Source organism: Bubalus kerabau, chromosome 13 (assembly GCF_029407905.1).
Source record: "Bubalus kerabau isolate K-KA32 ecotype Philippines breed swamp buffalo chromosome 13, PCC_UOA_SB_1v2, whole genome shotgun sequence".
In the NCBI taxonomy this organism is placed as follows: Eukaryota; Metazoa; Chordata; class Mammalia; order Artiodactyla; family Bovidae; genus Bubalus; species Bubalus kerabau.
Window position 1 is genome coordinate 60,778,206 of NC_073636.1, and position 142,621 is coordinate 60,920,826.

The 142,621-nt window shown below is 49.3% G+C and overlaps 3 protein-coding genes and 1 long non-coding RNA gene across 6 annotated transcripts; 2 read left to right on the forward strand and 2 right to left on the reverse strand.

The window, feature by feature from the left end:
* The first annotated feature begins 22,332 nt into the window (after positions 1–22,332).
* ANGPT4 (angiopoietin 4) lies at positions 22,333–72,584 on the forward strand. Of its 2 annotated transcripts, XM_055544668.1 has the most exons (9): positions 22,334–23,099; positions 45,815–45,970; positions 47,496–47,617; positions 50,352–50,584; positions 54,602–54,717; positions 56,753–56,854; positions 58,322–58,488; positions 65,092–65,222; positions 66,168–72,254. In XM_055544668.1, exons 1-9 carry the CDS (start codon positions 22,791–22,793, stop codon positions 66,326–66,328), a joined length of 1,497 nt encoding a protein of 498 aa, XP_055400643.1. In that variant the 5' UTR covers positions 22,334–22,790; the 3' UTR covers positions 66,329–72,254. The 2 variants fall into 2 exon arrangements, with proteins under 2 accessions (XP_055400644.1, XP_055400643.1); XM_055544669.1 differs by lacking the exons at positions 65,092–65,222; positions 66,168–72,254 and adding an exon at positions 72,278–72,584 and having other exon boundaries at positions 22,333–23,099.
* A 19,267-nt stretch (positions 72,585–91,851) lies between these two features.
* Positions 91,852–105,868, reverse strand: FAM110A (family with sequence similarity 110 member A). 2 transcript variants are annotated; one of them, XM_055543202.1, is made up of 2 exons: positions 105,682–105,868; positions 91,852–93,370 (listed from the first exon to the last, which is right to left on the reverse strand). In XM_055543202.1, exon 2 carries the CDS (start codon positions 93,272–93,274, stop codon positions 92,387–92,389), a length of 888 nt encoding a protein of 295 aa, XP_055399177.1. In that variant the 5' UTR covers positions 93,275–93,370; positions 105,682–105,868; the 3' UTR covers positions 91,852–92,386. The 2 variants fall into 2 exon arrangements, with proteins under 2 accessions (XP_055399177.1, XP_055399176.1); XM_055543201.1 differs by lacking the exon at positions 105,682–105,868 and adding an exon at positions 96,647–96,935.
* Positions 105,869–133,436: 27,568 nt separating this feature from the next.
* Positions 133,437–139,004, forward strand: SLC52A3 (solute carrier family 52 member 3). Its single transcript, XM_055543285.1, has 4 exons — positions 133,437–134,003; positions 135,634–136,133; positions 137,847–137,970; positions 138,792–139,004. Exons 1-4 carry the CDS (start codon positions 133,437–133,439, stop codon positions 139,002–139,004), a joined length of 1,404 nt encoding a protein of 467 aa, XP_055399260.1.
* A 1,737-nt stretch (positions 139,005–140,741) lies between these two features.
* Positions 140,742–142,140, reverse strand: LOC129625041 (uncharacterized). The gene is made up of 3 exons (XR_008701232.1): positions 141,922–142,140; positions 141,296–141,452; positions 140,742–140,937 (listed from the first exon to the last, which is right to left on the reverse strand). It is a non-coding gene; the product is annotated as an uncharacterized LOC129625041 (long non-coding RNA).
* Between the last annotated feature and the right edge of the window lie 481 nt (positions 142,141–142,621).

Genomic DNA, 142,621 nt, shown 5'->3' on the forward strand with positions numbered 1-142,621 from the left:
CGGCACCAGCCACCAGCGCTGTACAGTTGTAGGGGTTGTGCACTGTTGGGATCCTTTCTACTTCGTCAATGTCTGTACCGAATGTATTTTGACTGTCACCTTGGTGAGGCATCAAAAGGAAGGACATACTCTTCGTGGAACATATAGAAAGACGTGTAAAGGGAGTTTTAGACAACAAAAGGATGGTGCAGAATAGTGTGTGGAGTCTGCCATCACTGGGTAAAAAATTTCCTGTGTATTTCCTTACAAGTGCATAAACATCTCTGGGCAGATTCACAAGAAATTGGTGACAGGGTTGCCTCAGGAAGGAGGGTCTGGGTGTTTGGAGGACGGGGTGGGAAAGAAATTCACTTTTCACTATGTCCCTTTCTTTTTGTACCTTCAAGATCTTGTACTATGGATATGAATTATACATTCAGAAAATGAAAGCCAAACACAAAGTCCCTACTTTTCCAGCAGCGCGTGGCCTGGAAGATTCTGCCCCTGGCGCACAGGCCCCCACGCTTGGGAAACACTCTCATGCTACTCCCCAAGCTTCTGGGCGCACGACGGCCCTGCCAGGCCAGAGCGAAGGAGAATGCTCATTGCGGGACAATGTCTGCTTCTCAGAGGGGGAAACTAGGCTCCAGGCAGGACCAATATTCCTGAGGCCACGTTGCCCAAACCAAGGTACGCTCTTGGGTATCTACCAGGACCAGCGGGGCTGAGAGCCAGGGAGGAGGTCTGCAGTCTGGCCCCGCAGGGATCCAGACCAAGTCATGTAAGGTACCGCTCAGAGCTGAGCCCATCTGGAAGCCATCGCCACCCCCATCCTGGGCTGCAGAGGAGGGTGGGCAGGGCCCGGACTCTGTGCATCTGTTCCTCATCAAGGCTTGTGCTCTGAACTGGGCTCCAGCCCTAGAAATCCCATTTCCCAGCCGGGCCAGGCCACCCTCACACCAGCCACCCTCCTCCCTAGGACCTGCACAAAGGGAACAGCAGGAGGTGGCTTTCCAGTTCCAGACTGCACATCCCTTTACTTCTCAGAGCTTTGGGTTCCTGTCGTTGTAAGGATTAAACAAACCAGTTCATACACAGAACCCAGCACACCAGCATTCAACACACGACTGTTGTTCAGTCGCTCAGTGGTGTCCGACTCTTTGCCACCCCATGGACTGCAGCACACCATGCTTCCCTGTCCTTCACCATCTCCCAGAGTTTGCTCAAGCTCATGTCTATTGAGTCAGGGATGCCATCCAGCCATCTCATCCCCTGTCACCCCCTTCTCCTCCTGCCCTCAATCTTCCCCAGCATCAGGGTCTTTTCCAGTGAGTCGGTTCTTTTTATCAAGTGGCCAAAGTATTGGAGCTTCAGCTTCAGCATCAGACCTCCCAGTGAATATTCAGTGTTGATTTCCTTTAGGGTTGACTGGTTGGATCTCCTTGCAGTCCAGGGGACTCTCAAGCTCTACACACTGTTCCTGTCTCGAATACCCCTCCACATTTCATTCCTCAAAGAGCAACAGCTAACGTGCCCAGCATTGTTGTAAGCACCGAGTATGTACTAACTCCTCACAACAACCATCAGAGCTGGATGCTCCTACTAACTTGGCTTTTCTGATGACCCAGCTGAAACTCAGAGATGTTGAATAATTTTTCCAAAGGCACTCAGCCAGCAAGGGTCATAGCCAGGATTCGAACCCCAGGCCTCTGGGCTCCAGAACCTCTACTCCAAAGTGCTCCCCACACCACTTCTGCGGACCCAAACCTCTTCCCCACTGACCTCTGATTCCTGTGGGTGCCTGTGACAGCGTCCCCTGAGATGGTGATGAACACTGGTCTCAAGCTGTGATGGCTGACTGAGAGACGAGCATCAACACACAGCAGGGAGAGGATGCTGGAACTCCAGTCATCTTAAAGCCAGCAAGCAAACCAGAGAGGCAGGGAAGCTGGGGCCTGCCAGGGTGGAGGGGTGGGAGCCACAGGCACCCACTGGGGGAGGGAATGTGCTAGTCCAGAGCAGCCTGCTGGGGAGCCGGACCTTGATGGTACCCCGGCACCTAAGGAGCATGTCAGCCTCGGGTCCAGGGATCTGCCTTCGAGAAACTGGTGCCCATGTGGATGAAGAAGCACAAATGTGGGCTGACCCTACACCCTGTCACAAATGGAAGGTGCTGGACTGCAGCTCAGGGGTCCACCTGGGACACTGGACCCACTGACCGAGGCCCAGCCAGACTGTGGCGAACTATGTGAGGATGGAAAAGCCTGACTCAGGGGCCCTGCACTGCCAGGACACCATGCCCACCCCTATGTGTGGAGGTCAAAGGGGCTGCGGGGCCGTGGGTGGGCGGAGGGGGCTGGTCTGTGTGCACAGAGGGGATGGTGAGGGGGGCGGAAGGGTGTGCAAGTGGACAGAGGGACGTGGTTTTAACTCTTACACCCTTCTAGAATGTCTTTCACTGAATCATCATCTCTCAGAAAGAGAGAGAGCAGCGGGTTGCACTGACCCTAACACATATGGAGCTCAGTTGAAATGGGCGGAGGTGTTCTGAGCCCCTGGTGGCTGCAGGGCTGAGAAAGGGGTGAAGAGGGCTGGCCCTTGGCAGCCCCTTCCTGCACGGTGGCTCCAAGTACTTGACTGAGAACTGGGTGGATGGAGGTGATGAGACGGTCAAGAGGAGGGGACAGTGGGAGTCTGAGGGTTGAAGTCTTAGGGAAGATTTATCGTTGCTTGCAAGGGCTAGGCAAGGTTCTAAGCAAGAAATCTTACATTATCATCCCCATTCTGCAGATGGAGAAACTGAGGCTGGGGGGGTGACCCATGGGCTGCCCATCTCACCTTCCACTCAGGACTCCTCAGCTCACAGCCCTCTACTCAGAACTCTGCTCACAGCCCTCCTGCCCAGCCTGAGCACTGGGCCAGGAGTCCGAAGCCCAGCTCATGACCCACTCTGGCCTCTGCTCCCTCATCTATCAGCGCCTTCCAGTGCTGGGTGAGGGCAGCCAGAAGCCAGTGGCTGCTTAGCCAAGAAGGCTGGGAGCCATTAGACCCTAGCCTTATTTTTTGGACAGAAGTGCCTTCTGCATTTTAATCAAGCAGGGCATCAAGAGACCAGCCCAAGTTTCTGCTCTCCAGTGGGACTGAGGCAGGACTTAGGGGAGAGAAGGAACATCCCCTCAGGAAAGGGGAGGGAAGGGTGGGCAGAGAAGCCCAAAGAATGTGGGGCACCTGGTCCACTGGTCCCCTGGGCTGAGGCCAGTCCTCCTGGAGGCAGAACTGGGCTTCGCTTCCTCCCTACTCATCCTTGCTCCCTCCAGGCTCTCAAAAAATTTAGGCCTCAGGGCTGATTTGAGTTCCTGACTGCTCCTCAAGGTGGAAGCAATGTTGGGTCCCAGCAGAAGGGAGCTGGGCAAGGCTGGAGCAGGAAGAAAGGGGCTGGGTCCATTTTATGAGAGGGGGTAAAGCCCCTTTCCCCACCCCAACTCCATGCAGGGCATCCGTGAGGTAGGTGAGCGCTGTTCCTTGACACTGGCTGAGAGGAGGAGGCACAGGCAACAGCTGGGTCAGTCTGAAAGCTGGAAGGGGCCTCAGAAAGAGCCCACATTAATGGTTACAGCAACGATAACAATAGCAATAGAATGGTCAAATGACACTAATTCCTAGCAGTTACTGAGTGCCAGTCACTGTACATTTAATCCTCACCATAACCCCAGGGACTTGGCCATCCCTAGCGCACAGATGAGGAGACTGAGGCACCGGGGGTTAAATAACTCACCCAAGGACAGACAGCCAGGAAAGAGTAGAGCCAGACCAGCCCCCTCTTCAAACAGAAGAGAGAAGGGAGGCCCAGAGACAGGCAGAGACCAGCCCAGGTCACACAGTTAGAGGCTGAGCAGGGGCTATGAGAGCCGGACTTTCAGGGCTGTCTGAAAGTCAGACAATATAATAGGATGGGTTCAGGATGGTCACAGCCTGGTCCTGAGACACTGTGAACATGATGTTTGATGCAGTCCTTAAGGCTTGTGCTTTAAAGGAGACCCCCTATCTGGACAGTTCCCCTGAATTATCCTCTCTCCACTCCCCAATGAAATGTCTGGAAGATAAATGAGCCGATATCTCCCTCCATGTTCCAGGAAATGATGGAGGGAAACTCGGGCCATTAGCAGGTGTCTATCGTCTCCAAGGATCTTGGGGTGTAGGGGGGGCAGCCACCATCTCCCTCCTCTGCTGACAGCCCTCCGCTTGCCCTTGGAGGAACCATTCCTGCCCACTATCAGCCTGTGTGGTGAAGGCAGCCGCCAGGGCAGTCATATTCCTTCCCTATGGGCCTCCGCGGTCAGTCCAGCAGTGGGACCGCAGTGGGACAGGACCCCGTCGGAGCCAGTGTGATGCCTTCCCAAAGATCTCACAAGGATTGGACAGAGAGGTACAACAGTCAAGAATGCTTTCCGCTCTAAGTAACTGGGAATAATACAGTGGCTTAAACAGCAGAGGCTTATTTTTCTCTCTTAGGAAGAAGTCTGAAGGTAAGAATTCAGCAGATTAGTAATGTCAGGGCTAATACCATGATGATTTTTTTGGTGTTTCCCTCAAGGTTGCAAGATGGTCCATGGTCCAAGCATCATGCTTGTGCTTGTTGATCTGAAGTAAATAGACAGCCAGATATTTCTCCTGCAAGATGGGTTTATTCAGGATCCACAGAGGATTGTGATTTGGGTTTGGTAACCATGGTTGAGCCATGTGCAAGACCCTGCTTGGTAAGGAAAGGGGAATGCTTTCAGAGAGAAGAAATGAAAGTTGGAAGTTAGAGGGCTATAGTAAACAATGAGCCAATGGCTTTTCATTGGGTGGGTCCTCGCCAGGAGGGAAGCCTTTCTTCTTCCTGTTGCTCGGCTGTCATCGCAGACCGGGAGGCCTCCCTGTTCTGGTTTCTTGCCTCTTATTTAATTGAGGCTTCTGTTTATTAATTTTTTATATATTCAACGCAAGACAGAGTGAAGAAAGGCGGCTCCAGCCACTGCTGCCCTTGTTATCAAAGTAGCAAAAACTCTCTTCCTGCCAGCTGGCTTTGACTTATGTCTCACTGACCAGCACTATGCCGTGTGCCCCCACAGCTGTAGAAGGGGCTGAATCGGTGTATATTTGGCTACACAGCTACTATGGTGGAAGGAAACCGATGGGAATGGGCACTTGATTAGCCAAGTCCAAGGACTGTGTTTAGATATTCTTTCCCTCAAAGCTTGGTTCTTCGGGGACGTGAGGAAGGAATGGGAGGGCTGGCATTGCAGACAGCCTGCCTTCTTGCTATTATGATGTGAGAGGTCATCTGAGAATGGATGAGTCAATTTTGGTAATGCTGTTCAAGATTCTAGATCCAACCATGCCTGAAGACTGCCCCTTGTGGATATACTCATTACATAAGCAAAAATTAATAACAATGACATATTATTATATTTCATTTAATTTTTAAATTTTATTAAAATTTTAAAAATAAAAATATATAATCAAATAGTCTTTATTTTCTATATAATTGTTTTTATATAAAACAGTATGTGTGTGCATGCTCCATCGCTTCAGTCATATACGACTCTTTGCCACCCTAAGGGCTGTAGCCCGCCAAGCTCCTCTGTTCACGGGATTCTCCAGGCAAGAATACCGGAGTGGGTTACCATGCCCTTCCCCAGGGGATCTTCCCAACCCAGGGACCGAACTGGAGTCTTTTAAGTCATTGGCCGGCGGGTTCTTTACTGCTAGCGCCACCTAGTGAGTGAAGTATCTCAGTCATGTCTTACTCTGTCACCCCAGGGACTGTAGCCTACCAGGCTCCTCCGTCCATGGAATTTTCCAGGCAAGAGTATTGGACTGGGTTGCCATTTCCTTCTCCAGAGGATCTTCCCAATCCTTTGCCTGCCTTTTTCAGTTCAGTTCAGTTCAGTTGCTCAGTCATGTCCAACTCTTTGCGACTCCATGGACTGTAGCACTCCAGGCTTCCCTGTCCATCACCAACTCCCAGAGCTTACTCAAACTCATGGCCATAGAGTCGGTGATGCCATCCAACCATCTCATCCTCTGTTGTCCCCTTCACTCCCACCTTCAATCTTTTGAGTCAGTTCTTTGCATCAGGTGGCCAAAGTACTGGAGTTTCAGCTTCAACATCAGTCCTTCCAATGAATATTCAGGACTGATTTCCTTTAGGATGGACTGGTTGGATTTCCTTGCAATCCAAGGGACTTGCAAGAGTCTTCTCCAACACCACAGTTCAAAAGCATCAATTCTTTGGCACTCAGCTTTGTTTATAGTCCAACTCTCACATCCATACATGACTACTGAAAAAACCATAGCTTTGAGTAGACGGACCTTTGTTGGCAAAGTAATGTCTCTGCTTTTTAATATGCTGTCTAGGTTGGTCATAACTTTTCTTCCAAAGGAGCAAGTGACTTTTAATTTCATGGCTGCAGTCACCATCTGTAGTGATTTTGGAGCCCCCCAAAAATAAAGTCTCTCACTGTTTCCATGGTTTCCCCATCTATTCGCCATGAAGTGATGGGACCAGATGCCATGATCTTAGCTTTCTGAATGTTGAGTTTTAAGCCAACTTTTTCACTCTCCTCTTTCACTTTCATCAAGAGGCTCTTTAGTTCTTCTTCACTTTCTGCCATAAGGGTGGAGGCATCTGCATATCTGAGGTTATCGATATTTCTCCTGGAAATCTTGATTCCAGCTTGTGCTTTATCCAGCCCAGCATTTCTCATGATGTACTCTGCATATAAGTTAAATAAGCAGGGTGACAATATACAGCTTTGACACACTCCTTTCCCGATTTGGAACCAGTCTTTTGTTCCACGTCCAGTTCTAGCTGTTGCTTCTTGACCTGGATACAGATCTTTTTTTCTGTTCTGCAAGAAAGGCCTCATTGGTAGATGAAATAGTATTCAGAGTTTATAGTCAGGCTACCCAGTTTCCAATGCTGGCTCTGCCTTGAGTTTGATTTTGGCCAAATCATTTCACTGGTATGGATTCCCAGTGCTTACACTGTGAAACAGGCTACTGTGTGAACTAAGCCAAATATGGTACGCGAGAGGTTCTGTCACAGGTGGGCCTCAGCCCATAGTAACTGCCTTCCTCCCTTCTTTCATTCCATTTGCAGAAACTGAAGATGGATTTTCTAGCTGTGTTTTGCAGTGGCATTTGTCCAACTTTTTCCTTTTCCTCCAAGTGCCCCTTGAGGCCAAGGACTGTGTCTAATTTATTTTCATATCCATAGCCCAGAGGCTATAGATGATACTCAGGAAATGCCTGGAGACTGCAATATTTCACTTATCCACTCAACGAATGTTTACTGAGCTCCTACTGTGTGCCAGGTGTACGGTGGGGAGACAGAGGTGAATGCCTTAGACACAGTCCATGCTATTGGGAGCCCACATTATAATGGAGGAGACAGACAACAGACAAATAAACTTAAAACATGATGTCAGATGGTTCAAGTACCATGAAGAAACTCCAGTGGGGAAAGGGATAAAGAGTTTGTTTGATAGGGTGCCCAAGGAAGGCCTGTCTATAAAGCTGCACTCAAAACCATGGCTTCGTGCCACATTGTCTTCTCTCTGGCAGATGCATTTCTTCCCTACCTGAAGCATCCCAGGGGAGGTCATGCCACCAGCTCTCACACTCCCACACCAGTCTATGTTCCTGGTCCAGATCTGAACCCATCCCATACCCTGTCAGGCCTCCCTGAGGTCCCCAGCACCCCGAATACCTTCCTGAATCTGATTCCCCCTGCTCTTGCAGTAGGTGGGGATGGATGGGGAAGTTATTGGACAGAAAACTGGAGGCAGCCTCCCTGCCTGTCCAGATCCCAGCCCTGTGGGAAAATGAAGTGACAGAGGGACCATTCCACTCCCATTTGAAGCCCAGGTCTTCCTGATACACATACGAAGCAGGCCTTCCTTCTTCACACTTTCTTTCTTGTGTTGGGCCTTAGCCCCTACTCTGCCTTCTGCTGGAAGGTGCCCAACCACCCCTGACCACCCCTCCAACCCAGCTCAAATGCTTCTTTACCAAAGCAGCATTTGCTAACCCTGACTAGGTTGAGACCCTATTACACTGATTCAGGCTTCCCTGGAGCTGCCTCCTTTCCAGCATTTGTCACAAATGGATTAATTTTCTATTTTTTGCTTGACATCACTTTCTTGCACTAAAATATGAACCAACAAGGATCACATTTCTTCTCATTTGTTCTTGAATCCACAGGGCCAAGCACAGTTCTGCACGTGTAGCAATTGCTCAATAGATATGTATCAGATGGATGTGTAAATGAATGGAGGCATGGATGGATGAATTCTTAGTAGATGCGGAGAGTACCTTCACTCATCCTTATGTTGAAAATAAAGTGAAAGTGTTAGTCGCTCAGTCATGTCTGACTCTTTGTGACCCCAGAGACTGTAACCCACCAGGCTCCACTTCCATGGAATTCTCCAGGCAAGGATTCTGGAGTGGGTAGCCATTTACTTCTCCTGGGGATCTTCCCGACCCAGGGATCAAACCGGGGTCTCTTGCACTGCAGGCAGATTCTTTACCATCTGATCCACCATCACTTACTATGATCTTTCAGTATTGTTTTCTGCCTCATTTCCTGTCCTCACAAGCAACCGCACAATGAGGTGGGTGGTGATTCTCATTTGCTGATGAGGTACAGTGCCTTCTCCTTGGTGGTCCAACACCTTAATGATCACCAAGAGTCATGCTTCTTCTTCTTCCTGACACTACCTGTTACTGTTTTAATCAGCTTCATTAAGGTATAATTTACATACCATAAAAGTCACGCATTTATGTTTATAGTTCATTATATTTTAAAAATTTGTACATCTGTGTGCCTACCACTCTGATCCAGAACAGAGCACCCCCATAACCCTCAAATGTTCCTTTGTTATGTTCTTTTCCAGTCAATCTCTACCTTTCAGTCCCCAGCCCAGGCACCCACTGACCTGCTTCCTGTCACTATAGATGAGCTCTGTCTTTGTTAGGGTTCTGTATGAATAGAATCACTCAGTATGAATTCTTTTGTGGTTTTGGCTTCTTTTACTTAGGATAATGCTTTTGAGATTCATCTTTGTTGTTCTACATGGTTCATTCCTTTTCATGGCTAAGTAGTACTCCATGGTGTGCACGTACCACAATCTGTTTATCCAGTCACAAAATGGGACATTTGGTTGTTTTCATTTGGGGGTAATTTTCACTTGAGGGCAATTTTTAATTATGGATAATGCTATCTATAGGAACATATGTATACATATTTGTGGGCATATGTTTTAATTTCCTTTGGATAAATACCTAATAGGAGAATTGCTGCATTTTATGGTAAGTATATGTTTAACTTAAAAAAAAAAAACAAACTGCCAAATTGTTTTCCAAAGTGGCCGTGCCATTTTGTCTTCCCACCAGAAATGAACGGGAGCACCATTTGCTCCACGTGTTCAGTCTCTTTGACTGGAGTCATTAGGTGAAACGTGTGGTACCCTCTCACTGTGGCTTTAATTTGCATTACCTTAAGGACTAATGGGGTTCCTCCCTGTGGCTCAGACGGTAAAGAATCTGCCTGCAATGCAGGAGACTCGGATTCGATCCCTGGGTGGGGAAGATCCCCTGGAGAAGGAAATGGCAACCCGCTCCAGGATTCTTGCCTGGAGAATCCAATGGACAGAGGAGCCAGGCAGATTCTTTACCATTGGGGGTTGGGGGGGCGTGGCTAGAATCCATGGGATCACAGAGAGTTGGACATGACTGAGTGACTAACACTTAGTGACTAATGCTTCTGAAGACCTTTTCATGTGAGTATTTACCATTTGTATCTTTTCTTTCATTTAGAGTTTGTTTAAAACTTTGGCCATGTTTGTGAGGGGTTGTTTGTTTTCTTGTTCTTAAATTTTGAGACTTTTTTCTATACTCAGATATTTCTCAGATATATATTTTGCACATATTTTCTCCTAGTCTGTGACTTGATTTCTCATTATTTTCATTGTGTCTTAGAAGCATAAAAACAATTAACTTTGATGACTTTCAGTTTATCAGTCTTTGAGGTATACCTCTGTTTTTTGTGCCAATACCACAGTTTAATCAATTTATCAAACTTTTCTCTTATGAGTCATGCTTTTAGCATCCTTAGAAATCTTGGCTTAGGTTGCTTTTGTAATTTAATATATCATGGATCTTTCCAGCAACCTCACTTTTAATAGCACCTTGGTTTTCAGCCCATGAACTTGCTAAGGCTTCCTATTCCCCTTGTGGAAGAGGAGTACAGGCAGGGGCCCACTAAATCCCAAAAGCTGGACCAGTGGGGCCTCCTTCCCATCTCTACAAATGCCACTTCCTCAGAAAATCCACACACACATCCACTTAGTTACCCTACTCAGCATCGACCCGTCTAGTCAGCCAGCTCTTGAGGAGGGGCCATTTTGTTCTCAGTGCTTCCCCACTGCCTAGAGAGAAGTGCTGGGCACAGTAGGCATGCAGTAAGTAAATAAAAATATAAATAATACATAAGTGAATGAGTGAATACTGTATGTGGAGCATTGAGCCCTGTGCCTGGTACACAGAAAATCTCACTGAACAGACACTGTGATGACTACCAGAGGGAACCTTCATTGGCTGTTACGTTAGCCGGGGTATGTTGGTGGATTCATTTCCAGGGGCTGCCGTAACAAAGTACAGCAAACCACGAGGTTTTAAACACAGAAATGCATTCTCTCACAGCTCTGGAAGCTAGAAATCAAGGTGTCAGCAGGGCCATGTTTCCTCAGAGAAATGTGTGGGTCCTTCCCAGCCTCTGGCTTCCAATGATGGCCACCAATCCTTGGAGTTCCTTGGCTTGCAGCTGCCTTACTCCACAAGTATCCTGCCCTGGTAGTGGAACTGAGTAGGACCCTGTGGGGCCTTCCCAGGTACAAAAGCCCCTCAGTGTTCCCCGTTTCTTACTTGTAGAGAAAAAGTTTTAGTCTCCTAGGCCTTCCCTGAGTTCCAAAGAGCAGACTCATACAGTTACTAATTAGGAAAGTGAGGGAACATAGAAACAACGGAAAAGTAGGCAAGCAAGAAAACTGATCATAATGTGAACAATGGTGCAATGATAAAACAAGGTCCTAGTTCCTCCCCAAGGGATATACATAACAATTACATATTCCCCAAGGGATATATAATAACAAGTGGAAGATGGTGACTATACGCTGACCACAAGCAGGGGACCCCAGACTGGATGGAACCAGAAGATTGATGGTTAAGATTCCTGAAACATGACCCTGTTACTTCACCACCAACCAATCAGAAGAAAATACATGAGCTGCAGCCCTCACCCCAAATGCTGCCTTTAAAAACCTTCCCTGAGAGCCAGTAGGGATTTCGGATCTTTCGAGCATGCACTGCCCAGTCTCCTTGCTTTGTGCCCTGCAATAAACAGCATACTTTCCTAGTAGAACCCAGTGTCAGTAGACTGACTTTGCTGCCTGGGGAGTGAGCGGACCTGAATTCCATTTGGTAACAGTATCTTCACATCATCTTCTTAAGAGGACACCAGGCATATTGGATTAAGGACCCGTTCTACTCCACTATGATCTTATCATAACTAATTACATCCGCAATGATCCCTTTTTCCAAATAAGTTCACATTTTGGGGGGTTAAGACTTCAACATATATTTTGAGGGACTCAGGTTAGACCAAAATAGCATTTGTTATGCTGACCTAACAAACAGCACAATACAACAATGGTTTCTTTCATCTTTCTCATCCTTCTTGTCCCCAGTGGGAATCATCAGGTGAGTTGATGGGAACCTCACTGGAACCAAAAATTTTGACCATTCGATGCTACTGCTGTCTCAACACAGGGTTTCAGGTTCTCTGCAGTAAGGAAAGGAAGCAGAGAATCACATGAAGATTCTTTAAAGTGTCCAGTGCTCAAAGCAAGTCACATAGCCATGCCTAACTTCAAGAGGAGTGTCTTGAGGGGAGGAGAGACCTGGAGATGTAGTGGTAGGGATGGGATGTTAACTTAAGCGAACATTAAATACTTAAATTCTCATGTTTGCTTTTACATTTAAATGGTGATATCCTCCAGAAAACCTGGAAGAATGCAGAAGCTTTGGATAAAGAGGGGAAGCAGGGAGAACCAAGGGGACATGAGAAAATATGCAAGTCAAAGGCTACCGGAACCTGAAAGAGGACCTGCCGGGTACCAATGCCTCGCTGGGTGACACATGTGCCATCTTATTTATCCTCATAGTGACTTGGGGGATAGGTATTATTCCCCATTCTACTGAGGAGGTACTGAGACTCAGCAACTTGCCTATGATACACAGCCTCAATGAGCTGAACAAAAGGAAGAGCTGACTGGAGCCACATCAGCTCTTGTGCTAATGTGTGCTAAATTGCTTCAGTCGTGTCTGACTCTCCCAAATTTGGTGGCTTAACAAAACAAATATCTACTATCATCATCGTTCTGTGAGTCACCTGGACAATTTTTCTGGTCTGGACTGTGTGGTCTAGAATGTCTTTAGCTAGGTCTGGGTGGTCAGGAATGTCCTCAGTCATCTGGAGTTCAGTTTAATGTCAGCTGGGGTGATAGGATGGCCTGACCACATGTCTCTCATCATCCAGTAGGCTAGCTGGGGCTTGCTCACACCACGGTTCCAGGGTTCCAGGTGAGCAAGAGAGACAGCCCCAGGGCACAACCTCTTTCAAGCCTCACATTTGAAAGTGTTGCTCTGGCCAAAGCAAGTCACATGGCCAAGGCCAGCTTCAAGGGGTGGAGACATAGGCTCCATCTCTTAAAGGGAGGAGCTGGAAAGACACATTGCAAAGAAACATGCTTACAGGGGTGGAGATCTGTGGTCAGTATTGCAGTCTGCCCCAAAACAAAACCCAGTATCCAACAATAGGGAATGAATTAAGAAAACCTTGGCTGTACAAGCGGAGGCTCATGCCACCATTAAACGTGTGCGTTGAGAAGTATCTTCTGCTGTAGAAAGTACTTCATAATACATCAGTTCAGTTCAGTCACTCAGTCGTCTCTGACTCTCTGCGACCCCGTGGACTGCAACACGCCTAGAGCATTAAATACATAGGAAGTGCGGGCTATGAAATTACATATACCATTTCATAGCCATCAGATTGCTACAGAAGTAAAGTGTGACAGTACCAAGGGATGGCAGGAGTGTAGAGAATGTAAACTTGAGCAGCCACTCCACTTGGAAGCACAGACTGGAAATCTACCCAGACTGGCCACACATGTCCCCCATGTCCCAGAAGGAGCACCCCTCCATTAATACCCTACATAAGCACTTGCTCATGGCACAAGGGCTAGTGTGTAAGAGCCACAGAAGCCTGGTTAGGAACTACTGAAGAATTGCATTCACCCCATGTCCATCCACGGAGGCTGAATAAATGGAAAGTAGTGTGATTACATGCTGCACAGCTGCACAGCCATGGAAAGACGAGGACTCCAGTCACAGGATCTATATGTGATATTTGTGTAGATCTGGAAAACACAGTGTGTGCGCAGGACATTGCTTACAGTTTAATAGCATACATTTGAGTTTTGAAAACACAAAAATAGTATCACTATTTACGGATAAGTGCATATGGACCTGTGGGCCTGGAGGAGAGAAAACAAGACTGGAGGAGGATGTCAGGGAGGCCGACTTAACCTATAATAGTATTTCATGTCTTTAAAAAATCTGGGAAAACTTGCAAAATGTTGACAGATGCCCATTTGGAGTGATGGGTATGGGGGTGGTATTATATTACCTTGTGCATTTTTTTAAGTTCCTGTGTCAAAAAAAAATAAATCCAGTGTAAGTAAAATGAAATTAAAAATGACTTAGAAAATGTTGCTTTGAGGTTTGGGGGAGGTTTGTTTAGGGTTTTGGGGTTTTTTTTCCTACAAAACCACCCCAAAATATATGCATCTATTTGTAGAATGGTTGGGGGAAAGATACTCCAAAATGTTCGCTATGGTTTTTGCCCCTGGCTTGGGAGAGCTCAGGCACCATGTATTTTTTTCCCTTCTGGCTAGTATGTATCTTCTGATTCTTCTGCGAGGGACATGCTGTGCTTGTTTAATAAAAACAAATAAAATACAGAGGGGCCTGTTGGTTCTCTGGGTCACAGGCTCCCCTGGGCCTCCCGGGGATGCCAGGTTCCAAAATAGATCTGCCCTCCGACCTGGCAGCCTCACTCTTCAAGTACTGCAGTGAGTGCCAGGCATGGGCTCAGAGGCAGTGGGGCTCCCCAGGCCTGAGAAAGGACGGATATGGATGGTGGCCCAGCCTGAGCGGCACAGCCACGTGGTGCATGTACTCCATCCTGGTCCCCCCTGGGGTGGCAGAGCCCACACACTGCCATTGTTCAGAGGGGAAACCAAGGCCCAGATGGAGACTCTGGGGAGAGGCAATTGTTGCTAACAGCAGAGGCAGCCATCTGAAGCTTGTCTGGTGGGCACTGGACTGGGTGCTGATATGGTGGGTGACTTTGGACAAATCCCAGAGTATTTCTGGGCCAATTTCTCTGGCACTCCCAATGGAAATAATCTCACTTCCTCCTATACCTTTAGCCATCAGAAGGTCTGGAGGACACTTTGGTGCAAAGAGATGCTGGATCTTTCCCATAATAGCAGGGGTAGTAATAACAGCTACCAACGATTAAGCGCTTCTGCACTAAACACTTAAATGGCATTTTCTCATCCTGCCCTTCTGTGGCAGATTATATTTTTCCAAAAAAGGCCACATCTCCCATCCCACATGCTCTTCCAAAACCTGGCCACTCTCCATTAAGAGGTAGTCTGTTGCCCTGCTCCTTGAACTCGGATGGGACTTTGTGACTGCCTCTATGAATAGAGTGGAGAAGAGCTGGCCTTGCATGATTCATGAGGCTAGGTGGCAAAGGTCATGTGCCTTCTGCCTGATTCTCTTGAAATGATCCCCCCGATACCCAGGCCAGTCGTGAACCACCCTCACCCCTCTAACATAAGAAGGCCATATATAGCCATTAGTGCCGACAGCCCCAGTTGAGGTCTCAGTTATATCAACGGATGAGCTTTCAGATGACTCCAGGCTCTAGCCTTCAGCTGCCCTAGCTGATGTCGAATGGAGTCACATCAAGCCATCCCCACTAAATCTGGCTTAAATTGCATGTTTATGAGTAAAATAGGTGTTACTGTTGCTTTAAATCACCAAGCATTGGGTACTTTATTACATAGCCCTGGTAACCAGAAGCACCACTGCAACACCTTGTTAATGAGGGACTGTTCTCCCATTATACAGATGAAGAAACCAAGTCTCACCTCCTAAAGCAGAATCAAGATTCAGTGTCATGAGTGGAGAGCTCTTAATCAATAGGTGTGGGTCACAGGAGTGACCTCAATATCCAACCTGGGTCCCTTCTGATCCATTGATTGTATTGTGGCTCTAGGTTTGGGTGGCAGAAAGGAGGGGCAGGAAATAGTTGACAGACTGCTGTCTTGAGGGGAAAGTATCATGGGGACACCATGACTTCTGATCCACAAGATCCCTCTTGGCCTCCTGAGGACACTGACTGACCATCTCCAGGGTGGTCAGCAGCTCTGAGCTTCCTGCCAGAACTTACCCCATTGCCACCAGAGACCCTAGGAGATCCCAGGTCAAGTTCTCAGGGAAGTGAAGAGTAGAGAACAAGAGGCTTGGGAAGCTGCAAGTTGCCCACTTGCAACCCTCAATTATCACCCTGGGTGTTGAAATGTAGGGAGCTTGAAAGGGAATGGGGGGGAAGTGCTGGATTGCAGAGATGAGGCCAGGAGTGGGAGACTCAGACCTGTGACTTAATCCTCTTCTTTGGATCCAAAATCAGCAAGTGACTCTCCAAGAATGATCCCGTTTTCTCTGCCTTTGTTCCCAGGAGCAGGAAGGGCCATGCTTCTAAAAAAATCAGTTCCAGTGTGTGTCTTGGGGCAAGTTGCCTCATGAGATAAATGTGAGGTAGGCACTCACAGAGTCCCCAGTTATGCTAAGGCTCCACTGGCTTGGTGGCAGGGGGACCAAGAAACCAGCTGATGAATGACTAGGATGGGGAGGCAGTGGGCAGGTGGTCTGCACCCATCAGTATGCATCTCCCTCCTGGTCTCTCTTTCCCAGGTCTCCTTGAGAACCACCATACCTTTCTATCCCTTTGGGTACTATGAGGTTGACCCATGAGAGGCACATAGCCCAGCCTGACCAACCAGAGTATTTCGTCCCTCTGGCTACAATAATTGATTCAGGAATGGCCATGTGACAAGCCAGAACTTTCCCAAGAGCAATCAGGAAAGAGGGACTCCATTTTTGGGGGGTTGGGGGGTGTTGCTAAGTTGATAGACTGGAGCTGCTGTCCTCAACTGTGGAGGTAATGGTGGTGGGAACTGTCAGAGGATAAGCTAACAGAGAAAAACAAGAGCCTAGAGTTGGAGGAAAAGGGGGAGGGGGGAAGAATTCCTAATATCATTTGAGTACCTGGATCCAGCTATGCCTGAAGCTAAATAAATACACTTTTCAGTTTCATCAGCCAGTAAGTTCTCTTTTGCTCCAAGACATTTGAACAAAAGCCAAATTCTCCAGATGGATATGAGTATTTTCTCCAAACTCTAGCTCCATGGCAACTACAGGCCAGCAAAGGGAAAATCAAGTAGGGGTAGAGGGGTTGTTTTAAGTGTTTGGAGGCAAGATACTTGAAATATCCCAAACAAAGTTCCTGCAGCCCTTGCTCTGGAAAGGGTGATTTCCTGAGCCTCCACCTGGGGACTGCGGCTCTAACTGGCATCCCAAAGTGGAGACTGTAGGGCACAGGAGACCGCTCAACAAGCACTCTTGAGAACGTACTGTGAAGCTGACCTTTGAATAGGCAACACAGAAATCGAAAATGTGGTTGATATTCTGCAAAGGTTTTCAAACTAGAGGGGGATAAAAGCCTGCAAACAAGGGAGAAAGCTGTGAGAAGCACAGGCAGGGGGCCTCAGGTTCCTAGAGAAAGAGGACCTGTGTGCACCGAAGGAGGGAGGTTGATGGAGAAGGCTTCCCAGAGACGGTGATACCAGAGGTTAAGACCCAGAAGACAGGTAGAAGGGACTCAGTGAATAAAGGTGAAGAGGATTATCCAAGCAGAGGTTACTACAAACAAAGGTACTGAGCCAGAGAGAGCAGAGAGAGTGTTGGAAAGTAAAAGCAATACCTCATTATAAAGTACCAAGTCCTAGGATAAGAGCAATGAGGCTGAAGGCCAGATCCTGTGGGGATTTATAAATCATATAAATAATCTGGAGTTTCAAACTGAAGGGTTTTAAGCAAAGCAGTTGGGAGCTGCATTTGTGTCTTAGAAAAATCACTGACTGCAGAATCAAAGATGGATTAAAAAGAAGAGTTCAGTTCCGAGGCTGTTATTCTCCCCCTGGCAAGGGATGAAGATGCTGGGCTAAAAGAGTGACGGTGGGGGAATGATGACAACGTTGGCTGCCATTGATCGAGCACTTAGTATGTGCCAGGCATCAGTTTTTTAATCCTTTTAACAACCCTACCGGGTAATGGCTAAATCAACCCCATTTGACAGAAGAGAAAACTGAGGTACAAACAGATGAAGCACATTGGCCTAGACCATACATTTGGGAGAAGGGAAAGTCAGAATTCCAACTCAGACAGGCTGGCTCCGGTATGCCCAGAAGAGTGAAGAGGGGCACAGAGCGGAGAACTATTTAAAGGGTCATGTTGGCAGAACAAGTCTGATTGGATGACAGGTGGGATGAAGTGGATGGTGGGGCCTCAAGTTTCCCTGGCAAGACTGGCTACGTAATTTGAGAGGTCCAGTGCAGAACGAAAAGGGCCAGACCCTGTGTTCAAAACTTACTAAGAATCTTGAGATGGTAACAGCAGAGCATTAAACCAAGTCGTGGGAGCCTTCCTAAGAGTGGAGCCCTGTGTGACTACAGAGGTCACACACCCATGAAGCCGAGCCTGCTTCCAGGTTTCTGGCCCAGGTGCCTGGTGAGGTTGGGCAATTCCCAGAGATGGAAGAATCCAGAAGAAACTCATTTAGGGTAGAGTCAGAGGAGAAGAAAATGAGGAGTTCTGTTTGAGACCTAAGGGGTTTACCTCCAGAAGGCAAATGGCTCTGGGTCTGGTGCTCGTAAGGAAATTCAGGACTGGGAGTCCACAGCACACAGCACGCAGGTCACCAAAGCCCATTCCAGGTCCAAAGGTCACTGCTGAGCTTGCTAACCGACCCCAGGTGGCTTCTTTCCAGTTTCCTCTCCGGGTTCAGCCACTAGCTCCTCCTGCCTGCTGTCACCTAGATACCTGCTGCTTCTCGTGGGAATGGATGGCTCCCATTTCCCTGAAGTTCAAGAGGTCACTGTGTAAACCCTCCACCTCCCAGCCAGACCTATGCCCAAACCATCTCCAACACTGGCCCCGAGGCCCTGCGTTCAAAGATCCTGTGGCCTGACAGTGTGCAGAGTTCCCCCCAGAGCTCTCCTCTACAAGATCTCAGAAGATGTGGTCAAGCCTGTTTATGTCGTCCAGCCAAGGAAGAGGAAGCTTCAGCCACAAATGCTGATCTGCCCGAGGCTTCCCAGTATCGTGCCAGCTGGGACTTGCCCTGGTGCCACAGCCCCAATGGGAGCCCCACAGACTCCTGCCCCTCGTCAGTCCGACACAAAGCGCCCGGTTCAAACATTCATTCATTCATTCGACAGATATTTATTTACTGAGAACATACTGTATATCAAATGCTGGGAACAGAGGGAGATGAGTAATTACACAAGTAATTAACCTCTGAGCACCTTGAGAAGGCTAAAGATAAAGGGGTGGGGCTCCAAGAGGAGCGATTCTGGTTTGGACAGGGATGAGCTGCCTAAGTGTCAGTTCTCTGACCTGTAGCTTTTCCCAGAGGCGGCTACTTCAATGCACTTTCCTGTCCTGTAAGCTCATTCTATGACAGTGAAACTCTTCCATTGAGGGATGAGGTCCTGCCCTGAACCTGGGCACACCCTGATCATATGGTAGAGCTTCCATTGAATGACTTCCCAGGCTAGGTCATAAAAGGTGATGTAGGGACTTCCCTGGTGGTTCAGTGGTTAAAACTCTGGGCTCCCAATGCAGGCGGCACAGGTTCAATCTCTGGTCAGTGAACTAGATTCCACATGCTGTGTTGTGGCCAAAAAAAAAAGTGATGTATCTTCCACCTGGCTCTCTGGGGACACATGCCTTTGTAGCCTTGAGGGACTAGGAAGGAAGGCCAGCTGCCCAAAGTCACCATGCTGGAGACATCATTGCAGGGAGTGAGGGGGGTGCTCACTCAGGTGCTGACAAGTGAGAGAAGCCTTCAAGATGACCCTGATTCAGCTACCAGTGAAGAACTGACTCATTGGGAAAGACCCTGATGACAGGAAAGATAGAAGGCAAGAGGAGAAGGGGGCGACAGAGGATGAGATGGTTGGATGGCATCATCGACTCAATGGACATGAGCTTGAGCAAGCTCCAGGAGATAGTGAAGGACAGGGAAGCCTGGTGTGCTCATTTCATGGGATTGCAAAGAGCTGGACACGACTGAGCAACAACAGTAGCCACCATCTGACTTCAACCTCATCAGAGACTGGAGCAGACTGCCCAGCTGAGCTGCTCCTGAATTCCTGACACACAGAAACCCCAAGATAATACATGGTTATTTTTTATTTGAACCACTAAGTGTTGAGGTCCTTTTCTGGCAGCCACAGTAACTGGAATGCTGATGAAAGGTGGAGGAGGTGAGGACATGTGGACAGTAGTTTCTGGACAGAGAAAGCAGCATATGCAAAGGTCCTGATGTGAGAAGGAGGTGCTGAAATGAAGGTGAGAAGGCTGGCAAGCTTTCCAAAACTCTTCTTTTGATTCTACCTGCATTTCTCCTGTGAGTAGGTAATCCTATTTCCTCTCTGTGCAGAGCGCCATTCTGTGTTCGTGCAATTATGGGGCCCATGTCTACTTAATTAAGTGGGGGGAGGGGGTAGTTAACATTCATTCATTCTTTTAACCAATAAGATTAAATGCATTACCTGTGCCAGGAGCTTCCCTTGTCATGTCGATGCATGTGTGCTAAGTCATTTCAGTCGTGTCCAGCTCTTTGCAACCCTATGGACTATAGCCCGCCAGGCCCCTCTGTCCATGTGATTCTCCAGGTGAGAATACTGGAGTGAGTTGCCATGCCCTCTTCCAGGGAATCTTCACGACCAGGGATCAAACCCACATCTCTTAGGTCTCCTGCAACGGCAGGTGGGTTCTTTACCACTAGCGCCTCATGTGAAGCCCATCTTCCAGTGTTAACGCTCCCTCCAGGTTTCAGATGAGGAGGCCAAGGCTGAGAGGCGGTGTCCTCACACACTGCCTTGACAGGTAAGTGGAGGGAAGTGGAATGGGTCCTGGGGCCAGCGTGGCTGGCCACTTCCTAGTTCCCAGTCAAGTCCCTCCAGAGTTTTTTCGTTTGTTTTAGGGTTTTGTTGTTTTGTTTTTTGAATTGGGGTATATTTGCTTTACAATATTATGTTAGTTTCTTCTGTCCAATGAAGTGAATCAGCTATATGTATACATATATTCCCTCCCTCTTGAATCTCCCCTCATCCCACTCCTCTAGGTCAACACAGCACTGAGCTGGCTCCCTGTGCTGTACCACAGCTTCCCACTAGCTATCTGTTTTACACATGGTAGTGAGTGTATGTCAGTCCTACTCTCTCAATTGCTACTACCCTCTCCTTCTGCTGTTGTGTCTATAAGTAAGTCTACCCTCTACATCTGTGTCTTTATTCCTGCCCTAAAAATAGGTTCATCTGTACCATTTTTTTAGATTCCATGTCTTGTGTGACTTTGGGCAAATCATTTTCTTCTCTGGGTTTCCGTTTTCTCCTCTGAAAAATGGGGAGGATAATACTGTTGGCCTCGCTGAGATTATCTCAAGTCTCAGCCGGCACAATCCTAATAGCAGTTGTCTTTACTCTGGGCTCATCTGTACAGGGCCCTGTGATAAACTCATGAGACTTGAATTAACACACTTCTTCCTTGCAAGGTCGGAGGTGGTGTGGGCCCATTTACAGTGGAGACAGAGGAGGAAGTGGAGGCAGAGGTGGGCGAGCAGGGCCCCGTGAATGCTGGTGGCTGAGGACCAGCTGCCTTGCCTTTTCCTGCCAAAGGAAATCACACACCTGGTTTCATGTTCTTAGTCCCGGATGAGCCCCTAGTTTGCTGCCGTCCCAAGCTAGTCCAGTTCAAAATTTCGTCAGGATTTGAGAAAACAAAGGGGAAAAAAAAAAACAATACCAAACCGCCGGATAGGCCCCCACTCTGGGAAAACAGCAAAGAAAGGCAGCCCACAGAGAGGGGCCCAACCAACTCCTGGGCATCTTCTGCGCAGTGACCAGGTCTCCCAAGGACAAATCTTTGCCCTCTTGGGGTTTATATTCCAGTAGGTTGGAGAAGGGGAGATACTAGTAACTATGACAACAACCAAAACCTCTGTTCTTGTGCCAGCACTGCTCTGACTCATACTTTTCACACCCTGTGAAGTGGGTGGTTTTAATGTTATTTCTCAGTTCACCAAGAAGAAACAGAGGCACAGAGAGGTTAAGTGACTTGCCCAAACTCACACAGCTGATGAGTGGTGGAGCCCGGATTTGAATCAGTAAACAGGTAAACAAGTAAATCAAAAATTCCTCTGTCCCCATGCTGAGAACTCATATACATTCCTCATGCACGAGATGAGGTTTCCACCTCAGGGTATGGAGGTTGAGAGAGGTGAAGCTGCCCACACAAGGTCTCAGGGTCAGTGGTTGGGGAGTAGGATTTAGTGCCCACTGCCTCTAACTCGGGGGTTGGTCAAGACACTGCTGTACCTCAGGCTCTTCTCCCCAAAATCTACTTGCCTGTTCCAGCCAAAGGCAACCGCAGCACTATCTGCCTCAAGACAAGAACATGCTCTCATTACTATCACACCACCGGAGCCCATCCAGGCCCCAAGAGAGAAGGGAGGATGGGAGCCTGGCTGGGGCGCCCATTTCCCTGGCCTTGCAAGGATTTTCTCTGTCTCTAGAAACAGATCGAACTGGCTGCCTCCTCCCCAGCCTCAGCCCTCTGCCCCCCTCCCCGTTGCTCTCTCTAAGGTCACTCCGCTGTGTTCCAAGGCTAACACGAAATCAGAAGGGGTAGGTGGAGGGGGGAGAAGGAGAAGGCGCTGGGGGCTGAAATTTGAGATCTCAGCCTTGCGAGGAGAGGTTGGAGAGAGAGAGACACAGAAAGACAGAGACAGAAAGAGAGAATTCAGTTGCCTTTGGTTTTCCGAAGCAGGCAGCTTGCGGGTTTGGGGGGTGTGTGTGTGTGTGTGTGCGTGTGTGTGTCTTGTTTTCTTTCCTCCCCTCTGGCAGGGAGGCCAGGCCTCCACTGGATCATAAAAGGACTCGGAGGCGAGGCAGGCAGAGCAAGCCAGTGCAGGGACATAGCAGCAGCGTGCGGACACGCGCGAGGAGGCAGGAAAGGAAAGAGGGAAGAGTAGAGGTGAGGGGGTGTCTGGGGGCGGGAGCGTGAGGCGGTGGGAGGAAGCGGAGCAGCTGTGGTATTTGGAGCAATTATAAATAGCTGCCTGGACAGAGCTTGGCCAAACAGGGCTTTGCAGCTGCGGCGGCTGTGCAGGCAAGCCTGGCCACTGTTGGCCAGCGGTGGGTGCAAACAGGGCACAGAGATAGGTGGTGGACAGGCCCAGCCCCAGGGCTCTGACTCAACACCCCTCGCCATCGCCACATCTCTGGATGCCCTCCCCACCAGCCATGCTGCTGGGTGGCCTCCTTCTCATTGTGGCCTCTACAACTGTGGCCCAGCGGAGGGGGCAGGAGGCCGCTGGGCGCCGCCGGGCCCACCGAGTCCAGCACGGCCAATGCAGCTACACCTTCGTGCTGCCAGAGCCTGAGCCCTGCCCACCCGAGCCCGAGGCCTTTGGGGGCTCTAACAGTCTCCAGAGGGACTCCCCGGCGGCCACACTGAACCTAGGAGACTGGCCAAGCCAGCGGATGCGACAGCTGGAAAAAATGCTGGAGAACAACACGCAGTGGCTGCAGAAGGTAAGGGCTGGGTCTGCAGGGGGGTGAGGGCAGCGAACAGCAGGTGGAGCATCTACCCCAGAGCCCTGCCCTGGACACAGATGGCCAGGCTAATAGGGCCCTTGTCTCTGAATTGTACATATTGGAATGATGAGGCCCAGAGAGGGGCAGAGATGAGCCTGAAGCCACACGACAAACTGGGAGAAGACAGAACTGGAAACCTAACTCCCCAACTGCCATTCATTCATCCAGTGTGGACCAGTCCCGTCCTAGGAGCAGCAAATACAACAGTAAGCAGAAGAGTACATTCTCTTCTGGACCAGTATAGGAAAGAGACAATAAAGGGATGAACAATATGTACTCTGTCGGAGGTAAAGCAAAGTGAGAAAGAAAAAGGCAAGGAGTGACCAGAGGTGGCTATTTGAAGTCAGATAATCAGAGGGGATTTCTCAGAGGAGGTGACATTTGAGACCAGAGAACAAGCGAAGTGATGAAGCAACCTGGGAAGGTTTCTAGGGGGAGGCTATTTCCAGGGGGACCAGCAAGTGCAAAGGCTATGTGGTGGGAATGTAGTTGGGGTACCTGGGGAACAGCAGCATGGCTGGAGCAGAGAAGGAGGGCAATAGAGGGTTGAGGGACAAAATCCAAGAGGTGAGGGGAGGGCAGACCATGTCGGGCCTTGAGGGCCACCGGAAGAACTTTGGCTCTTCCTCTGAGCTTCATAGGAGCCATTGCAGGGTTTTGAGCAGGTGAGACACACCTGAGTTAGTTTTAAAGAATAGACTATAAGGGACAGATTTGATGCTGGGAGCCCAAGGAAGAGACCAGGCAACAAGTGATGGAGGCGTGACGTGAGACAGGACAGCAGGAGGGGGTGTGGCCAGTCAGATACTAGTATATTCTGAAGGGGAAGTTAATGGGCTCTGCTGATGAACTGGATATGGGGTGGCAGAGATGAGGGGGCTGAGGAACCCCATTGCCATTTTGGCCCAATGCCAGGGCCACTCTAGGACCCCCTGTCCTCATTCTTTCAGCAGATATTCTGAGCATCTACTGTGTGCCAGGCTCTAGGCAAGAAACCGAGGTGAACAAAGCAGGTTCAGCCCTGGGTGGGGTGAGGAAGGCATCCTATGATGTCCAAGATGGGGAGCAGTCCCTCTTTATCCCATGGTTCAAATTGTTCAGATTGTTTGCCTGGTCAGCAGACAATGTTTCGCTCCCCCGGTACATGCATATTTATTTAGTATTTGTGCACCTTATTAATATAATATGTACAAGGTATGACACAAATGAAAACTTTAAGAAGATAACATGAAATCACATAAATTAGAGTTCCAGTGGCTTCCTCCTGTTTTCTAAAGGATGATCTTCTGCATACCCTGGGTTGACCATCTCCCAAGTGGAGAGTTACACTTATCTAACCAAGCTGATTTGTGCACATACTCAAATACACACTTAAACTCCTGTTTCATTCCTTCCCTGACCATCTATCTCCTGAGCCTCCTATTCACCATCTTCTCATAGTCACTGTCTACTTGCCCCTCCTACCTTGTAACACTTACAGCCGCCACCATCCCATGCTTAGGTCCCCCCTCAAGGGAGCTCTTGGCCTCATACACTGGATCCCAGAGGGCTCCACGCTGCCTTGAAATCTGTGTGTCTTCAGGCAGCTGTTTCCAGTCCTGTAAGGGTCATGCCAAGCCTCGTCTCCTCCTCAGCCTCCATTTTCACTTTGTGCCCATCCTCTCACCAGACCATGGATCTCCTACTTCAAAGAGACATGGGGCCTACCCCACACTTGCAGATTCACCTATGCACCCACCAGTCCCCAGAGCCTTTCTCTGACTCAGAGGAAGGGTTCCTCCGTGGACCAAAGTCACTCTTTCACACCTGTGGGTTGCATCCCCTGCAACCCCTGAACCTCCTCAAACCAACCATTCCTCCAGTGTCTCTAACAACTCCTCCCTTTATGCTGTTCCTTCCTCTCAGTCTTTAATTGCATTTCCCATGTTAAATAAAGAAAGAAAGAGGAAGGGGAGAAGGAGGAGGAGACAGAACAAGACCCTTCTCCAGCCTATACCTTCTGACTTCTGGCCTGGCTCTCAGAAGTCTACAAGCTCTGCCTCTGCTTCCTCCTTCATTCCATCCTTTTCCTAAGTAGCCTCCCACTTCCCATTTCCTACATCCAATGGCCACGGTTCAGTCTTCATCTTACTTGACCTCTTGGCAAATTTAGTATCGCTAACCAATATCATCCTTCCAGAAACTGTCTCCATCAACCAGTCCTCATCTACCACTCTGACTGCTTTCCCTACCTCCATCCTGGACCAGCCACCTCCATCTCCTACTTGGATGGTCATCACAACTGCTGTCTTAAGTTCCTTTTCCACCCAGACCCCATAGTCCATTCTGTATTCAGCAGACAGAGGGATCCTGTTAAAACCTAAGCTAGGTTAGTTTCTCCTCAAAACCCTCCTGGGGCTCCCATTCTCTTTAGTTATTCTCTTATTGAGCGAAAATCCTTGCTAGCTGCAACACCCCTCACCCAGACATGTATGCGGCTCACTCCTGACGCACCTCAGGTCTGCTACTTAAACGTCACCTCCTCAGAAAGGCCCTTCCTGTCCACCACATTTAAAATAGCCACCCTCCTTATGGTCCATTTACCCAGCTTTGGTTTCCTCCCTTAGCACCTACTACCACCTGTTCTTAAAAACATTTCTTTCGGTCTGTGAGCTCCAAGAAGACAGGGGCCAAGTCTGTTTTGTTTGCTACTGGGTTCTCAGGGCCTAGAATAGTGCCTGGCACATAGTAGGCATGCAGTGCATGTCTGTTGAATGGATGGATGCACAGTGATCCTCCCATCTCTCAGGCCAATACTGCTCCTCCCCTCCTCCTGAAATGTTGCTGTTTCCCAGGGCAGAGTCTCTGTTTGTTGTTTCCTCTCATACTTTGTGGCACAACCCCCAGGGCTGCCCTCCCAGCACTCCTGCAGCACCATCTCCCCCCACCCCCATGATGATACCCAACCAACGTCTGAGGGGCTCCTGACCTCCCCTCTGAGGGCTCACAGTTTCTCAACTCCAAAGCTGCCTGAAATTGAGATCTTCCCTCCCCACCCCCCACCTATTCTGCTGAAGGTAGTACCACCCAACCAGCAGGTGATCTGTGGCCCTGGGGTGTCCTTAACCCCACCCCACTCCCAGGCAGCAGGTCCTATCCATCCTATCCCCTCAGCTTCTCAGCTCATCCTCCTGTCTTCCCCACTGCCCTGGCTCTTGTCACCTCTCTCCTGGACACTGCTCTCACCTTGCACCTGTTTTCTCTACCCCAAGCCTCACCCTCTCATCCATTTCAACTCCCCTGGGTGCCTGGTGCTTGGATAACATTGGTTGAGCCAGATGATGGATTTAAACCAGTGGGTTTCAGGTTAGGAGGTCACCCAGCTCGCCTCTTCATCTGGCAGTGGAGTGTCCTCCCCAGATATCTGTCCACATAGCCTGATAATCCCGGGCAGGGCTCACCATGGAGCACTGTGGGGCTAAAGAGTTCCCATGTGGGAATCAGGTGGACCTGAGTTTACGTCCCAGCCCCAGAACTTACTTGCCACGTGGTCGTGGATGAGCAAGGCTCAGTTTTCCCTTCCTCAAAGTGGATACAACAACAGTATGGTAGAGGGTTGGCTGCGAGGATCAGGGAGACCGCTAACTCACCCCTTTCGGCTGCATGGGTAACTCACCTGGGCAAGGGTACAGTAGCTCCTCAACTGGCTATTACTTAATTCAGCATCATCTCTATCGGAGCCCTGCACCGCTAGTCCTGGTCAAGTCAATCCAAGGGTGGCAGGTAGCTTAGGGCAGGGAGTGTAACTTGTCCATGCTGGTGTTCTCTGCAGTTCCCAGTCTTACCCAATCTCTATTGGGGTCCAAGCAGAGGTTTGTCTTGCCATCTCCTGAGTATGCTTGGGTTGAGTGTTCCCTTCAGGCCCTTTGGTCTTTGGGTTACTTCCAGGTCACCCTGTGCCAGCGGAGCCTGCCCCAAGGTCAGACCCCATCAGCAGTCACTTTTCTCTGGGTCCCGTCACCTCTTTAGGCTGCAGCACAGCCTGGAAGGTGAGAGCCCCAACTCTGGAGCCCAACTTTTTGAATTCGAGACTCATTCTGCCCTTTTCTGACTGTGTAACCTATGGCAAGTTGCTTCACCTCTCTGAATCTCCGTTTCCTCTCCGATAAAATACAGTGACAACATTACCTACCTCTAAGAAGGTTTAATGAGATAACGCATATGAAGTCCTTGGCCCAACACCTGTCATACAGTAAATTCTCAATCAATGTTGGCTGTTTCCATGAGGAACTCTCCCCGGAAAGAAACACAAATCCTGAGATTCTTGAGTCCTTCCTTCTGAAATAAGACACAGGGCCCCTGGCTCAGGGGTCTGAGGCACCTGGACAGTCATCTCTCTCATTCCAGTCAAGAATACTTGCTACCTTCTGTGACCGTGACCTTCTTCTGGCTCTTCTCTCATGCATTCTCTTGGTCTGGGCTTATCTCAGGGTCTTTGAAACTTGAGGGCCTCTTTTTGGCTTCTGCTACAATCTCTTAGAAGAGAAAAAAAAAAATGAGTTTTAAAATAGTCTCATCACCATTGCCATCGGGGATGACTGGGGAAGACTGGCCTTCCAGACCGAACTCTCAGCAAGTTTCATTCATCTGGGAAGCTGCAAAGAAGAGTCTCCCTCCCTCGTGGTCCCAACCCCTCTCCCTCTTCCCAGTCCAGTGTACAGATGAGCAAACTGAGAGGCCAGAGAGGGGAAGGAACTTGCCAGAATGGCACAGCAGGGAGACCCAAAGTCCACTTCTCCAAAGTCTATGTTCCTCCTACAACTCTGGAGGGTGTGAAGGAGGTGGGGGAGGCCAGATCTGAGACAATGGGGTGCTCCCTTCCAGAATCCCAAATTCCCTAATACCCACTCTCTTCTTCCAGCTATTCCACCTGTGCTCAGGGTGCATGGGGATGCCCCATCCCCACTCTCTTTCCCCCTTCCTCACTTTCCTCCACACACTGCTCCCCTTCCCTTCCTCCCACTGGTCTCCTTTTCCTCCCCCTCCCCCTCCTCCTGGAAGCCTCTGCCCCAGTGACTCATGTCTGGAGCCATCAGCTCGGTGGGCTGCACATCAGCTCTTGGCTCTGCTCCACTCCTTCATCTGGGTGAAGAGCTGCAGCAGGAATGTTGAGGGGAATGGGGGGTGGGAGGGCAGAGCCAGCTGGAGACCAGGCATCCCTTGCTGGGCTGTGCATTCCAGTGGTTAGTGCCCGGCGCCTGAGTCCACCGCAGACTCAGGAATACTTTCTGTGTGTGTGAGACAAGAGAGGGAAAGCACCTACTGATATTTGATGTGGGGTTAAGAGAGGCAGAGCCCGGAAAGCATCCGCCCAGAGCAGGTGCTTAATAAAGACCCACTCTTGTCCTGTCATCCCCCAGCGGCCAGGGGCCTCTCAACCAGGAAGTGCCACACTTAGCCCTCGTTGCATGAGCAGCATGAGGAAACACAAGTCCCCAGGCTCCTGTCCCACCTTCAGCACCTGAGGGCAGCAGAGCTTCTGCTGGGTCTCCAGGGTCCCAGGAGTGGGGCAGACCCTGAACCCCCAAACCTGGGAGCCCTCTACTTTCTTGTCTGTACCAAGAACAGCTAGCCCTCTCTGCTTGTCTTCCTGTGCATCTCCGCCTCTCTCTCTCTCTATCTCTGTGTCTCTCTGTCTCTTGTCCTGTGGCTCTCACGGTGGCTTGACTCACCTTCTCTAAGTCTGCGGGTGTCTGTCACTCTCATTCTCTCTCCTGTCTGGCTGGCATCTCCTCAGCTTTCTCCCTGTCTCGCACTCAGGCTCACCCTGGTCCGCCCACTCCTATGCCATCCATCTCTCCTGCCTTTACCTTCCAGGGTGTCTGCATGCTCCATCCACACTGGAGGACATCCGGCACTATGGCCAGCACCCCACTCCCAGCTAGGCTCAGCTGGGGCCTCCTTCTCTTCCCCTTCTGTGCCCAAAGCCAAGCAGGGAAGGGTCAAGGGCTGGACAGGAGCCCCCCAGTCTCTGCTGTTCTCTCCAGGACCCTGACGTCAAACCTCAGAATAACTCAGCCCCTCGGCCCAGTGGTCGTAAGGCCTTGCCTGGCTGGATGTGGGTCAGAAGCGCGTCCAGCGGGAGCACAGCGTGGGGTCCTGGCCCAGCCCAAGATCCTCCCAAACTGGCCAGGACTCCCAACTGCCCTGGCCTCCCCAGGCTGCCCGTAAATTCTTGGCATTTTCGGCCTTTGGTTATCCAAACAAGAAATGGATCTTGGTTGCCGAACAAAATGTCTTGGGGTTTGATTTCCTAACCTCACTGCTGGCTCCTCTAGACAGTTCGGGCCTGGGGAAGGGGGTGGGGAGAACAGCATCTGCTTCTTGGAAGAATGCTTCTCCCTTTTCCAAGAACGGAGCCTAGAAACAGCTGGCACAAATGCCCTGGGCCTAGGGATGATCAGGGAGCAGTGGCAGCACGGCACCTCACGTGGGATTCCCCAGAGGAACCGGCCGGCCCTATACTTCTGACTCTCTCCTCCCAGTCTCCAGAGCTCAGTCTGGGCTGGAAGATACACAGATCCTCTCTCCCCTTTGCTCCTTGAGCGGGAAATGTGAGAAAACAGGCCCCAGGTCTGCCCTTAAGCCTGCACCTCTGCTTAGACTCTGGCCTCTGAGTGTTTGCTTAGCCCTGGAGTTGGCTCTGAAATGCCTGGAATGGAGCCTGAATCAGGGGACATGTCCCAGGGGGCTTGCCAACCAGCTGTGAGCCTGGGGAAGCCACCTGCTTTAAGTAGTGCCTCTGCAAAGTGGAATTTAAAATGCTGCCTCCCAGCGAGAGGGTAGGATAAAGAAACAGACCAGGAGCTATGGCTGGCATTTATGAAGCCCTTCCTGTGTGCCAGACACTGTCCTTCGTGCCTTGTGAGAATGATTGCACTGAGTTCTCACAATGAGTCTATAAAGGAAGATTGCTTGCCCATTCGCAGATGAAAAAACTGAGGCACCAAGAGGTGAGGTGACTTGCCCAAGGTCCCACGACCAGGAAAAGTGGGTCACATTCACACTTAGACTGTCTAATGCCAGAAACCACACTTTCAGCACTTGGACCAGTTTCTGGCTAATTGACGAGACCCATCCATTGTGTCCTGGGTCCCTAGGTACCCAGCTAGGGCCTGGGGAACAGATCCCTGGCCACCAGAGGGGAAACTTACAGGGGCTAGATTTTCCCCTTCACCCAGGAGGCCCTCAGCCAAGGAGAACTTCTGCCAGAGAAGATTCCCATAGCACCTCAGTCTTCAAGGACAGCCCTTGAGAAATGAGCGGACTGCAAACCTCCATCTAGGCATCCTCACTGTTACAACCTCCCTCCTTGTACCAGGGTAAATCCATCAGAAACCGAGCATGAGCTTTGGGGTCCCACTGACTCAATCTGAATCCCATCTCCGCTGCCTGCTGGATGTGTGTTCTCCCTTTGCCAGTTTGTGCCTCAATTTTCTTGTCTGTGAAACAGGGACAATAGTAGAAGCCACTTTGCAGGTTGTCATGGAGATTAAATGAATTAATATACAGGCGGGGCTGGATACAGTGTCTGACAGAGCCCAGGAAAGCCAGCTGTTGTAAACACATTGGGGGAACTTTACCAGCAGTCCAGGGGTTAAGACTTCGCCTTTCAGCTAAGATCCCACATGCCTTGCTGCCAAAACACCACAACATAAAACAGAAACTATATTGCAACAAGTTCAATAAAGACTTTAAAAATGGTCCACACTTTTCTTTAATCTTTAAAAAAAAAAAAAAGGAAGGAAGAAAGAAAGGAAAACTTACGGAGGATGCTCGGCCCAGGAAAGGAATCCATCTCGGAATCAGCACAGGAATGCCAACTTTTCTGCATCCTGCCTGTGTGATCTTGGGAAAGTCCCTTTTTCTTTTCCCTGGGCCTCGGTTTCCTCTTCTTCAAAGTGGTGGGGCGTGGAACCAAGCACCTCAAGTGAGGACAAAATGAAGTAAAGCATGTAGAGACCTGGTGGGGTAGGCAGGCAGGTGAGGAGAAGCCTGGGGCTTGAGGCTGAAAGTGAAACTACGTCCCTTAGACAGAGAAACAGAGCCTCAGAAGCTTAGGATGGCGGAGACTTGTGGCTTTTCGCTCCTGACTCCAGTCTAGCACTTGTTGGTCTGCTAAATGAGGCTGAAGGAAGGAAGGTGATTCCCAGGCAGCTGAGGGGAACCCCCACAGGAAATCTCTGCAAAAGCTGTAAGTGGGCCCCCCAGGCTAAGAGATGAGCTGGAGAGAGGCTGCAGATGAGGGGCTGGGGCCTTTTCCTCCAGAGTCACGCTGACCTGGGGTCCAATCCCAGCTCTACCTCTTGCCAACAGCCCTAGTTGTTTTCCTCAGGTTTTGACTAATTTTCAGAGTGTAAAAATTCAGAAATATGGAATTGTGTGAAGACGCAGAGGGAAAAAAAATCATTGTTGTCACTATCCCCTGGTTATTTCCTTGCTGCTCATTCTGTGCATTCTAAATGGTTACTGAAATGTTTCAGATGGATGAAAAGGTAGAGAGAAAGATCAGATGAAATTTCTTGTCCCTAAAACCCAGCTTAAGCAACAAAACTTTACCAATCCCTTTAAGCCCCTGCCCCACTCCTACCTCCCTCCCCGACCAGAGATAGCTACTGTGAATTCTGTGTTGCTGACCCCTTACTCCAGGTCCCTCCCACATTCTGTATAAGAGGTCACACGGTCCATCTCTTTCTACAATTTGCTTTTGTTCGCCCAACCTTGTGTCTGTGAGATTTATAGCTCTGCAAATATGGGAAAAGCCTGAGTCTCAGTTTTTCCATCCGTGAACTGGGGATGTGGTAAGCACGTGCCTGAGTTTGCTGTGAGGCCCAAATAACCAGTGCCTGCTGAGGTCTGGGAGTGTGTCTGGCACCACATCTGCTTGTAGGGAAATCAGAAATTCTGCTGTCGCTTCTTCTGTCTTCTGTCTTCTGGAGCCACTGCGTTGTTGTAGCGACTCCACACACTGTACTGTCTCTGAGCCAGGCACTAGTACACGTGTTTTACAAACATGACTCATTAAACCTCACGACATCCTGAAAGGTGAGGATTGTGATGATCTCCATTTATTGCGGGGAAACTGAGGCCCAAAGAGTTTATACATCTGGGAGGTGAGGGAGGTGGGCTTGAACCCAGGCAAGCTGGTTCCAGACCTCACACTCTTAATCACTACACAGACTGCCTCTCCCTGCTACCCATTTTACAGATGGGTACACTCCCCTGGGTGGGGGGAGTGACTTGACTACATTCACCCTGGGGTCATTGTCAGGGACAACTTTACTTCTCCTCCCTAGTGGTTAGAGGACACACAGTCAGGTAACTCATGAAAAAGCCATGTGTCCTTACAGTTAGGACACTCTGGGATTGTGTGCACACATGTGTGCACAGTTCTGAACTTAATTTGCCAGGTGGAGTGTTCATTTCTCCACGTGCTTAATCACCCGTTCCACTGATGGTAGGGCTTCCCTGGTAGCTCAGACAGTAAAGAATCTGCCTGCAGTGCCGGAGACCTAGGTTCTCTAACCCTGGGTTGGGAAGATCCCCTGGAGGAGGGCATGGCAACCTACTCTAGTATTCTTGCCCGGAGCATCCCATGGACAGAGGAGCCTGACAGGCTACAGTCCATGGGGTCACAAAGAGCCGGACACGACTGAGCGACTAAGCATAAGCAGTAGCCATTGATGTTTACCGTGAGCTTACATGCTAGTCACTTACATGCAGATGATGAAAATTCAACAGTAAGCAAGGAAGACTTGGTCTTTCGCCTCCAGAAGCAGTGGCAAAGACACTAACCTGGTAATTTCTCATGTATACTGATCAATCATGATATTAATACATGCTGTGAAGAAGGGGCTCACCTGTTCAAGGAGTAAATAATAAGGGGCCCAACCTTGATGGAGGAATGGCTCCAGGAAGAAGAACAGAGTGAGATCTGAAGAGTAGATTAGGAGTTCTTAGGCAAGGAAAAGAAAGGGAAAACATTTCAAGCACAGGGACCAGCAAGTGCAAAGGCCCTGAGGTAGAACAGAACAAAGGGATTTCGAGGAAGTGAAAAATGTTCACAGTGGCTGGAATGCAGAGAGTTAGGAGAATGTGGCCCAGATAAGACCAACCTCCCCAGATCTTACCCTGCTCTTGAGGCTCTGGGGTGCTGGAAACTGACATGGCCACTTTTCTGTCCCACCCCCAGTGATGGGCAGTGGCTATGAACATCTGGACCTGCTCCTCTCCTCCTTGCCCAACCTTGGTCCTTTCCCTGTCGCCCTGTCTTCAGGGTCAGCCTCACCCACCAGTGACAGGTGAGCAGAAAGAGCTTAGCCATTGGATTCAGTTCCTTACTTACCAGCTGTGGGTAACGCTTGGCCTCTCTGGGTCTCAGTTTAAACTCATTTGTCAAGTGGAAAGCAATCACTCTTTTCCTCCAGGCTGCAGAGGAAGATCAGATGAGGGCAGAGTTACCCACCAGAGTTCCTCAGACAGGGAAGTCTGGTGCTACCTGGCGGAGATACTCCAGTAAGGCTTCCCTCCATCTGAGCGCACTTGACTCCCTTCCCCCAGGGGGAGCTGGGGGGGTGGAGGGGAAGTGCTGTCACGTGTCACTTCAGTCATGCCAGCTTTGAAGTGTAGCCTAAGAGAATCATTCCCAGAGAGCCTGGACTTGCCCCTGGTGAGCTGTTTGTCTTTGGACAAGTTGCTTAACCTCTCTGTGCCTCATCTGTAAAATAGGTTGATAGTATCTCCTATCACAGAGGGTGGCAACAGGGATTTAACACACATAGTGACTAGAACAGTGACCAGCACATAATAAGCACTAATTAGACATTTGCCAAGCAAAATGGACACACAATCCCACTCCAGGTAAGGGCTGATGCCCAAGTGGCGGGGAGGTAAGCAACTGCAAGAAACGTCACCCTGTTGTTTAAACTCCCGGCTCCTACACTTGGGAGAGTAAGAAGGACTCATGTGCTGGGCCTCACTGTTGACAGTCCTCCCAAGATCAAAGTTTGGACACAGACAACCATAAAGGGACAGCTGAGGCCAAGGCCCTGGCTGCCCTGCCCCAGCTGACGAGAAGCACCCTCATCCAGGTGGCAGAGGAGCCCATGCCAGCTTCTCTGCAAGGAGGAATCAGTCAGCCCCATTTTCTGATGAGGCCACTGAGGCTCAGAGAAGCTCTGTCACTGGTCCAGAAAGGACACAGCAACGCAGTGATGGAAGCAGCGCCTGACAGTGCCGTGCGCCGGGCCAGCGCTAGACTCAACGCTGCAGCTGGAAGCTTGGCGGAGCCAGGCCTGTGCCGGGAATCCGGGAATTGCAACTTAAGCTAAGAGCTGAAAAGCGCATCCCTCCTCTACAGGCTGTTGGTGCAAGACATTCTCCAGCCCTGGCTCCCTGCCCACTCGCTCCACTGAGCCCTGACCTAGAAGGAAAGCAACAGAATCTTTTGCAGGGAGGAAAACAGCCGAGGAAGGCTGGGCCTGGCTTCTTGAAAAACACAAGACAAATCCCCTCTGCCTTGATCCCAGGGGTCAGGGCCTGTGTGGGCCCAAGGGGATGGGAGGGGCTGGAGATGGGCAGAGGAGGGGCCAACCTTGGCCATCAAGTCCACAGATACAACGTTAGTTCCATTGGGAAAATGAAACTAGTTAGTTCCATTGGGAAACTGTAGCCCGGAGGTGACGGTGGGATGCGATGTGCCCGGCAAGAGGGGTGGGCCGCCTGTGAGCAAGAGTGTCTGACCTCTGTGACCTCTGCAAAAGCAGGACAGTACTCATCTAGAACAAGTCACCTTAAGGCATTCAGCAAGCTGGGCTTCTCTGGTTGCTCGGTAAAAAATCTGCCTGCAATGCAGGAGATCCAGGTTCGATCCCTGCGTTGGGAAGATCCCCTGGAGAAGGAAATGGCAACCCACTCCAGTATTCTTGCCTGGAGAATCCCATGGACAGAGGAGTCTGGTGGGCTACAGTCCATGGGGTCGCAAAGATTCGGACACAAACCAAACAACGAACACTTTCATACTTTCATTCAGCAAGTTAATTGAACCCACAAACATTTATTCTCTCTCACAGTTTCTGGGAGTCAGGAATCGGGAGAAGCTTAATAAGGTAGTTCTGACTTGGGTCTTTTTTCTATGCAGTTATACTCGACTGTCAGCTGGGGCTTTGGTCCCCTGAAGGCTCGACTGGGACTGAAGGATCAGCCTCTAAGGTGGCCCCAGCATAGGGCTGGGAGGGCAGTACTGGCCCTTGGTGGGAGGCCTCTGTTCCTCTCCAGATGGTTCTCAGGGCTGCTTGAGGGTCTTCAGGACATGGTGGTCAACTTCCTCCAGAGCAAGAGATTCAGGAGGGAGAAAGTGGAAGCCACGAAGTGATGTTGCCACAGTGTGATGATGTCAGCCCGGCTCACCACCACCATGTCTACAGTATCCTGTTGTTCACACTGGCCAGTCTGATGACACGGGGGCATGAGAACTGGGAGGGGAGGAGATCACTGGGGCTGCCTTGGAGTCTGGAGGCCACAAGCAGCCCATTGAAGTGGTGACAGCCATGAGGGCCTGGTCCCGAGCCGGCCTCTGCCACTCACAAGCTGTGAGACTTGGGCAACGGCTCGTCTTCTCTGTGCTCCTTTTCCTTGGCCGTGAAATGGGGGCAATGAGACCATCAAAATCTAAACAGACCAAATAAGGCCCTTGGGGCAATGCCTGACACCACCTCTGGAGCAGGAACGAGCCTCCTCTAGTCACTGCTCTCCCCCCAGTGCCCTGCATCGGTCCCAGTGCTTCTGAATGAGTTTGCTTAACAGACAAATGAGCCCCAAGACTGTGTCAGGTTTCTGGAACTTTCTCCTTCAGATACCCCAACCTGGCTCTCTCCCTTCCTGTGAGCCTCCCTCTGCTCTTCTCCCCTCCCTCCAGCTTCCCCTTTTCTTCCTGCCCTTGAACTAGTGGTCTCTCCAAACTCTCTGACCCCTCTGGCCATGCCTCTCACAGGGATCCAGGGGGCAGCTGGGGCTGAGTCAGAGTCTCCAAACTTATTTCTAGCACCCAAACGAATATTCCAAGGAAATCTGGTGCCCTTTACATAGAATGGACCTATTTGTGTTTTTTTTTAACAAATAGTTACTGAGCCCCTCTTATTTGTTACTGAGTTGGTATAGCTACTGGCACTGCTTGAGGCACAGAGGGTATAGCCATGAACAGGACACCCCTGTGCTCCTGCAGCTGACATTCCCATGGGGGGAGAGAGGCGAATAGGAAACAACTGCAGTGATTTCAAACACGTGACATGCTATGACAAAACCACAGTCATGGCAGGTGTCGTAGGGCTGGGGGTGCACTTACCTTTGATGGGGTGGCCATCAGAGGAGGTGACACTTGTGGGCAGACCTGAAAGCCAGAAGAGAGCTGACAGGAGAAGCTCTGGAAGCTGCTGAGATTGGGGCGTGTGGATGTGTGTTGGAGGATTTGAGTAGGTAACACCCTGGCTCCATGGTCAGACCCCGGCATCCCTCTTCCAAACACAGTGTGTGAACCACAGACACAACCCTCTGCCCAGAGCAGTTCGTCCAAATCTCAAGTGTCCTTATCCTTTAAAGCAGCTGCTATGGTTTGAGGGATTTATCCCCAAGCAGCCTTGCAGAGGGATTTAGTAACAAGTGGGCAGGATGTTCCCAGCAGCCCTGATGTGATGGCAAAAGCCTGGAAATGAACCTGCAGACCCAGCGATAGGGGACCAGAGGAGCAAACAGTGGGGCACTTCAAACAACAAGGCAAGTTCATCTGGATGAACATAGAGCAATCTCCAAATTACATTAAGAAAAAAGATGCAGGGTATGGAATGGTGAGCTGGTATTGGTATAGACTAGAAGCAGGGGAATAGGAGCCTATTCATTGCTGGTATATGCTTAGAGTTTCTTTCTTGCTCACCGGACCTGACCTCCCGGCCTCTCAAATCAGCAGACCTGGATATGAATCCAGCAACTGCCAACTTGTTGGGTGACCTCAGGGAAGTGACTCTGCGTGTCTGAGCCTCCATTTGCTCGGGCCCTTTTCTACGAGGTCCACATCTTCCCTCTTCACTCCAAGCCCACATAGTGGTACTGTTACCACCCCATCTATTGATGGCGAAATGGAGGCACAAAGGTGAAAAGTGGCAAGCCATGAAGCAGCTCAGGCTGGGGTTCCATGGTTTTATAAAAGCACTTCTCTCCTTTCCTGTTGTTCTGTTTGCCAGTGGCTATACCACAGATCTACATGGGGTAGTTTATTTCAGAGCTAACTCTTCCAGGAGGGGAGATGTCCAATCCATCCATTCATTCAGCTTAACAAATATTCATGGAACACCTAGAAATTGCCAGACATCCTTCCAAGCACCAGAAGAATTGCTAGCAAAGTCCCTGCACCCATGTTAGTGGCCCACTGAGTGTCCACTCGTGCAGCGATGTGTGTGGGAGGGGTTTTCAGAATCTCAGCTTTTCCTGTGCCTTGGGTCCCTCTGGCATCTGATAAAGATCTACAGCCTCTCTCAGAAGAATGTCTTTAAACATATATAATTACATGCTTCAGGATTTCCCTGGTTGCCAGGTATTAAGAATCCACCTGCCAATGCCGGGGACTTGGGTTTGAGCTCTGGTTCAGGAAGATTCCACATGCCTTGGAGCAGCTAAGCCCTGTGCCATAACTACTGAAGCCTGTGGGCCTGGAACCTGTGATGCACAAGAGAAGCCACTGCAATGAGAAGCTCACACACCACAACTTGAGAGCAGCTCCTACTCACCGCAACTAGAAAAGCCCGCAAGCAGTAATGAAGATAGCGCAGCCAAAAAAAAAAAAAAATTGTGTATGCGTAGATTTACAAAGGAAACAAATTACCTTGAGATACAGATATCAAATATTTTTCAGAACAGATGTGTGATGAGAGAGTAGCACACACTACCATGTGTAAAATAGATAGCTAGTGAGAAGCTGCTATATAGCGCAGGGAGCTCTGCTTGGTGCTCTGTGACGACCTAAAGGGGTGGAATGCAGGGGCGGGAGGAAGAGTAAGGACGGAAGGGATATATACAGAGAGCTGATCTACATTGTTGTGCAGCAGAAATTAACACAACGTTCTAAAGCAATTATACTCCAATTAACAACTAAATTAAAAGAAAAAAGAGCAGATGTGTGATACAGTCATATAGTACTTCTGTATTAGTCTATTAAATAACAAGACCTCTGGTGGATCTAGTACTTGCTGTCATTTTTTTTTTCTTTTTTTTGGCTGTGCTGGGTCTTGCGGCATGCAGGATCTTCATTGCAGCATTTGGGCTTCTCTAGCTGTGGTTCCAGAGCATGTGAGCTCAGAGGTTACACTGTGCGGGCTTCGTTGTCCCATGACATGTGGGATCTTAATTCCCTAACCAGGGATCGAATCCACAACCACTGTCTTAGAAGATGGATTCTTAACCACTGGACTGCCAGGAAGTCCCCCTTCCATCATTGTGAAGTTGTAGTAAGTATAAACAGTATGTCATGAATGTCCACAACCACTGGAGTGAGACAAGGGCTTATCCGTGACGTCTGCCGGTGGCAGTCACGCACACCACCGCCGCTGCAGCAATGTGTGGTCCACATCCATCACTGCAGGAAAAGCGCCTTTCAGTTAGAGATGAGCAAAATAAAAAAACAAACTGAACAAAACTATTTCCCATCCAAGTCCACAGATTCCTCAGGGATCCAGGAATAGCTGTTAAGAATGCCTGGCTGACATACTGGCTTTTCAATATTATAGTAATTATATCTGTACAGGCAGGCCTTGAAAATATTGAGAGTTTGGTTCCAAACTGCTGAAAATAAAGTGAATATTGCAATAAAGAGAATCATGATTTTTTTAGTTTCCCAGTGCATTGCAAAAGCTATTTTTACACTATATTGTAGTCCATTAAGTGTACAATAGCATTGTGTCTTAAAAAAAAAAATACAGGCCTTAATTAAAATATACTTCATTGCTAAAAAATGCTAACCATCATCTGAGCCATCGGCGAGTCGTAATCTTTCATAGTAATTACATCAAAGATGCCTGATCACAGATCACTGTAAAAATATAATAGTAATGAAAAAGAAATACTGTGAGAATTACCAAAATATGACACACGGATATGCAGTTAGTTAATGCTGTTGGGAAAATGGAACCAACAAACTTGCTTGGCACAGAGTTGCCACAAACCTTCAATTTGTTTAAAAAAAAAAAGAAGAAAGGCAGTATCTGCAAAGCATGATAAAATGAAGCATGCCTGTATACAATCTCATTCTGTTTTTTAGAATAGAGGCCATTTAGAGGTACAGAATATAAAAAACAAAAACAAAACATTACCATCACCTCCACTGTAATCGCCTTCCCTGAAGCAAAGCACCGAAGTCACTGGTTTGTGTCTCCTAGACCTTTGTCTGAGTTTACGTGAAAACACATCAGCTGGGATTTCTTACACGCAAAGGGGTGCACACTGTAGGTAATGTTCTGTATCCCGCTTTTTTCTCTCAAGAGTGTATCCGGGACATCTTTTCACGTCCACTCCCGATGAAGGTCGACCTTGTTCTTTTCAACAGCTGCTTGGTAACCCTTGATACAGACTTACAGACATACCAGAATTTTTCATGTGTCAATTACATAATCATGCTCTAGGCCTTTTAAATGGATCATGCCTGGAATCTTCCCTACCGTCTGGAGATAGGAGCTACGATTATCTGCATTCTAGAGAAGTGGCCCAAAGAGGTAGAGGTCACATAGCCCAAGGTCACAGAGCCATTAAGCTAAAGAGCTGCGATTCAAACCCAGGCTCACCATATATAAGGCACTACTCTTTCTTTCTGCCTTGGCTTTTATCTGTAGTTGACAAAACGCTTTTCCCAAATCTGAACCGTTTCTACAAAAGAGACAGGCAGGACATATCATTGTTATTGATCTTATTGATTCTCTGACACACCAGACACATTCCCACCTTAAGGCCTTTGCACAGCCTTTCCCTCCTGGAATTCCCTTCCTCCTGACTTTCCCATAGCTGGCTTCTTCACATCGGCTCAGCTCAGATGACCCCCTCTGCTGAGTGTTTCCCTGCCATTGTGGCTAAACAAGCCCCTGACCCCACTCACTACCCTGTCTTATTTTCTTTGTAGCACTCATCACTATTGGAATTTAACTGATATAGTCAATGGAAGTGTCCTGGAATCAGAAAGCTTGCCAGTTTTGTTCATTCCTTATTCTTGAGTACCTAAAACAGGATCTAGCATATAATAGGTACTCAAGAAATAATTTCTTGACTACATAAATGAAACTCAGAAGGTGAGGGATTAGTTTGAGGAAACACATTTATAACATACGTTTCCCATGGACTGTATCCTGCCAAGCTCCTCTGTCCATGACATTCTCCAGGCAAGAATACTGGAGTGGGTTGCCCTGCCCTTGTTCAGGGAATCTTTCCAACCTAGGGATCGAACCCAGGTCTCCTGCATTGCGGGCAGATTCTTTACCATCTGAGTCACCAGGGCAGCCCATATTTATATATAACACATATTATAACACATATTTTATATGGGACATTTTATAGAACCTTGTGTTGATGGATTTTATATTGAGATATAGTCCACATACAGTGAAATTCACCCTTTTAACGTACAGCTCTATGAGTCTGACAAATGTATATCATCATGTAACCACTGTCACACAATACGAAGTATTGCCAACACCCCCCAAAAGTTCCCCTGTGTCCCTTTGCTGTGAATCCCCACCCCTGGGCCTCAGCCTCTAGCAACAAGTGATTCTGACTTTTCCAGAAAGTCATATGAATGGAATCCTACAGTCTGTAGCCTTTTAAGTCTGGCTTTTTTCAATGCAGTCTAGTTGGAGGTGCCTCCATGCTGTTGAATGCATCAGTAATTCATTCCTTTTTATTGCTGAGTAGAGTTTATTGGATGACTGGGCTACAGTTGCTTATCCATTTACCAGATGAAGTCTTTTCCATTTAGATAATGCAGGAAAAAAGCAGACTTCAGCAGATCTCCTTGGCCGCTAAGGCTCTCCTGCCTATGTGCTCAGCTGTATTCTATCCAGAGTTCCTTCCTTTGTCCCCCAGGCTCTGCCTATCAAAACTCTTTCCTTTCCTTCAGGGCCCTTTTCAAATGCTCCCTCCCACAAAAGAAGCAGGGTTTACTGTCCCTGTGTCACAGGTTGGTAAAGCAAAGCTCAGGGAAAGGCAGCCTTCAACTGCTAGAGGCCCACGCTTGGACATAGCAGAGCCAGAACCAAACTCAGAGCCAAGGCGAGAAGGGGGCAGCTCAAGGGCCAAAGATCAGCCTCTTTGCAGGCCGGGGGTGGTGTGTGTGTGTGCGGGGGAGGGGGAGGTGGTGGGGGCAGGTGGCTGAGATGCAGGCCCCCTCTTTCCCATCTCAGCCCTGAGAGTTTACCAGCAGGAGGGTGACAGAGAATGGGCAGGTCAATCCTGAGTGGGGCTGGGGGGCTGGGGCAGATCCCATCTGGGGTTTCCCCTCCATGAGGACTTTTCCCTTCCCACCCTTCCAGTTGATGCCTGAGCCCTGGGCTGGACCCAACCCCCCCACACAGGCTGACATTACTCATCAGAGCTGCAGGCTGGCTGAACTGGGGCCCTTCTTGCCCAGATTACCATCCTAGAGCCCATGAGTGGGCCATGGCAAGTTGGGTGATGGGTACCAGCTGTGGGTGACCTTCGCCCACCCAGCATTTGCAGCCACAGAACAAATAGGGGACTAATAAGAGTGCTTGGGGGTTCCCATTACTAGAGAGGACCCCAAGCTACCCTGAGGCCCAAGCCCTGCTGTGCAGACCTGAGGAGCCCCCTGGGGAGGGTGTCTTGGAACCCAGGCCATCAGCTGGTGACCTTAGGCAAGTTTTCTGGGTCTCTGTTTAGGGATTTGGGCTGCTGGTCCTGGGTGGAGCTTATGGATACTTTTTCAGAATATTACTTAAAAAAATTTTTTTTTAATTTACGTATTTCTTGGTTGCACTGTGTCTTCGTGGCTGCCTGCAGGCTTTTCTTCTCTAGTTGTGAAGAGCAGGAGCTACTTTCTAGTTGCAGCGTGTGGGCTTCTCATCGTGGTAGTTTTTCTTGTTGCAGAGCACAGGCTCTAGGCGCACAGGCTTCAGTACTTGCAGCATGAGGGCTCAGTACTTGTGGCTTGTGGACCCTAGAGCGTGCAGGCTCAGTAGCTGGGGAACACGGGCTTAGTTGCTCCGCAGCGTGTGGAATCTTCCTGAGCCAGAGATCGAACCCATGTCCCCTTTAGTGGCAGGCGGATTCTTCTTCTTCCACTCTACCACCAGAGAAGTCCAGAATGTTGCTTCCAAATGCATAAAATGAGAACACCTAGTGACACTGTGACTATAATGTGCTGTAGCTGTAGCATTACCCAGTGGTGGGTTTGAGAATGTCCATTATTCTGAAGTATTTTATGACACTGTAATATCTGTGCTGTGATAGGAAATATTTGTGATTTCTGTTGGTAATGAAGTTGCAGGATCAGCTAACAGTGTTATGATTTGGAATCTCTGCTCACAATTAAAAGTGAAAGCCGCTCAATTGTGTCCAACTCTTTGTGACCCCGTGGACTATACAGGCCTTGGAATTCTCCAGGCCAGAATACTAGAGTGGGTAGCCTTTCCTTTCTCCAGGGAACCTTCCCAACCCAGGGATCGAACCCAGGTTTCCCACATTCAGGTGGACTCTTACCATCTGAGCTACCAGGGAAACCCAAGAATACTGAAGTGAGTAGCCTATTCCTTCTCCAGCAGATCTTCTCAACCCAGGAATTGAACTGGGGAGATCCTTCATTATAGGCAGATTCTTTACCAACTGAGCTATGGGGAAGCCCAGTTGTAGGATCAGCTAACAGTGTTATGATTTTGGACCTTGGCTTGTAATTGAAGGAAATGCCAAATTTTTATTACAGGTTAGTGAACAAAAAAGAAAAATGTAATTATTCTTTCACCCAAGTTCATGGACCCCCTGAATTCTCTTCACAGGCCCTGTGGTCCCCAATTAGGCATCTGTGACCTACAGATAGAATACCCAGGACTAGGGCATGAGAGCCTCCCAAGAAGCCTGAAAAAGGAATCAGATAGAGGGTGATGGGAGGGGAGGGGGGAAGGAATAGGGAGGGGAGAAGAAAAACTAGGGGAGGGTATACCTGGGAAGTTCTTCCGGAAAAAGGGAGTGGCCATATGGGTGACTGCTGCTGAGACGGAGAGTAAGCTGAGGACACAGAAGTGTCCGCTGACCACCCTTGTCAAAGACAGTTACAACGAGGTGTGTTAAAGAGTCTCTCCAAGGCTGGGGACAGGTCACTGGTGCACAGGATTCAACCATATGGGTTGTCTTTTTTTTCTTGAGTGTAGTAAATACACAGATTTTATTATACTATTATTTATGCTGTGTGAATGTGTGTGTGTGAAGAACACCATAATAATATTATTTTTTTAAAAGTAAGCATGGAGAAGGCATTGGCACCCCACTCCAGTACTCTTGCCTGGAGAATCCCATGGACGGAGGAGCCAGGTAGGCTGCAGTCCATGGGGTCACTAAGGGTCGGACACCACTGAGCGACTTCACTTTCCCTTTTCACTTTCATGCATTGGAGAAGGAAATGGCAGCCCACTCCAGTGTTCTTGCCTGGAGAATCCCAGGGACGGGGGAGCCTGGTGGGCTGCCGTCTCTGGGGGTCACACAGAGTTGGACACGACTGAAGCGACTTAGCAGCAGCAAGCATGGAGAGGGAGGGAAAAATGGAGATTATTTGTTCAAGAAGTTATGTTGTTTGGGGGTGAGCAGAGAAATTAGAGACACAGATAGAGGGAATCTGTGGAGTCAAGGATATTTTTTTTCTTTAATTTTTAACTAGGGACCCTTGGACACATTTGCCTGTTGCAGAGGCTGGGGCAGGAGAGGAAAGAAGGGTCAAAGGGACAAAGGCTTGAGAAGTTCAGACACACTTATCTCCCTGGTCCTCAAGTCCCCTTTGTGACCTCTGCAGTTGGCTGAGTCTCCTCCCAGAATTTCTGATTCTGTAGGTCTTGATCTGGAAACTTGCATTTCTCACAAGCTCCCTGGTGATGCTTGTCCCAAGGACACACTTTAAGAAGCAAGGCTCTGATCGACACCACTTGCGCCCCCTTCAGGATTTCACATTGCACTACAACGAGCCATGCCCCCTTAGAAAGCACAGAGGTGAGGGAGGTATGGGAGCAGACAGTTTAGATGGAAGAGAGGTGAAGAACTAAGGAAGAAGCAGCTGAAGCCTGACCCCCAGCCAAGGTCACCCCATCTCCCTGGGAAGCACCAGTCTTCCCAGGGACCTTGGGAGCTGCCCTGTTGGACCTCCTGGAGGGCTGAGTGACAGGGGGTGGGAAGGAGCCAGAGCTGGGGGACCGAGATGGTGGCGAGAGGCCAGCAAATATGCCCAATGGAGAGCGAGTGGAGGAGGGGCACTGGCTCTCTGTCCTCAGGCACTGAGCCCTGAGAACAGACCGTTCACCTTTGCAATTTGATCCTGGTCTCATGCCAGCTTCTCCTGCTCTTGGGAAAAAGCCGCCCTGTCAAAGAAATGAACATTAGCTTGTCAGATCCCAAGATATCTGAGCTGGGAGAACCCTTGGAGACTGGCCAGTTCAACTCCATTTCACAGATGGAGGGGGCCAGAAAATAAATGTCCGGTTTGATGGATGGACTTGCAAACTCCGGTATAGGGAAAGATGCATCCCCTCTTCCCGCTGTTGGCTCAGTCCTACGAAGCTAGGTCATGGCCATGATGTTGGGGACTATGATGACAATTGCTGTTTCCCCTCTTAGCGACTCATTGAACACACTTTTTTTTTTTTTTGAACACCCACTGTATGTTAAGCACTGTGCTAGATATGGAGATAAAGTGGAAAGCAAGCCCAAGCTCCTGGCTTCATGGCATTGACATGTCAAGGGCAAGTTTTAAAAGGCAACAAACAAAAAATATGTAATACAAAGTTGGGGCGTGATAAGGGGTTGGAAGAGAACTGAAATGACATGAGGGAGTGAGCCTTGTAGATGGTGTGGGGTGGTAGGATCCAGACGAGAGGGAATAGCATGTGCAAAGGCCCTGAGGTAGGTCCATGCTTGCTGTGTTGGAAGGGCGTCACAGAGGCAAGGTGTCTGGAGTGGAGTGAGGGGGACTAGGAGAGGAAACCAGAGTGGTAGCAGGAGACCAAGACCAGGTCGTAAAAGCACCTGCAGTCACGGAGGACTGGCTTTTCCTCCCTGACTTTTCCAAGGAAGACTTTGGTGAGATAGGAACCCTGGGAGGGCTCTGAACAGAGGAGAAGTGTGATCTGACTTCAGTTTAACAGGATCTCTCTGGCTGCTGAGTAGAGAATGGGCTGTGTATGGGACAAGGATGGAGGCAGAGAGGTTGAGGAGAAAGCAACAAATAGAGTAAGCAAGAGGTGATGGCAGCCTGACCTGGCATCAGGGCCTCCCTCAGTTGCTCTACGTCCTTCCAGGGGACATGTGGAAAGGACAGGAAGCTTCCTCTAACCCTTACCCATGACCCCAGTGCACCGTCTATCTCCTCACAGCTGGAAAGGTACATCCAGATGAACCTGAGGTTGGAGCTGGCACAGGCCCAGCAGCACATGGTCCAGAACCAGACAGCCACCATGCTGGAGCTGGGCACCAGTCTCCTGACCCAGACCACCGCCCAGACCCGCAAGCTGACCGACGTGGAGGCTCAGGTACTAGAGGGTGAGGGGGTGGTACTGGGGGCACCGTGGCTGGCCAGGCTGGCTCATAACCCTGGTCATCTTGCTTTGACCCTTGTCCCTGGGGAAGATCAGAGCCTCCTCTGACCTTACAGCCCCCTGGGGCCCCTCCCTGATGACCCCATCACAGAACTGTCTCCCACCAGGCCACGAGCCCAGAGCAGGAAGTGGGGGACGGTAGACACTGGGTTTGGCTCTTCTGCCTCTGTGATTCCTGTGTCCGGTCCGAGATGGGATTCAGCAGCACGAACACACCTGCCCTCAGGGGGCTCACAGCGCTTCAGGAAAATGTGGATAATAAATTAGACCTATTTATTAGACCTCAGGGGGACAACAACTCTGGAAGAGGAGGCCACAGGGAGCAGCAGAGAGGGAGGTAGGAAAGGGACAGGAATATAAGTGAGAGAGTGAGTAAATGAATGGCTGAAAAGACAGCTGACAAAGGGCCGCGTGTTTCTTAAACCTTACTATGTGCCAAGCCCTGTTGGAGATGCCTGGTTCTAGTTTACAGCAGTAAATAAAATAGCTATGCATCCGTACCCCCCTGGAGCTTCCTTCTAATGAGCACCAAGAAAACAAACAGGATAAATAGCATGTGTATGAGACGGTGATAGTGCTAGGGAGAAAACAGCAAGGACGAAATGACTGGTGGAGACTGTGTGCCAGGAGTGGCGAGAGGGACAAGTTGCAAGCTTAGACAATACAGCCAGGAAGGCACTGCTGGGAAGGTAGGGTTGGGGGCCAGGCTTACTAGAACAGCCTTCCCAACAGGGAGAGCAGTATGTGCAAAGGCCTGGAGGTGGAACAGAGCTGGCAAGCTCCAGGAACATCAAAGAGGCCAGTATGGCTGGAATGACCCAGGGAGACTGGCGGGCCAGCGTCAGAGGTGATGGAGGCAGGTGGCATTACAGAATTTTGCCGGCCACCACCATGTGTGATGGGAGCCACAGGAGGATTTTGAGCAGAGGGTCCGCATTTTAAAAGTCTACCCCAGACTACCAACCAAACAGAGGCCTATAGAGGACAAGATCAGGGACAGGGAGCCCTGTGAAGAGGCCAGTACAAGACACAGGGTGAGAGATGGAGGTCAGGGCCAAGCGGGTCATAGAGGGGCAGGAGAGTGGCCATAAGCAAATCGGGAGGTGGAGCAAATATCTAACTGCTGATGGATTAGATATTGGGGGGAGGTCAAGGTTGATTCCTCCCACATACATGGCAGGAGGAATGGAACTGCCATGTACAGGTATGGGGAAGAGCAAATTTAAGATAATCACAAGCCTAGCTAGGTGTCATGGTCTGTGCACAGGTTGGGAAAGCATTTCCAGAAACAAGGCAGAAGGAAAGAAAGGACCACGATATTAGGGTCTATGAGTGAGAGGATGTAAATAGGTCAGCAAGTTTCTGGAATGGCAGGGCTTGAGGTCAAGTGCGTGGCTGTTGGGCAGAGCTCCTGAAGGGCTTACAAAGCCCCCTCTCCCCACCTCCCTTGTCGGGGCAGGTCCTGAACCAGACGTCACGAATGGAGATCCAGCTGCTGGAGACCTCACTGTCCACCAACAAGCTGGAGAAGCAGCTGCTGCTGCAGGGCCATGAGCTCCACCGGCTGCAGGGCCACAACAGGTGGGCACTGGCACCCTGACACGGGGCAGGGGCAGGGACCAGGGCTGAGCTCCAGGGCTGGGCTGGGACCCAAGTGGGCTGAGGATCTGGGGTGAGCCCCAGAACCAGCCTGAGCTGGGCTCCGTCAGGGGGCAAAATGAAAAGGTGGACTTGAGTTAGTGCCCAGGATGGGGGCTAGGGCCAGAGGTAGAGGCCTGAAGACTGGAGTGAGGGGGCACTAGGGCTGGAGTTAGAGCTGGGACATGCCCAGGGCTAGGGCAAGGCCTGAAATCAGGGTAGGAGATCAGACTAAAGTTGAGAGTGAAGGTGGACACTGGGGCTTGGCTGAGGCTGAGGCTAGGGGCTAGGCAGGCATGGGGCCTGACCACCTTGCCCTGAGTGGGGACAGGAGACAGGCATTTTCCTGAGATGTGGGACACCCTGATTCTTCCTCTCTTCTTTCTCTCTCTCTCTCTTTCTTTCCTTCTTTTCTATCTTCCTTTATTTATTTTATAGATCTTAACAGCTTTTTTGAACCACCATTTACATACCATACAATTCACCCCGTACATCTTAATTTGCTCTACATATCTGTAAATAAATAAATATAATCTCACCTACCAACTCCTCTCCTTCCCAGAAACAACCACAGTGATATGTTTCTTGTCTGTATTAGCAGAGAGTCTCAGCATTTATAAGCAAATAAACACAAAGGGAACACCCTTTAAATTACAAAGAAAGAGTCCTGGGGTACAGATAAGGCAGAGACATGGACCTCTGAAGCTGATTTCATCTCAGTTTCGAGCTGAGTGCAGGAAAAACTGCCAAGCTCAGGCTGGTGGAGAAAGCAAAACCCACACAGGTAAGCAGTCACAGGCCTGTGTACAGAATGAGATGTTATTGTTGCTCATATGCTGAGTCAAGATAAGGATACAAGCATCCTCAAGCTCCCTGTGATCTGGGGGCCATTAATGACAGTTTGTACACCTCCTTATTCTTACTCCCCACCCCAAGGGACGGGGGAAGCCCTGGGATACTACCAATGACTCCGAACTGAATTCAAGTGCCTAGAAACCAGTAAGCCACCAGTGGGCTTCCCTGCTGGCTCAAATGGTAAAGAGTTTGCCCACAATGCGGGAGACCCAGGTTCAATCCCTGGGTTGGGAAGATCCCCTGGAGAAGGAAATGTCAACCCACTCCAGTATTCTTGCCTGGAAAATCCCATGGACGGAGAAGCCTGACAGGTCACAGTCCATGGGGTTGCAAAGAGTTGGACACAACTGAGCAACCACCACACACAGAAACCAGTGAAGATGGAAGATGTCATCAATACATGCTTGGCCCATGGAGACAGCTAAAATTCTAGAATCCAGGTGGAATTGTCTCTTCCTGAGGCATAATCTGGGGTCCAGAGAAATTCCTCCAGCCCTGGCTGGACTCATTTTCTTAGACTGGAGAATGGTTGGCATAGCCTCGTGCATAAGAAAATATCTCCCTCCTGCTTCATCTCTCAGCTACCCACCCACTGGCAGCAGAGGCAAATATGTATGCATAGTCCCCTTTTAACCCTTTTTAAACCCAAGCGGAACATACTATTCTTTGGAAGATGATATTTTCTTTTTTTTTTTTTTCAATTATCCTGGAGATGGTTCCATAGCTACGTGACACACTTGTGCATTCTTTTCTCCAGCTGCATAATGTTCCACTGGACGCCTGTCCCCAGATATATTCCCCAGTGCCCAGTTAATGGGTACTGAGGTTGTTCCAGTCTCTTATGATTCCAACACGTGGTGCTATGAATATTGTTCCCATACCTTATTGAACACACATGTGAACAAATCTGTAGGACAAAAGATAGTGCAAAAGCTGAGTCAAAAATGTCTTTCTTTTTAAAAAAAAAACTCATTACAAAAATGCCTCATGCTTATTATATCCTCAGACAATAGACACTTGTACAAAATGAAAGGGGAAGTTGGCCCCCTCCACCCACTCCCTTCCTTTTCATTTCCATCTGCTCAAACCTGCTCCACAGAAGTACCAGCACTTAGTGGATTTTCTTTCACATTCTCTACAAACACAGGTACCACCATGTCCTTCCATATGTCTATCCACGCCTCTTCCTATAAGCTCCCGAGTATCCCTCAACAATTTACATTAATACCTTTTTCTTTCTCTTTTAATTTCTCACATGCGGGGTTAGACTGGAGGCAGTGATGTGCCACTCCAAGTCGCTGGCCCCTTTTCCCTTCTGCACAACTGAGCTCAGCCTCCTTGCTCTTCAGAACTGCTCCAGATCATTTCCAGGGAAACCAGAACAGAAGAGCCTCAGCCACTCCTGGCTGTTGTGCATTTTGGCTGTTTTGTTTTTCCCCATTACAACCAACTCCCCCAAAGGACATTCTTGCCCATGCCCCCTGGAACTTGCCTCTGGTGAGTGGACTGCTAGGTCAAAGGACACACGTATTTGGGATTTGATCACGGCTAGCTGGTTGCTGGTGTGTCCCTCCCACCCCACCTGTTTCCTCTGCTGGACCCCAAGGCATTTTACTCCAGGGCCAGGTCTCTCTTTCCTCCCTTCCTCACTCTGCTATCCGTGGGCACGGACCTCCCGGCTGTGGAACCCTAGGCAGGACGCTACCTCTCCGAGCCCCGGTGCGGTCTGAGCCTCACCCGAGGACCCAGGGGAAAGCCTTGAGTGTGACTGCACGGTGGGGGCGGCGGGTTCACCCTTGTGCGCTCCCTCCCCTCCCTGCAGCGCGCTGGAGACGCGGGTGCAAGCCCTGGAGACGCAGCAGCAGGCGGAGCTGGCCAGCCTCCGCGGCGAGAAGGAGCGACTGCGGCGCCTGCTGGGCCGCCAGAGCGGCGCCCTCGCCGGCCTCGAGCGCACCCTGCGCGCCGCCAGCAGCAACTCCAGCCTCCTGCAGCGCCAACAGCACCAGCTGCTCGAGTCGGTGCAGCGCCTGGTGCGCGTCATGGCCCAGGGCCCGGGTGAGCGACCGGGGCGCCCGGAATGTGGGAGGAGGGCAGCAGAGGGGAGGGAGACCCTGCTTACCCTCCTGCCCTTTCATGCTTGTTCTGGCAGCCACTGCAGAAAGGACCATCCCCACCCCCACCCATGAAACAGAAACAACAAAGAGTAGTCATCATGGTGACAACAACCGCAGTCCTAAGAGGAACCAATCCAGACTCCTCCTGACTCCATGAGTGACCTTGAGCATGCCCCATCCCTCTCTTGGTCTCCCTTTCCCCATCTGTTCAATACGGGTGGTGATAAGGACACCACCAGCCCAGACTGACAAGTTGAGGATTCCAGGATCCACCCTCCATCCCTGCTTGCTTGGGCTTGCCCCCTCATCCCCAAGCCTCAGTTTCCCTGTCTACAGAATGGAGAGGTTGGATTCAGCCCCACCCCACCCCCTCAAGGACTTCTCTCCCCTCTAACCCAAGAGGACCAAACAGAAGCGGAGAGGCACCTCTGAATCAGTTTCCTAAGAAAGGACAATGGCTGGGCTTGCTCCCCAGCCCCCACTTCTAATGGGGCCGACTTCAATCACTCAGTTCCAGCGTCAGTCACTCAGTCAACAAGCACTTACTGAGCCAGCCCAGTGCTGGGTGCTGGGGTTACACCAGTGAACAGCATAGTTCCACAACTGTCTCTTACAAAAAAAAAAAAAAAAAAACACCATGGCTTGCCCCTCTCTGTGGGTCTCTGAGGGAAGGAGGAGGAATTGCATATTTGTTAAGTGCCTGGTATGTGCTAGGTGCCTTGCTAGCAGTGTTCCTGAAGTTTCCAGACTTGTTTAGTCGCTCAGCTGTGTCTGACTCTTTGCCACCCCATGGATTGCAGCATACCAGGCTTCCCTGTCCTTCACCATCCCTCAGAGTTTGCTCAAGTGCATATCCATTGGGTCGCTGATGCCATCCAACCATCTCATCCTCTGTCATCCCTTCTCCTCCTGCCTTCAATCTTTCCCAGCTTCAGGGTCTTTCCCAGACAAGGGAAGGCCTAAAAGGCTGTGTGCAGGAGAGGAGACTTCAATCTGAGGGCTGCAGGGAGGGACTAACTCATTTTCTAGGGACTAACATTTAGGAAGCGTGATTGGAACCAGGGAAGGGAGAATGGCTTGGTGAGAGAAAGACAGGGAAAGGGTTCCTACTGCTGCTGGGTCACCATAGGGGGAAACTGGAAAGCCTTTAAGGCACAGGAGTCAAACAATAGTGAGGGATTCCAGATGCTATTGGCTGGCAGCATTGTGGAGACAGAGGACAGCACCATAGTGCCATCTAAGCTGGGCACCCTGAGGTGGAGGTTTGAAAAGGTCTGAGGTGGCCACAGGCAAGAGAGGTGGATATCGTCCATAATTAACAGTGACCCGAACCCATCACTGGCTTGTGCATAGTGGCAATGAGGCTGCCTAAATTCATCCTGTAGCTCAGCCAAAGGCATGGGGCCTGGGGCCAACACCTCACCCTACAGGCTCACTGCCAACCCAGTCTCCAGTTGTGGCCCAATGTCTGCTTCCCTTCCCCAGGGACCAGGGGCCTGGCCAGTGAGACCATGGAGATCCTGTCCAGGGAATGTTTTTGCACAGACTGGGATGGATTGGGGGGCTTTTGTCTTTTCATTTGCGATCTGGGAATAATAGCCTCCTTTCAACAGTGCCTCAGCTCCAAGATCCAGGATCCAGGTTCAAGTATGAAGCCAAAAACAGGAAGTCACACACTTGGTAGCTTCCTGGTTTGTCCCTGGTCAGGATACCTATCCATCTGGAACTTTAGCCCTGTCCATGGATACCCACCTTAAACTTAGTGACTCAGACATTAAAGAATCTCCTCACAATGTGGGAGACCTGGGTTAGATCCCTGGGTCAGGAAGATTCCCCGGAGAAGGGAATGGCTACCCACTCCAGTATTCTTGCCTGGAGAATTCCATGGACAGAGGAGCCTGGCAGACTACTTGTGGTCCTTGGGGTCACAAAGAGTCAGACAAGACTGAGTGACTAACATTATTAGTTATTGGATACCCACCTACCCAAAGATTGGATTCTGGTGGATTCATAGCCCAAAGCTCTAATGGATTCCACGAAAGGAGCCAGAGAGGGGATTTGAATAGTTTATTTACCAATAGGCACTAGGCACTTTTTTCTTGCTAAGCCTGGAGGCCCGCAGAGCCCTGGTGGAATTTGGCCATTATATTAATATCCTCTCTTAAGGCCAATGGTCAGCTCCCAGGGAAAGCAGAATGTAGAGGAGGGGCCCACTTAGGAGATGCTGGTAGAGTGGACTGTAGAGGAGACTCTGGGCCACCTACCCTGAGGGAGCTCTAAGAACAGCTCCCCAGTGAGACCCAGAGAGAAGGCAAGCCCTGCTCATCCCTTCCCACCTGACCCAGCCGTGTGTCCTTGAGCCAGTTACCTCACTCCTGGGCCTCAGTTTTCTGGTCTATGAAATGGAGAAGTACCTCAGTGGAGTTGGAGCCCCAGTACCTGTCCTGAAAGACTGTAACAGCCTCATCTCTGGTCTTCCTGCTTTGAGTCTGATCCCTCCCATTCTCTGTCCTAATCTCTGGCCAGAGCACTCTTCCTTGCCACAGTCTGCGCTCCTCAGCCCCATGTTCAAGACTGAAATCTCAAGACTCCTCTCTCCTTCCTTGATGACACTTTCTAGTTCATTGAACAGCTAGAGCTCCCTCTGGCCTCAGGTCTGAGATCAGGGTGTGAGTCATCTCCTCTCCGTGGTCTCAGGCAAATTCCCCGTGTGTGTGTGTGTGTGTGCGTGCGTGCATGCATGCTAAGTCAATTCAGTCCTGTCCAACTCTTTGTAACCCCATGGACTGTAGCCTGCCAGGCTTCTCTGTCCATGGGATTCTCCAGGCAATAATACTGGAGATATTCCCACTCATAGATTGAACTCATGTCTCTTAGGTCTCCTGCATTGGCGGCGGGTTCTTTACCAGTAACACCACCTGGGAAGCCCCAAATTCCCCTTACCATACCCCAACCCCAACACACAGCAGTCCTGTTCCCACGTCGGAGCCTGTGCCTGTGCTGTTCCCTCAGCCTGAGACAATCCTCCCTTCTACACCTGGGCAGTCCCTGCTCCTCGTCCAGGTCCCAACTAACTGTCAGCTCCTCTAGGAAACCTTCCTGGGCCTGATACATTCTGTGTCCCCAACATCTCCCAGCCCAGAACCTGGCACAGAGCAGGCAGGAGTGCCCACCTGGCCCTTTCCCTCTCACCTTGTTATTTAGTTGATCAGTCACGTCTGACTCTTTGCAACCCCATGGACTGTAGCCCACCAGGCTCTTCTGTATGGGATTTTCCAGGCAAGAATACTGGAGTGGGTTACTATTTCCTTCTTTTCTAAAAAATGTTAATATATATATATATATTTTATTGAAGTATAGTTGACTTATAGTGTTTTAGGTATACAGCAAGATGATTCAGTTATACATATACATGTATATAATTTTTCAGATTATTTTCCATTATAGATTATTATAAGATATTGATTATAGTTCCCTGTGCTATACAGTAAACCTTTGTTGCTTGTTGTGTGTCCATTTTCTTTTAAATTAGAAATATACTGTTCTATTCATACTAAGTCAAATAAGTAGAATCAAAATTTGTCATACATTTTTAGCTAGGCAAAATTTCATAAGTTTTCTAAAGGGATCTTCCTGACCCAAGGATCAAACCCTCATCTCCTGCATTGGCAGGTGAATTATTTATCACTAAGCCACACCCATCTTCATCAATGTACATTCATGCTCAGTCGGGTCTGACTCTTCATGACATCATGGACTAGTCTGTAGGCTCCTCTGCCCATGGGATTTTCCAGGCAAGAATACTGGAGTGGGTTGCCATCCTCCAGGGAATCTTCCCAACCCAGGGGTCGAAACAGAATCTCCTGTGTCCCTGTATTGGCAGGTGGATTCTTTGCTACTGAGCCACCTGGGAAGCGTTTTGCTCTCTGCTAATTGCTTTCACCTTGTCCCATTGCAGCCTCCATGAGGGCAGCTGACCAGCTGTTCCAGGACTGTGCAGAGATCCAGCGCTTTGGGACCAATGCCAGTGGCATCTACACCATCCATGTGGCCAATGTGACAGAGCCCAGAAAGGTTAGGGGGCTCCTTGGGGACTGAGGCTATCAGAGGGTGCTGAGCCAAAGGACCCGTGCTCACCCCCACCTGCTCCCCACATTCACTTCAGGCCTTGTCCAACATCTGAGATCCCAGAGAAGGTAGGGGTGACTCAATCAGGAGTCAGATCATGCAGTTAAAGTGGATATTTTCTAGCTTGTTCCATGTGGGATATTAGGGACTGGGACTGATGGAGACCCTGAACTTTGAGGACCAGTTTATCAAATGTGTGGAGGGAGCGCACGAAGTCAAGGCAAAATGTGGATGTCAGGAGGGAGGGTTTGGGGGCCAAACCCAAAAGTGGAAGAGTTTGAGATATCGTTTTTAAGATGCATTCAGTCTGAGTATTTACTTAAGTGAAAAAATACACCACTTTTAAAGTAAATATTTTATACGAAATTAAGTAAATTCAACTATGGTGGGATTTGGGAAGTGTGAATAGCTAAAATTTGGAAACACTGATAGAGAGGGAAGAGCTGGCCTGGGAGGTAAGAGATCTGGGCTCAGACTTCAATTTTACTTTGACTCATTCACCTTGAGCAAATACTTTCCCCTTTCTGGACCTCAGTTTCCCTTCCTGCAACCTCTGCTACCCTCACAACACATACCACTGTCTTCTCTCCTGAACAGACCTTTAACATCTCAGAACCTCTATTCCAGCTACTCCCCTCCTCCACTGGAAATGCTATTTCCACTCATCTCTATCTGGCAGGCATGTCAACATCCAAAGCCTTGTTCCAATGCCACTCCCCTGGGAAGCCTTCCCGAGCTGTCCCTGACTCTTTCTTGGGAACTCATCTTGTAGCTGCCCAGATGTTCATATTCAATAGTCTGCCAGCTGTATCAGACCTTCTAGCCATATCAATCTGCTAGCTTCCTCCAGATCAAACCAGCCCTGGGGGCTGATTTATCTCTCATTTGTCTCTGATTTGTCTATTAATAGTATGGGACTAGACACCAAGTATTTCCTCATCAAACATTGAAATCTACTGAACTGGCTGAAAAATTAATATGTAAACAAAAGTTAAACTGAAAGATGTGATTGCAATGGATGGTAAGCTCTTCAAAAAATGAACTCCTTGTCTCATCCATATTGGCACTCTCTATGCCTTGGACTGCAAGGAGATCCAACCAGTCCATCCTGAAGGAGATCAGCCCTGGGATTTCTTTGGAAGGAATGATGCTAAAGCTGAAACTCCAGTACTTTGGCCACCTCATGCGAAGAGTTGACTCATTGGAAAAGACTCTGATGCTGGGAGGGATTGGGGGCAAGAGGAGAAGGGGACGACAGAGGATGAGATGGCTGGATGGCATCACTGACTCGATGGACGTGAGTCTGAGTGAACTCCGGAAGTTGGTGATGGACAGGGAGGCCTTGCGTGCTGCGATTCATGGGGTCTCAAAGAGTCGGACACGACTGAGCGACTGATCTGATCTGATGCCTTGAATGGAGCCTGCTACCTACTAAGTGCTCAGAAAACATTTGTCCACCAAATGTAATAACATTTTTTTTTTGGTATCTTGTCCCAACCGTGCGGCTTGCAGAATGGTTCCCCAACCAGGGATTTAACCCAGGCCTCCATAATAAAAGCACTGAATCCTAACCACTAGGCCACCAGGGAACCCCTGTAATAACATTTCCTGAGTCTACGCCATATATCAAGCACTTTACACCTCTTGGCATTTCATTTTTAAAGGAACCCTGCAATAATAGTGAGTGAAAAGCCTCCGTTTACTGAGTTCTGTTCTTAGATGGATGACTCATCTAGTTCTCACGACAATTCCATTGTGCAGATGAGAACCTAAGGCACAAAAAGATGAAGGTATCAGCATCCTCGTTTGACAAATGAAGAAAGGAAGGGTTTGGGCCTGGATCTATGTGATGCCCTTGACCACCAAGCTCACTGTTTGCTTTGTGATGTTCTGTCAGTCAGATGACCCTCATGCTGGCCCAGACCTGGCTTCTGGCTGCCTCCAGGGGCTTCCAACTCCCCACCTTCTCAATTCTCTCCAGGTGTTCTGTGACATGGAGGCCAGTGGAGGTGGGTGGACGCTCATTCAGCGCCGTGAGAATGGTAGCGTGAATTTCCAACGGAACTGGAAGGATTACAAACAGGTAACATTGCTGCCCTGGGGAGGATCTTGTCAGTCCTGAAACCTGGGGCAGGATGTGGGGTGTGGGCAGGCATCTGGTTTGCCCTCAACCCTTCTCAGGAAAAAAAGTCAGCCTGCCTAAACCAACTCCCTTCAAACAGGTTTGGCCAGCGCACATTCACTGTCAAGGACTCCAACACCCAAAATCGAACCTTCTTTTTGCAAGTCCTGACGTATATCCTAAAAACGAAAGTTTAGCTTTCATTTTATTTTAATTTTTGGAAAAGATACACGTTGCTGGAAAAATTTTACCAAAAAATGGAACAGAAAAAAGTAACCTCTGCTGCCCACCCCTGGATGCACTGCTTAAATGAATGTCTTTGTCTTAACACACATACATGACTACATCTGTAGGAGAGATTTTTTAACGCAGAATTGCTGGCTCAAAGACCCCATGCATTTTACAAGATGAGGGATAATGCCTGATTGTCTTCCAATTTTTTAATTAAATTTTGAGTAAAGGATTTTTGGCAAGCTGACTTAAAAGCTCTTAAAGTTTTTAAGAGCAAAAGAAATAGAAAAAGATACTCAAACGGAAATATAACAATACTATTTTTTGTGTGTCTGCTTGCTGTCCATTTGACAAATACTTGAAAATAAATAGCAAATTAAGCTATGACTGTTCTTAAACCAATTGGGTTTTAAAGAATTATTCAAATGGCAAAAAGAAAGAGGGTACTCAAAAGCAGAAATACACAAGAGTGCTGACTATAAACCATGAGGCTGATCAGTGGTACTAAAGTGGGGAGTGGGGCTTAGGTGTGCCCTGTCCTTAGTGCTGAATTACTGTCCTGGCTAAGGGTGCTGGATACTTGTCACCCTGGGACACTTTCCACCTCAGTGCTCTTCGTTTTACATTTCTGTTACTGAAATTTTGCAGTGGCTGCCATGTCACTGAACAAAGTTTGCTCAACCATGTATGCAGCTGATTTAAGTTTTTAGCTAGTTTTTAACTGAGATTTAATATACATGCATTTCTGTGCACAAATCCTAAGTGTAAGTAAGATTCAGTGACCTTTCACTGAATATGTATTCACCCATGTGACCACCATTCAAAGATAGATGCGCAACATTCCCAGCACCCCCAGAAAACCTCCTTGTGTCTCCTCCAAGTCAAGACACCCCCAAAGTAGTGTTTATTCTGACTTCTACCATCACAGACTTTTTTTGACCTGTTCTTGAACTTCATAGAAATGTGATTTCAATTGCTTTTAACAGGTTTTTACATTTACAAAAGTCTTAGTCATTTTACTCTAGAAGTTGGGGAGCTCCACCCTTAGGCCTGCCCACACTATTCTTTATGAACTTGGTCATTTAGCAAAGTGGCTTAGGGTGAATGTCCCCAGAGCCCGGCCCAGCCCAGATCCTTAACCAGAGGCGTAGCCTCTGTCCTCCACATGCAACCCACCCGCATTCTCCCCTTCCCTAGGGCTTTGGCAACCCAGCCGGAGAGCACTGGCTAGGCAATGAAGTGGTGCACCAGCTCACCAGTAGGGCAACCTACTCTCTGCGAGTGGAGCTGCAAGATTGGGAAGGCAACGAGGCCTACGCCCAGTATGAGCACTTCCAGCTGGGCAGCGAGGCGCAGCTGTACAGGTGGGCTCGGGGCCCAGGCTGGTGGGTGGGCGGGGGACCCTGGGCTAGTGGCTATAGAGTCTGCACCAGGGGTCAGTCCCTGGGCGTCTCCTGTTCCTGCCATCTGTCCCCCATCTGGGCGCGCGTCATGGGCTCTGGAGGCAGCTGGTTAGCACTCAGCACAGCCCGGCCACTGGGTGGGGTGGAAAGAATGCCACTGACGCTGCCGTGCCGGGAGCGGAAAGGGGCCTTCCAAGGTCAGTCAGTCATTTTGCAGAGGCCTGGAATCGCAGGGGTGATGTTCCCAGCCTGTCCTATGCTAAGAGGGGAAGTGGAAAGGTCTCCGGGCTGGGAAATGAGAGACCTAGGCTCATTCTCGCTCTCTCCAGCTCGCTGTGTGAACTCAGGCGAGTCAAGTCAGCTTCTCCTTAGCTCTGTAACACAAGATGGGCTTAAACTTATAAAATCACCAAGGTCTCCCACCATCCCCCTCAGCCTGGGTTCTTGGTCCCATTCAGAAAAAGAAATGAGCATTTCTTGAGCACCTACAATGTTCCAGGCACATAGCTCCATTGAATCCTCCCCATAATGTTTTTTTGTTGTTGTTGTTGTTGTTTGTTTTTTTTAATTTTATTTTATTTTTAAACTTTACATAACTGTATTAGTTTTGCCAAATATCAAAATGAATCCGCCACAGGTATACATGTGTTCCCCATCCTGAACCCTCCTCCCTCCTCCCTCCCCATTCCATCCCTCTGGGTCGTCCCAGTGCACCAGCCCCAAGCATCCAGTATCGTGCATCGAACCTGGACTGGCAACTCATTTCATACATGATATTTTACATGTTTCAATGCCATTCTCCCAAATCTTCCCACCCTCTCCCTCTCCCACAGAGTCCATACGACTGTTCTATACATCAGTGTCTCTTTTGCTGTCTCGTACACAGGGTTATTGTTACCATCTTTCTAAATTCCATATATATGCGTTAGTATACTGTATTGATGTTTTTCTTTCTGGCTTACTTCACTCTGTATAATAGGCTCCAGTTTCATCCACCTCATTAGAACTGATTCAAATGTATTCTTTTTAATGGCTGAATAATACTCCATTGTGTATATGTACCACAGCTTTCTTATCCATTCATGTGCTGATGGACATCTAGGTTGCTTCCATGTCCTGGCTATTATAAACAGTGCTGCGATGAACATTGGGGTACTCGTGTCTCTTTCCCTTCTGGTTTCCTCAGTGTGTATGCCCAGCAGTGGGATTGCTGGATCATAAGGCAGGTCTATTTCCAGTTTTTTAAGGAATCTCCACACTGTTCTCCATAGTGGCTGTACTAGTTTGCATTCCCACCAACAGTGTAAGAGGGCTCCCTTTTCTCCACACCCTCTCCAGCATTTATTATTTGTAGACTTTTGGATCGCAGCCATTCTGACTGGTGTGAAATGGTACCTCATAGTGGTTTTGATTTGCATTTCTCTGATAATGAGTGATGTTGAGCATCTTTTCATGTGTTTGTTAGCCATCTGGATGTCTTCTTTGGAGAAATGTCTATTTAGTTCTTTGGCCCATTTTTTGATTGGGTCATTTATTTTTCTGGAGTTGAGCTGTAGGAGTTGCTTGTATATTCTCGAGATTAGTTGTTTGTCAGTTGCTTCATTTGCTATTATCTTCTCTCATTCTGAAGGCTGTCTTTTCACCTTGCTAATAGTTTCCTTTGATGTGAAGAAGCTTTTAAGGTTAATTAGGTCCCATTTGTTTATTTTTGCTTTTATTTCCAATATTCTGGGAGGTGGGTCATAGAGGATCCTTCTGTGATGTATGTCAGAGAGTGTTTTGCCTATGTTCTCCTCTAGGAGTTTTATAGTTTCTGGTCTTACGTTTAGATCTTTAATCCATTTTGAGTTTATTTTTGTGTATGGTGTTAGAAAGTGTTCTAGTTTCATTCTTTTACAAGTGGTTGACCAGAGTTCCGTTTTTGAGGGCTTCCCTGGTGGCTCAGACGGTAAAGAATCTGCCTGCAATGCAGGAGACCTGGGTTCGATCCCTGGGGTCAGGAAGGTCCCTGGAGGAGGGCATGGCAACCCATTCTAGTATTCTTGCCTAGAGACACCCCATGGGCAGAGGAGCCTGGCAGGATACAGTCCATGGGGTCACAAAGAGTCGGACACGACTGAGTGACTAAGCACACACACACACACACATAACCTTCTGAGGTAAGTGTTGCTATACCTGCTTTAGTGATGTAGGAACTTCCCAGAGTTACAAGGTAGGGAAGGCATGGTTTTAAGCTCATTTCTGCTGCCAATACTCGTGTTTCTCCCCCATCGTGTTATGTCTCTGAGAAACTCGAGGATATTAGGATAAGCTATCTTGGAACCAGGACAGAATTGAATTCACAGATTCATGTTCCAGGGCCACAAGGGACCTCACATGTCATCTGGTTTTTCACATGATGCTAGAACCTCCTCCACAGCCACAGTCAGCATCCAACCATGCTGGAATGCTCCCATTAATGGGAAGCCATTTCCTTCCAAAGAATCGCTCATGACTCTCTGGCTCCTTGCACTATATGCATAGTTCCCTCTCTGATGGCCTCTCAGGGATGTGCCCCCAACCCCTCTCTCTGTGAAATGTTCCTGGTTCATCCAGTTGGCTGCTTCTGACATCCCTCTTTATGGGACTCAACCCAATCTGATAATGCGCTTTCGTAAAGTGTAAGGTCTAGAGCTAAATGAAACATCCCCAGGTCTGGGCTAGGCTGGCTGAGCTGAATGCCCCCTGACTCCTTGAGCTGACCAGTGAGTAGCCACAACACCTGGCTGACCTCTCTTTAAGCCACTGACCACCAAAGCCAAGGCTTAAATCCTGGCTTTATCCTTATCTCCCTGAGGGACCCTGAGCAAGTAGCTCCCTCCACTGTCTCATCTGTGAAATGGGTGCCCAAAGTGTACCCACCTCAAAGTGCTGTGAAGCTTGAATGAGATACTACACATAGAGCATTAACACTGGCACTTAGTAAATATCCAACAAATAATATTATACTATTATATTACAATTACTGTTCCCAAGCCATCCTTTCACACACTTGGCTGGCCTGTTTTGTGCGAGTTCACTGCTGTTCCCATCCCCAGTGCCTGGGACATAGTAAGTGCATAACAGGAAGTGGGGGTGCCTCCCTTTCCTACACATGTAACAGTTAAACTTCATTTCATCTCCATGACCCAGTCCTGGGGCAGCAGCTTCTGTGGCCCCAAGTCCATGATCTGCCATTTTTCTTAGGGAAGAAATATCAGGAAAGTATTATATCTCATTGTGCTAAAGAACATGGCCCTAGAGCCAGATTGCCCAGGGTATGAACCCTGACTCTTTGACTTGTTGGATTCATGACCTTAAACAAATTACTTACCTCTCTGTGCTCCAGTAAAACACACTATCTATGTCATAGCTGAGATAACCTGTGGGAAAATGCCTAGCATATGGTTAGTGTTAAGTAAATGTTAGAGATATATAAACAATATATCCAAAGACAGAAATACAATATCTCTACATCTATGCATATCTGTTATTTATGTCCATTTATACAAATATATGCATTTATGTAAAATTTGGAACCACATGCTGTGCTCTCCTATGTGAATTTGATGTGCTGCCTCTGACTTTTTATCTGAGACCTGGAGAAGCTCCCTGCCCATTACTCTCAGGTCTCAAAGGGCCCACAAAATAATAATAACAATATGTTGAACATTTGCCCTGTGCTAAGTGTGGGCTGGCCTTGGTCATTTGGAGAAGAATCAGACCTGCGCTCTACCCCTCAAAGTTGTTCGCAGTCCAGTGTGTCATGTGTATCTTGGGGTGAGTGTGTCTTCCCACACCCCCAGGAGTACAGGAGTTGCCTAAGGGGACAGCACAGGAGCACAGAGACACTAGTGCTATCAAGGAGGGCTCCCTGGAGGAGGTGATGCCTATGAAGAGTAGGCATTCTCCAGACAAAGAGAGGATAGAGAGGACACCCCAGGCAGAGACAGAAGAGTTGCCATCTAGCTGGCCACGGAAACCCTAAACTTAAGCAATGCTCTTTCAAAGGCTGCTGGGATCCTAAAGAATAAGCCCTGCTCATTCAGGAACAGCTTGGAAGATCCTGGAAAACACAGAGGGGCCTGGAAACTGCCAGAGAAGGGCTAGGGGAAAGTAACAGAAACAGACGCTGGTCCCTGGGCCCCCACTGTCCAGAGTCAGCTGCCTGACAAGATGAGGAGGATCCTCTCAGGGAGGCCCAGAGGCAGGGAAGCCTGGCAGTCAGCAGCTGGGGCATGGGCAGGAGGGGCACCCTTATATGTCAGATACAATGATGGGGACCCTCTGGAGCCCAGCTGGGGTGTATGCAGAAGCCTGCAGAGAAGTAGCCATGGAGCGGGGTGAGGTAGGCACAGACAAGGCACAGCACACACTGACAGCAGGCACAGGCCTCCCGAGGTGCCAGCCACCCAGACCCGGCACAAGCACAAGATACACTCAGAGGCACACAGGGACATGCACAGACACACATGTTCATATGGAGGGGCTCACCACACCCCTGGGGTATATCGTGGCCCTTCAGAGCACAGAGACTCATACAAGTGCCATAGCTACCCACACAAGCCCAAACACCCAACCAGGCACGTGTGCAAACATGCCTCAGAGAAGCCCTTGCAGATAAACACATGCACAATCCCAGCCACAAAGACAGATTGCAGAGCACACACCAGACCCACCATAGATAATGCCACACAAACTCAAAACACACGCACACATACACACGCAGGCACAAAGACGCATATCCAGATGCTCACGACCTCAGACACACAGACTCACACCCTTTCTGTATCTCACTTGGGGACGTTCAAGGACTCGTGTGTTTGTTTGGGTTCCCCAGGCCTTGGCCATGAATATGTTCAAAGTGTGTCTGAAAAATGGGTCAAGTGGGGTTTCCTGGCCTATGACTTGAGGGTCCCCTAGAGATTGCAGATCCCCCTTCTGGCTCCCAGAGGAGCAGGGAAGGGAGGCTGAGGACTTGGGCCCAGTTAAGGGGCTGATGCTGCTGAATGACCTCAGATCATTTGGCTTTGTCCAACACTGATTTCATGCGGCCCCAGACTAAACATGACCCCCAACCTCAGCCTGAGCCCCAAGCCTGGCCTTGAAGTGACATGTCTGAGCCCTTAAGGGGAGCCATCAACAGCCACAAGAAGCTGGGACCATATGAGCAGGTGGGCCGGCCAGCCTATTCCCACCCCAGGGAGGCCCTGGCTAGGTGGGCCTCTTGGAAGGGGGTTTGCAACACCAGTCATGCAAGCCCAGGGTGATGTATTTAAGGGCATAGTTGAGGCTTCATGGCTGTCTGCCCTGAGCTGGCCCTGCCCTCTCTGCAGGCAGAGTCCATGGGTGGGAGGTACCGGGACTGAGCCAGGCCACATGCCCAGGCACCACCTGCCCTCTAGATCCCTCTGGGGGCATCTCGCAGGCCCTGCTCTGGGGAACCAGAGCTCCCCTGAACTGCCCTGGCTGTACCTGGTGTCCACTTGCCTCCACCCGGAAGACCTTGATTGCTCCCAGAGTGGCTCCCGCCGCAGCTGTCGGTGGAGCCCCTCCCCCACTACAAGCCCCCAGCACTGTCTTCAGCCAGGCTCAGTGGAAGCCTGTGCCAGCCGCGCGCCCCGGGCTGGGAACACACGGGCAGGACAGGACGGATAACAACAAGCCCTGAACGTGCTGGGCACTTAGCACGCGCCAGCACTGCTCCACACTCGTCACATGCTGAGGTCACCCCCTCACACTGACGGTTAATATGCTATCATTACCATTTTTAAAAAATGAAGAAACTGAAGCTGAGAGGTGAAGCAATCTGCCCAAGGGCACGCAGCTGGCGAGCAGCAGAGCTGGGATTTGAATCCAGGCATTTTGTCCCCAAAGCTCATGGTTGCAATCACCACACAGGCCTCAAGGTGTCTGCCAGGGTCTTGTAGCCTGATAAATAGAAACCCTCCCCACCTGGCTGCAAGGGTAGAAGTCACAGGTATTGGGGTGCCTTGGGGCCCGATCCATGTGGGCTGATGTGGTCAAGGAAGTCTTCCTGGAAGTGGGGGCGGGGGGATGAGTATGAGGAGGTGTGACGGGGCTGGGGTTGCAGGATGGTCAGCTGGGGAGGGAAGGCACACAGCTCTCACACTCGGGGCAGGCTCCTTTGGCTCTCAGGAGCTCTGTTTCCTCTTCTGTAAAACAGGAGTTTTAGGGTATGCTGAAGATTAAGCAAGAATGAGTTAACTCATGTAAAGTGCTTTAAACAATGCCTGGCACATAGTCCATGTTCAAAAAGTGTTAGCCATAGCCATTATTATTATTATTATTATCATGATCACTCTCACAACTGTCCAAGACTCAGGTCCAGCTAAGAGGGGCCTGGCACACATGGGGACTCTGTCCCTGGAGGCAGCAGGCAGGGAGGGCAATCCAAGAGGGAAGATGGCCCAGCATCCAGGATGGGGCTCCCTTCCCAGGACAACCAGAGGGGAGCCCCTTCCTCAACCAGCCCCAACCTGACTCTGTGCCTCTCTCCCATTACCACCTCCGGGTGGCCTCCAGGCTTTCTCTGAGTGGGTACAGCGGCTCAGCAGGGCGCCAGAGCAGCCTGGTCCTCCAGGGCACCAACTTCAGCACGCGCGACGCAGACAATGACAACTGCCTCTGCAAGTGCGCCCAGATGCTGTCTGGAGGTGGGTGCAAGATGAGGTGGACCCACGCCTCTGCACAGGCTCACCTGGCTGAACACCCTCATCGCCTCCCCACTTGGGTCTTTGTGCAGCCAGGTGCCATCAAGAAGTGGGTACAGGTCAGGGTCTCACTCACTTGCGGGCTGGCCTGGCTGTACCTCATCCAAACTTCCCTACTTCCACTGAGTCCTTAAGGTCCCCTCCAGGGTCTCACTGCCCCCTAAAGCTGGCACCTCCAGTTCTCCCCTGAGACCTCAGAGCAGCACTGATGCTGGGGACCAGGGTGCACCCTAGGGGGGTAAAATGCCTAATCTGCTCCAACCCCAGATCTGAGACTCCCACGCAACCCTCCTCCAGGCCAAGCAGGATCAGGAGGAGGGAGACCTGGGTTGGGGGCAGAGGGGCAGCTGCCCACCAACTCTGACTCAGGCAGTGTTTTCTGCAGAGAGCGACGTCAGAGAGTGGGAGATGGGATGTGAGAGACAGAATGAGAGGGACAGAGATCGGAGGGGACCTCAGGAGACACAGAGACAGGGACAGACGGAAATGAGAGAAACACCAGGATGAACAGACAGAGAGGTGGACACAGAGCTGCATGGGGACAGGGGCAGGTACAGAGGGAAAGGTGGAGAGAGAATCACAGATCATGTTTCATCCATGAAAGACAGATGGAAACAGGGTGAGAGGCAGAGAGAGCCAGAAAGGCAGGGTCATAGGGAGCAAAGAGACAGACATCAGAGAGACAGACCCAAGCTCCCAGCCTCTGGAGGCCCCAGGCTGAGGAGAGGGTCTGGGAATCTCCCACCCATTCCCACCCAACCCCATCCTCAGCAAGCTGGCTTCTCTCAGGGGCCAGCAGCCCTGATTCACCTTTGGGGTAGGGGGCTGCCCTCACCCTACTGACTGCATCCCCACTTCCCTAAAGCCTCTTTCTCTCGCCTCCACCAGGGTGGTGGTTTGACGCCTGTGGCCTCTCAAACCTCAATGGCATCTACTACCCGGCCCGTCACCACGTGCGCAAGCTCAACGGCATCCGCTGGCACTACTTCCAGGGCCCCAGCTACTCGCTGCGCGCCACTCGCATGATGGTGCGCCCCTCGGGCATCTAAGGGGCAGCCACGCCTGGAGGCTGGTCCCAAGGGAGGACATGGCCATGGTATCCCCTGGACAAGCCGGACTCGAACACAGGACACAATGCCAGGACCTTGTCCCGGACAGCCTGGGGGTCCCCTGAGCCAGCCCTCCTTGCCCCAGGAGTCCAGAAGAGTCGCCTCTGGCCCTTTTCCCCTCAAGTTGTGAAATGGTGGATGTTTGGGGGTTCCTGCCTCTTCAGTGTCCCTTTTTCCTCTTCCCTCTTGCCTCCTTCAGGGGCCTCCTGCCCACCTGAGGGTTGCAGTATCCTGAACAAGTGGAGAGCAGATTTAACTGGGCTCTGCAAAGGAATATGCAGCTAGTGGTGGAATTTCAGGCAAGTGGGAAGGTATTTACAGGAGGAAACCATGCAGGTGGAGGCCCAGATTCTGTCCCCGGGTTGTTGGGAAGGCCATCTCTTATTCCAAGCTTTCTCACATCCTTGAACTTTCTGTTCAAGACTGAAGGAGCTGTGTCCCCCTATAATGGGAATCGCCATTTGCACCCACACTGTCCATCACTCCTAGGCCCCAGCATCTAAAGCTCAGACATGGCTTCTCAGGGGCTCCAGGAGATCCAAGAGGTACTCCTTTACCCCTAGAATGTTCTAGAATATGTTCCAGAGAGAATAAAGGTGCCTGTGGTCTAATGAGGGAGGAAACACCAGGTTAAACCAATGTAGACACATTGTCAGAGCCATCACTGTGGTCATGAAAGGGCTAGAGTGGGCCACTTTCCCCAAATTTACTTATTTGAAAATGGGACCTGATTATCTCAGAGCATCTCCTGGGGCTGTGGATGCCTTTGGAGAAAATTGGTTCTCCCGAGTCATGAGTTAAACCCCAGGCCCCATGCCCATCCCCAGCTGTTTTCACCATTTTCAGCGATGAGGGCCACCATGACATTTTCAGACAGCCTCTAAAAACAACTGGAAGGAGGCTTTGGGTTGAAACAGACATGCTGTCACTGAAGAAGAGTCTAGAACTAAGTCTTTGGTCTTAGAACTAAGCGCTCCAAGGCTTCTCTGACCCTAGGAAGCCAGTTTTCTGGCTGGGGCTGCCGTCCACCCTTCTTGTGTCCCCAACTCAGGCCAGCTCTCAAGTTTAGGGACTCTTGGGGACTGCCCACTCTGTCTTGAGCAGGAAACCAATCGCTAGGTCCAGATCCTTCCTGCCTCCAAACCAGAACTCCTAGTCTCCTCTCTCATCCAAGAGCGATGCTGCAGTTATCCATGGAGACTGGGCTTTGCTGAGTCTGGGCAACCAGGGGCTCCTCATGAGCTTCTTTCAGAGGAGAGGAGCTGAGAGGGGCCATGGCCACTCTGCCACCCACTCCCATTACTGTGTCACTGGCCTGAATCCTGATGAGGCCACTGAAGCCCTGTCGTCCTCAGCCGACACCTGGGCCCAGCCAGGACCGATCTGCCCTCCCGCCCGGACACCCCTCTTTCTTCAGAAGGTTTTCTCCTGCATAAGGCTGTGGGGTGGAAACAGAGCACCTTGGTTTTGCCTGGCTCTGCCCCACCTCCTGAGTCCCACCTCTGCCAATCCCCTGAGTCAGTCCAGCACAAATTAGTGCTGATCTTCTGGGAAACCAAAGGGTGTGGTTGCTAAAGGTGGCATTTCAGGCAGGAGGGAAAAGTACCTAGGGGCAGGTTGCTGCCCAGAAGGCTGACACCACCTTATCCAGCATTTGCTAGGCGAGCCTTCATTTAGCATCTACTGTATGCAGCGTGGTGCCGTGGGCAGGACTTTGGAGTCAGACAGACCTGCTGCGGCTCTTGAGCTTGAAACCAGTGGTCCTGCATCTCAAGGTCTATCGTCTGGTCTGTGAGATGGAGATGGTGATTCTCCCTCCTCACTGTGCTGGGGCAGGAGGAAATGAGACTGTCTTTCAGCCTCTTAGCAGAGCCCAGCAGGAAGCAGGTGCCTAATAAATGTTAGTTCCCAAAGAAGTGAATGGGGTGGAGAAATCAGCCCTAGTAGTACATACCATCCCTTCTCCTGGACCTAGGGAAGTTAAGTGCTTTATCTTTGTAGCTGCAGCATTTTTTTTTTTTTTTTCACTGCAAGTGTATAGGCACTGCTGGGAGCCCCAGGAACAGAGCTCCTCTGGGTGGGGCGAAGGCTCCAATCTCTACCTGCATTCCAGTTGTCTAAAAACACCAAGAACCCAATTGGGGTAACCCTCACATATCTCTTCTTTAAAATGTCCATCCTTCCTTTTTAAATTTCCTTCCTTCTCTGTGCCAGGATTCTCAAGTGCAAGGGACAGAAAACTTATCCTGAGGAGTGGACTGACTCACATACAGGGAGTCTAGAGATAGATTCAGGTGTGGTTAGATCTGGGTGCTCAAATGATGTCACTCCTCACCTCTCAGGCCTGCCATCCATCATGCTGACCTCATTCTCCATCAGGTTCTCTCCTGACGATGGCTCCAGCAACCGCAGGCTCGTGTTCTGCCTGCTTAACATCCCTCAGCCAGAAAGCTCCCCTGTCCCAGTGATTCCAACAAGAGCAGGATTCTTTCCAGCCAGGACTCGTCCTATGTCCATCCTTGCATTTACCACTGTGATTCTGATTGACTGGACCTGGGTCATATGATCATGCCTAGAACCAGGGACTGAGGTCAGTCCCCTCCAAGGCGTTGGATTGGCCTTGGAGAAAATGAGGAGCCGCTTCAGGAAGCAGGGATGCTGGGCAGTTGAGAACAGGGGTTCACTTTTTCTCCTTCCCTCTTGCAGATTCCTGGCTCTCATCTCTATCCCTGCCCCTTCTCCTAGCCTCCATGCCCCCAAGGCCTGTCCCTCAGGCTCTAGCTAATCCCTGGTTTGCCCCAGACTATCAAGGACACTGCTGTGTCCTGCCCAGAGGTGTCACATCCTAATTCACAGTCCCGGCTCTGCCCCTGGAGCAGCACCCCTGGCCCTCTCTGAGCCTTTACAGTTCCCATCTGTGCTATAAGGACAGAGCACCTGCGGATGCCTAAAAGACAGCAACACTGACTCACCACAGCTGTAGACATGAACAGATAAAGGACTTTGAGCGCACAGGGCCCTGGGGCCTAGCTGGCATGTCCTTGGCCTTGGCTGGGTCTCCTGAAGCCACTGCTTGCAGAAACTGCAAGGATACCTACATCTGCAGGTGCCTACCTAGAAGCCTTGTCACCTCTCTCTGCATCAGACCAGCACTCTCCCCATCTTAGCAATGAAGAAATTAGAGCTCAGAGAGGGGAAAGAGTTTCATCCAAGTAGCTGAGCCAACACCACCTCCAGTGCACTTGCATCTTTTAGTTGCCTCCCTCGTCGAGAGCTCTCTGGAGGCATCTTGGCATCAACCACAAAAAGGCTGGATTGGTGTCCTCTCCACCTATATCAAGGGCTGAACGAACCTTCTGGAAAGTTTTCCAAGACTACTCTGTATTTCCCACTGGTGTCTGGTAAATCCCAGTGGAGCCAGGCAGGGAGAACACATTGTTCCTGAGATCTCTGCATGTTTCCAGCAAAGGCAGTTTCCACACTGGGGAAGAGTTCACTGTGCACAGCCCAGAAACAGCAACCATGGGTGGGGTACGAGGTGGCCCTTTGCAGGGGGCAGGGGAGCAGCCAGCATCAGGATGGTTTGTCTCAGTAGAAAAGGGTATTTGTCTCCTTTTTCCGGACTGTCCCCCCTCCACAGTGTCCATGTGGGCCTTCACCTCTCTCATGAAAGATGCTTTGGAAAGCTAACAGTGTTGCCTTGGCAACAGCAGCATCAGCATCTTTTGATGGAGCAGCCCTTCAGAGAATGGAGTCTGATTCAGGCCACAACCAGCATGAATGTGTTACTTCTTGTGTTAGATTAATGTGTAACGTATCCTATGAGCTGCTGTTGGATGTGTCCAGAGGGCAGGGAAGTCCAATGGCCTTTAGCATCCCATACTTTCCTACCCTCCCCTGTAAGACCTCTCTGAGCCTCACTTTCCTCATCTGTACAATTGGGAGACTGTGATCTAGTCACAGGGAAGTCGTGCAGATTCAGGGCAGTGGTGAATGTCCAGGTTTGGCACGTTCACTCGGGAATTTATTCATTCATGCACATATCCATGCATTCATATAGCGGGTATGTACTGAGGACCTGCCTGGGCCAGAGCCTGCCTCAGTGACGGGGAGGGAGCAGCAAACAAGACAGACAGAAAGACAGACAGCCACAGTCCAGACATCATGGTGCTTAAGAGACTAAAGGGAAAGACTCACCAAAATCAAAATTTTTTAAATTTAAATTAACTGATTCGTTAATATATTATAAGTGAAGAAAATAAATAGGAGCTATAGGTAAAAGATTTCAGATGGTCCAACTGGGCAGGATAATCAGGGAAAGACTCTGAAGAAAGTCACTTAAGTCAAGGACCAAAAGTGAGAAACAGGCTGTCAGGTGAGGAGCTGTGGGAAGAGCTCTCCCACTGGAGGGAACAGCACGTGCCAAGGCCCTGGGGTGGTCATGAGGAACGGTCAAGAAGTTAGTGCGGAGGAGGAGTGATGCCACTGAGTCAGTACTGCCACTTCCCAGTGAGCTGGGGAGAGGGGGGAGAAGGTGCCCCCAGCACCTTTATCAGAGATCAACTCCTTGCCCAGTGCCCACCAAAAGCTGGATTCAGCAGCACTCTGAATGGACCTGCGGAGCTGAGACAAATCCCTGCCCCTCTCTGGACCTCAGTTTCCTGATCTGTAAAATGCAGGCGAGGGATCACCTCTATCTGAAAGTCTTTCAGATCCTGGGTCAAGGGCCCTGGAGGGCCCTGTGTCCACTTCCCTGAGCCACCAAGGGAATCAAAAGGAGGCAGAGAAAATAAAAGGCTTGCCCTTGGGCTAAACGGGAGTTAGGGGGTCAGCCAGAGGGGGCTTGTGTGGGAATGAGGGGCTTTAACCACGTGCCTCCTTGTTAGTTCTACACACGTCATTTCTGAATGTTAGCAGGTTCTATTGTCGCCCCCAATTTACAAATGTGGAAATTGAGGCTCAGAGAAGTAAAGTTCCTTGCCTGAGGTCAAACAGTGAGTTCTGGTTCAGGCTAAGTGGCTGTAGCAGAAAGACTCTAAAACTCAGTGAGTTAAATGTTTCTCTTTTGTGTGAGTCTGGAGTTGAGTAGTCTGTGTCTAGTGGGCGGCTCTGCCATCCTCGACCACAGCTGCCTTCTCTGGGACCAGGGCAGCTGTACTCAAAGGTGACACTTCCCAGCTGGCAGGAAGGGAGGCAGGACATCCGGCACCACTTCCCCTCCAGCACCTGCCCTCTCACCCCAGCCTCATGTTTTGCCTGGAAGATCCCAGCAGCCTCCTCATGGGGCCCCATCTCCAGGTGTGCTCCCTCCTGGCCTATAGTCATGGCACTTCCCCTGTCTAGAACCTTCAGTGGCTCCCGAGTACCCTGAGCTCAGCCTGTAAACAGGACTTTATCACTCAGCTCAACCCTTCCCCAGCTCCACCCCTGCTCCAGGGATTCTTAACACTGGAGTTCAGAGGCTTCCGGTAGAAAGCATTCCTCCTGAAGAAAGGGTCCCAGATGGCCACCAGGTATCCTGGAAGAATTGTCCATTTCCACTTGACCTTTATGTCCCTATTGCATGGAAGGCAGGGCCCAACATGCAGCAGCTACTCTTTCTAAGTAACACAGTTCATTGGTTCAGCCCTCTGATATCTGCAGAGAGCTGGGTCCCCATCCCACCTCTGCCCCTTTCAAGCATCACGCTGGAGCCTCCGAAATCCCCATGAAGTTGTAGTAAATTGCGGACCCCTATAACTGGGCCTGTACATAGTAAGTTCTCTGTGATGCTGTCTCCAATTATTTCTCTATACCAGGCACACCATGGAGAATTTCCCTTAGAATATCTGGGGAAGCCCTGTAATGACCATGGAAGATAGGTACAATTATCATCTTCCCATTTTACAGATGGGGGAACTGAGGCCCAGAGAAGCCAAGACACACAGTGAGGAGACAGTTTTGGACCCCAATGACCTGCTCCAGAGCGTGTTCACGCTATGACCAAGGTTAAAGGAAAATAAATATATACATAAGCAATTGCTGAGTTCAAGCTGGCCAGCGCTTGAAACACACAGGAAGACAAAGGCCCACCGTCTCCGCTGGATCCCCCTGGGGCAGGGATGTGAGCTTCCTTCCTGCTTCTGACTTCCTGACTCCCCTGCCCTGGCTTCGGAACACATGACCACAGCCCCGCCACCCCCAGCTCTTCTGCGAGTAGGACTTAGCTTTTTTCCTTGTCAATTTCCTTGGCCTTCTCCCCATCCCCTCGCCCCCCTCCCCGACTTCCCCCTGCCCAGCACATCCTGAGCAAGGGGGGAGGCAGAGACAGGTCACACTTGCCAATTCTAAGCTGGAGAGCAGGGGAGGGCCATGGGAGGCTGGGAAGCCCCCTGGCTGGCTGAGGCCTTCCTCTCAGTCTGGGAGAGGTGTCAGGACCACGGTCACCCAGGCCTGGCTGGTCACAGGTCACAGGGGACTGGACCCCTTCCCTCGCTGGGCCTCACTCTCCTCATCCATAGCATGAGAGTGAGCAGCCCAGCCCTGCTAGATGCACGGAATTGTTGTGAGACTCAAGTAAGATCGTTCCTTCCCTCAACAAATGCCTACTGAAATACCAGCTGTGTGCCAACAACTAGGCAATGCCAACACAGCCATGAACAAGACAGACACACCTGCTCTAAAGTGCCTACAGTCTAGGGTGGGTGGGAGGAGACAGAAACACAATAACCAAACAGCAAAAACAGCACAGTGACTGTGACAGGTGAACTACACGGTGCTCTTGGAGCAAGCCTGGCAACCCAGGGAAGGCATCCTTGAAGGACAGGAGGTTAGGTGAAAGACAAGAAAGAGGGTTCCCGGCAGAGGGAACAGCATGTGCAAAGGCCCAGGGGCTGGTTCAGGGGAAAGCTTCAGAATATTCAGGGAGGGAAGGAAGAGGCTGGAACTCTGACAGAGGCAGAGATAGGTAGAGCCATGGGTGCCAGACAGAGAAGACAGGAAGATGCAGTCTAAATCCAAGGAAGCCAGGGCTGTCAGGGAGCCCAGAGCCTCCAGCCTCTCCCATCCTTCAGTATGAGCAGGGAACCTTGACCAAGTTACTTCCCCACTCAGAGCTTGGGTTTTCACTCCCCGTGAAAGAGGGATCACAGTACCTATTTCACCAAGACTTTTGAAGATGAGAGAAAATCTATCTACTATACATAAAAGGGCTTCCCAGGTGGCACTATTGGTAAAGAACCTGCATGCCAACGCAGGAGACATAAGAGACATGGGTTCAATCCCTGGGTCGGGAAGATCCCCTGGAGGTGGGCATGGTAACCCACTCCAGTATTCTTGCCTGGAGAATCCGATGGACAGAGGAGCTTGGAGGGCTACAGTCCATGGGGTGGCAAAGAGTCAGACACGAGTGAAGTGACTTAGCACACACATACATCGAAGTCCTGTCCCAGTGCAAATGACTTCTTCACAGAGGATGACCACTTTTATTCTCAGCGCAGCTCATGGCATCTCTGGGTTTCCCCCTGTTTCTTGAACATCTGTCATTGTTAACACTTGGTAGCAGACAAGTGGGAATGAACCCCAAATGTTTTAGGGAAATGTTTGCATGTAGAAGAGCTAATCCATGCATTTGTTCTTTTTCCTGTCATTTGAGAAAGGACCCCAGGGTTCCACAGGAACCTAGTTTGAGAACAATAACCCAACAGACTGGCAGAACCACAGAGGAGGATCTAACAAAGCTGACATCTGTGTAACAGGTTTTGATGACTGTAATAAAAGCCAAAGAGCATAACATGTATTAGCCCGTAACTGAAAACACCAAAAGGAAATCGGATACCATGGAAGGGAGCTGGGAAGGGGGACTAGGGCGGCTTTCAGAGGGCCAGGAATGTTTGTTTCTTGACCTGGGTGAGGATTACACGCATATGTTCAGTTTCACCGGGAATTTGTCAAGCTGTACCTCTACTTGTGCATTTTTCTCTATGTATGTTTCTCTGTAGTTATGTTGGAGAGGGAAATTATACATGTACAAATATATTGTAAGTACAAAGAAAGTTGTTTAGAGAGGAATTTGGCAATAGCTAACAAAATTGTGTATGCATTTTACCCTTTGACACAGTAATCCTCATTTCTAGGAATCTAAATATACACAAACTATGCACAAAGTTATTCATTGCAGCTTCATTTGTATTAACAAAAGATTGGAATCAACCCGAATGAATAAACAAGGATACATTTCCTTCTGCATATCAAATGACCCCAATCTGGTGAAACACAACCACGACGGGTTTTATTTTGCTCACGGATTCTGTAGGGCAGGAACTCAGGCAGGGTATTACAGGAATGACTTGTCTCTGTTCCATGAGGGGTGGGTGTTGGCTGGAAGACCCAGATGGACGAAGGTGTCTGGAAGTTAAGCTGGGGCCAGGGGAAGGTTAGGAGAGGTGGGAATGCAATCATCTGGAGGCTTTATTTCTGTCACCTGGTCTGAGACACCCCAAAGGCTAGGCTTGGGCAGGACTACTGACTGGAGAACCTAACATGCTCTTTCTACTGCTTGGGGTTCCTCCCAACATGGCAACTGGGTTCTGAGAGGAAGAGTCCTGACAGCAGGCATTCCAAACAGGGCCAACAACATGATTTGCAGCGTGCTAGATCATTTCAGTCGTGTTTGACTCTTTGCAACCCCATGGACTGCAGCCCACCAGGATCCTCTGTCCATGGGATTCTCCGGGCAAGAATACTGGAGTGGATTACCATGCCCCCATCCAGATGACTTGCAGGGCTCAATGCAAAGTGAAAATGTGGGATCCCTTGTTAAAAAACTAGAAAAAACGTGCCAGTAGGGGTACCAAAATATAAAATTTTTTCTTCTAGTCTCTCTCAACTTGTCATGATGTCTTTTATTTGCTACTAAATGTTGTTCCAAGTAAAGGAATATTAAAATTTTATATTAGTAGCATAAATTTTACCATTAATTTTTACATTGTGCAATGACAGTAAAGAATCTTCCAGCAATACAGGAGACAGACTCAGGTTCAATCCCTGGGTCAGGAAGATCCCCTGGAGAAGGGAATGTCTACCCACTCCAGTGTTCTTGCCTGGAGAATCCCATGGACAGAAGAGCCAGGCAGGCTACAGTCCATGGGGTCATAAAGAATAGTACACATCTGTGCAGCTCACTTTCACTTTTCACTTAACAGAAAACTCAACAGATTTTTAAAAGAAAGTGACTTGCATAGCAGTTAGCTTTTGCTGCATAATAAACTTCCCCACAAGCTAGGGGCTTAAACTGACCACTGCTGTGCTCATGACCCTGTGGGTGGGCAGTGTGGCCCGGGCTCAGGGGGACAGCTTGCCTCTGGGTCCGTCATTCATCTGCAGTCAGCTGTGAATGAAGGCTTCCAGCACCTGGCTGTTACCTGGCTGTTGGCAAGGGTAGGGCAGGTGACTGGGCCACACCACTTCTCCTCCTCTGCAGGCTAGCGCCACTTTCTCACTGGGTGGTCTTAGGGTCCTGAGTACAACAGCCCAATGCACAAGCCCCTTTCACACCTTGGTCTCTTCCCATTGGCCAAAGCAAGTCGCACGGCCCAGCCCAGACTCCAGGGATCCAGAGAGAGGGCCAGGTCTTTCTTGATGCCAGAAGCTATAATAAAGTCACATTGTGAAGGCACGAGAATGGAGGAATGGGAGGAATTTGAAACCATTGTTGTGAAAAATCTATCTCAGTTTGTTTTACTCGGGTGAAGAAGTGTGGGGAGCCAGCAGGGCAGGATCCCGAAGAGCAAAGATGGAACAATTTAAGCAAAAAAATAAAATAAAATTGTACTGGATTATACCCCAAAGAATAAAATAAATATCCATGAGCCCATACAGATATAAATAAATAAATAGAAGAGATAACACTCCTAAGAATTCCAAATATGTATGTAGATACTCCACCCTTAAGGAGGGAAAGTAACTCCCACTTCTAGCCTGTGGGTTGTGCATAGTGACATTAATCCAAAGAACACAGCATGGAAAGAGAGGGAAAAGGGTAGCTTTGCAGAGAGAGCCAGACAGTGATCAAAGTTCACCCCCACGCCAATAAAGAATATTGCCAGTGTCTACCCTTGACAAAAGTGAAGAGGCTGCCACTTCACCTCTGCGACCTCCCTCCCCAAACACATCGCCCGGTCCAACTATAAGAAAATCATCAGACAAATCCCAATTGAGGGACATTTTACAAAATACCTGACCAGAACTCTTCAAAATTGTCAAGGTCATAAAAAACAAGAAAAGTCTGAGACACTGTCACAGCCGAGAGGAAGCCTCAGGAGACATGATGATAAATGTAATCTTGGTGTCCTGGGTGGGAACCTGGCATATAAAAGGGATATTAGGGGAAAACTGAGGAAATCTGAATGGAGTGAACTTTTTAGTTAATTATAAGGTAACAATATTGGTTCATTAATTGTGACAAATGTACCATACTAATATAAGATGTTAATAATAAGGGAAACTGGGTCTGGAGTATATAGGAGCTCTCTGTATTATCTTTGTAATAGGCCTGTAAATCTAAAAGAATTATTTTTAAAAAGAAGTCTGAAAAGATCAACCTGAGCCGGAGCTGGTGCAGCCTCCACAGTGTTCATCAATGTCTCAGGTTCCTTCCAGCTTCATGCTGCTCATACTGTTCATGTTCGTTCTTACCACGTATGGTTTCATCCTCCAGGTCCTTTCTGACCCAAGATGGCTGCTGGGGCTCCTGCCTTAATGCCTGCTTTCCATGTAGGAAGATGAAAGAGGACACATTGTTTTCCTTCTCACGTGCATCCGAGTCTTCTAAAGATATTTCTCATAAACCTCACCTAACAACTTCCACTCATTGGCTACAGGTAGCTGTAAGAGAAGCTAGGTGGCATTTTGGCTGGGTACACTGGCACCAGAAATAAAATCAGGGTTTGGCCAACAAAGAAAAAGAAGAGAAGGGAATGGCATAGGAAACCAGCAGTCTATCAGGCACTATTATAGCTCCATTTTAGAGACGAGAACACCGAGGCTCAGAGAGGTTCAGTGACTTGCCCATAGTCTGAGGACAAGACAAGGAGGAAGATGGATTTGAACTCAGAAATCATGTCTCTTTAGCCCTAACCACCAAGTTATGCTGCCACAGCATCGATGTAACAATGTTAATTTCAGTGATATAGATGATACTGCTTTGCTAAACCTGAATTATCACTAGCAGTGTGCATGTGGGACACTCGTCATGCTACCATTTCTTTTGGGTGTGTCACACACTTCCACCCACCCCTGTGTGCTGCTGACTCTTCTCCCACCACTTGGCTCTATTTTTTCCCCTGGCGAAACCTCCTTCCCACTCTCTACCTTTGCATCATGTAGCCTTTCGCTTAGCAGGAATTGATTATACATATCAAGGCTATATCTGCCCTTTTCTCAGCCCTCCAAGCAGGTGATGGTGGTAAAGCGTTGTGGTCAAGATCACAGACTCTGAAGTCAGCCTGGGTTCGAATCTTGGCTGCACCCCATCACTCGCTGTTGATTATGTTGCAATTTACTTAACCTCTCTTTGCCTCAACATCCTCTGTGAAATGGGGATGATAATAATACCTATCATGAGGGTTAAATGAATACTACGTGAAAAATACAAAGCACAGTGCCTGGCCCATGGTTAGTTCTCAATAAATGTTATTCTTTCTTTAAAAATATTTTTCATGAGGACCATTTTTAAAGCCTTTATTGAATTTGTTACAGTATTGCTTCTATTGTTTATGTTCTGATTTTTTGGCCAGGAGGCATGTGGGATCTTAGCTGCATGACCTGGGATTGAGCCAGCACTCCCTTCCCAGTGGACTGTCAGGGAAGTCCCAAATGTTATTCTTTGATGCCAGTGTGACCCCAGATCCAAATACAATCCCAAGTAGACCTTATCTGTGGTGATGCAGATGGTTCAGAATATATCTGAGTTACTTTTTTAAGATTACCATCAGAATAAAAGCAAGCAACTTAACAAGTCTTATGGGGAGCTCATTAACCACTACCCTCAATGCATTCTCAAATACCAGCCTGGGAAACATTCACTTAAAACAAAAAGCCCAGATTTTTCAAATCTGGCTCAAACTGCAGTGAACTTGGGGTGTGACCATCTTGGGGCTCGCTGGGGTTCATTTGCTCAATCTTTGAGGCAATGTTGATAATATTGCCAGGACAAATGTGACAACTGTTTGGGAAAGGAATTTGTGATCTTCCACGTGCTTGGAGCCTGAGGGTCATCTAGGGAAAACCAGTCTCACCACTAATTGGAGACACACTCCCTGCTCCAGGGACTATCTCATCTCCAGAGCTGGGATTTTTAGCAGACACGAGAGCTCTCCAGGGTCTGTCCTAAACTTTCTGTGTGGCTTTAAGGAAAGCCCTCCTCTTTCTGGGATTCATTTTCCCCATCAGCTGATTGAGGTCCCCTCTCGTCCCATCCCACTGGACCACACAGAAAGGCTGAGTGATTTGCCGAAGGTCACACAGCCAGTATGTTTCTAGAGAACCAGAATTTGAGTCCAGTGCTCTTTCTAGCCAGAAGCATCCCCCAGCTGCCTGCATGAACCAGAGGATCACTGCTCCATCCCACAGTTGGTCCTTAACTCCTCACAATGTTCTGTCCCCCCAGTCGCCATGTCAGCTAAGGTGAAGTGGGTGGCAAACACCAGAAAGTGACTAACCAAGAGTCTGGCAGTGGATTTATGGGAGGGCCCCTCCATTCAAGTTTCAGATTCCTGAGAGAGACTCTGGCCTGGCCAGCCTGCAGTCAGGTATCTGGAAACACCTGCAGGTTAGCTGTGCTCAGAGGATGGACACCATAGAGATGCCTACCCACGTTTGTGTCTATGATACACATCCCTGCCTCCAAGTATTTGCACAAGCTACTGGCATCCCTCTAGAGAAAAGCAGGAGGCGGTTCTCAGAACTGGGAACAGAAATAAATGCATATTTTTGTTTCCCAAAGCCTGCCTGTAGGGTTATCGTTTATAAGCACTGGGATCCTGGCTCTAGATGAGTGCAGGACCTAATGGCTGGGGAAAAGTTTGGATTTCCCAGAAATGCTTGTAGGCCCAACCCACAAACATTATCTCCAAGGATACCGAACTTACCCACCCTGGGAGGCTCTGCCCTATTGCCCTCGTCTGCTGGCACTACCTAATTCATATGTTTGGAACTATGATAATGATGACAGTAATAAAACTAGCTGACATGTTTTGAGACACTAGACTAGGTATCTGACCTGCATTTCTCATATAATGACAGGTACTGCTTTTTTTTAATTGGCGTATAGTTGATTTGCAATGTTATGTCAATGCTGTACAGCAAAGTGATCCAGTTATACACATACATCCATTCTTTTTCATATTCTTTTCCATTATGGTTTATCGCAGGATAGTGAATATAGTTCCCTGTGCTATACAGTAGGACCTAGTTGTTTATCCTGTCTAAATGTAATCGTTTGCATCTACCAACCCCAAACTCCCAAGCTATCCCCTTCCCTACCTGCCTCCCCCTTGGCAACCACAAGCCTGTTCTCTATATCTATGAGTCTGATTCTGATTTGTAGATAGGTTCATTTGTGTCATATTTTAGACTTCACAAATAAGCGATATCATAGGATATTTGTTCTTTCTTTTCCTGACTCACTTCACTTAGTATGATGATCTGTAGTTACATGTTGCTGCAAATGGCATTATTTTGTTCTTTTTATGACTGAATAGTATTCCATTGTAAATATGTACCACACCTTCTTTATCCACTCATATGTCGATGTATATTTCCATGTCCTGGTTATTGTGAACAGTGCTGCTATGAACATAGGGGTGCACATATCTTTTTGAATTATAGTTTTCTCCCAGGTATATTCTTGGATCATATGGTATTTCTATTTTTAGTTTTATTAAGGAATCTCCACACTCTTTTCCATAGTGGCTGTACCAACTTAAATTCCTACCAACAATGTAGGAGGGTTCACTTTTCTCCACTTCTCCAGCATTTGTTATTTGTAGACTTTTTAATGATGGCCTTTCTAAATGGTGTGATGTAGTACCTCACTGTCATTTTGATTTGTATTTCTGTAATAATTAGTGATGTTGAATATCTTTTCATGTGCCTACTTGCCACCTGTATGATTTTTTTGAAGAAATGTTTATTAAGGTCTTCTGCCCATTTTTCTTGGGTTGTTTGTTTTTTTGTTGTTGAGTTATATGAGCTGTTTGTATATTTTAGAAATTAAGCCCTTGTCTGATACATCATTTGCAAATATTTTCTCCCATTCTGCAGGTAGCCTTTTCATATTTTTTAATAGCTTCTTTTGCTGTGCAAATGCTTGTAAGTTTGATTAGGTCCTACTTGTTTATTGCCTTGGGAGACTGACCTAAGAAAACATTGGTAGAATCTAATGTCAGAGAAAGTTTTTCCTATATGATAGGCATTATTAATAGCCCATTTTACAAGTTAAGAAATGTAGGCTCAGAGAGACTAAATTACTTATCCAAGGTCGCACAGCTGATAACAAGCAGAGCCATAATCTGAACCCTAAAATGGTCAACTGTTAGAGCTAAAAGGACCCCCAAAGCATATCTAAAGCATGAGATCAATTAGCAGATGGGGAAACTGAGGCCCACATGAAGGAAAATGTTGGGGATGTGCATTCATGCATTTACAGAACTCCCACCGATAGTTTCATGTACCTGAGCTCACTGGCCACCTGGAGAACAGCAATCCTGGTCCCATTTCACAGATTGGACCCTGCAGCTCAGCAAAGGGTTGTCCCTTGGCCAGAGTCCTACAGCCAGTGAGCAGTAGAGCTGGATTCTAGGCACAGTCCCTCCCTGCTGGGCTTTCAGATTCAGGTGTGGCTCCTCTGCCCATGGGCCCTGCTCTGTTGTGGGGACGAGGATGCTACCTCCCTCCTGGTCACTGGGCCTGGCCTAGTGGGGAAACTGCCCAAGCTTGCTGGCCCGGGAGCTGAGGGTATTCAGTGGATACCCAGAAGCTGGATGTCTAGGGGACCAGTGCCCAGACGAAGGAGGGGTTGGCAGAGGAGCTGGTACTTCCTAGGAGATGAGGGGCTGGGCCTGGCAGGACGTCCAGCTTCTGCCTGATGCTGCCTACCTGTTGGGACCAGGGTTTGAGGCCTGTCTTCTCTCTGGACCCTAGTCTCTCCAGCTGTAGACGAGGAGGTTGGACTCGAAAGTTGCCAAGGAACTCTATAGTTCTGATGCTGTAGGATTCTAGGATGTCTGTATTAGTCACCTATTGCTGAGTAAAACATTATCACAAACTTAGTGACTGAAAACATCTGACAGTTACTATGGATCAGGCTCTGGGTGTGGCACAGCTAGGTTGTTTATTCAGGGTCTCACCAGGCTGAATCAAGCTCTTAGCTGGGCTGTGTTCCTTTGGGGAGGTTCAGGGTCTTCTAAGTTCATTCAGGTAATTCACAGAATCCAGTTCCTTGGGGTTGCCGGCCTGAGGTACATGTTACCTTGCTAGCTGTTGGCTAGGAGTCACTCTCAGCTCCTAGAGGCCACCTCAGGTCCTGGCCATCCTTCATATCTCTTTCCCTCGCCTCCCATGTCCAATGCTTCCCCTCTGGCTCCACCTTCAGAGTAGACCCAGAATCTGACACTCCTCACCCTCCACCACCTCAACCCCAGTCAGCTAGCTCCTGCATCTCCCACCAGGACCGTTGTAGCAGCCGCCTCGCTGGCCTCCCTGCTCCCTGCCCAACAGCGCATTCTCCATTTAGCAATCCAGGAGGTGGCTGTTAAAATACAAGCTCAATCCTGTCCCAGCTCTTGATCAGAACCCTCCTGCGGCTTCTCAAAGTAAAAGCCAATGCCTTCACCATGACCTCAGGGCCGGACAGCATCCAGCCCTGTCACACACTGACCTCACCTCCTAGGCAGGCCTGTCCTGCTCACTCACTCTAATCCTGCCACATTGGCCTCCGTGCTGTTCTGCTGACACCTGATCCCCCAATTCCCTCTGCCTAGAACACTCTTCCCCACAGACACTCCCCTTGCCTCTGTCTGGCCTCTGTTGAAATGTCACCTGGTAGGTGAAGCCTGCTCTCACCACCCTATTTAGGGGCACAGTCCTCCTTTCTAATAAAATTACACATATACTTCCTACTAGGCCCAGCAACTCCACTCCCAGGTATTTACCCAAGAGAAATGAAAATATATATGCACACAGAGGTGTACATGAATGTCCATAGTGGGTTTATCTGTAACAGCCAAAAAGCGGAAACCCCCACCCAGATGACCATCAAGAGGTTGAATAAATAAACAACATGGAGAGCCATACCGTGGGATGCAGTTGAAAGGAACCAACACGCAACAGCATGCATGAATCACGAATGTATTATGCCGAGTGAAAGAAGCCAGATTTCACTTGTAGGAACTCCAGAAAAGACAAATTCAATCCACAGTGGAAGGAGACTGATCAGCAGCTCTCTAGATGGGTAGTGGGGTGGGAGCAAGAAATTGACTACAAAGGTACACGTGGGAACTTTACAGGATGCATGGAAATGTCCATACCTTGTCTGGAGTGGTGGGTACGCAGATGTATACAACTTCAACTCACTGAACCATACACCTGAAATGGGTTGATTTTATTGTATATCAATTCTACATCCCTAGAGAAGGAAATGGCAACCCACTCCAGTATTCTGACCTGAGAATTCCATGGACAGAGGAGCCTAATGGGCTACAGTCCATGGGGTCTCAAAGAGTCAGACACGACTAAGCAACTAACACAATTCTACATCAGTAAAAATGGACAAACCTGAGAGCCCCACTCCCTTCCCCTGTTTCTTCTTCCTCCACAGAACTTTCACTCCCTGGTAGGTATTACCTGTCCCTACACCAGAGGGCATGAGGGTTTTATTTGGTTTGTTCCCTGGTAGGTCAGTGGTAAAGAATCCACCTGCCAATGCAGGAGATGCAGGTGTGATCCCTGGATAGGGAAGATCCCCTGGTGGAGGAGACAGCAACCCACTCCAGTATTCTTGCCTGGAAAATCCCATGGACAGAGAAGCTTGGCGGGCTGCAGTCCATAGCATCACATAATAGTTGGACGTGGCTGAGCACACATGCATGCTGCTGTTTCTTTAGTGCCTAGGAGAGGATTTGGTACGTGTTGTTGTTGTTTAACCACTAAGTCATGCCCAACTTTTGGCCAACCCCAAACCCACCAGGCTCCCCTGTCCATGGGATTCTCCGGGCAAGAATACTGGAGTGGGTTCCCATTTCCTTCTCCAACTTGGCACATAGTAAGTGCTTAATGAATATTGGATGGGTGGATGAATTCAGTCCCTAAAGGCTCAGAGCTAGTTAATGGAGATGGTTGTTTTGGTGTCAACACACCCACCTAGATGTTGCAAGACAAACCCCAGACCAGCCCGGCCTGTGGGACTGTGGGAAGTGTTACCATTCCACGGGGGGCCGCATCATCACTCAGGCACTTGGATGATGCCATTAACAGGGATGTGTCATGCCCACCACCAGGCGGTCCAGCCCAGAACCTGATGCCCATTGGCTGGGGTTTCCTGTGGGTGCTGTGCCTGTGGAAACCAAAATATTACTGTAGGGTGGAACAACAAAGCCAAGCTGGGCAGAGCCAGAATTTGCCCCTGGTTGCCTGCCGCAGGGGAGGTTGGGAGCCGACTGGGCCTACAAACCTGATGTCTGTCTGTCTTTCTCTTTCAGGTTTCTTGCCATCTACTATGTGTTACTTTATTTTACATTTGTTTTTATTTTTTCTGCATAGGTAATACATTCACAAGGTTCGACATTCAAACGGTACAAAGCGGAGGAAGTGAGTTCCCCCTCACCGCTGGCTCCAGCCAGCCAGTATCCACAGGCCACCACTGTGTCAGGTTCCCCGTGTAGCTCTCCGGGGAAACTGAAGGCCGGAACAAGAGGGTTTGGGCACAGGGCGCATGGTCTCACACCGTGCTCTGCTCACAGAACCAGGTGCCCTGCCAGTCCACACCAGTGCCTGCAGGCCATTTTTCCAGGGCCGTGTGCGCTGCTGGTGCAAGGCTAGACTGAGCTGATTTAACCATTTCTCATTAAGGGACATTTTTAATTGTTTGCTATTACAAACTATGGTGTGATAAATACCTATAGCTTTTGTATGGGGTGTTTTTACATTTAAATAATACTTTTATGTTTAAGGTATTTTTACAGTAAGCCTACCTGATGCAACTCATTGAAAAAGACCCTGATGCTGGGAAGGATTGAAGGCAGGAGGAGAAGGGGACAGCAAAAGATGAGAGAGTTGGATCCATCAGCAACTCAATGGACATGAGTTTGAGCAAACTCCAGGAGACGGCAAAGGACAGGAAAGCCTGGGGTGCTGCAGTCCATGGGGTCGTAAGGAGTCTGACACTACTAAGCAACTGAACAACAACAGCATTAAGCTCACATTTAAATCGCAAGAGAATAACATACTAAACATTTCTGAGGTCTCATTTTTCATGAGAACCCAGAAGCTTTGGGCCCACCGAACTCCCGTTCTCAGGGAGGAGGCAAGGCTGGGCCAGACCTGTGTCTCACCAGTAACTGCACTAGGTCCTGGCTATGTAACCTCCAATGAGACAGCTGTCCTCTCCGAGGCTTTATGTTCCCCCTGGTAATGCAGCTAGCCTGCAGAGTGAAATTAGACACAGACCAAGGAAGAGTTTTGCAAGCTGCAAAGGCTGCAGGCATGTAGGGGATTAAGGGATTTACCTTGCCAATGGACACTGATAAAGGAGAGGGGAGTAGGGAGGGAAGTGGGGGGCATCCAACCAGCCCAGTTTGCCCTTAAGTACCTCCCAGGGCTGCCTGGCCCAGCTGTCAGGAGGCCCGATTCCAGCCCAACGCAAGGCTGGCAGGCTCCAGACAGAGCCCCCTGGCTCCAGCTGAATGCCATAGTGAGCGTAGGGGGCCAACCCTGGGGGCTGGGCTAGGCTATTTTCATCCCTAGGAAGGCCAGGGAGAGGGCCCCAGATCCCTTTCTCCCCGACAAGCCCTAACCCTCCATAGCCTGGAGTCTTCCTTTCCAAACCCAGAACCAACCTAGAGGCCACAAATACCTCACAGCACAGCTAGGGAAACCAGGAACCAAAAGGTGAATGGTTTATCTAGCTCACCCAGCTGGGGGCTTAAAGCCAGACCTCCTAATATTCAGGAATCAGTTCTTTCCAGCATTCCATTCACTCACTTGTTTTCACTCATTCCTTCATCCAACAAATGGCTATGAGATACCGCCTATTCCCCAGGGGATGGGGACTGAGCCTAAACAAAGCAAACCCCCCTGCCTCATGGAACTGCATTCTAGTGAGAGACACACACAAGAAACATAATGTGGCCTTTGTTTACTGTAAGTGGTGATAGGAGGTGGAGGATAGGAGTATTTTTCTAGTAAGAAAAATAAACCAGGGTAGAGAACTAATAGTTATTGGAAGCTGATGGTTTAGCAGGGAAAGGGCAGTGAGTGGGTGGGTCAGAGAAGGTCTCTCTGAGAAGGTGACATGTGGGCACAGACCTGAATGAAGAGAGGGAGTGAGTCATGTGAATATCTGGGGTAGGATAGATACTGGCAGTGGAAATAGCAAGTACAAAGGCCCTGAGGTAGAAATGTGTCTAGTGTGTTTCTGGAATATCAAGGAAGCAGCAGGCTGTGTCAGGGTAGGTAAAGGGGAGGAGGAGGAGGAACAAGGATCCTGGTCATGAGGGCTTGTAGAATACTGTGAGAACTTTGGTGTTTTTGTTGTTGTTGTTGTTTTTCTTTTTCAGGATGCCTGGCAAGATGGACCCTCACATTGTTCAAAGGCTCTGATAGCCTCACACAGTCAGGCCCTTATGTTTCCGGTTTGGCCTCACCTACCCTCTTTGTTCCAATAATCTACTCCTCCCACCACAGGACCTTTGCACAGGTCCTGGTCCTTCATTCTGGAATCCTTTTCCACTCCTAGGCCCACCTCTCCTGGTTAACTTCTACTTATCCTTCACATCTCAGCTCAAATATGTCAGGCTTCCCAGACCTCCTTGGTCAGGTCAAGAACCTCTCCTTCCTTTAGGATGTAATCTTGGTGATCATAAAATTATTGAGATGATCAAATAGTATCTAGACTAAGTCTCCCAAGGGAGGTGTTTGGTTCATTTTGTTTGCTACAATCTCTCCAGGGTGTGCCTAGGACTTGGTATGCAGTAGACCCAAATAAATATATACTTTATGAATGAACACATGAGTGGAACAAGCACTTACGAAGACCACAGCATGTCATTCAGTTTTATCCAGTTTACAGAGCTCAGAGAGGTGAGGCAACTTGACTAAGATCAGACAACAGGTGGTAGCACCAAAAAGTCCAAGTTTTTCTGATTTCAAAGCTGGGAAATTTCCCCAACACTTTACCTACCATACACACATGTGTGAGTATGTTAGTCGCTCAGTCATATCCGACTCTTTGTGACCCCATGGACTGTAGCCTCCTGGGCTCCCCTGTCCATGGAATTCTCCAGGAAAGCATACTGGAGTGGTTTGCCTTTCTTTTCTCCAGGGGGTCTTCCCAACACAATGATCGAACCCAGGTCTCCTGCATTACAGGCAGGTTCTTTACTGTCTGAGCCACCAGGGAAGCCCATCCAGCACACATAGGCTGTGATAAACTGAAAACTGACTGCAAAAATTCCTCCATGCCTGTACTCATACCCTTTGCAATAAGACTAAGAGATGGTGTCTATTTCTCTACCACTTAAATCTGACTTGACCACGTCAATTTGGCCAGTGGAACATTAGTAATCATAACCCAATAAGAGGCTTTAAAAAACACTTGTGCAATGGAGCTGAACACAAAACCTTAAGATCACCATGTGAATGAGCCCACGCTAGTCTCATGGAGGTGAACTGAAGCACCCTAGTAAACAGCTTGCCAACTGCCAGATATATGAGCAAGGCTCTCCAAGACCACCCAGCCCCAGCTTATTGCAGCCATGTGAGTGAGCCCAAGTAAGATCAGAACTGCCCAGCTGAGCCCAAACCAGATTTCCAGTTCACAGAATCATGAATTAATAATTTGTTGTTTAGGGTCTAGGGTGACCTGTTACACAGCAAGGGCTTCCTGATGTGAACACAATCACTAGTGACAATACACCTAGTGAACACACACTGTCAATGTCTATACACACAAGTACATGCACATAAATGCACACAGATGAGCTTTCATAGCAAGTTTGTTTGCACCCACATAAACACTCACATGCCCCTACAGGTCTCACACACACACACAGCCATCATCTAACCCCACACACACTCTCCTGGCTGCCAATGCAATGTAATGTGCAGTGTAAATGCCAATCTGGGAACAGATGGGTTGACACTGCCAAAGCTCTATGTTGCTGGCACTGCCCAGTACAGTTCCAAGGTGAATAGAAGTAGACTTTGGTTAAATGAATAAAGCCAAGGGCACAGGACAAGCCAGAGGTTGGCAGCAGTGAGCAGACATGTTCAGTGGATAAATGGAGAGGCCTTTTATTCCTCTTCGAGACCCACGTGAGTAGGGACAGAAAGTGGATGCTCACAAGTGCTTATCTTACAAATTGTATTTGTGCCTAAAACTGCATTTTAAAAAAATTGGTTCCATTGTTGTTTTTAAAGGGCTGTGAGGATTGTTATAAAGCCCTTGAAGGGTTTCAGGAAGAAAATTGGAACCAATAAATTATCCTCTATGTGTAACTATGGGGAAATTGAAGATGTCAGAGAATCAAATATGAATAAAGAGGAAATTAAGCAAATGAAAAACAAAGCAGGTAATAACTCCAGGAAGAACAGAGTTGCACACAAAAAAAGGAAATCTAACTGTAATATGCATCTTGGCAAGAAAATATTTATATGGTCACAATATAAATATTAATTAATCATTTAATGAAAAATTGTGATGAATGTTGATTTTGAAAGAAAAGTGGGTAAGAAAAGTTGTCTTTCTTGATAATAATAACTACAAAAAGAAACAGTTTTGACCACTTACTGGGTGATATGCCTTATTCTAGGCACTTCACATGCTGAATCCTCATAATAGTCCAATATCTTCAATATTCTTATTACTCATTTTACAAATGAGGAATCTAAGGCACAAGGTAGTTAAGTCTTAAGGTGGTTAAGTCTAAGAGGACTTGCCAGGTCATCTGGCCAGCAAAGGAAAGGGCTAGAATTCAAACACAGACAGTCAGGCTGCAGAAGCCACGTGCTGGGGACATCAGACCTTAGGAAAGTCAACATTTGCCTAAAATTAATCAAGAAAATGGCAGGAAAAGAATGTTATTTAGAAATATGGAGGAAAATGTCAGAAGAAATAGTTTAAAAAGTTGAATGTGTTTACTTTGGGGAGCAGGGTTGGGAGTGGGAAGGGAAGGCAAGGGAATGTTGTTTTTAGTAATATTTAATTTACATAGAATCATATACATCCATGAGCGGGGGACAAGAACTGACTGGGAAGGAATGTGAGGGAAGTGTTCATGGCTCTGTGTTCTGATTGGGGTTTGGGGTACAGTATGTACTTGTCTAAATTCGGCAAATGGTACTTTTAAGATCTATGCATTTCACTGTATATAAATTTTACCTCCCACCCTCAAGAATAACCATAAACAAATATTTAATATTAAACTCTAGTTGATTATATACATGCTGAAGTGTCTTTGAGAGGAAGGGTACTGACGCTTGCAGTTTACTTTGCAAAGTTTCCAAAAATCCAATTGTCTTACTGGATGGATAGAGGAATGGATAGATGCCTGATAGAGCAAATATAGCAAAATATTAACAACTGTGCATCTAGTAGGTGATACATGTATTCAATGCATAATTCTATCAAATTTTAAGTTTGAACATTTTAATAAAATTTGGGGGGAAATATATAAATGTATCATCTGAAAAATAATATTAAATTTTTTTTTAAACCTGGATGGGGCTTCTGTCTTGGGCCAGGATGGATCTGCAGACTCCCCTGGACACCGGATGTCAGACAGGATGCGGGGTCTCCTCCCCCCGGCCCCTTTCAGCAACTCATTAGCAAAGGCAGAACCATTTCATCAGGGCAGGGACAATACCCTCTCACTATATCCCTTCCTCTGTCAAGATAAACTGAGGTCCTGCAGGTGGGGATGGGTACTTTCCCAGGGGGCCCATCACACCTTCATGACATAAGTGAGCAGCCAGGTTGCCACTCTCCCAAGCCCAAGTGTGTATAATTAGCTGGTGAGAAATAGATCAGGGAGCAAATCTCATCTTTGCCTAATTAGGGGCTAGGCAGCTGGGGCCAGTCTGGCCTGGGGAAGCTGCTATGGAGGCCCAGCAGCCCCAGGGGACAAGGCAGCAGCTGCAGGCCCTCACAAGGGCTGAAACACAGCGGCTGCCAATCACTGCCCCTCACACTCCAACTGGAGGCTAAACAATAGAGGGCCTGTTTCTGTGGATCCCCAAGGCTTGGTAGGCTGGGGGTAAGGGGAATGGCAGAAGCCGCTAGCCTCTCCATCCACAGAATCCTGGCCGAGGGGAACCCCTGTCAGACAAGTCAAGGCTCAACCTGTCTCACCTTCCTCATTTCCAAGAATCCCTCCCTGCTCTCTTGCATCAGACCCTCCCAATGCCCCTCTCGGCTCCCCCCATCACAGCTTCTAAGAACAGCTCTGGTCTTAGGGCAGAAGTCCCTGAGTGCATTTGTTCCAAATTATATGACTAGGTTCTACTTAGCGGCTCCTTCCCTCCCCTGAGACCTGGAGGGGCCCATGGCTGTCTTGCCAACTGCTGGGCATCCAGTAGATGTTCAATAGTGACTAGGAGGAAAGGCTGCCAGGATGGGGAAGAGAGGTGAGGCATGTGTCAGGAGAATCGAGGAACCAGAGAGCCGGTGACTGGGATGCCTAGGAGGCTGGGATGTGACCCCAGGCTGGAGTGCAGACCCACTCTGTGACAGCCCAAAAGCCACTACCCCTCCCTGCTCTAAGACAAGAGGTGATCTTCTCAGGTGACCCTCAAAAAGTCACCTTGAGGATTCAGTGACAGGTTTAGTATGAATGGTCTGAGTCCAGCACTTAAACTTCCTCCAGGAACAAGGGGTTTCCCAGATCATCACCAGCAGTCCTGTGACCCAAACCTTGATTTCTTCACATGTAAAATGCAATCAATGCTCCCTCCTTGTGTTTCTAGAGAACTGACAGCTCACGGCAAGGGGCAACCCTTAGCACAGAATTGAGGCTGAGTTGCCTTGGAGGTAAAGGTTTTGACACCTCAAAAGACTCCACCTCTGCAGAGCTGACACAGATTATCAGCCCAACCCCATCACTCCTTTAACATGGGGATTGGGGGGTTGGGGGGGGGCCAGCTCCTGCATTGCCAAACCTGCTGGGAGCCTACAGCATGTCATCCCCGGCTTGTGCCTCAGTCTCCCGATCTGTATCATGAGGGGTGAACTCCCCTCAATGATTTGAACACCATCCTCTTCTACAACCTGATTTCCCCTATTTCCCCAAATGGCTCAAGCCCATTCAAGTCCTCTGGGGACTGGTGGTGGACTGTCAGACAGCTGGGCTGACCTGGATGTTTGTCAACAGTCCAACGGAAATCTCCTCTTTATGCTTAAAATAAAACCTACATCAAATCTGTCACCAAGGGCCCCCATTAGAGCTTCCTGTTCCTGAGTGTTGTAGCCCAGGCAGCAAGTAGGAGAGGAAGTGCATCCCAGCCCTGCCCCCCTCCCTCGGGAAAGCAGGGATGCAGAGCCCATCCAGGTTCTCACCCTTTATGTGCCCGGCCCTAGTTGCTCCATCAGCCAAGGGTGGGGTCTCCTAGCAGGTAATTAACCTGGAGGGAGACAGGAAGGAGCCGAGATCTCAAACCCCAGTGCCAGCCACCTCCTTCCCTTTCCCCAAGCCCAAATAAGACCATGCTGCCAACTCATCCACCAAGGCCCAAAGAGGGAGACTGGCCTGACCAGGGTCACTCAGAGTTAGAGGCAAGGCCACTCATTTTTCTCTATCCATCTCAAGTCCTGCTTCCTCTTAGAATTCCACTTCCAGTCTATGGACTGTGTGACCTCAAGTTCAGGGTTTGCCCTCTCTGAGCTTCCTGCCCTCTTGGGAACTGGGCTGGGATGGGAAAGGGCACATAACTTATGGTTGAGGAGGGTCCATATACCTGTCAGCCTTTCCCTGCAGGTCCCCTTCCCAGTGCTCTTCCCAGTTCTATCCCAAATTCTATGAAGAAGGCCCAACAGCGAGCCTCCCAGAGGGCTTTTGAGGATGCCCTGTGAGGCAAGTCTCAGGCCAGGCCAGCAGCCACTGAACTCATGTTCCCCCAGATCCTGGGGTGTCCACAATCACTGACTTTTGAAGGCCCCATCCCAAGACTTTCCACCCTTCCCCCTTGTAAACACAGAAGAATCTGATGACCCAGCCTTTGAAAAACAAGCATTTGTGTTTATTAACCAAAAGGAGGGAAGTCAGAGCAGTGCAGACTCCTACCAGTCCCTTCTGTAGTCTACCCACCTAGGCCCAGGCCGCCAAGGCCACTCTTCCCTGCCCCACCCCAGGGTGAGTTCCCAGGTAACCAAGGCCCATGGGCTAAAGAAGAGGAAGTCAGCAAAGGACAGAGGCCAAGGAAGGAAGAAAGAAAGAGTTGCTGGGTAGACAGTTCTGGTGAGATCCCTTGGCCCTCCACTCTCAGTGGGGGGCGGGGGCAGGTTAAGTGCCCCAAATCCAAACCCTCAAGCAGGGGACATTCATGTCAAAACCCGACATGTGAGGGCCAGGCAGTGGTCCAAGGTCAAGAGCCAGCTCTCTCCAAGTCAGTCCTTGCCAGATGGGTGCTCTGAGCCTTTGCCTCCACAGCAAGTTCACACAAGGCAGCAGCTTTGGGTCTGCTCCAAGCCAGGGAATGGATGCAGGAGAGGTCAAGAGGCCAACAGCCTAATATCCCGACTCCAGTGGACATCTAGCATTCAGCTGCTGGAGTCTCCCGCGCCTGCCGCAACCCATACAGCCATTTGATTACGCGGGCGTTGCGCTCTATCACTGACACGCCATAGGGGACACGCTCCCGAGCCCGCTCCTCGATGGTGACAGAGCTGCGGCGGGAGCAGCCCCCCTCGGAGCTGGCTGGCCCAGCACTGGGCCCCGCCAGCGACACGATGTCTGAGCTGGCCCGCGCTAGGTGGGCCACACCCAATCCCCGCGCCTCCTCCGGGTCCAGGCCACAGAAGTTAAAGAATCGCTCCAGGTCAGCTGCTGCCCGTGAGAAGCGCTCACTCAGGTCCGACTTTGAGCGTTGCAAACCTGGGGGCCGGACTGGGCTAGAGGCAGCGGCAGGGCCTGGTGATGGGCAGGGCTGGACAGGTGACGCCGGCAGGGGCAGGACATCCACTCGTCGGACTGCAGCGATACTAGGTGGTGGGCGTGGAGGCGTGGCCGGGGGAGGCTGCCTGGCCCCCTCAGCCCGTCCAGGGGTACGGCTGGCCTCGGCAGGGGACACAGGACTATCACACAAGTTGATGAGGCTGCTAAGGATGTCCAAGTCCAGCTGGGGCCGGCAGCCGGGACCAGGCAGGGCTCGGCGGCTAGGTGTGAGCACGGTGCAGCGAGTTCCAGGGCTGAAGAGGGGCTGTTTGCACAGCAGGGGCTGCACAGGCTCCTGGCGAGTGTTGGCCACATGCAGACTCTTGACGTACTTGGCCTTGTCGGCCTCCAGGCGCTCGACAGCACTAGGTTTCCGGGCTCCACCGTCCGCTGGCCGCCGGAGCAGGTAGCCAGGAACCTTGGTCCGTAGGCGGATAGGTAGAGCAGGGGTGTCCCGGGCTCCCGGAGTCAGCGTGTCCACAGGCATGTCTGTTACATTCCCCGAGGGCTTCTGTCTGAGGAGACTGGAGAAATAAGAAGACAGAAATCCAAGCAGAAAGCTGGCAGCTGGACTCCACAACGGCTGCAGGGGTGGAAAGAAAGCGACACAGCCCACTCAGACAAAGGCTCAGCAAAGACCAAGAGACCGAAGACGCCTTCCCTATTAAAAGGTAAAAGCCACGCCTCTGATTCACAGGGAGCCAATCAGCAGGCCGAAAGCCGGGCCTGTGGCCCCACCCACTCCTCCTCCTTCGAGGAGGGCCCGGCCCAGCTGAAGCAGAAAGAAAAAAGGTACCGAAGAAGACAGTCACGGGCTGCCTGGGCATAAAGGATGGGGATGGCATATTTTAAAGGAAGCAAAGTTGGCTCCAGGCTGAGTGCTGGACATCAGCCAGCTCAACCTCAGTGGGTCCTCTTCTCAATTCCATTTTGCACTTGGGGAAACTGAAGCCCAGGGAGGCAAGCTTGAGGAAGCTAATTCAACAAGTTGGTGGCTGTCCCTTGCATCCCTTGTCCCTCTGCCGCGCAGGGGTCTTGGGGTTGAGTGGCCAAGGAAAAGGGCTCCAACCCCACACCCCACCTGGAATGCCCACAGGAAGCCTGGAACCACCTCCACCCCACACTCACCTAAACAGGAAGCCGCCCTGTGCCATCCACCCGCCTGGACATGCCAGGCCCCAGGCACAGCAGCAGAGCTTGTGGAGGAGGAGCGCAGAAAGTCCCTACCCCACCCCTGCCCCAGTGGAGTCCAGACACCCATTAGCTTCCAGTATGAAATTCCAATGCCAGGCCCACGGTGATCCATGGATGCTGTCAGGTGGAAACATCAGCCCTGAGCTATGCGGCCCCAGGAGAAGCTGGAAATGCCCAAGATCACAGCCCTGCTCAGGAGTATCCAGCCAACTCTGCATCTGTCAACAGCAGTAGTATGGACACCCACAGGCAGGAGGGCCTACATCTGGAGGCACAAGTTTCCACATGATCACCTATGCATCAGGGCCAGTACTCTGGCCATCAGGCCACCCCTGTCCCTTTTTCCAAGGAAGAAGGGCTAGAGTCCCAAAGTGCTCCCCGAAGTCCCCTGGAGATGGGCCAGAAGAAAACCCATAGACCAAGTCCTGAACCTTTTCATGTATAAAATGGGGGAAAGGGACTCCATCAAGATGATCTTCAAGAGGACCTTCAGGCCATCTAAACCAATATTGTCTAATTCAATAGCCACTAGCCACATATGGCTACTCAGCCTTAACTTTAAATTTATAGTAAATATAACTCAGTTCCTGAATCACATTGGCCACATTTTAAGTGCTCGATAGTCATATGTGGCCAGTGGTCACTCTACTAGACAGCACAGATTGGAGCATTTCCATCTGCAGCAAAAAGCTATACTGGACAGCCCCACCTCGACATCCAGAATGCCATGAGGGAAGAGTCTGGACTGGGGAGGGAAGAGAGGAATCTGTCTTCTAGACATCTGACATCATCCTCTCTTGTAATCTCAAAACAAGTCTGTGACACAGGTCTCTGTCATCCCATTTTCACAGATGGAGAAACTGAGACTCAAAGAAGTTTCCAGAGCCAGTAAATCAGACACAAAGTCATATGAAGCCTAAAAAGAGTAGTTTTACTCATTATTATTCACATTCTCCTAAAACAGCTTGAGGGGAGGGCGGCAAGGGAGGGTCTGTTTTGTTCCCCTATCTCAGTTTCAAGATATTGCTCTTTACGCATAACCAACAGTCAATGGATTTTTACTAAGATAAAATACCTGTGAGGGCCAAATATAAGTAGGGAGACCAGGGATAAACTAGAGAGGGGACACACCCACCCTACTGTAGGCATATAGTCCAAGATGGTAGGTATAGAATGTTCTAGGAAGCTGGGAATCCAGAGTGCATGGAAACTGTAGATTGTTAGTCTATTTGATAATATTAAAAACTGCACAGACAGGGCAAACAAAATGCCTGCAAACATATCTGAGCCCCTACCCTCCCGCCCCAGTTTGAGACCTCTGCAACCAAGTTGACAACAGAAACTTGAGGGCTGTTGGCCCAGAGCCAGAGCTGCTCCAGAGGTAGAAGGGATGAAGTAGGTGGGAGAAGAAGGCTGCCCCACTCAGGACCAACCCCCAAGGAGACCTCAGGAGGGAAGGGTCACAAGAAAGGTAGCCATGCCAAGCCCTGTCAAGATAGGTAGGCTCTGCCCCACCCCCCGGCCGCCACCTCCCAAACCAGTCCAACCCGTTGGTGGCATGAGTTCCCTCCCGGGCATCATAGGGGAAACAGAGGGAGGAAGGAGGTCAAATGGGCAGGGCTAGGGCATAAGTTCTGCGACCCCCACCCGGCTAGGGCTTCCAACGCCTCCAACGGACCAGGCGCCCCAGGGGCTCTTCTGGCCGGACCAGGGCAGATTCTAGGAGCCAAGCTTGGCTATGGGGCCGCTGGCCAGCCCGCACAGAACTCGCCCACTCGCCCGCTGTGCGCCTTTCGCAAGCCGCTGCACCTCTTCCAGACTTGGGGTTTCCTTATCCGTGAAATGCTGTTAAAAATAGACCTTCCTCATCCTCCAGGTCACCGTGAGGATGGAGAGACAAAAAACAAGTCGAGCACTTTCGTTCACTGCATGAACTGGGCTCCTTGTTTCTATTACGGAATTGGACCCAACTCCTGAGACCGCTCCTCTCGCAGGGGTCTCTAAGCCTTCTCCAGAAGCGTCTGTCTGAACCTAAGCCGCGGACAAAGGTTAATCAGTGAACAAGACTCATTCCACAGGCGGGTGAAGCCCAAAGTGCTGCGGCTCCTCCGAGTTGAAGCCAGGGTCCCGGTCCCCAGGTGGGGCTCGTGCCTTCTCTGAGGCCTCCTCATCACCCAACGCCCCACCCACGGATTTCAAACACCCACAAACGACCCCACATACGCCGGCCCCAGGCCCTTCTCCTTGGCATCCTCGGGCACGTAGCCTCACCACGCTCCCTCCCCAGCGGTTTCCCGGGCATTAGCCTCAGGAGGCCGCGGTGGGGGGCCGCGGGGGTCGGAGTGGGTAGGGTCGTAGGGGACCCCGGATCCCCGGTCTAGCTTCTGCCCTTGCCCTTCCTAGCCGAGGGCAATCTTGGGGACTCCTAGCGGCGGAGGAGGCCCAGAGCCCGACGGCACGCTGTGTGACTCCAGTCTGCTAGCCGCCCCTCTCCGAGCTCGGGTAGTCCCGGCTCTAAAATGAGGGAGCAGACGGCATGATTCCTACAGCCTCGTCCAGGCCTGAAGGTGAGTTTCGGCCCGGTCCCCGCCTCCCTGAGGAGGAGGGAGAGGTGCCCGGGCAGCCCCGACCCCGGCCGGGCGCCCAGGCCCCGGTCCGCACATACCTGGCTGCGTCCTGGCCGCCGCTCTGCGCTCTCCAGCCCGGCCCACCTGGGCTCAGGTAACACAACGTTTGCGCAACTTCCGGCGGCCGGGCCGGCAAGTGAACCCGCCGGCCCAGGAATTACTCGAAAAGGGAGAAGGAAAACCAGGCAGCGGGTCGGAACTGAGCCCAGGCTTGCAGTCCGCCGACTCGGCGCCGGGACCTGGTCTCAGACGCCCTGCCTACCCCAGGAAGCCCTTCCACCAGCGGGGCCCGCCCATCCCCAGCTGCCCTGGCCCACATGTGCGACCCAGTAGGGTAAGGGCTCCCATCTTGCAGATGGAAAAACTGAGTCCCCCTTGTCACTGCCACAATGATCGCCAGTTAATATATTAACTTCTCCTGGTGTTAATTAACCCATTTTAATCTTCCCAACAACCCCTATGAAGGGAGCTCTATTATTATCCCCATTTGACCAATGGAAAACTGAGGCTGGGACAGGCTGCGTCAGTTGCCAAAGTCACCCTGCAGAGTCCAACTTGGGCTCTTTCTCCTCAGTCCAAACCTTAATTACCACCACCCCCCTTTCTGGCTGTGTGTCCCTGAGTGGGTTGCTGAACCTCTCTGGTCTTCCATTCTGTCTAAAGGAGAGTCCCAGCTTCCAGGCCAGGTCAGTGTGAGTTCTTAGAGCTTGAGAGTGCTTACTGAAGCTTTGAGCAAGCTGTAAACATTAGTAATTGACAGCAATAATAGCAATAATAATAACTAGAATTTCAGATTGCCAGACACGGTCCTTGTTTAAATCTCTATACTCTCCGAGAGGGAGAAGCTATTTGATCCCCATTTTACAGATGAAGAGACAGTAGTAGCCCTGCCAGAAGGAACCCCTGGGAGGGAAGTGACCGTCTCGTCTGCCACCAAGCTCTATTACATCACTTAAGGTGGCACATTCGATGAAGCCAGTTTTCACCGGGAGCCTGCGGTCCAAAGAAGGAAGTGAGCACTGGTCTCAGACATGAGCCCCCAAGGAAGTGAAAGAGGACCCAGTTCCATGTCTGTGCCTGGTGGGGGCTGCACCAGCATTGGGGTGGCGGGCACAAGAGGACAGGAACTGATTCAAGGAACAACTCTCTTCCACCTGGGAGTGAATCAGCTCTGAGACCTCTTCCAGCCCCTGGGTCCTGATTTTAGGAGGATAAGGGAGGTGACAAGACCATCATTGTCCACAGCAGACTGCTGGGGCCCTTCCTAACCCTCTACTAAGGCAACAGTGGGGAAGGAAGCTGTGCTCAGTTAGGCTCCAACAGCAGTAAAAGCAAGGCAATGATGACAAGTTTTATAAAACAGGTAAGAACTTCTCCAAGTGCTTTCTTTGTACCTGGCATTTGTTCTAAGCTCTTTCTAGGTATTAACTCATTTATTAATCCTCACACATACACTGTAAGGTAGGTACTACTATTATGACCATTTTATAGTTGAGAAAACCAAGGCATGGAGAGTGAGGCCACATGTCTGAGGTCACATGGCTAATAAATGGCAGAGCCAGAACCTGAACCCAGGCCTGGGTCTGGGGGGCAGGGGTGAGGAGACAGTTCCCAGTCTCCTGCTAGTCTTTGGCCACTCACCAGGGGACTCCTAGAGACTCTCTAGCCTCCCTCTCTGGGCCCCAGAGAGAGAATTCAACTTGGCTATGGTTCTGGACCTGTTTCCTCAGCTGTGAGGGCAGAAATGGCAATGTTTTCCCAACAGAAATCAGATGTCATCACAGCTCTGTTTAAATCACCCCAGCCCCAGCCCCTGAGACTCCCTATCACCTGAGAACAAAATCCAAACTCTCCACTTGGCCCTCCTCTCAGTCCTCCTCCTCTCCAGCCTTCCCTGCTCCAGCCTCTGAGTCCTCCCTGCTGTTCCTGAGCACACCAAGGTTTCTCCTGCCTCAGGGCCTTTGCACCATCCTTTCTCTGCCTGGAACCTTCCATTTTCACTTCCTCAGAGAGGTCTCCCTGACCACCCTGGGGCTCCTGCCAACTCTCTCCTGCCAGTTAGTTCCCTTCCAAGCATTCATAGCACCCTGTCATTTTAGATATTTCACTACCACCTGAAAGTCCCTTGAACAGTGTGGAGATCAAACCAATCAATCTTAAGGGAAATCAACCCTGAATACTCATGGGAGGGACTGATGCTGAAGTTGAAGCTCCAGTATTTTGGTCATCTGATGCAAACAGCCAACTCACTGGAAAAGTCCCTGGTGCTGGGAAAGACTGATGGCAGAAGAAGAAGAAGAAGAAGGTGTCAGAGGATGAGATGGCTGGATGGCATCATCAATGCAATGGATGTGAACTTGGGCAAACTTTGGGAGATGATGAGGGACAGACAGGCCTGGCGTGCTGCAGTCCATGGGGTCACAAAGAGTTGGACACTACTGGGCTACTGAACATCAACAACAACCACATGTTTCCTGTCTCTCCCGTGGGCTAAGAACTCCATCCTCGAGGGACAAAGCACAAAAGGGGACAACACAGACCAAGTGGCCAGGCCACCTGAAAGACCAAGGCCCCTCAGCACCAAGCCTCCTCCCAACCCCTACCCTGCCCAGGCCTTCCTCCACCAGTCCCACTCCTGCTCCAGCCTCCAGGAGCCCCTACTCAAGCTGGGCTCCAGACACTTCTAACTGAATCCTATTTTCCCTCCTAAGACACCACATCCAAGTCTCTGCACACACTGCATCCTTTGCTTTTCTACTCCCTCTCCCTGGCCACCCCTGTAGCCTGGATTCTAGGACTAGCCTGACTGAGTTCAAATCTCAACTCCACCAGTGATCAGCTATAAAACTTGGGTAAGATACTTAACTTCTCCATGCCTTGGTTTCCCCAACTATAAAACAGGATGCCTAATAGTGCCTCCCTCCCAGCATGAGGCCCGTGCTTGACAAATGCCACCAAAATGTGAGCTGTGATAACTCTTCAACCAAATAGATGCTCCAGTGCCCAGCTCCCCTGTGAGGCCTTCATCAGCCCAGACAGAATGTTGACCACTTCTCTCAGAGGTTACAAATCTAAGAATGTGGTCACTTGAATAGATATTTCTCCAAAGAAGGTACACAAGTGGCCAGTAAGCACAAGAAAAGATGCTCAGCATCGCTTATGATTAGGGAAATGCAAACCAAAACCAGAATGAGATACCATACCACACCCATAAGATAGCCATTATCAATCAAACAAAAACAGAAAATAATAAATATGGATGGAGAATGAGGCGAAATTAGAAACTTTGTGCACTGCTGGGTTATAAAATGGTGCAGCCACTATGGAAAGAGTATGGCAGTTAAGCAAACATTTTTAATAGACTTACTATGGAATACAGCAAAGCTACTTCAGGTATATGACCAAAAGAACTAAAGGCAGGGACTTGAACAGATACTTGTACATCAGTGTTTCAGTTCAGTTCAGTTGCTCATGCGTGTCCGACTCTTTGCGACCCCATGAATCGCAGCACGCCAGGTCTCCCTGTCCATCACCAACTCCCGGAATTCACTCAGACTGACGTCCATCAAGTCAGTGATGCCATCCAGCCACCTCATCCTCTGTCGTCCCTCTCTCCTCCTGCCCCCAATCCCTCCCAGCATCAGTCTTTTCCAATGAGTCAACTCTTCGCATGAGGTGGCCAAAGTACTGGAGTTTCAGCTTTAGCATCTTCAGTTCAGTTCAGTCGCTCAGTCGTGATCCGACTCTTTGTGACCCCATGAATCGCAGCACGCCAGGCCTCCCTGTCCATCACAAACTCCCAGAGTTCACTCAGACTCACGTCCATCGAGTCAGTGATGCCATCCAGCCATCTCATCCTCTGTCATCCCCTTCTCCTCCTGCTCCCAATCCCTCCCAGCATCAGAGTCTTTTCCAATGAGTCAACTCTTCGCATAAGGTGGCCAAAGTACTGGAGTTTCAGCTTCAGCATCATTCCTTCCAAAGAAATCCCAGGGCTGATCTCCTTCAGAATGGACTGGTTGGATCTCCTTGCAGTCCAAGGGACTCTCAAGAGTCTTCTCCAACACCACAGTTCAAAAGCATCAATTCTTCGGCGCTCAGCTTTCTTCACAGTCCAACTTTCACATCCATACATGACCACAGGAAAAACCATAGCCTTGACTAGATGGATCTTTGTTGGCAAAGTAATGTCTCTGCTTTTGAATATGCTATCTAGGTTGGTCATAACTTTCCTTCCAAGGAGTAAGCATCTTTTAATTTCATGGCTGCAGTCACCATCTGCAGTGATTTTGGAGCCCAGAAAAATAAAGTCTGACACTGTTTCCACTGTTTCCCCATCTATTTCCCATGAAGTGATGGGACCGGATGCCATGATCTTTGTTTTCTGAATGTTGAGCTTTAAGCCAATTTTTTCACTCTCCACTTTCACTTTCATCAAGAGGCATTTTAGTTGCTCTTCACTTTCTGCCATAAGGGTGGTGTCATCTGCATATCTGAGGTTATTGATATTTCTCCCAGCAATCTTGATTCCAACTTGTGTTTCTTCCAGTCCACGTTTCTCATGATGTACTCTGCATATAAGTTAAATAAGCAGGGTGACAATATACAATATACAGCCTTGATGTACTCCTTTTCCTATTTGGAACCAGTCTGTTGTTCCATGTCCAGTTCTAACTGTTGCTTCCTGACCTGCATATAGATTTCTCAAGAGGCAGGTCAGGTGGTCTGGTATTCCCATCTCTTTCAGAATTTTCCACCGTTTATTGTGATCCACACAGTCAAAGGCCTTGGCATAGTCAATAACGCAGAAATAGATGTTTTTCTGGAACTCTCTTGCTTTTTCCATGATCCAGTGGATGTTGGCCATTTGATCTCTGGTTCCTCTTCCTTTTCTAAAACCAGCTTGAACATCTGGAAGTTCATGGTTCACGTATTGCTGAAGCCTGGCTTGGAGAATTTTGAGCATTACTTACTCAACTCACAGCTAGCATTACTAGCGTGTGAGATGAGTGCAATTGTGCGGTAGTTTGAGCATTCTTTGGCATTGCCTTTCTTTGGGATTGGAATGAAAACTGACCTTTTCCAGTCCTGTGGCCACTGCTGAGTTTTCCAAATTTGCTGGCATATTGAGTGCGGCACTTTCACAGCATCATCTTTCAGGATTTGAAAGAGCTCAACTGGAATTCCATCACCTCCACTAGCTTTGTTCATAGTGATACTTTCTAAGGCCCACTTGACTTCACAGTCCAGGATGTCTGGCTCTAGGTCAGTGATCACACCATCATGATTATCTGGGTCATGAAGATCTTTTTTGTACAGTTCTTCTGTGTATTCTTGCCACCTCTTCTTAATATCTTCTGCTTCTGTTAGGTCCATACCATTTCTGTCCTTTATCGAGCCCATCTTTGCATGAAATGTTCCCTTGGTATCTCTAATTTTCTTGAAGAGATCTCTAGTCTTTCCCATTCTGTTGTTTTCCTCTATTTCTTTGCATTGATCGCTGAAGAAGGCTTTCTTATCTCTTCTTGCTATTCTTTGGAACTCTGCATTCAGATGCTTGTATCTTTCCTTTTCTCCTTTGCTTTTCGCTTCTCTTCTTTTCACAGCTATTTGTAAGGCCTCCCCAGACAGCCATTTTGCTTTTTTGCATTTCTTTTCCATGGGGATGGTCTTGATCCCTGTCTTCTGTACAATGTCACGAACCTCAGTCCATAGTTCATCAGGCACTCTATCTATCAGATCTAGGCCCTTAAATCTATTTCTCACTTCCACTTCCATCAAATCATAAGGGATTTGATTTAGGTCATACCTGAATGGTCTAGTGGTTTTCCCCACTTTCTTCAATTTAAGTCTGGATTTGGTAATAAGGAGTTCATGGTCTGAGCCACAGTCAGCTCCTGGTCTGGTCTTTGTTGACTGTATAGAGCTTCTCCATTTAGCATCTTATAGCAGCATTATTCACAATAGCCAAAAGGTGGAAACAAGCCAAGTGTCCCCTGACAGATAAATACTCAAAATGTGGGGTATATACACATAGTGGAATGTCATTTAGCCTTAAAAAGGAAGGAAATTCTGACACATGCTATACAATATGGATGAATCTTGAAGTCACTATGCTAAGTGAAATAAGCCAGTCACAAAAGAACAAATACTGCCTGATTCCACTTATATGAGGTTCCTCAAGTAATCGGATTCATAGAGGCAGAAAGAAGAACGGTGACTGCCAGGGGCGGGAGAGAGAAGGGAACGAGGAGTTACTATTCACTGGGTATGGCGTTTCCATTAGCAATGGTTGCACAACACTGTAATGAACGTAATGCAACTAGACTGTATACTTAAAAATGATTCAAATGGTAAACTGCATTTTATTAATGCACACATTAAAAAAGAATAAGAAGGTTTAGAGTCTGCAGCCAGACTCCTGGGATTCCAGTCCCAGCTCTAGGTGCTAGTTATTCAATATCTCTTGTGCTCAGTTTCCCTTCATAAGGAGGATATAACAGCAGTAACGACCTTACATCATGGAGACAGAATTGAAGGAGTTCACACTTGTAAATTACTTAGCACACAGTAAGGGATCAAGAGGTATCAGAGATTTCTATTCTTTGCTGAGGGGGCAGGAGGTGTGGTTTCTTATGTTTATCATTTTTATAACATTGTGCACTTCCACCTCACCCCTCCCTTCCACCTGCTTCTCCTTTCCTTTAGCAGAAGTCCAGCCCAGACTTGGGTGGAGATAGAGAGGCCCTCTCCTGCCCCAGAGGGAGCCAGGAAGGCTCCAGGCAGCAGAGACTGCCAGGCAGCAGGACAGCCCAGCTCCATTTCAGCACAGCTGCCAGGGCCAGGGACACCCAGCTGGGCATCCTCCGGGCCCACGCCAGGCCCCACACTATTCCTGGAGTTTTTCCAGATGTTCGTGCCCTGGCCTGCCTGCAGTCAGCCTTGCCCAGGGCAACCTTGCACAAACCTCAGGAAGGAAAAGGTAAACAGGCTGCAGAAGCGGTGTGGGTGCAGTTGCCTAAGGCAGCAATCTCCCATTTGGCCCACCAACCTCACACCTCCACCAACTCAGTCCTCTGGGCCTCAGGTCTGCACTTGAGGTTGCCAAATGAGGACAAAGGGACTTGCAGTGCAGACTAAGAGAGATACTGCACGCAAAGCCTTAGGGAAGGGCCTGGCACACAGGATGCGGAAGGTGGAGTTAGGACAGACCCACAACCAAGCCCACTTCCTGTCCCGGACTGCCCTCTGCCTGAGCCAAAGCTCACCATCATGGCTTCTTTTCTCGGCGCAGAGATGTCAAGAACCTTGTCCAAAGTCACAAGAAAGTTAATGACAGATCATAGACAGGGCAGTGGTCTCATGATTAGATAAATAATCTATAATACCTATATATTTTTTTCAACCAGGTGATACATGTGCATGGCTTAAAATTCATAAGCTATAAAGGAAATTAAAAAAAGAAAAACACCTCCCTCCATTCCTATCCCCAGCCACCCAGTTCCCCTCCCTGCAAGAATCATTATGATCAGATAGTTATATGTCCTTCCAGGGAGATTTCAGGCACATACAAGCAACAATGGACATATATTCTTTCTATTTTTTTTACATATAGCAACATATTCTGTGCGTTGTTTTCATCTTACTCTTTCACTGAATAATATATGTTGTTCTTAATATATATTATTAGCATGTTATTAATTATAATGTTGTTAATAAACTTAATAATATATGTTGTACTACATAAAGAGCCCATCAATCCCAACCGATGGCCACTGAGCATGTGTCTAGTCTCTATTAAAAACCACACTGTGGCCTCTCTGCACCTATATCATTCTGCCCAGAAGTGGTACAGCTAGGTCAGGGGGATGCATGTGTAATTGTGACAGAGATGAGGGACTGTGATCCATGGAGTTGATCTCCCACCAGCAGAACACACAATAAATGATCAATAAATGTTAGCATTAGTCATTTTGATTCCTAGGGCTTTGGGCATCCCTCAGTTTCACACTGGAGGCGATTACCTCATTTACCTCATTTACCTCACCCTAGCCCCTCCCTGCATCACATTCCAGTCCGGGAAGATAATAAACTCGCTAATAAGTGAAATTATAGGACATTGGATGGGCTAAATGCTACTGAGAAAAACAAAATAGACAAGGCAGAACATATGACATGAGTAAATATTTGTTGAAAGAATGAAGACTTGTTTTCTTTCTGAATTTCCAGAGCTCTTCTCCCTTTAAAGCCAGGAAACTGGTTTGGAGGAGAGAGGATAAATAATTCCCCTTGAAGAGATTCTAGACTCCCAGATGCTACAATTCTGAGTGTCTAGGATTCTAAGATGGAAGCCAGACAGATCGGGAACCAGCCCCAGAGTTGCCAAGTCTGACCATGTGGTTTTGGGCAAAGGGGCTTAACTTCCTAGAACTTCAGTTTGCCCACCTACAAAAGGAAACCAATAGCAACCAGCAGGTGGGGAGGGGGTTCCCCAGGAGGCAAGGCCTGGTGTAGGTCAGATGCTCTACCAGGAGGAGTCCTGGGCCCAGGACCAACTCCAGTGTCTCTGGTGACTAGTGTCTTTGGTTGAGGGCTGTGCCTACCCTTTTGCCCAACCCAGAGTAGATTCCCAAGAGTCCTACAGCAATTCCAGGGCCAAAGCATCTGCTGCCCACGTGGCACCTAGCTCGGAAATGTCAGTCCTGCCTGAACCACCCGTATCTTCTCTCTGAGAGAAAGAGCTATGCAATTCAGAGCCCTGCAAGCAGAAGGATGAGTGAGCCCTAAGTCCACCCCTGGCTTTCTGGGGAAATGAAGACAGTTGGTGGGGAGAAGACCCCAGGCCGATGCTGGGGAGAGGCAGCCTGGAGCGGATCTGAAAGATCCGTATCAGATTCTCTGCCAGACTTCGTCTTTCTGAGCCTCAGCTTTCTCATCTGTGAAATGGGGTACCCTCACGTCTCCGCAGGTAGGACTCGGAGAGAACATGCACTGCAGGGGTGAATACAGCCCCCCCCCCCCTTAGACCCGGGTTCGCGCCCCGGACCACCCGTGCCCTCACAAGGAGCCTCACCTAGGCGAGTCCCGCTCCTCCAGTGCGGGTCTTGAGGAGGCTGACAGCTCGGACCCAGGCAGGCGGGGAACTGCCGCACCCAACACGGCTCGGGAGGCCCAAGCCCCACGTGAGGACCCGCGGGGGCCTCTTCCGAGCTGTGCTCCGCACCCGAGATAAGCCGGGGAACCTGACTGTCCCAAGGACCCAGCCAGAGCGAAGGTCTGGGGGCACAGAGGGTAAGCGAAAGTCCTGGGGCGCAGGGGGAAGGGGAAATGAGCGCGTCGCTTCACCCCCCTCCCCGACACCAGAATGGTTTGCCCCGGACATCCTGATTGGTTTCTCGCTTCCGTTCGAACTCCGCGCCGCCCGCGTTGCCAGGCAACGGCTTAGCTTCGGCCTGGGGTGGGAGCGCCAGGTCTTCGCAGTTCCTTCCCGCCCCTCACCTTCCCGGTGGTCTCAGGTTCTTTGGGCAGCCTCTTTAGCTCAAGCGGCTAATTCTTTCTCTTGTTCACCCAGGACTTAGCTGATTCCTAGTCCTGACATCAGCTGACAGGTTATGTGAACCAGTGCAAGCCAGTTTCCCTCTCTGTTCCCCTAACTGTTCAATGCTGAGCAAGTTAGTGTGAAGATGGGCATGCCCAGCAGTCCCGAAATTTACTAAGGATATAACCAAAGATGTGAGTGAAAATTAATATAGCCCTGCGTTATTTATCATGGCAAAATAATGAAAATAACAAGTGCTCAGTGAAAGGAGATTGGCTATATAAATCCATCCTGTGGAAGAACTGAATTTAATGAGTTTTTTAAATACATACCAGAAGCTTTGCATGACAAAACTCTCATCACTGCTCATGGCATAACCCTCTGATAAGTACCTTTAAATGTCCTCACTTTTTTATGAGGAATATTATACAGTCATTAAAAATGATGTGATTAAAATATATTTAGCACTAAGAAAGATTGAATTTTTCAGAAGTATGTTTCAAAGCACTATGTACAACATAAATATGCATTAACTATGTAATGGTAATACCACATGTACTATTTATGTATTGGACTTCCCAGGTGGCTCTAGTGTTAAAGAATCTGCCTGCCAATGCAGGAGACACAGGTTTGATCCCTGGGTCAGGAAGATCTCCTGGGGAAGGAGAAAGAATACTCCAGTATTCTTGCCTGAAAAATTCCATGGGCAGAGGAGCCTGGAGGGCTATAGTTCATGGTACTGCAAAGAGTCAGACAGGACTGAGCACAATGCACATATTTCAGTTCAGTTCAATTCAGTCGCTCAGTTGTGTCCAACTCTTTGCGACCCCATGAACTGCAGCCTGCCAGGCCTCCCTGTCTATCACCAACTCCCAGAGTCCACCCAAACCCATGTCCATTGAGTCAGTGATGCCATCCAATCATCTCATCCTCTGTCATCCCATTCTCCTCCTGCCCTCAATCTTTCCCAACGTCTTTTCAAATGAGTCAGCTCTTCGCATCAGGTGGCCAAATTTTGGAGTTTCAGCTTCAACATCAGTCCTTCCAATGAACACCCAGGACTGATTTCCCTTAGGATGGACTGGTTGGATCTCCCTGCAGTCCAATGGACTCTCAAGAGTCTTCTCCAACACCACAATTCAAAAGCATCAATTCTTCTACGCTCAGCTTTCCTTATAGTCCAACTCTCACATCCATACGTGACTACTGGAAAAACCATAGCCTTGACTAGATGCACATATTTATGTATAAACATTTATAATAACAGAAGTTAATTTCTTCTTTCTGCTTCTTTCTTCCTTCTTTTTCCCCTTGACTAGTTTAACTGTTGGAAATTTGGAAACTTAAAAGAAGTTACCAAATTGCCAATAGTTAAACCAGTCAGGGGGGAAAACAAAGACACATTTTTAAAAAGAGAATTAGAAAAATCAACTCTAACAGCCCTTCCAGATGAGAGGGTGAACCACTGTTTGGGTCTAGGACATTGCTCACTTTGGAGTCAGCCTCTTTCTATCCCAGATGGTGTTTTTCATTCTTTGATTGGATTATCAGTGATCGAGCACTGACTGTGTACATACCTTGGAGAGGTGGGGGAGAACTAATAGTATACCAATAGCTACCAATGATTGCACATTCTGGCATATGCACCAACCAAAAATATCAGAAAAGATACTGTCATAAACAGGGAGTCTATGACGATCAGCTAAATAACAGACCTGGCACTAACTGTGCCCTCTGCTAGATTGTGCTCAAACATACACACGTTTTCTCATTTGACTTCGTTACTGTCTGAGGAGATTCTACTAATATTCCTATTTTATAGATTAAAAAACTAAGGTTTGTCTGGATCCAGCAGGAGTCCTCCGAACCATTCTGTTACATTCCCATGTAACTGCAGTTTGACAGTGGCAGTGAGGAGAGGCAAGGAGGGTCTCTGATCATGAAAGACACAGAGAAAACAGTAGGAGCAGGTCCAGACTTCGTACTTTCTGAGGCTTAAACAATTTAAGGAGTGTTAGGGAGTGTTGTTTTGGAGAAGGCAATGGCAGCCCACTCCAGTACTCTTGCCTGGAAAATCCCACGGACGGAGGAGCCTGGAAGACTGCAGTCCATGGGGTCGCTGAGGGTCAGACACAATTGAGCGACTTCACTTTCACTTTTCACTTTCATGCATTGGAGAAGGAAATGGCAACCCACTCCAGTGTTCTTGCCTGGAGAACCCCAGGGACAGGGGAGCCTGGTGGGCTGCCGTCTATGGGATCGCACAGAGTCGGACACGACTAAAGCGACTTAGCAGCAAGCAGCAGCAGCAGGGAATGTTGTTTAAGAAAAGGACTACAAAATTACAAATTAAGTAATACAGAGATGATTTAGTTAGAAAGATAAAAGAAACCTTAGCAAATTTCAATGTATACAGAGATTACAAAGTTCAGAAAAATAACATTCTTTTTGTGAATTACCTGTTCGACATATTTCCATACTTTCCACAAACAAGCTTCTGTATACTACATTTCCATGTATACACACATTTCAAACCTCTTACTGGTGGCATTCACACTGTAGGACCCTCCATGCCTATGGAGGTACGACCTCTGACCCTTCACTTTCATGGCACAGTACCAGGTGAGTCACCTCAGTGTGCCAGGTAGGGATATTCCTGGAAGACTTTCCTGTACTAGAGCAGCTGGAAATCACCGAAGTCAGCTGAAGTCAGGACCAGGAATCAGCTGAGTCCCCAGTGGGCAAGAGAAAAAAAAGTGACTGGAAACAACATAAATAAAACCACTAAACCCGAACTAAATGTCAAGGTCCTCTTAGCCAGATCCCCAAAATGCTCACACTCAATCCAACTTCATCTGACAAAAGGGGAAGTTGGAACAGAAGGAGATGGTGGTTTTAACAGAATGAGGTTAAATTACCTCACTTTGGAAAATTTTACACAAGCTTATGACCATGGGAACACATTGCTAGAGTGCCTCCCAGACCTCGCCTTCCCTGTCATTAAAATGGGAATGACAACAATGGTGTCATGGTTGAATTCTTCTCTGAAATGTGTAGTTTCAATCACGTGTTGGGAGATATTTGAGATGCCGGGATAAAGGCCCTGCTGACTCTTGCATCTTCAAAGCTGCCTCTGACTGCATGCCCTGGAGCTTCAAACAAGCATCACAAAAACCCTGAGCCTCATTCCCAGATTAAGAAAGTGAGGTAAACAGAGGCAGAAGGAACTTCCCTGGGATTCCAAGTTAGGCCACACAAAGAGAGAATATTTGGACATGCTCAGATTCCAGGACTCTGAGCATCTTCACGTGTCAACAGCATACTGGGGATGACCTCTATCTTCCAGGGTTTGTTAAGCACCTGACGCCAGTTCAGAGTGATTGAAAACATCCTCGTTCTCCCCCTTCCCTGTGTGGGGAAGGAGGACCTGTAAGAATAAAAAGATGGCCAAGCTGTCCTTAGCGTGCCCAGATCAGAGGGAGCTGGAGGATCTTTGTGTCCCTTGTGCGCTTATCTTGACCCAGCACATGCGCAAGAATAACATTTCATCCTGTACCCAGGCCTGTGGCTGTGCCTCCCCCAGCAGTCTGACCTTGGCAGCATTTTCTTTACTCAGCTCAAAACCAAGATGAAATCAGCCTCAGATGGCAGTTCCCAATCTCTGTGCACCCTAGGGCTTATTTTGTTCTCTTTCATTCCATTCAAAGGGTGTTCTCACTGTACACATTTGCTTGCCTCTGAACTTCTCTGGAAGGACTCACCAGAAAAAGGTCCCGGTGGTGGCTGCTGGGCTGACGGAGGAACAGGGGAAAGAGAAAAGCTTTTCAGAAAATATTTTTTAAACCTTATAAATGTGCGTGCGTGCTAAGTCGCTTCAGTCATGTCCGACTCTTTGCAACCCTATGGCCTGTAGCCTATCAGGCTCTTCTGTCCATGGAATTCTCCAGGCAAGAATACTGGAGTGGGTGGCCATGCCCTCCTCCAGGGGATCTTCCCAACCCAGGGATAGAACCCGCATCTCCTGCATTGGTGGGTGTGTTCTTTACCACTAACACCACCTGGGAAGCCCACCTTATAAATGTATTATCTACTAAAAAGTAAATAACATTTCTAAGGATACTCTATGAGAGAACAAAATAAGGTAGTGACTGAAAACTCAGCCTAAATATGTCCCTCCAAACATGATAGCTGAGAGGGTCAACTGAGATGGCTGAGATATTCTTTCTGGAGGGCAACAGAGTCATTTTTCTAAAAAATTTTTGAGGAATTTTGAGCTGTCTCAATGGTTCTGTACTCTATTTCTAAACTGCTTCTAAAAAGAAACTGACTCTAACCGAAGAGATTCAGAAAGATTTAACAACAGGAATATTTCTAAATATTGTTTCTAAAAAGAAACTGACTCTAACAAAATAATTAAAGAGTTTCAGAAACATTTAACAACAAGAATATGTACTATAGCATTGCTATTGATGCCCTCCCCCACCAAAAAAAAAAACCTAATTTCCTGGCCACAGGGCAATGCATGGTGAATGCGGCTGGAACAAATACCACACAGCCATTAAAAAGGGTGCTTTTGGAGAATAAGCAATAGGAAAGATAGAAAAAATATCTATGGAAAGATTTGTTTTTAAATACTGTCTCTCAATTCACTTATTTGTTCCAGAAATGTCTTTGAGCACCTTTTTCTAAATCTCAGTTTCCTCACGTGTAAGATAGGTGTTAACCATGCCTACTTCCCAGGCTTGCAAGAGGTACAGTACCCTGAGTACCCTCCACACTCTATGGCTACTATTTCTGCTACTGCTCTTAAGAGGTTGTTTGATAGTACAAGCTTATGAGGCAGCATGGCCCAGGCATCACTCCCTGCCCAAACCCTCCAAGGGCTCCCCAACAAGCTCTGAATGGCCTTGTTGGCCTCTGGTGGCCTTTGGAGGCTGATCCCTGTCAACCCCATCTCCTACCACCTTCCCCCTCAGCCCACCTTGCTCCAGCCACCAGCTCCTGTTGCTTCTTAAATACACTAAGTACCCTTCCTGCCTCAGGGCCTATGCACATGCTATTCCCACTGCCTGGGCCTCTCTCCCCCTAGACACAGCTGCCCCCTCACCCCCTCCCTCACTTCCTTCCAGGCTCTGCTCAAATGTCATCCTCCCAGGGAACCCCCCCCCCCCTCCCCACCGCCCATTATTTACATTTCTCTTCATAGTTCTCCAATCTCCTGATATTCAGTTTGTTCCTGTGTCTGGATCTCCTCCACCGACTGTGAGCTCCCAGAAGGCAGGGTCCACACTTCTTGGCCCACTTTTCCTGGAATTAGAGGTTGGCAATGCACTGAACTATGAGAAAGGCTTTGAGAAGCCCTGGAACAGAAACTCCTCTTTCCCTTTGCTTACTCCACTGTTTCCCAAACATTCTCAACCCTGGAGCCCGTGTCCTCAAAACATTTCCTAAACAGCCTGTTGCTGCTGCTGCTGCTGCGTCGCTTCAGTCGTGTCCAACCCTGTGCGACCCCATAGACGGCAGCCCACCAGGCTTCCCCTCCCTGGGATTCTCCAAGCAAGAACACTGGAGTGGGTTGCCATTTCCTTCTCCAATGCAGGAAAGTGAAAAGTCAAAGTGAAGTCGCTCAGTCGTGTCCAACTCTAGCGACCCCATGAACTGCAGCCCACCAGGCTCCTCCATCCGTGGGATTTTCCAGGCAAAAGTACTGGAGTGGGCCATTGTAGGAACAGTGAAAACACCATCTACAGAGGGTGGGTCTCCAGGATGTGACCAGGGGCCTTTCCTCCTCTGCCAGTGCCCCTCCTAAATTACAGACTTTCTCCCCCAGCACCAGACTTGCCAGACCCAGGAACTGTCCTCGATCTCCAGTCCCCTCAGCACATGCCTCTCACACCCCCTCCATGCCTCTTGGGGCCAGGTTCCACCTGCCAAAAACTCAGGTTCAGCTTCTGATGGGCATATTCCAAGACACACCCCGCTGGCTCAGCCAGGTCTCTGGTCCCTTTCTGTTGTGTCCAGGAGTGAGGGGTGGGCGCAGAATCTTGTTTTCAACCTCTCGCCCCAGCAAGGGCTGAGAGTAAAGCCAACACCTGCACAGAGACAGGAAACCCAGGACCCCCTGCTCTGACACTAAGGTGACCCTCCCCCCGGGACAGTCTCCTGCCCTTTCAGGCTGCAGGCTTTTATCAGGAAAATGGAGGTATGATAGCTCCCAGGGCATAGTTTCTGAGAAAGAACTTGGCAAGTATAGAAACAGAGCTGTCCAGGTTGGTTGCTATCACTGAGCTGCTGCTGGGGTTGAGCACACCTCTGCCTCTCCATCTTTCTGGGCCTCAGCTTTCTGTCTGGACCATTAGAAGATGGCAGCTACTGGTTTGGAGACAGGATTTGGGCACAAGCCTGACCGGTAGACCTTCCTCCTTGACCTCCCCTTGTCTTGTTTCAAAATGTATTCACACATTCAACAAATACTATCTGAGCCCCTGGTCCATGCCAGTTTCTAGGAAGAGAGACGGAAAACACAAAGAATTGTATTCTAGTGGCTGAGACACACCCACTCCAGAACTCTTCCCTGAAAAATCCTATGGACGGAGGAGCCTGGTAGGCTGCAGTCCATGGGGTCGCTAAGAGTTAGACATGACTGAGCGACTTCACTTTGACTTTTCACTTTCCTGCATTGGAGAAGGAAATGGCAACCCACTCCAGTGTTCTTGACTTGAGAATCCCAGGGACGGAGGAGCCTGGTGGGCTGCCGTCTATGGGGTCGCACAGAGTCAGACACGACTGAAGCGACTTAGCAGCAGCAGCAGCAGGGTGAGACACAGCAATGAATAACTGAACCAAGAAATGAGAAATGGTATAAATAAAAATGAAGCAGAGTAAAAAAGCAGGTGTGAAAAGGAACGGGACCATGCTCACTCAGCATGGTCAGTGAGCCAAGCCCTCTCCCCTGAGGTGAGACATGAAGGGTAAGAAAGAGGAAGTCACATGGAAACCTAGAGGAAGGAAGAGCAGAAGCAGCCTGTGCAAAGGTCCTGGGGCAAGAATGAGGTGACTCTATTTGAGCCCAAAGCCAGTGGCTGGACTGGAGGGAGAGGAAGAGACTGACATTAAATGGCTGAGAGTCTGTTGACCACAGAAAAGAGTTTTGATTTTAAAGATTAAAACGTAGCAATTTAACGTCAAGATTGGGAACTCTGGGATCAACCAGTCAAGGTTTCAAATCCAGCTCTACCACCTGCCAGCTGCCTGGGTTGGGGAAGTTCCTTAAAGTCTGAATTTTCAGTTTCCTCATCTATAATCAGAAGAATAATTTCACCTACATTGTAAGGTGTTACCCTAAGTACCCAAGATAATGCCAGCAAAACCCTGGCCAGAGCCTGGCTCAATAAAACTGTGCTATTCTAATGGAAGTTCAGACAGTAAAGAATCTGCCTGCAATGCGGGCGACCTGGGTTCGATCCCTGGGTTGGGAAGATTCCCCTGGAGGAGGGCATGGCAAGGCATTCCAGTATTCTTGCCTGGAGAATCCCCATGGTCAGAGGAGCCTGGAGGGCTACAGTCCATGGGGTCCCAGAGTCAGACACGACTGAGGTGACTTAGCACGTGCTAATGATGATATATAGAAATTATACAGCACAACCACAGCAGCTCCTGATAGATCTTCACAAATCCTGGCAGAGAGCACGCACACTTGGGCTCTGGAGCCAGGAAGCCAGCTGTGCCAGGTGCCAGCATGAACAGTGAGGGCATCCAACAGTTTTCGGAGGTTGGGGACAGGCCAGCAGCTGAGGGAAGGGAACAGACAAGCCTGAGGGTCAGGCTGGATTTGGCCCTGGCTGAGCCCCATCAGCTCAGCACTCCCAAATCCTTCAGGTTTCAGGAGGTGGGACACGTTTTAAACCTGAAAATCCCAGAATTTTAAAATCCTGAGGTCATCAAATCCTTAGAATCTCCTCAGTCTGAAGTCCTAGATGTAGACTTCCCTGGTGGATAAGAATCCGCCTGCCGCTGCAGGAGACACCAGAGACGCAGGTTAGATCCCTGGGTCAGGAAGATCCCCTGGAGGAGGGCGTGGCAACCCACTCCAGCATCCTTGCCTGGAGAGGTCCATGGACAGAAGAGCCTGGTGGGCTACAGTCCGTGGGATTGCCAACAGTCGAACACGACTGAAGCGACTTAGCACACAGCACAGACTGGAATGTAATAGCATTGTTTTGTTCCTATTCCATTATTTTTTTCCCCAACATTTTTCTGACTGTGGCAAATGATACTCCACCCCATCCCACCTCTGCACGTGACACATGGGGAAACCGAGGCCCAGAAAGGGGAGGTGACTGGCCTGGGTCCCACTGAGCAGGCAGCTGAAGCATGAGGACCCCCGTCCTGACCAGCACAGACGGTGGAGGCTGGGAGGGGCGCCTTGGGTCTCCTCAGGGCCTCTCCCCTCCCCCACCCTGCTGACTGTGAGCCTGGAGGGTCAGGGCCTGACAGATGGGATTTTTCAGGGGAAAAGTGTTCTGAGAGTGAGGGGCCTTTGTCCTCTTAGCATCCCAACCCCAGAAGGCAGAGCCAGGCCAGAGTGCAGTGGTGCAGTGGAGGGAGGGGCGGCGGGGTAAGGGCCCCTCTCAAACTGGAAGGTCGTGGCCCCAGAGACAGAATCTTTGTGGAAACTTAACACCCAAGACCCTCCACCCAAGGGCCTGGCACAGGACTTTTCAGCTTTCATCTTGAGCTCCTCAGGCCCGTCCCACATTCAGTAACTCTGATCCCAACCTGGAAAGGCTGATTCCTTTCTGAGTCCTTTTCAGGTCTCCTTGCATGAGTGAGTCAGTCCTCTCTGCTGCTCTGTGTTTAACGCCAGTGCCCACTAAGCTCCAGCGTAACAAGTAGAGAGCTGGCCTCAGGTGCAGCCTGGCCACCGCATCGGCCTGGAACACTGTCCCCATTTCCAGAAATATCGTCCCCATTTCTGGAGGCACATTCCATTTATGACAGAATGTACTTGCTTTTCATTTCGTGTATCAAGAAGTTTCCTCTTACAAGAAGCCCATGGTCAACTGTAACACACATTTTCGGGATAACCAGGGAAGTCAGTTGTGGACTAAATATTAAATACCAGAGAACTATGAATATTATGAAGTGCATTAGTGATCCTGGAAATGGCCTTACTTTTTGGAGATGCAAACTAAAGTATTTGGGGACAAAAATTGAGGATATCTACAATTCACATTAAGATACTTCTGGAAGAAATAGGTGAAGCAAATATGGAAAATGCCTGTGTTAAATCTGGGTATTGGGTATGTAGTTCATAATGTCAGTCTGTATTTTTCTCTGTCTAAAATTACTCTAATCAATCTTTGCTGGTTGACTTAGAGGGAAAAAAATCGTTAAGAAACAATCTCATGGCAGACCCCGAGCATAGCCAAAACTGTGAACATGTCGTGAGAGTGAAGGAAGCCGGGATAAGGCGGGAAGAACATTCTGGGTTGAGGAAAGCCAGCCCTGTATCTGGGAAGCTTGGCCCTCCTTCCCCAGGACCCCCTGATTCTCCCCTCAGGGCTGGCTTCTGGTTCTCGGAGCAGCTCCGTGGGCCTCACCACTGACTGTCCCCTCCTTGGGACATCTGCTCTCAGGTTTGGGGCCAGGCAGGAAGCCAACAGCTTTGCTGTCCCCAGAGGCCCCCAGCCAGTCTGCTGGTGCCTGGGGTGGGGGAGGGGCGGGGCTCGGCCCCTTCACACCAGACCATCCCCCACCTTGGGACCTGGGCCTGGGCCCCTTCCTCTCACTGTCTACCTCACTAGGCAGATGGGGAAACTGAGGCCCAGGCCTGACCCTGGCTCTTCCTAAAGGACCCAGGACACAGTCGTGCAGAGGAAGAGGTGGAGAGAAGGTCTGTGGGCACAGAAAGGGCCAGAAGCCGACCTCTGACCCCCAGCCAGTCAGGGTCATGGGTGGGGGACAGGACCCCAGACATGTGAGGAGGTGAGGGTGAGGGTTCAGTGCCCCCCTGACAGGAGAGGGTCCCGCCTCCAGCAGCGGCAGCCAGATTTCCCTCACCTGTCACTCACACAGGGCCCCGAAGCTCACTCTTACTCTGGGGCCCAGCTGTCCCTCCTCAAGGTCTCCTCTTTCACAGTCAACAGATATTTCCTGAGCTTATCTGTGTGTCAGGCACAAACTAGATACCAGGGCCTCAGCCAGGAACAAATCAAACACGGTCTCCACCCTGGTCAAGCTGAGGCTGGTGGGAGTCAGAAGCCAGGCAAGATACAATAAGAGGACAGGATGTAACCCGGCATCAAGGGCACCGTGCGGAAAGCAGGAGCCGCAGGTGGAGGGAGACGGGACGGCGACCAGGCTGCTTCAATAAGGGGTCACCTCTGAAGGCTGGGATCGAGCAGAGACCTGAATAAAGGGAGGAAGGGGCCTGGGGTTGCCTAAGGAAAGAGCCCCGGGTTGAGGGAACAGCAAGGGCGAAGGCCCTAGGGCAGAGTCTGCCGGGTGAGCGACAGCAGGGAGGCCAGTGTGGCTGGAGTGGAGAGTGGGCAGGGAGGAAGCCAAGCTCAGTGTGATGGGGGGCAGGACCGCACGTGGCAGGCCCACAAGAAGGAACGGGCCAGAGGCAGGCGGGGCGGGCAGGACAGGCTCTGAGTCATGACGTGAAGGGCAGGAGCAGGTGAAGTAGGATGGCCAGGGAGGAGACGACTGCAGAAGTCCAAGCACAACGCAAAGGAAGCCAGAAGGAATGGTGGCAATGGAAGGGACAGAGTGGCCGGACTCTATCCCGCAGGGTCTGCTGAGAGAGCGGATGTGGGGTGTGGGAAAAACAGGAGTCGAGAGGGGAGAGAGCAGCTTCATTTCAGAGACTCTGTTCCTTGCTGTATCCCTGGTGCAGGGGCAGAGTTGATCCCAATCAGCAGTCATGTGAAAGAGCAGATAAAGCGAGGAAAGAGACCCCTCAGTCTCAGGTTCCCCATCAGATCAAGCTGGTTTTGTTTTGGTTTGTTTTTTCCCCAAATCTGTCAGAAGGCGATCTCTGGTGGCTAATGATTGGAACTGCAAATCTTCAGGTTGAGGGCCGTAAAGAATTGCCCTTGTTCAGTCACTCAGTCGTGTTCTACTCTTGACCCCATGGACTGCAGCACACCAGGCTTCCCTATTCTCCACTATCTCCCAGAGTTTGTTCAAACTCATCTCCATTGAGTCAATGATGCCATCCAACCATCTCATCCTCTGTCGCCCCCTTCATTGAGTATGACCCCTGGAATATCACTGACTAGAAAAAAAAAAAAAAAAAAATCAGACACAGTGGAAGGTATAAGAGTGGCCAGATTTCCACCCTTCACCCACTTTACAGATGAAGATACTGAGGCCCACCTACGGTTGAGGTCTCATCTCCGTGTTGTTTTCCAATTGGGTATTGCACGAAATTCCTGCAGCCTCCCTAGATGCAGGGAATCCATCCTTGGCATTACTACATTCTTAGGAGGCATCATCCTGCCTCAGCTTTCATATATTCCAAATTAGTCCACACCTTCCCTACTTGGCTGGATGGAAAATCTCTATCCCATCTGGGCTGGAATTTCCACCTTCCTTCACTCCCGAAATCCTGCACCAGGGTGTCCAGTACAGGTCAGTCTGCAGTGACTCATTGGCCACGTGCGCGCTATGTCCCTTCAGCCATGTCCAAGTCTTTTTGGTCCCATGGACTGTAGCCCACCAGGCTCCTATGTCCATAGGATTCTGAAGCAAGAATACTGGAGTGGGTTGCCATGCCCTCCTCCAGGGATTGAACCTGCTTCTCTTAAGTCTCCTGCACTGTTCCCAGCTCAGTTCTTCCAACTTGAGCAAAGGATATGCTCCCCTATCTTTACCCCATTCAGATGGTGCCACAATCCCCCCCACCTTTAACTTCTGGTCCACCTTGAGCTGTCATTGCTCCCTGCACAGGACAGAGCCAAGGAGAAGAAAGGAAGCCCTAGGGACACTCTCAGCAGAGCGGAGGAGGCTCTCACCTCCCCTGAGCTGTGTGGAAGACCTCTATTGCTGCACCACTAAGATGGCATTGGATGTTTCTCTTTTTTTCTTCTTCTCCATTGTTTTCTTAAGTAATTTTTAATTTTAGGTTACACAACTAACAGGGTTACAGATTCCTAGAAAAGTAAAATATTTCCATTAACTCTGAAAGTCCTCTTTGATCATTTCCCATTCCCCTTCCTATTCCTTGACACCCTCTACACACATACACACAATCCCAAAGATAAATCCTATTGTCAATTTATTTTTTTAATTTTATTATGTTTTTAAATTTTTGGCTGCTCCCATGGTGTATGGGACCTTAGCTTGCATACCAGGGATTGAACCCTAGCCTCCTGCATTGGAAGGTTGAGCCTTAACTCCTGGACCACCGAGGAAGTCCTCACTATTGTCAATTTAAAATTTATCTTTCCAGATTTTTTCCTATGGCTATATATGTGGTAAACACACATACAGCCCTAATAATATGTAGCTTTTATTTGTGGGGAATATATATATATACATATTGGCTTCCCTGGTAGCTCAGCTGGTAAAGAATTCAATTGCCATGCAGGAGACCCCAGTTCAATTTCTGGGCTTGGAAGATCCCCTGGAGAAGGGAGAGGCTTCCCTGGTGGCTCAGATGGTAAAGAATCTGGCTGCAACGTGGGAGACCAGGGTTCAATCCCTGGGTTGGGAAGATCCCCTAGAGGAGGGCATGGCAACCCACTCCAGTATTCTTGCCTGGAGAATCCCCATGGACAGAGGAGCCTGGTGGGCTACAGTTCATGGGGTCACAAAGAGTCAGACATGACTGAGCGACTAAGTACAGTATATATATATTGCACAAATGGAATCATCATCCTGTACATATTTATCCTATGACTCTTTCTCCAGTCTGTTCTGCACTCCTGAGTTCAATTCAGGGCTATGAGATAGCATTCATTTTTATGAGGTCTGCACCTGATCGGCTGAACCGGGAGCAAACAAATCCCTAACTAATCAGGAGACACCCTTGGAGGCCTCTTCCCCTAACCTTCTCCTCCTGCATCTCCTTTTCCTCTGATCTTTCTGCTTCTTTCCATCGAGCACCTTTTTCTCACCATGGCCTTTAAGCCCCCCCGCCCAACAACACACACACACACACACACAGTGAGAAGATCCTAAACCATGGCATTTAAGCCCCGCCCCTCCCCGCCCAACAACACACACACCCCCATCCCTCCCTCCCCCCACACCCCTAAGAAGATCCTAAACACCAAGATGCCCTTTGCATCTTACAAGGTACAAGATGTACCTTTGCAAGATACATCTTTGGAGTCTGGGGCTTCCTGCGCCCCCTCGTGGCTTTTCTGAGTAACGGCAGCGGCACCTCCAACCCCTAATCCATTTGCCCATCAATCCGTCCGGAAAGCAACGTCCACCCCGAAAGAAACTACGAGTGAAACTCTGTGCGATCCGCCGTGAATCAGCTGAAGTCTTCCCTGGAAACTCTCCCGGTGGAATGTGAGCGACCTCCTGGCCTGCCAGAAGAGTCTACCTGTTTGAGATCACCCAGGGCTGAGCTTTGCAGGGGATTCATGGTTCTGGCACAGCATCCTTGGAGAGCAACTGGGTGATTGTTCTCAAGTATGTTGTAGTTAGCAGCCAGGGATTGAGTCTACAAATATTTCACACATGCGCAAAAAGACAGATTGCCACAGTGTCTGTTACAGTACTATTCTTGATGGTAAATGATAGGCAACAAGCAATGGGGCTAGCTAAATTCATCCCGGTGCTTTTGGGTGATGGTACACCTCTAAGTCCTGCCAGTTCCCTGGCCTGAGATTCCCTTGAAGTGGCTCTACAGGCTCCCTGCACTCTGCTACCTGCCCTGTGCTGGGTTCTTTCCCACTCCACCTTCCCCTCATCTGCTCTCTTTTTTCTACAGAGCATATCCTCTAACATACTGAATGATTCCCTTATTCCTTACTGTCCATCTTGCTCCATCAGAAGGAAAACCAGCTCTCCAAGGACAATGGCTTTATCTATTTTGTTCAGTTTTATATCCCATGCATCTCTCACAGTGCCTGACATACAACTGACACTTTATAATTTGTTGAATGAATGAAGCCAATGAATGAAGGTCTGAATACTGGGGATATAGAAAGATCTCCAAGAGAGATTAATCCAAAAGAGCAAGCTTCAGAATGACGTTGATAATGTGCTCCATTATATAAAGAATATTTTCCCATAAACTTAAAATGGCTAAAAAAAATTTAATTAATTGAAGTCTATTATTTAAACAACAAAGGCTATAAAAATATCTGGAGATGACAAGGAAGGGGAGAACATTTTGGTTGGAGTTCATTCATTCACGTATGCAATGAATATTTAAGTTCCCAGTGTATGCATACTGGTTATGTTAGACACAGATGTCAAGAAAATTTCTTTGGAGGAGGTAGTATTTGAGATTGGCTTTGAAGTATGGACAGGATTGTGCCTCAAAAAGATGAGATAGAATATTTTTTTGTTTTGTTGTTTGCTGCACTACACGACTTGTAGGGCCTTAGTTCCCCCAACCAGGGACTGAACCTGAGCCCTAAGCAGTGAAATAGCAGAGCCCTAATTACTAGATCACCAGGGAATTCCCAGAAAGGATAATCTGATAGAAGGATCAGTAGGGAAATTTTGGTGACTTAGATGTACCGTGACTACTCAGAACGGTGAGCAGTTCTGGTTGTAAGTAGCAAAGGCTACAGATGAGAAAGAGCAAGTGATGGAGTTCTCATGGTCTATTAGTCCAGCTGAAAAAGGGCATAAACATGAAGCCCGGTCCTCATCTGGTGAGCCACAAGGCAGTCTTTGAAGGTTGATAATAAAGATGTATTTTAAAATTAAAAAACATTACATGAAGAGCACCTGTGAGATGAGTGTGAGTCACACCTAAGACAGAACTGCCAGGGAGTGGGGAGGGGCCATCACTGGGAAGGAGGACAGGCATTTCAGGCTCCTCCAGGGGCCAAATTCTTGTGTCTCTGCAACCCAGAGTTGGGTTAAACACTTCCTGAGCCCCTGCCAGCTGAGAGAAGGGTCCAGTCTCTTCCCCTGGGGTCTGCTCACCTCCCACCCCAAGCATTTCCTAGGGGAGTGATTACTTATCAGTGATTATCTGTCTCAGAGAATAAGGCAGAAAGCTAAGCCAGAATTATTTGTAGAAGTCTTCACGCAGTGAGCAGTTACTAGGTGCCAGGCCCTGTGAGATTTATTTCGCACTGAGCCAGTTTACATCTGGGCTCGAATCCTGACTCTGCACTTATTGGCCTTGAGTGAGTCACTTAACCTCTTTGAGCATCAGTTTCTCCATCTACAATGTAGGGAATAAAAGTAGCACCTGCCTCAGATTACTGAAAGATTTAACTGGATGTGAACTATTACTGGGCTTTCCTGGTAGCTCAGTTGGTAAAGAATCCGCCTGCAATGCAGGAGACTCCGGTTCAATTCCTAGGTCAGGAAGATCCCACAGAGAAGGGATAGAGTACCCACTCCAGTATTCTTGGGCTTCAAGAAGGGACAGGCTACCCACTCCAGTGTTCTTGGGCTTCCCTAGTGGGTCAGACAGCAAAAGAATCTGCCTGCAATGCGGGAGACCTGGGTTCAATCCCTGGGTTGGGAAGATTCTCCTGGAGGAGGGCATGGCAACCCACTCCAGTATTCTTGCCTGGAGAATCCCCATGGACAGAGGAGCCTGGCAGGCTACAGTCCATGGGGTCGCAAAGAGTCGGACATGACTGAGCGACTAAGCACAGCACAGCACTCCTACTATTTGTCAGAGTAGCATTTGTCAGAGAAGGCAATGGAACCCCACTCCAGTATTCTTGCCTGGAAAATCCTATGGATGGGGGAGCCTGGTAGGCTGCAGTCCATGGGGTCGCTAAGAGTCGGATACGACTGAGCGACTTCGCTTTCACTTTTCACTTTCACACATTGGAGAAGGAAATTGCAACCCACTCCAGTGTTCTTGCCTGGAGAATCCCAGGGACAGGGGAGCCTGGTGGGCTGCCGTCTATGGGGTCTCACAGAGTCGGATACGACTGAAGTGACTTAGCAGCAGCAGCAGCAGCGGCATTTGTCAGTGGGCATCAGATCCCGGCTCAGCCAGACTCTTGACCTCTCTGGGCCTCTGTTGCCTTATCTGTAGAGGGAGAGTAGTCATATCTCCTCAAAAGCCTGTGGTGGAGATTAAACATATTAACCCTTGTCAAGCTCAGGGCCTGGCACAGAGTCCTCTCAGCACACCCTGGCTGTTAGGACTTCTATTCCACAAGGAGGACACTATTATTATCCCCACTTTCCAGGTGTCATCCTTAAGCACTGGTATTTGAACCAAGAATTTCTGCTTCAGGGAGTGCTATTCCTGCTTGTAGGGAATTTGTTGTTGTTAAGTCAGTCACTCAGTCGTGTCCGACTCTTTGCGACCCTGTGGACTGCAGCACACCAGGCTTCTCTGTCCTTCACCATCTTCTGGAGTTTGCCCAAGTTCATGTCCATTGAGTCGATGACACCATCCAACCATCTCATCCTCTGTCACCCTCTTCTCCTCCTGCTTCAATCTTTCTCAGCATCAGGGTCTTTTCTAATGAGTCGGCTCTTCACATCAGGTAGCCAAAATATTGGAGATTCAGCTTCAGCATCAGTCCTTCCAAAGAATATTCAGGGTTGATTTCCTTTCAGATTGACTGGTTTGATCTCCTTGCTGTCCAAGGGACTCTCAAGAGTCTTCTCCAGCACCACAGCTGACCCTAAGGTGAGCCCAGAGCCAATGCTTGGGCAGGTCTTTTGTCTTCTGGGTCAAAACGCTTGCTAATGTGAGCCTTTTATCGTTAAATTGACTCATCAGGGTCATCAGAATCGGCTCCTGGACAGGTTCCAGACACACAGTAGGCTCTTGGTGAGCCCCGCCCACCATCCCCCACCTTTCCCCCTCCTTGGGGCGGGGACAGGTTAATACTAACCTGGCTGCCTCTGGCCCCTCCCATGCAGAGCCTCCTGAGAACAGGACCAGCAGGTAAGCCAGCAGAGCCTGGCAGGCAGCTCAGGTCTGCTAAGGGCAGAGCAGCAAGTACCAGGGGCTAGTCCCTGGCAAGGATCACTGGGCACCGAGGTGGGGGCACTAGTCTGGGGACGCGGGTGCCCCATGGCCTTTCCCCTAATTTCAGCTGCTGGCTCAGAGGCCAAGGGATAGGAGGGAAAAAGGGCCTCCTCCTCTGTTGGACTTGGTCCGTTTGGAGTTGGGGCAACCTGAGCCGGCTGGGTGGACTCCAGACCTGCCCCCTCCCCAGGCCAAACGAGTGGGCCCCTACAGACCTCTGCCCGGCTGCATCTCTATGCCACTGGGACATCTAGACAGCTGCTCCTGCCAGGTGGGGGCTGGAGTCTCCCCTGCCTGGCACCGGGACCGGGACCGGAGGTTGGGATGGGCACTGAGGGGAGGAGAACCCAGCCAAGGTCAGCCCCGTGGGAGGGCTGAAGCCCTTCCAGGGCTTGGGAGAGGGGTGAGGGAGGAAGGGAACTCATGGTCCACATTGGCTGGCTGCGCTCCCATTATCTTCTCGCTTCCTCCCTGAAGCAAAGCCCTAAAAGCTGGGGCATCTTTAGACCCTTTGGAGACTCCAAGACCCAGAGAGCGTGAGCAGCTGGCTTGACAACGCACAGCCGGTAAGCACAAGCCTGGCTGAGCAGGGGGTGGACAGGGGGTAGGCAAGCACTGCTTCCTCCCTGGGCCTGGTTCCCCCACATCTGCGAGACAGGAATGCAGAGATGGGATGAGGCTCAGGGGAACCGGTGGAGAGGACAAGTGAAGGCCTCTGGATGCACGTGGACACGGGGCACCTGGGCGGTGGCTGACCCAGGCCAGGCCTCCAGCACACCCGGGCCTCTCCCCTGCCTCCACCTCCTGCTCACTGCAACCTCTCCCTTTGGCCTGCCTCTGTCTTTCTTTCTGCCTGCTTCTGCTTCTAGCTTTTGATTCTTTCTTTCCTTCTGTGTCTCAGTCTCTGTCTTTTTGTCTCCACCTCTTCCTCTAGGTTTTTTTTTTAACCGTCTCTATCTCCCTGTTCTGTTCACTCAATACCATCTCACTCCTGCCCGGACCACATCCTCACCCCTCTAGTCTTATTAGGAGTCTGGAACCTGGGGTAATATTGACTCAGACCCTTGTCTGGGAGCGGTGTGTGGCCAGCGCCCATGCTGTCAGCTGGCACTGTCTGAGCTGCCCTGGCTGACATAACCCCCAAGGCTGAGGCAGGCTCGGTTGGGGGACCTGGCCTTTCGCAAACCAGGTGGCCATCTGGACACTGGGAGAGAGGACAGGGCCAGGCTCGCATGGGAGAAAGCGGCACTCAACAGATAGACACAGATGAACTCCCGTCCTGAGCTGATGCCCAGTGATGCCATAAAGAAGAGAGCAGAGAGCAGGTCAGTGCAAGCTTAGAGGCTTGGGCTCTGATGGTCAAGGCTGGACAAGGCCCTTCCTGCCAGTGGGGGTGTGCTGGCCCCTCACCCCTACTCCCTTCACTCCCTTGGGCCTGGGACACAGCTTTTCATGCAAGAATCTGAAGGAAAGAGACACCTTTGTCTGAGGCTATCCTTCTGGCTTCGCTGTCTACCCACCTGCTTGTAGGAGAATGTCAAGGGTCTCATTGGAAGCCTTAGGTTTCTGGTTTCCCACAGTCGCCAAAGGGCCTGGGAAACAGATGTGTTTGGAGTCTCTCAGGTTCTCCAGGGCCTGGATCGCATGTCTCTCCCTTTTCCAGCCCAAGCGCTTGGGGAGGCTGGAAGTGAGTGGAAAGGGATCCTGCTCAGCTTGGCCCCTGAAGCTGGTCTCTAACCCCCTCCCCTCCAAGGCCCTCCTCACGCTGCTTAAGAGGGCTGGGTCCGCAGATATACCTGGGCTCAAACCTCAGCTCCCAGATGACCAGCTGTGTGACCTCAGTAAATGACTTTCCCTCTCTGAGCCTCGGTTTCCTCATCTATTATATTAAATGTAGACAATTATCACGCTTTCTCCAGGATTGTTGAGAGGATTTGATGGATAATGTGTGTAAAGTGCTTAACATTGGGCCTGGGGAGACAAGCAGTAAGAAATGGTGGCCATTGTTCTAGTTGTTACTGTTGGCACTGTTTTTATCTTTTCCCCCTTGACAACTGCACCAGCTTTCTAAGGGGTTAACAGGTTTCATCCCTGATTCCACCCTGGTTCTCCATTACTGTCCTCACAACAGCCAGCATGATTCTATCTAAAGTGAAATTAGAGCTGGCCCAGCAGGGGAGATTTTTTACTCAGAGGAAACCTCCAAACTCTTGCCTACAGGGCCCCACGTGACCTGGCCAGTTCCTCCCCACAGGACCTGCGATAGCCACATCAGCCTCCTGGCTGTGCCTTCCACACCAAGACCTGTTTCTGGCTGGGCGGACAAGTGAGGCCCCACCCCAGGGCCTTTGCACTTGCTGTCCCCTCCCCCCACTACTCTTTCCCCTGACATGGCTCACTCCCAGGCTTCCTTCAGGTTCCCTCTGCCAGCTGCCCTCCCTGACTGCCTGCTCCCCCTGACAGCTCCTTCCCTCCACAGCCCTTATCACCAGCTGACTAGCTCAATGTTCCTACTTTGCTTAGCAACTGTTTCATCCCACACTTTCCTGAGAACAGAGATTGTGTCAAGCACATAGCAAGTATCCAGTGAATACCGGGTAAATGAATCAACAAGAACTGCAAAGCCACTGTAAAACAGATGACAGAGATACGCTCTTTTAAATAGTATCCCCAGCACTCTTTGAGCCACTCCTGAGATCTCTGAAGCCACCCAGCCTCTGCATTGGCAGGTACCTCTGTCCAGGACATCCGCCGTCCACTGCCATTGATGGCTCCCGAAGCACATGGCACTTAGTGTGGCTGGCTGGGAATAAGCCAAGGCAAGGGAGCCATAAAGGAGATGGGTCACCCTGGGCCATAACACCACCATGACTTTTTTCCAAATGGAGACTTGTAGAGCCAAATCACTTCCCTCAAACTATACAGCTGCATTTGTGCCTGCCTCAGGACCCAGAGAACTCATCTCTGTGGGCCATGGGGACTGGGGCTCTCAGTGCATGGGACCAATTGCACATAAATAAAATTCAGGCTCCTTACCTCCCTGGTCTGCCCTCTACTCCCCATTAAGCCCACTGTTTCAGCCACACTGGCCTAGGCTCGTGCCTGCCCCAGGACCTTTGCACAAGCTGTTCCTTCTGTGTATATGTTCTTTGGAGTATTTTTATGATGTTTTTAATTTAAAAAATATTCAAACATTTGATACAGCTGAAATTTATTTTCTTTTGATGGGGCAGGGACTAGGTAAGAGATAAGAAAGAGATTCAGCTTTATTTATTTTTCCCAAATGGCTACCCTATCTTATGTTCTTACTGGTTCTATGTAGGAAAACTACTTATTTGTAAATGTGTAACTGGCCAGCTTGCTGACCTCATAGTTTTATAGCTGTTCAGGTGATAAAAAGGTAACCATCTTCTGCCAATTCCCCTCCTCCCTTTAATTATTTACTTATTCCTCCTTAATAGGCATACCACTTATTGCCTCCTCTATATCCTTGCTTATTTTATACCTTCTTCTGCTCTCAAGGCCTGAAACAGTGAGTCAAACCCCACCATTTACTATTCTTCTGTCCGTCTCTCCTAGCATGTCTGAGGCTTCTGGAGAAAGTTATTCAGAATACAGATATTCACTACTGTTTTGACTCCATTATGAATCAGTCTTTATCGATATAAACTGAGTCTCAGTTTACACTTTTGATTTTTGCTATCAGATTCCATAGTGAGAGTTACCGCTCCCTCCCTCCATGTGCCTCCCTCTTTCCCTGCATTTTTTTCTGGAAGACCTTCGCCCCACACTTACTCCTAACCTGTTCCTTTTGGTATCTCTTTAAGGTGTGTCTCAACAACTCATTTTGTTTGATTTTGGTTTTTGATCACATCCTAATTGAGGCAGGACCTGAGTTTCTGAGTCAGGGCATTAATAGTAAATGAGATCAATGTATTCATTAGTTTTTGCTTACCATCACTGGTCAGTGCACATTCTTGAACATATATCTCTGCCCAATTAGCCAGTGTTTTGCTATTTATACAAAATAAGAGTGGCTTAAACAATGTAGAAGCTTTTTGATAACAACATTAAACAAGCAAAATGGTATGAGCGAATGTTTTCACTGTTCATCTGAAACTATCAAATCATTGTTAATCAGCTGTATCCCAGTACAAAATAAAAGTTAAAAAAAAAAACAAAAAACAAGCAAAATAGCCCAGCAGGGGGCAAAACGGGGCTGGTATGGCAGTTCTATGCCTGAGAGGGGGTCTAGTCTCTGTCTAGCCCCAACACCATCTCCCATTTGTGCAAAATGGCTGCTGGCATTCTGGCTATCACATCTAAATTCCAGACAGCAGGATGGAGAAAGAGCAAAAGAGCACATTTCCTTTAAGGAGATTTTTTCAAAGTTTCTTACACCCTTATTAGTGTTAGTGTTAGCCGCTCAGTCGTGCCCGACTCTTTGCGACCCCATGGACTGCATCCCACCAGGCTCCTCTGTCCATGAGATTTTCCAGGCAAGGATACTGGAGTGGGTTGCCATTTCCTTCTCCAGGGCATCTTCCCACCCCAGGGATTGAACCCCAGTCTCCTGCACTGCAGGCAGATTCTTTACCGACTGAGCTACAGGGGAAGCCCCTACAACCTCATTGGCCTGGTCTTAATTCAAGAGCCATGTCCAGCTACAAAGGAAATTGGAAAATGTAGTCCTTTAGCTCAGTGGCCATTTGTCCAAACAAAAATCTAGTCTTGGTAATAATGAAAGAAGGAAGAGTGGCTGGTGGGAAGCAGTTAGTAGCCTTGGTCTTGGAGTATCAATGCTCCATCTTTTCTTTCCTTCCAAAGTGTTTCACTCATCCTAGGCAGAACTCTACCGGAGCTGATGTAGGTCAGCTTTTTTTTCAATGAGATTCTGCCTGCTTTATAACAGGTTCTGGTCTCAGGTGGTTGTGAGCAGCCAGCACTTATTTCTGGGTCTTCTTGGACAGTACAGTGAGCTGCTAAGAAGCTACGGTGAACTGCTGGCTTTTGAAAGAGGTCTGTTCCCTCCTCCACTCCACTGATCCTCTAGGGCAACACTGCCTGTGTTTTGCAGCCCATGAGTTACCTGCCTTGGCCAATGTAGGGCAGGAAACTTGCCTTTCCATCCAGCCCCAGCCACTGCTCCCTGCCCTCTACCTGCAGCTCTGCCTCTGCTTTGGCCCATGATGCATCTGGGTCCTGCCGCCCACCCACCTCTTCCTCACACTTTTCTCTGGGGATAGCCCCTGTGTCTTTTCTGCTTGCATCCCTCACAGCACTGGGCACAAAGCAGGTGACTAAAAATCCCTGCTTGTTGATTGTTTAGAGGGAAGTGATGACAAAATTCTGCCTTCAGAAATGACGTGTATTGTGGTATCAGGAAGTGTTCAGGATAACTGTTTTTAAATGCAATTGCCACATTTTTTGAAATAGTAATTGTGATCATTAACATGTACACGTACAAAGTATCAGGCATCATGTGAGCATTTTGCAGGTTTCATGGTCATAACAACTCTGATGTTGGTACTGGGAGGCTCCCATTTTGTACAAGAGAAATCAGACACCAGAAGTTAAGCCAATTAGTGCAAGGTTGAAGCCAGGATTTGAGCCCAGACGTCTGCCTCTAGACACTAGTGCAGCAAGAGCAGTAAGGTGGCTGGAGGCAGTGACCTGAGTCCAGATCTGAGAGAGAGGCCCAAGGTTGGATCCCAGCCCACACCTTGCCCCCTACTAGGACGGGATCCAGGGCAAGCCACATCTTGCTCTCAAAAATGAGGGCTAGATTTGATCAGGGTTTGCGGTGTATCAGGCTTGGAGGGTCCCAGGTGGGTGCCCTAAGTTAAAGAGGGCCAAGGGTGATTGTTGCCATGTAGGCAAACTGACCTGGTGTTGTCTTCCAGAATATTCAGGAGAAGCCAGAAATCCTGAGTTTTGTTTGCCAAATCCTTTCTGACTTGCAGACGTCAGTAACTAATTATTTACAACTCACCCCACATCAAAATAACACATCTGCTGCTTGCCTGCAGCCAGTGAGTTACCAGTTCACAAACTGGAGCTAGGTCATCTGTAAAGGCTCTTCCACCACTGTCAGAATGCGAGATTCCAAAGCAGCCCCTGCCCTCCAGGGGTTTCAGTCTCCCTGGCAAATGTACCAGGACACACCCACTCCAGGAAAACCCTGAACGGAGGGGCCTGGGGCCTGGGGCCGGCAGCCAGTGGAGGTTTCCTGAGGGGCAGAGTCCTGCATAAAGCTGAGATGCAGATGGGTGTGAAGGTGGTGCCCCAGCCAGGCTAAGACAGAAGTTTGCCCTCTCTCTGTGGGTCCTCTGGGCACGCCCAGAGCCAGGGCTTGACCTGGGCTGTCAGTGGGGCCAGCTTGCTGGTGAGGAAACAGAGCTTTAGTGACTCGCCTAAGGCCCCCAGACAGGAGGTGGTGAAATGGGACTGAAAGCAGGTCTGGCTGCATTCCACCTCCCAGGGAGGATTGGGTTTCAGAAGAAGAGAGTCTGTTGGGGTTGGAGAGTCAGCTCTATGTACGGGAACCTGGAGAGGAAGTTCCACCCCACAGGGGCTGCCCCAGCATGCTCTAGAAGAGAGACAAGGAGTTAAAGGCTGGCCGTGTGAGTTGAGCAGAACCAAGAGATCAGGGTCCTGGGGAGAGGTGAGTGGAGCCATCTGCTTCAGAGGACCCAGCCTCTGCATCACCAGCCTCCGGAGCGGCCCTCCACCCCCGCAGACCCCACGCCATTCCCCATCTGTAAAAAGGATGTGATTGGACCAGTCAACATTTCTCTCCAAAATGGTACCTGTGCCAGCTGTGATTTCAGGCAGTACCTCCAGGGGAACTTTCTTTTTTCCGTTAGTAATTTTAATATTCATATGTTAATTTTCGTGCAAATTAGAAAAAAATAATAACTATAACAGCAAACCCTTAGTGAGCGCTTTCTATGCGCCAGGTACTGTTAAGACAATATATACTCCTTAACGTTGCATCTCATTACAAACCATGAGGTCGATTTACAGAGGGGGGAAAAGAGGTAGAGGGAGGCAAATTCAGTCACCCCAAATCATTCAGTAAGCTCAGAGGCAGACCTGGCTTCAAGTTCAGGCAGCTGCCTCCAGTCACTCACTCAACTCTGTGAACAAAGAATGTTGCCTGACATCCCATCTCTACAAGGATTAAGTTGGAACCCACAGCAGTTGACTGTCAGTGCTTCCTGAGGGGCATTCAGGATGGAGAAGCACTCAGCATGAAACATTCTGTTTCAGATATACAGCCTCCAGACAGTTAAGATGCAAACCAAAGGAAGCATTATTCCAGTGACCCAGACATCCTTTATCTTCCCTTACATTGAAAAGCACTAAAATCATTAACTTGAGCTGAGTTTGTGTCTGTGTCTGTGGGTGTGTGACTGGCATTAATCTTTTACCTAGACTTATGTATGACCAACTGTAACCCCCAACAACAAATTCATATGTATCCTGGCTCCTCCCTTACCTCTCTGGAGCAGTTCCTCAGACCTGAGAGGCTGTCTTCCTGGCTATTATCTTCACATTGCTGTTGTTTAGCTGCTCAGTCGTTCCGACTCTGGGACTCCATGGACTGCAGCATGCCAGGCTTCCCAGTCCTTCACCATCTCCTAGAGTTTGCTCAAACTCATGTCCATTGAGTCATTGATGCCATTCAGCCGTCTCATCCTCTGTCGCCCCTTTTTCTCCTGCCTTCAGTCTTTCCTAGCATCAGGGTCTTTTCCAATGAGTTGGCTTTTTGCATCAGGTGGCCAAAGTACTGGAGCCTCAGCTCAGCATCAGTCCTTCCAATGAATATTCAGGACTGATTTCCTTTAAGATTGACTGGTTTAATCTCCTTGCTGTCCAAGGGATTCTCAAGAGTCTTCTCCAGCACCACAATTTGAAAGCCTCGATTCTTCGGTATTCAGCCTTCTTTATGGTCCAACTCTAATATCCGTACATGACTACTGGAAAACCGTAGCTTTGACTAGACGGACCTTTGCCAGCAAAGTGGTCTCTCTACTCTTTAATATGCTGTCTATGTTGATCATAGATTTCCTGCATAGGGTCCCTAAATAAAGCTGAAACTCACTGCTCTTATGTTGTGAGATGCTGATTTTTTTTTTCAGTTGACAAACCCTCTCCACTGTTTTTTCTTAGACTGAGGGTAACGGCACAGGTGGTGTGACACAGGTAATTGGGAAGGTAGTAAAAAAGGATAGGCTACCCACTCCAGTATTCTTGGGCTTCCCTCGTGGCTCAGTTGGTGAAGAATCCGCCTGCAATGCAGGAGACCTGGGTTTGACTCCTGGGTTGGGAAGATCCCCTGGAGAAGGGAACAGCTACCCACTCCAGTATTCTGGCCTGGAGAATCCCATGAACTATATAGTCCATGGGGTTGCAAAGAGGCAGACACTACTGAGCGACTTTCACTTCACTTTACTTAAACAGGTCACAGCACATGGCTCTAGAGGGCTACAGCCAGACGGTCTCCAAGGGCCTGTCCAGAGATGGAGCTCTATAATGTGAGAAGAAGAACTCCAGACTGGAATTTTATATCAGATAACCATATTTTTGTAACAGATAGTGTGCTGTGTTTACATGGTTCACAAATCAAAATTATGTAAAAAGATCTACACTGAGATGCTGCAAACATCCCAGCAGTCTCTATGTGTCCTTCAAAGTCTGCTTTGCGCAAATACAAAGAGAACATATTCTTCCTCCTCTTCCCCTAAGTCCAAAAGACCATACACTGTCCACCTACCTTAATGTTGTTCACTTATCAACTCAGCCTTGAGGCCTGTCGCCATCCATCAGCCAGTGAACTCTCCCACCCCGCTCTCTTTGTAACAGGTGTGTGCTATTCCAACAGGCCATCATCTCTTCCACTAGCCCCTCTTCTGTGAATGGCACAAAGGTTGTCTCTTATGTTTTGCTGTTATCAACAAGACTGCAAGCAACAGTAACCTCATGTATAACTCATGGCTTTGGAAAATCTCACAGTGAGAAATGGAGTCACTGTTGATTGACATTTCCCATGGCGAATGAAGGGGACGGTCTAAGGCTTACTTGTATTTTTCCCTCTGAACTGTTCATATCCTATGTCGACGTCTCTGTTGGGTCTTTTTGTTCTTAATCTGCAAAAACTCTTGACATATTAGGAAGATGAACCTTTTGTCTGTGCTTTACATTGCAGTATTTCCCCCCCCGCCGCCAGATATCATCTGTCTTTTGATCTTCTTGTTGGTATTTTTTTGTCATTTTTTGCAGAGGCTGTTTTATTTGCTTGCTTTTGTGTGTTCTAATATTTATGCAGTAGAATGTATTATTGTAGCCACGCGTTCCAGGAAACAAACTCACTCAGAAAAACAATGCAGATAGTGGAGTGCAGTTTATTACACCAGCGGGCCCAAGGCAGAGTCTCCTCTTAGCCAAGGACCCCGATCAGTTTTTGTGAAAACCTTATGTACCCTAAGTGTACGTGCCCAAACCCACCTCCCCAAATTCCCTGAAACTAGTCTGAACAAAGGAAAAGAAAGATACAATCAAAGTTAACCCGTGATTCATATGCCTTAGGCCTAGGTAGTTAACAGTGGACAGTTATCAATAGGCCTGTGATCATACCCCAGTAAGCATAATAGAATTTATGATTCTATTCGATTACACAATTAGGGTATTCTTTTAGGTGAGGGAGAGTCTAGGTACGAGCCCTGAGGCTCTTCCATCTGGGGGGGGGGGTCTGGTTTTCCAGTTGGTATGTCATTTCCATAGATACTGGGCATATAGCTCAAAGTCCACAGTCAGGCCCAAGATGGAGCCTGTTCTGTCTGTTTCCTCCTTCAGTATCAAATTTTTCTTTTGTGGACTCTGGATTTAGGAGTCATGATTAGGAAATCTTTCCCTGCTGAAAGGTTAGTTATAAAGGGATTTGTCTGTGTTTTCTGCTAATAAAAAGCCAACGTGTTCATGGAGAGGGGAATAATAAGAGAAAACCCTGGGCCCAGAAGCACAGTCTTTTGCTATATGATGCACCTGACATTGCTCACCTGATATTCTTCTCTATCAGACACATTGCAGGCTGATCTGCAGAGGGAGCTGCCTCCAGCCCAGGGCGGACGACACCATGGCCTTCCTGATACACCTGCTGGTCTGCACGTTCGGGATGGGCTCCTGGGTGGCCATCAACGGGCTTTGGGTGGAGCTGCCCCTGCTGGTGACAGAGCTACCGGAGGGCTGGTATCTGCCCTCCTACCTCACAGTGATCATCCAGCTGGCCAACATCGGCCCCCTGCTGGTCACCCTGCTCCATCACTTCCGGCCCGGCTGCCTCTCCGAGGTGGCCGTTGTCTTCGCCGTGCTGGGGGTGGGCACCATCGCCTGCATCCTCTTCGCCTTCCTCTGGAACGTCACTTCCTGGGTGCTGGGCAGCCAGCACAGCATTGCCTTCCTGGTCCTCACCTTCTTCCTGGCCCTGGTGGACTGCACCTCCTCTGTCACCTTCCTGCCCTTCATGAGCAGGCTGCCCACCTACTACCTCACCACCTTCTTTGTGGGCGAAGGACTCAGCGGCCTCCTGCCCGCACTGGTGGCTCTTGCCCAGGGCTCGGGTCTCACCACCTGCGTCAACGTCACGGAGATATCGGCCACCACCCTGAGCCCTGACACCACCAGGAACGTGGACAGCCCACAGGTACCTGCCATCTCTCAGGGTCGTTGCAGCTCTGTCCTTGGTCACAAGCAAGATCTTACCAAGGTGTTCCCTAGATGTTGGGTGGACCTGTATTCTTGACCCGACAGCACTTTCGATCACCTGGGGGCACTGCTGAGACACACACATATCTAGGGTGGGGTTCCTCTGAAATCCTTGCGGTCAGGTGTATTTTGAAATCTGGAGTTTCAGATCGTAGAACACACTTACCCCACGTCTAAGACAGGGCCTGTGACACAGCAAGGGGCACAGCGATCCCCACAGCCCACAGCCCAGGGCATTCATGCCCCATAGGCAGATGAGGGCTATAAACAGCTTCATATCCAGTTCAAATGTTGCTGTCAACCAAGTCACGAAAACATTCTGACTTTCAGAGCCTTTCAGATTTTAGAGTTGCAGATAAGGGATTGTGAACGTGTCTTTATTGAAAATTCCCCAGGTGCCACTAATGTACAACCAAGCTTGAGAACCACAGACTTTAAACGTGGATTAACGTTTAGACGTTACCCCATGTGTTTACAGCATCAAACTTTCTCACTGGATGTGGGACAATATATGTGTCTGATATTATCCAAACCGCAGCAGTGCAGCAATGGTTGCAAACCAGCGGCCTGGGCCACCGTAACAGGCAAGCTTTTTTTTTTTTTGAGAGTTTGAATTAGTTAATAACATTCAAATGTTTTGAAATTTCGCATAAATCTAGATGCATGATATCTCTTGAAAACAGTCACCACAGGGCGCCTTTGGGTGGGGCTGTTCTTCTGTCTCAAGCCAGCCCCATCTCTGAATATGCATATTTTCGGTTGCCAGCCCTGGAGGGCACTGAGTGGGCGGAGCTGTAGCTTCTGTCCTGACACCTCCGCGCTCCGTAAAGTGGGGATGCACTGGCGCTGTCAGAGGACACACACAAGCTGATACAGATCCAGTGCTGCTGCCCAGCGAGCGAGTCAGTGTGAGCATGTATTATCCTCGCCATAGTAGCTGTGCGTATATTATCCATCACTTACATAATAATGATAATGCCTAGTATTTCTTCTATACACACAGACCTCGGAGACAATTGCAGATTTGGTTCCAGACCACCATGATAAAGCAAATATCTCAATGAAAAAGTCACACAAACTTTTTGTGTACCTATAAAAGTTATGTTTACGCTATATGTCGTCTATTGAGTGTATAATAGCACTGTGTCTAAAAAAACAATGTCCATAGCATAATTTTAAAATATTTTATTAATAAAAAGTGCTGACTATCTAGGAATTTCCTTGTGATCCAGAGCTTACAACTCAGCTTCCACTTTAGGGGATCTAGGTTCAATCCCTGGTTAGGCAATGAAGAGCCCACAAGCTGTGTGGGGCAGCCAAAAAAAAAAAAAAAGAAAGTCAACTATCATCTGAGCCTTCAGTGAGTCATAATTTTTTTGCTAGTGGAGGGTTTGAAATAATTCAAGAATTACCAAAATGTGACCCAGAGGCAGGAAGTGAGCAAATGCTGTTGGAAAAAATATGAATAGACTTGCTCAACATAGGGTTGCCACAAACCTTCAGTTTGTTAAAAAAAAAAAAAAAAAATCACCCAGGGATCTGACTGGCCCTTGTTTTGTCTTTCCCAGGGAGCTAGCAGCACTTTGGTGTCTAAACTCGCTGGGACAGCACCCTCCGTGATCCACCTGGAAAGCCGTTACCTGCCCGCCAACTTCTCGCCCTTGGTCTTCTTCCTTCTGCTCTCCTTCATGATGGCCTGCTGCTTCATCTCCTTCTTTTTCCTCCAGCGTCAACCCAAGCGCTGGGAAGCCTCCATAGAAGACCTCCTCACCTCTCAGGTCACCCTCAACTCCATCCGGCCACAGGAAGGGAAGGACCTGGGTCCCCCAGAGGAGAGCGGCAAGGCCCAGGACCCCCTGGAGGAGAAGACGGCCCCCCAGCGCCTGGCCCACCTGACATTCATCTACGTCCTGGTGGCCTTTGTGAACGCGCTCACCAACGGCGTGCTGCCCTCGGTGCAGACCTACTCCTGCCTGTCCTACGGGCCTGTGGCCTACCACCTGTCTGCCACCCTCAGCTCCATGGCCAGCCCTCTCACCTGCTTCCTCTCCATTTTTCTGCCTAACAGGTCTGCCCTCACCTGGCTCTGGAGAGCTCGGGTTGGGGGTGCACTTCGTGTCAGACCCCAGAATCCACCACGCCTACCTATCAGGCTGGAGGTGGGATAGTTAAGAACACGGTGTCTGGGGCTCAACTGCCTGGGTTCAAGTCCCGGCTCTGCCACTTGCTAGCTCTGTGATACTGGACACCTCTCTGGGCCTCAGGAGTCTAATCTGGAAAATGGGGAGAATAATAGCTCTTCTTAGGTTGCTGGGGGCTAATTTTGTAAAGCTTTTAGAGCAGTGAGTGCCTGGCACATGTCAGGTCTACATTCACCACCACTGGCCCATGAGGAGGAATAAGCAGGCAGGAAGCGAGGCTCCTATTTACAAATGGAAACCCTGAGGCTCGGAGAAAGCGTTTGCTCGGTCTAATTCCCAGGATTTGAGTCCTGCCCTCCTGCCTCCGGCCCACGCTGGCCCTCTTACAGCTGTAATTCTAGAAGAATGGCTGGGCAAATTGATAAAACAGAAACTGAGTCAGCCTAGATCGAGGCCTGGGGTTCCAAATTTTAATAAGCAACCTAAGTGATTCTGATGCAGGGGCTTCAGACCCCTACAGGAGAAACACCCACCTTGGGGTCATGAAATTTTAGGTCCCCCCTGCCTCCCACCTTCTCCTCTGCCCTGCCTGTCCTTACTGCCTCTCAGCTCTGCCCATCCCCACCTGCCATCCCCACCTCCCCTAGTCCTGCCCACCCCACCCCCACCCCCTGCCAGGGAAGGAGGGATCATGAGGATGGGAGAGCTGGACAGATGTCAATTTGCCAGAAAGCTGAGTTTTCTCCCTTGGGTTTGAAAATTGTGGAGCGAAGCTGGAGATCTCTGAGGGAACAGACCAGAGGCTGCAGATCTGTGGACTCTGAGATGCCCAGAATGTTAGAAATATAGAATCTGAGAGTCCCAGAATCCAAGAATCCTGAGACAGAAAGTGTCCTTAAAGGTAGGCAGCCCTCCACTCTAACATGTCAGCGTGGATGGGGAGATCCCGGGGAAAAGGCCTCAAATGAAGGATGGTGTCCTCAGTGGTCAGACCGAGGGCTACGCAGAAGGTCACCGGTGCCTCTGAGCTGGCTACCAGGGCCCATGGATCATGCAAATCTCACATTGTGGACCAGGGAGCTGAGGGTGGAGGGAGGAAGGGTCACCTGAGGCTGCACAGCACACCCTACAGTCACGGTGCCATGATCCAAGCCTCCCACTCATCTGCCCAACTTCCTAGAGTGGGTGCGAGGTATTGCAGGAGGAAATAGCAACAGTTGCTACCAGGTGGGCCCACAACCAGGGCCAGCCCCTACACACTCTGCTCCCCTGCATTCTCCCAGCCACATAAGACTCATCTCACAGGTGAAGAAACTGAGGCTTAGGGCCCAGTCTTGCAGAAGGAACCGGGATTTGAACCAGGCTTGTGTAGCCCCAGAATCTGTTCTGTTTCTTCCGCTGGGATGCTGGGCTCTGCTGCTAATACTCAGGATGACTGGTGCCAGTCTTGATCTCAGGAACCTCACTGATGCACTTGAACTGGGTAGCCTGGAAGTTTCCACATGGGTCTAACCTCTAAACCTGGAGAAGCTGACCACTCCATGTGGCCCCCTGGAGCTTGAGCCAGGTGGGGGAGTAGGGGCAAATGTTCAGGCTTCTCAGTCCTCCAATCATGCCCCACCCCCCCAACTCTGTCCTAGGTCTCTGCCATTCCTGGGAGTCCTCGCAGTGCTCGGGACCAGCTTCGGAGCCTACAACATGGCCATGGCTGTGATGAGCCCCTGCCCCTTCATGCAGGGCCACTGGGGCGGAGAAGTCCTCATTGTGAGTGTCTGGACTGTGGCGCTATCCACCCCCAACCCCTACCTAGCCAAGGCCTAGGAGACCCAGAGTACAGCTCCTTCTACTGACCAAGTGCTTTGTGGTTACTTGCTCAGGAAGCCCAAGGTGGGTGTGGGGAGGAGGAGGGATGCTCTCATTGGGGAATAGAGGCTTCGGAAGGTTAGTTGGCTGGTCCAAGGTGACAGTGCAGACTCTCCCATGAATGCCACACTCTCCACTATGTGTATGGCAGTAGTAGCCTTCTCCCAGTTGCCCCTGACTTGATCATGCTGTGCTGTGCTTAGTCGCTCAGCTGTGTCTGACTCTTTGTGACTCCATGGACTGTAGCCCACCAGGCTCCCCTGTCCATGGGGATTCTTCAGGCAACTTTGGGTTGCCATGCCCTCCTCCAGGGGATCTTCCCAACCCAGAGCTCAAACCCAGGCCTCTCCCATTGCAGGTGGATTCTTTTACTGTCTGACCCACCAGGGAAGCCCAAGTATACTGGAGTGGGTAGCCTATCCCTTCTCTAAGGGATCTCCCTACCCAGGAATTGAACTGGATTCTCTTGCATTGTAGGTGGATTCTTTACCAGCTGAGCTACCAGGGAAGTCCTGACTTGATCATGGGGGACAGAAAGCCATTGGGTTCTCCTTTATCCTTGGGGAGGTCAACTCAGGGGGCCCCATTAGCTCTCCTTGCACTTAGAGGCTATTCCATGGGGTTCTCTTAGCCATGTTAGGTCACCCTAGAAGTGCCCTTTGCCCCTGGGGCTCACCCCAAAGTCACCTTCACTCAGCATCTCTCCCAACGTGTCTCTGCAGGTGGTTTCTTGGGTGCTGTTCACTGGCTGTCTGAGCTACGTCAAGGTGATGCTGGGTGTGATTCTGCGCGACCACAGCCGCAGCGCCCTCCTGTGGTGCGGGGCGGCGGTGCAGCTGGGCTCGCTCCTGGGAGCGGTTGTCATGTTCCCGCTGGTCAACGTGTTGAGGCTCTTCTCATCCGCTGACTTCTGCAGCCTGCAGTGCTCCGCCTAAACCAGCTGAAGGGACGTGATCCATCATAAGGCCCCGCCCTCATTACTAACTCCTGAAAACTGGGACACCTCGAGGCAAGGTGTGTGCCCAAGGTCACAGAGCCAGTGGTAGACAGCAGGGAGGCAGAGCCTGAGTACTTTTGTGTACAACACAAACTCCTCTCAGGAAAGGTGGGGAATGGTATGGGCCTCCCAGGGGACACGGAAATGCAAAGCACAGCCCACCCCAACTCTGTCACAGCGCCTGCCGTTCTAGCTTCTCAGATCTCATTTAGCTCTTGAGAGATGACTGTGAGAAATGAACTGTTTTCTGCCATATCAATAAGTAAAGGATATCACAACCACCAGCAATTGCAGGTGTCCAACATGAGCCAGTGAGCCCTGAGGAAACTCAGGATATGAAAGCACAGGATACTGGCCCCAGATAGCTGAGGTGCATGTCAGAGGGATGATTTCAGTGAGCCCAGACTCATGCTAAATACATAGAAAAGCGCTGAATTGCTTAGCTTGCAGTTTCTGGTTTTCTTTCATAACAGTAATCTATTGATGTTTCCACTACCTGCCCTTTGTGGCCAAACTCCTATATCCTAGCTTCTCCCCTAACCTCTAACCGAGAGCAGTTCTCTCAGGATTACTTGAGATGCTGCCTCCCAGGCTTGACGTCCTAAAAATTCCCGCTGAATAAAACATAACTCTTTAACTTTTAGATTGTGAATATTTTTCACGTCGACAACGGTTCTGCAGCACCCAGCTGGATGGTGTTAGAAGGGGAACAGCTGGGAGGGTGAGCCGCCTGTTATAAGCCATGTGACCTTAGGGAAGTCACTTTATTGCTATGTGCCTCTGTTTCCTCTTCCACAAAATGGAATTATTAGCACCTATGTCATAGGTTTGGCACAGGGATAAAAGGGAGAAGCACCTAGAATGTCCTGATCTGATGACCAAGAGTAATAACAGGAGTGACAATCAACAAAGCCTAGAAGTGGCTAGAAGGGTTAAGAGATGTTCCCTTCTCCATATCCTTTCCACCCCTGTTCTCACAGAGAAGCTTCTAGAAGACAGATGGCTAACGGTGGACTCTCTCTCAGGCATCTTGGTGTCCCAGTATGGAGGAACGTTGTACCTCACCTACCCCTTCTTGTTACTCCTGCTGACCCAGGAAGGCTCACTCCTTGGAGAGTAAATGACCTCCTAAGAGGCAGAAGGAGAGGTTTGGGGTGGAGGGGCCACAGCAAGACTCTGAACATGAGTTCCCCCACCCCATTCACTGGCTGGCTCTGAACTGGGAGGCAGTCCTCTGAACTGGAGGGAGGAGAAGAATGGGGAGGAGTGTGTTAGCTACCTGATAGTTTTGGGGCTTTATCTTTTAAAAAAAAATAAATAAACAAAGATATTCCTTGTTTTTACACTAAGGTCATTCTTCCAGAGAAAGTCCAACATGAATGCCAAAAAAATGTTTCAATATAATCAGCTTTCAGTTGGTGCTAAAGTGAAGGCTGAGCTCAGAAACAAACAGAATCAAGGGCTGAGAGAAGGTCTGATCCTGGGACTTCTTTTCTTCACAGGTTTGTTTTGTTTGCTTACCACCACCCCTCCTTTTTATTTTGAATAGATAATATAAAGTCACATATTTCAAAAATCATAAAATATAAAATGATATTCAGCAAAAAAGAAATTCCGTCCCTCTCTACTTCCCACTCTGTCCAGTTCCTCTTAACACGTACATGAGCACTTTTATTACTTCCTTGTTTATTCTTCCAGAGATTATGCAAATGTAAACAATTTCAAATATAGAGTCTTTTTACACAAAGAGTAGTAAATCACTGTGTACTTTGCATTTTCGCGCAACAGTGAAAATGTAGTCTTCTCATTCTTTGTCATGACTGCATAGTACTCCGCTGTGTGGAGCTGCCAGATTTGTTTCAGCCAGCCCTCTGTAGAGAGGCATTTGAAGGTGTTGGAGAAAACATTTTAAAAATCTCCCACCAAATCCAAAAACCTCCCACAAAAGCAGAAAACATAGAAAACTGATTATTGAATATATGTTCAGTGTGATTGTGGTACACATCACGGACAGTCTGCTAAAGAGACCGCAGAGGTGGAAAGAAACTCCACCCTTTTATAAAGCCCAGCAGACACAACCTGTTAACATTATATCCAGGTCCTCAAATGACAACTTGTCCTCAAGAAAGAGAACTAGATGGTACGGTTGGTCATCCCAAACTCGGCTGGCCTGTGGGGTGGCTGTCTGTTAGCTAATTGTCCTCGTCCACAGGAAAGAAGAATCCATACCTTTCTATGGAGGTGGCATTGCAACTTGGAGCCAAACCTTGAGGTTAAGCTCCTCACCTGGCCCGGAGTATGGGTGAAGGGGGCGTGGCTTCCTGATATTTACGTTGCAAACAGAGGGTTCCTCCATCCTTGAGAAAAACATTCCTGGATGGAAAAACTGACAAGAGGCTTATTCAGCTTTTTAAAAAGACTCATATACAAGGGAAAAGGATCCGAGAAAAAATTTGCAAGTTTTCTAAAGTAAATGCTCTAAGAGAAAGGGATGTCTCTTTCCTTTTTTGGTGCCAGGAAGAAATGTTTTTATTTGTATTTGCCCTTCCAAGGGCATTTGGATTGTTTCTAGTCATTCCACCCATAAAAAATACTGGAGTGGATGATGAGCACAAAGACCATCTCTCTGTACTGACATGGGAAGACGCTCCAAGATTAATTACACACACAGGAAGCAGATGCAGAAGAGCGGGTAGCCTGCCGTGCTAGCCATAGCAGTACATTCTGTCAAGGACGATGTGGGAGGGCAGTGACTTGGTAACTGGAAAAGGCACCTCCATCTGACAGCCCTCCCTGTGGTTTCGCTTCCACCCACCTCCTTGGGAGTCCTGTGACCTTGACAGCCTTTAAGTTACCTTGCACAAGTCAGCTCTCCTTGGTCTCTTCCTCTGTACAATGGGGACAATAAAAGCCCCGCTCTTTCAGGGTTCTGGTGAGGATTAATTAGCTTCACATCTGCAAACAGTGAGCGCTCAGTCATTTTCATTAAAAAGCTTCCGCTTTGTGAGAATATCTGCTAGAGACCCTGAATGCCCCTTAACCTCAGGCCTGCCCTGCAAGTCTGACCCAAGTCACATGATGTCTTTATGGTCCAACCAAGGGCATTTCCCGGAAGAATGAGATCAGGACTATGGACTCTGCCTAGGGTTGGCAGCGGGTGGGTATCCCTGAGGACACCCCCTGATAGAATTAAGGTTATAGATCTTAAATAGGGTGGTTACTTTGGATTACTTGAATGGACCCAATCTAATCACATAAGTCTTTAAAAAACAGAGAATCAGAAGAGACTCAGTGGGGACTCGCATGGTGGTTCCATGGCTGGGACTCTGCACTCCCAATTCAGGGGGCCCCAGTTCCATCCCTGGTCAGGGAACTAGATCTCACAGTCTGTAACTGAGTTCACACGTCATAACTAAAAAAAAAAGAAGAAAAAAAAAATCCCACATGTCACAACAAAGGTCGAAGATCCTATGAGCCACAACGAAGAGCTGGTGCAACCAAATAAATAAATAAAAATAAACATTAAAAAAGAAGAGAGTCAGTGAAAGAAATAAG

Excerpts from the sequence above, each read along its gene's own strand:
- ANGPT4 (XM_055544668.1), top strand. The coding sequence starts at position 22,791 with ATGCCCTCCCCACCAGCCATGCTGCTGGGTGGCCTCCTTCTCATTGTG. Across the intron at positions 50,585-54,601 it reads CGTCATGGCCCAGGGCCCGG|CCTCCATGAGGGCAGCTGAC; the intron begins GTGAGCGACCGG and ends GTCCCATTGCAG. Across the intron at positions 56,855-58,321 it reads ACTGGAAGGATTACAAACAG|GGCTTTGGCAACCCAGCCGG; the intron begins GTAACATTGCTG and ends CCCCTTCCCTAG.
- FAM110A (XM_055543202.1), bottom strand. The coding sequence starts at position 93,274 with ATGCCTGTGGACACGCTGACTCCGGGAGCCCGGGACACCCCTGCTCTA.
- SLC52A3 (XM_055543285.1), top strand. The coding sequence starts at position 133,437 with ATGGCCTTCCTGATACACCTGCTGGTCTGCACGTTCGGGATGGGCTCC. Across the intron at positions 134,004-135,633 it reads GGAACGTGGACAGCCCACAG|GGAGCTAGCAGCACTTTGGT; the intron begins GTACCTGCCATC and ends TGTCTTTCCCAG. Across the intron at positions 137,971-138,791 it reads GGGGCGGAGAAGTCCTCATT|GTGGTTTCTTGGGTGCTGTT; the intron begins GTGAGTGTCTGG and ends GTGTCTCTGCAG.